The 125,641-nt window shown below is 40.6% G+C and overlaps 2 protein-coding genes across 7 annotated transcripts; both read left to right on the top strand.

Moving 5' to 3' along the window:
- The first annotated feature begins 15,526 nt into the window (after nt 1-15,526).
- Nucleotides 15,527-93,700, top strand: tead1b (TEA domain family member 1b). 6 transcript variants are annotated; one of them, XM_010881024.4, is made up of 15 exons: nt 15,527-15,711; nt 16,149-16,275; nt 47,339-47,591; nt 80,337-80,401; nt 81,989-82,051; nt 82,143-82,205; nt 84,778-84,789; nt 85,802-85,936; nt 86,226-86,272; nt 86,591-86,652; nt 86,822-86,946; nt 88,014-88,187; nt 90,017-90,157; nt 90,257-90,409; nt 90,999-91,112. In XM_010881024.4, exons 3-15 carry the CDS (start codon nt 47,390-47,392, stop codon nt 91,110-91,112), a joined length of 1,356 nt encoding a protein of 451 aa, XP_010879326.1. In that variant the 5' UTR covers nt 15,527-15,711; nt 16,149-16,275; nt 47,339-47,389. The 6 variants fall into 6 exon arrangements, with proteins under 6 accessions (XP_010879326.1, XP_010879335.1, XP_010879344.1 ...); XM_010881033.4 differs by lacking the exon at nt 81,989-82,051; XM_010881042.4 differs by lacking the exon at nt 82,143-82,205.
- A 2,138-nt stretch (nt 93,701-95,838) lies between these two features.
- On the top strand, nt 95,839-97,771 carry rassf10b (Ras association domain family member 10b). The gene has a single exon (XM_010881055.3). The coding sequence runs from the start codon at nt 96,158-96,160 to the stop codon at nt 97,535-97,537; it is 1,380 nt and encodes a 459-aa protein (XP_010879357.1). The 5' UTR covers nt 95,839-96,157; the 3' UTR covers nt 97,538-97,771.
- The last annotated feature ends 27,870 nt before the right edge of the window (nt 97,772-125,641 follow it).

Below are 125,641 nucleotides of genomic sequence, written 5' to 3'. Positions count from 1 at the left end.
ATTATAACTCGCTGTTTTTGATATTGTCAAACTTCATAAATACTGACCAGTTGTTCTCAAAAGCATTCAGTCCATTGGATTTTTCCACAATGTATTGTGTTACAATGTGAAATCAAAATGGACTTTTTTGTGTTGATCTTTGCCAGTGATAAACACAAAAAAGTCCATAATGTCCAAATGAAAAGAAATGAGGTCCTGCAGTACAATTCCTAACCAAATCTACATCGTGAAGACAAAGGAACTTTCAAAGCAAATCCTGAATAACGTTCTTCAAAAGCATCAGTCAGGGTTGGATCCAAGAACATTCTTAATTTCCCTATTGACATTTCAGTTGAAAATTGCAGTTAGCTTAAGGTCCCTATCCAACTCAACAGAGCTTGAGCAATATTGGAAAGAAGAATGGGCAAGATTTATTGTCTCAGATTTGGGTTATTTTATCTTTTGTTAAATGTTCTGAAGATGTCACTGACTGGATGATTAAAGCCCTTCAACCTCTGTGAATTTTCATCTACCACAGTGTCTATATAAATTGTGCATGCTGCCAACATGTGTGTAAAATGCATATTTTTCATCTTCTTTCGCTTATCTGGGGCCGGGTCGCGGGGGCAGCAGTCTAAGCAGAGCTGCCCAGACTTCCCTCTCCCTAGACACTTCCTCTAGCTCTTCCAGGGGGACACCGAGGCGTTCCCAGGCCAGCCAGGAGACAGTCCCTCCAACGTGTCCTAGGTCTTCCCCGGGGTTTCCTCCTGGTGGGACGGGCCCAGAACACCTTCCCGGGAAGGCGTTCAGGAGGCATCCGGAACAGATGCCCAAGCCACCTCAGCTGACCCCTCTCGATGTGGAGGAGCAGCGGCTTTACTCCGAGCTCCTCCCGGGTGACCGAGCTTCTCACCCTATCTCTAAGGGATCACCCAGCCACCCTGCGGAGAAAGCTCATTTCGACCGCCTGTATCCGGGATCTTGTCCTTTCGGTCATGACCCAAAGCTCATGACCATAGGTGAGAGTAGGAACGTAGATTGACCGATAAATCGAGAGCTTCGCCTTGCAGCTCAGCTCTTTCTTCACCACGACAGACCGATACATCGACCGCATTACTGCAGAAGCTGCACCGATCCGTTTGTCAATCTCCCGTTCTATCCTTCCCTCACTCGTGAACAAGACCCCTAGATACTTAAACTCCTCCACTTGAGGCAAGAACTCTCCACCAACCTGAAGTGGGCAAGCCACCCTTTTCCGACTGAGGACCATGGCCTCGGATTTGGAGGCACTGATTTTCATCCCAACCGCTTCACACTCGGCTGCAAACCGTCCCAGTGCATGCTGAAGGTCCTGGTTTGAAGGGGCCAACACGACAACATCATCCGCAAAGAGCAGAGACGAAATCGTGTGGTCCCCAAACCTGACACCCTTCCGGCCCCTGGCTGCACCTAGAAATTCTGTCCATAAAAATTACGAACAGAACCGGCAACAAAGGGCAGCCCTGCCGGTGTCCAACATGCACCGGGAACAAGTCTGACTTACTGCCGGCAATGCGAACCAAGCTCCTGCTTTGGTCGTACAGGGACCTGACAGCCCTTAGCAAAGGACCCAGGACCCCATACTCCCGAAGCACCCTCCACAGGATGCCGCGAGGGACACAGTCGAATGCCTTCTCCAAATCCACAAAACACATGTGGATTGGTTGGGCAAACTCCCATGAACCCTCCATCACCCTGTAGAGGGTATAGAGCTGGTCCAGTGTTCCACGGCCCGGACGAACACCACACTGTTCCTCCTGAATCCGAGGTTCTACTATCGGCTGTATTCTCCTCTCCAGTACCCTGGCATAGACTTTACTGGGAAGGCTGAGAAGTGTGATCCTCCTGTGGCTGGAACACACCCTCCGGTCCCCCTTCTTAAAAAGAGGGACCACCACCCCGGTCTGCCATCCCAGAGGCACTGTCTCCGACTGCCACGCGATGCTGCAGAGGCGTGTCAACCAAGACAGCCCCACAACATCCAGAGACTTGAGGTACTCAGGGCGGATCTCATCCACCCCCGGTGCCTTGCCACCGAGGAGTTTCTTGACTACCTCAGTGACTTCAGCCCGAGTGATGGACGAGTCCACCTCTGAGCCCTCAGCCTCTGCTTCCTCCATGGACGTGACGGCGGGATTGAGGAGATCCTTGAAGTTCTCCTTCCATCGCCCAACGACATCCCCAGTTGAGGTCAACAGCTGCCCACCTCCACTGTAAACAGTGTTGGTAGGGCACTGTTTCCCTCTCCTGAGGCGCCGGACGGTTTGCCAGAATCTCTTCGAGGCCAGCCGATAGTCCTTCTCCATGGCCTCACCGAACTCCTCCCAGGATGTCCCTGTCCTTTGCCTCCACAACCACTCGGGCTGCAGTCCGCTTGGCCTGCCGGTACCCGTCAGCTGCCTCAGGAGTCCCACAAGCCAACCAGGCCTGATAGGACTCCTTCTTCAGCTTGACGGCATCCCTTACTTCCGGTGTCCACCACCGGGTTCAGGGTTTGCCGCCTCGACAGGCACCGGAGAGCTTACGACCACAGCTCTGAGCGGCCGCTTCGACAATGGAGGTGGAGAACATGGTCCACTCGGACTCAATATCTCCAGCCTCCCTCGGGATCCAGTCGAAGCTCTGCCGGAGGTGGGAGTTAAAGATCTCTCTGACAGGAGACTCAGCCAGACGTTCCCAGCAGACCCTTACAGTACGCTTGGGTCTGCCGAGTCTGTCCAGCTTCCTCCCCCGCCATCGGATCCAACTCACAACCAGGTGGTGATCAGTTGACAGCTCCACCCCTCTCTTTACCCGAGTGTCCAAGACATACGGCAGCAGGACAGATGAAACGACAACAAAGTCGATCATTGACCTACGGCCTAGGGTGTCCTGGTGTCACGTGCACTGATGGACACCCTTATGCTTGAACATGGTGTTCGTTATGGACAAACTGTGACTAGCACAGAAGTCCAATAACTGAACACCACTCAGGTTCAGATCAGGGGGGCCGTTCCTCCCAATCACGGCCCTCCAGGTGTCACTGTCGTTGCCCACGTGGGCGTTGAAGTCCCCCAGCACCCCTCCCAGAGACTCCAAGAAGATTGGGTACTCTGCACTGCCGTTCGGCCCGTAGGCACAAACAACAGTGAGAGACCTATCCCCGACCCGTATGCGCAGGGAAACGACCCTCTCGTTCACCGGGGTAAACTCCAACACATGGCGGCAGAGCTGGGGGGCTATAAGCAAACCCACACCAACCCGCCGCCTCTCACCATGGGCAACTCCAGAGTGGTGAAGAGTCCATCCTCTCTCAAGGAGTGTGGTTCCAGAGCCCAAGCCGTACGTAGAGGTGATCCCGACTATCTCTAGTCGGAACCTCTCAACCTCATGCACAATCTCAGGCTCCTTCCCCGCCAGCGAGGTGACGTTCCACGTCCCTAGAACTAGTTTCCGTGTCCAGGGATCGTGTTGTCGAGGCCCCCGCCTGTGTGTAAAATATTTTTTATAAAAACTGACCACATAATCATTACAGAATTATTTTCCCCCCAAAACATGAAACAAATCCCTTGATCTCTATGTGAAGTTAAATTAGAAACCTGTAAAGTGTCTCAAACTGTGAACCCGTTCAGTGATGCTGCTATATTTGTTCTTTGCATTTTTCTTTTGTCCTGATTCTTTCTGTTTTCATGTGTAAATAAACAGTGCATTCCATTTGAGTATGAGAGTTCTCTGTTTGCTAATTAAAAAAACATGTAATGTAAATAATTAGCTGAACTATGGAAAGTGGTAAACCTAGCTTGTAGTATTGACAAGAAGCAGAGGTTCTCTACAAGCAATTCATGAAATAATTTACTAACCATGCACTGATGGAATTACTTTGCCAAGAACGTATATGTGAATATAATGGTTACAATAGAATAACAAAACTTCTGTACATTGAAGGGCAGTACAGCAGATCATGCATGACAAGTACAGAATTTAGGTTTTATTTTTTTCCTGCTTTACAACATATAATTTTTTATTTTTTTATGCGCAGCCACTTACATTTAGTTAAGAGGCTCTTAGTGTGTCATACCAACTGACTTATTTAAGCAAAGAAAGGAAAGTGAGTTCTCTAGCTTGAGTCTTCGAGTAAAGATGAAAAGGCTCGTTGTTCAGTTCTGTGCTTACGTAAAAAGGTAATGTTTTTCCTCATATTCTTGTGAAATCAGTTGTTGTCTTTCTAATTTCTATACATTAACCTGACTAACTTCTCACCCTCTGTTTTTCTCCATAATTATTTTTGTGATGTGTTTAACAAATACCACTGTTGCCAGGAATTGAAACCAAGAACTGAAGGCTTGGGCCTTCATGGAAGGACTGTAACAATGCACTTCAATGCTACATTGTTCTGACAGATTTCAGCCATGCTATTATCAGACAAGTCCAGAGACTGAGCTCTGCGTTTTCATCAGAACGCTAAAATGACCACCCATAATCAAGCATTGTGTGGAAAGGTGTCTTGAACAGAAGCGTTTGCTGCCATTAAACATAATTACCCATCCATTCCTTCTTCTACTTCCCTCTCTCCATTCATTATATCAAATAAGCCTCCCCAAAAGATTTATAGCCATGATCCTCTCTTGCCTCCATGAAGTGAGGGTTGTTACTGTATGCTGAGAAAAACACATATACAAAATACTAAATTATGAGGGAACAAGTGTGTGATACTGCTGATTTTCTACTACTTTTACTACTTTCCCATAGATAGTTTGTTACATTTCATGCTGAAGATGGTTTACGACATTTTCCCTCATTACGGTTTTTTTTTTCTGTTCATGATTCTTCAAACAGATTTCAACAATAGATAGAAAATATTGATTACTGTGTGGTAAGAGTTTTGGGATTTTCTATAATTAAAGCAGGTCAAAGGATGAGCAGAAAAGCAGCAATGCCACTTTTAGAGACGCATCATTCCCTTCTCTTGCTTTTCACTTTTTCCTAAAGGGTGAGATTCTTTCTTTGCTAAAGCCATGTGCTCCACTAAACAGATTTTTTGGTTGGCACGACATGAAACACTGCTCTAAAACATGCCTTTGTTCAATATGTTTAAAACCCCTCAACCTCAGATAAAATCTACACTTGCATCTGTTTTAATCTTAACATCCCTTCGGTCACAAACTGTAATGGCTGCGTTTTACTGGCAAGGAACGTCTGCTGAATAAACAGTGAAGTATGTAAAAGTCTTATTCAGTTAAGATTATTCTGTTTTACATACAATGTTGTAAAATAAGAATACACATTTTTTTATTACTAATGTATTTACTAGGACTAACGTGTCTTATTCAATTCATCAATCCATAATGGTTACCTCTTCCAGAACATATTATTTCTGTGGGGTAATCAAATTCAAAGACAAATCTGTTGTTAACTGTAGGGTATAATTGTTCTCTTTAAATCGCCACTTCCCCTACTAATCAGGAAAAGTATTAACTAATTCACTCTCTCCCCTGTTATATTCCTTAATTTTTATTGCTCTAGCAGAGGGTGATATATTATTTGAATAAAGAAATTGCCAGGTCTGTTATTTTTCTTACAGTACTGCAAGCTGTCCAAGGCAGATTTGGTTTGATACATGCTTACCGTATAACAGTATTCCAGTACACAAAGGTTCAATACGCTGTTGCACACTTATCATTCATGTGATGTCATTTATAAATAGCTCAAAGTTCTCTGTGATGAGACGACATTGAAAAGATCTGCATGTCCACATTGGAAGCATCATGTTATGAGGCCCTTTTTGTTCTCTGCAGTGCAGGATTGGTACAATTACATGCCTCTGAGTACCGGGGTGACCATCAAAGACAGCAGGCATTGATCCATATCTTCAAACACTGCATTATGGAATTGAATTAAAGAGACATTTAGTGCACAAACATTTAGACATCAAAACCTCAGCTGTTGCTTGGAGACTGGCATAACCAGCCAAGTGTCTGCACCCGCAGAGAGGGAGCGAGAGAGCAGTGAGAGAGAGAGAGAGAGAGAGAGAGAGTGAGCGAGAAAGCAATGAGAGAGAGAGAGAGAGAGAGAGGGAGGGAGCGAGAGAGCAGTGAGAGAGAGAGAGAAAACAAGACTGAACTAAAGTACTGTATATAAAAAGGCAGGATTTGTTTAAGCTGGCCTTGGTGGCCTGAAAGAATGCATTTTGGCGTCCCCACAATATGAGCTGGATGCCAGATTATGGCAGGTTATGGGCAAAGACAGCACAGATCAAAAGAGACACAATTAGCACATTAATTATTTGCACATAGATTAATGCCAAGGATACTTGTTATTGAACCAGAAGTTGAAAAATCCAAAGTTGAACACCAAGTTGAACACCAAGTAAATTATGAAGTAAATACAGTAAAAAAAAAACAACATAAATTCTAATTAAAAGTAACTTTTGGTTTTCTTTATTTTTACCCATATTCCACAAAATCTATCACTTCAGTGAGGGGGAAAAGCAGCTGTTGTCCCTGATAAAGGCAGTGTTGTTTAAAATAGGTTCCACCACACACTGGAGAAGTCATTAAATCAATGCGTTTGTGTATGTGTTGCTGATGCATTAAAAAATAAACAATGAACCAATGAAGTAATCATCAGAAGTCTATAGCAGAGAGCAACAGGGAGAGAGATCTTCAATAATTTTTTACATGCAACCGCTTAAACTGTTTTTGTTAGAAATTACAGTGCATTGCAAATTCTCCCTACAACCAATAGATAGATGCCCATCTTCCCTTGGAAAACCTAACTTGACGGCATGAATTATGAAAGCCTTTAAGTTTGAGTCAGGATTCTGAGAAGAATGAAGGTTCTAGACATTTGAGCTAATTCAGTCAACTACTCTGTTGTTCATCTGCATAAATCCTACACTTTTGCAAAAGCAGAAGTGAGGGACTAGCATATATTTTGCATGACCAATTATGAGTCCTGCATGAAACATGGGATTCCCAGGAAATAGTTTTGAGGATGTGGAGGAGTCAATGACTCATTCTGGCATTAGGTTGGCAGGGTGAAAGCAGGGATACAAGGGCAAATTGGGGCGGAAAAAAGAAATTACTCTTTGGAGGCACAAATGAATCTAGGTAGACCGAACGGGTGATCCTGGATTTCTCTGCTGTTTTAGATGCAATTACACATTTCTATTGAAACACGCTATCACCTATTTGACAGGTACAAATGAGGCTTACTTTCACCTCTTGGAACGCAAAGGGATTTAATCAGCCAAATAAAAGGAAAGGTTCTAGCACGTCTTTATTCTCTGATGATATATTTCTTAAAGAAACCAATTTAAAGAATGACTCCCATATTGGGTTTAGATGCAGCTAGATTGTCAGGTCCTGGCTGAGGGCCTCTAGGCATCTCTATGCGCCTGGGGGCCACAGTCAGGGCCTGACCACAAAGGTGTCTCTAGGCATCTCTGCGCTGCTGTTTTGGTTGGCCCCAATTAGAGCCAGCTGCTCCATGTTGCCTCTAATTGGGGACCCTATTTAAGTTGCCCTTTGAGTTCTTTAGTATGTGAATCATTGTTTGTGCCATTTGTGTGGTACCGCAGTTTGCGGGTTGCCGCACCTTTTGTTGTGACAATTAAAAGGATGTTTACTTGCTATGTGCCTCGTGTCCTGCCTTCCCTGAACTGTGACATACTGTAGATGGGTCAATTGTATATTCTCTGACAGAGGGGGAGGTGTGGCAAATCTGAGATGGAAAGGAATTCCCTTTTTATAAAATGTCTAATAACAGATATTGCTCAGTCTAATTTGGTAACTGGAGAAGTCCTGTTCTCCGCTGTGCTCCTAACTTCTGACTGTAGTGAATTAATAAATTCTGTCTTGAAAGTCTATTTGCATCCATTTGACTTTGTAACTCCACAGAATACTAATTTCATTCTCAAATCCATTTTAATTATACAACCCTGAATCCAGAAACAACCCTGTGAAATGTAAAGAAATACAGAATGCAATGATGTGCAAATCATTTAAACACTATATTCAATAGAAAATAGTACAAGGAAACATACGAACTGTTGACACTGAGAAATGTTATTGTTTCTTGAAAAAGATATGCCCACTTGGAATTTGATGCCAGCAACGTGTTAAAAAAAATCTGGGATAGAGGCAACAAAAGACTAGAAATGTTGTGTAATGCAACAAAAAAAAACCTGGTGGAACATCTCACAACTAATTATGTTAATTGGCTGCAGGTCAGTAACATGACTGGTTATAAAAGAACATCCCAGAGAGGGTAAGTTTTTCAGAAGTAAAGATGGGGAGGGGTTCATCCCTCTGAAAGAATGTGCAGGCAAATAGTGCAGGAATAATGTCAATCAATGTACAATTGCAAAGATTTTGGGTATCACATTATCTATAGTACATAATATAATTAAGAGATTCAGAGAATCCAGAGAAATCTTTGTACACAAGGGACAAGGCCGAAAAGCAATAGTGGATGGCTGTGATCTTCAGGCCCTCAGTCGGCACTGCATTGAAAACATACTTCACTGCATGGGCTCAGGAATACTTCCAAAAACCATTGTCTGCAAACACAGTACATCACTGCATCCACAAATGCAAGTGTAAACTACCATGCAAAGAAACCATATATAAACAAGCTCTTGGCCCGAGCTCATTTAAGATGGACTGAGGTAAGTGGAAAACTGTCCCATGGTCTGAGGAATCAAAATTTGACATTCATTTTGAGAATAATGTATGCCTCGTCCTCCGGGCTAAAGAGGAGAGAGACCATCCGGCTTCTTAACAGCGCACAGTTCAATAGCCAGCATCTGTGATGGTATGGAGGTGCATTAGTGCACATGGCATGGGTGATCTGTGAAGGCACAATTAATGTGGAACAATATATACAGGTTTTGGAGCAACATATGCTGCCATCCAGACAATGTATTTTTCAGGGAAGGCCTTGCTTATTTCAGCAAGACAATGAAAAACCACATTCTGCACATATTACAACAGCATGGCTCCATAGTAAAAGAGTCTGGGTGCTAAACTGGCCTGTCTGCAGATATTACAACAGCATGGCTCCATAGTAAAAGAGTCTGGGTGCTAAACTGGCCTGTCTGCAGTACATACTTGTTACCTATTGAAAACATTTGTAAAGAAAAATACGACAAAAGAGACCCTGAACTGTTGAGCAGCTGAAATCCTATATCAAGCAAGAATGGGAAACATTTAACTTTCAGAACTACAGCAACTGGTCTCCTCAGTTCACAAATACTTACTTACTTACAGAGTATTTATTAAAAGATATATGCCCCTATCCCAACTTTTCTGAACGTGTGACATGACATAGGGAGATACAGGCTGACGTTTCTCCTCAACACAGACCAATTGTGTCTCATGACTTGAGCTGTGCATACAGTAGCTAGCTAGCTAACGTGAGTTAACTTCAGTATGAAATACTGTTGAAACAATGTTAATGAAATGGGGAGATGGGAAACAAAATTCTGTTGAAGGAATTTCCTGGCGATTAGTCTGATTTGTGGAGGGTTATACTGGGATATATTTTTTAATCTAAATACATAAATACAACTGATAACATAAAGTCACCAACACTTAATAATATTTGGTTCATTTAAGCTAATTCAAAAATTCATCAACAACAACAAAAAATGAAAATCTCTATCATATAAAAATGTTTCTTAATCATTGACTTGAAGACTTGAAACCAAAAATTAGGAACTTGTGACTTGACTCCATCTGAGCTGTGGAACATGGGACTTGCCTAATATTGCTTCGGACTTTCAAAAATGTGACTTGATCATCAAGTGTCTTCAACATCATGTCCTTTCTAAGGTTACCTAATGTCCATTTACTGTATATCTCTTGATGTAAGAGATACAATGGTTTTTCTTAGAATGACCCAGTAGAATGAACCTATGGACATTTACCATGTACGGACATTTAACATTGGTGACAGGTTCCTGAAATGTATCCAACTTCTAAGAGTCCCCGCCGAACAATACTCACCAATACATCCCTATCACCGCAGCTCATTGCTCTTTGGTTTGGCCATAAAACATCTCAAACAAACAATTATTTCACATGCAGCAATACATGCGTATAACAGTACAGATACTCTGAATACACTTTCTTTATATATGGATAACCTTCTCCTCAGTCTAACTGAAACACAATCCAGTCTCCCAATCAGACTTGTATTGGTCAAATTATTAGGTACAGTTTCTAGATATAGACTAAATTGTTTGTTGGAAAAGCACTAGTTATGAAACGCACTCTTAGGACTGGATAGTCCTGGAAACACCACAGATTATTTAGAATAGGGTAAAACTGCTTTTTCCTACTATACTCCATATGCTTCACAAACATGGAATGTTTGACTTTAACATTAAGTGCATAGAAAACATGTATTGTAAAGCAAGCATTGTATTTTTAATTATTATTAGGTATTATTAAATGTATTTTATATTTCCATTTTGGATTTGATTGTGGTAATACAGGGCTCAGCTGCAAAATGAGACCTGGCCTCAGTTGAAGCTAAAAAATAAATAAAAAAATTAGCAAGCTGACACCTCTGGAATCACAAAATAACTTTACCTTTTCCATTATATCCTTGTTTTCATATCTAAATCATTTAATAAACAACTGGACTCAATCATAAATCCATTAATCTGGGATCCACACAGTCATCCGACTGGTCGAGAATGAACAGGGAAGATCGAAACCCCTTTTCTATTGTCACTGTGTTCATGTCTTTTGTCAGTATGATACATTTCTTTTGTTGTTCTGACAGGCCCTCTGTATCATAACCAGCTAGCATCCTGCATGCCCTGCTAGGTCAAAACTGTGTTTGGTTTTCAGTCTAACTCTTTGTCCTCAGCCTGCAGGAAAGGGAGATACTTTGTCACTTTGCAAAAGGTCCAAATGAAATTCGGCTTCAGCATTTAACCCACCCCCTCAAAATTGAAGTATTTTAATGTAGAATACTACATCATATCACCCCATCTTCATATACAGTGAATTCCAAAATTATTTGAACAGTGACACAGGCTTTTGATGGTATTTCTTTGGAATGAGGTATGCCTGAAATGCTTTTCCAACTCTCTTGAAGGAGTTCCCACATATGCCGAGCACATGTTGGCTGGTTTTCCTTCACTCTGCGGGCCAACTCATCCCAAATCATCTCAATTGGGTTGAAGTCTGGTAATTGTGGAGGTCAGGTCATCTGATGCTGCACCATCCCACTCCTTTTTGGTCAAATAGCCTTTACACAGGCTGAAGTTGAAGTTAGTTGAGAAAATGCAAAGAGTGTGCTAAGCTGTCATCAAGGCAAATTGTGTTTTTGAAGAATCTACAATATGAAACACCTTTTTGCTTGCTCCATGACTCCATATTTATTATTTCATAGTTTTGGTGTCTTCACTACTATTCTGCAATCTGACAAATATTAAAAATAAAGATTTTTTTTTAATTGTTTTTGATGTTCACGACATATGGATATTAATTTGAATTGTCACAGAAACATTTTGTTCCCAGCGTTGCAAAAATCAGAACATCACACTCAATGTATTATTGTTCAATACTTCACACTGGTCATGAAGTTAAACTCTAGCTCTACTCTGGCCTCATATCATAGTACCATACGTGGATTTCTAAATATTCCTTTAATTGTTGAGAAAGTACTTCTTCAAATTGACCACAAGATGGCATCTGCTAACATATTTGGTTGGTTTGCATGCTGGACCTGAATGTCTGTAGTTCAAATAAACGTATATGTATGGTCAATATACTGTTGAACCTTCTGGTGCTCAATAATTGCCATGGTATTTCATTTGTGGTAATTTTACTTAAAAAATGTGTTCTATAAGGCTGGATCTTAGATTTGATATGTTTCTTTCCAATGCTTTCTCAATTCAAATTCAGGTGACATGTCCCTAAGGAGGAAATGTCCATCCATTTTTTTGAGAGACACAGATCTTTGATTTGTTTGACTATTAATAGACATGTTAAGAAAATGTGCACACCCAAATCACCACAGACCAGCATTTCCCTTTTCAGTGGATTAATGTGACATCAGCCTGTCCTGACTGGGCAAACTGGCTCATTCATTTTATCTGTAGTCATGATTTCCAATGCTTTCTCACTGGGATCCTCACATTGAAGAACATTGGAGATGACTTGACCCCAATTTAGAACATGTTTATCCATTGTGATGGACACAGAGTCTACGCTGAACTTTTGATAGAGCAGTGGATATGTTAATATCCATTGTTCCAATGTCAATTGATAAAGAGCAGCCCTTGCACAGACCACAGAGATGAATTCATCCTGTTCTCATTTGTCCAATGTTCCCAACAGATCAGTGTGACCAAAGCTTTAGCCCAAAGTCACCTTAGGCACTTTACTACCAATTGCTTTATATAGTTTGATTGAAATCTGGTCGTTTACCATCTGAGAGAATGGTCCTCCGGTCCTTGCTGACCCCATTCTTTTCTTCTAATAAAGTCAATCAGTGTGCCTCCTTGCAGCGAGCCGTTGCTCTTGAGCCAGCAGAGCAGACAGCCTGTGATAGTCTGCACCTGGCCTCCCAGAGCTATCTGATTAGGAGAGGTCAAAGACCAGGGCAGTGCTGAAGTGAACTCACCAGGCCGGTTCACCTCACCCCCCACCATCTCCCTATCCTCCCAAACCAGCAGCCCCAAAGGCATCCCCTGGAGCAAAGGCTCCAGAAGGCTTCAGTTCAAAGACCTGCCACACCAGACCTGTGGGCCCTTATCTGCCCAGGGGTCAGGCAGCAGGGCAGCTCTCCCTGGATGCTTCTGGGATGAGCAAATGGGATTGTGGAGGAAATAAATCCATATCTGGAATAACAACCTATGTAATTAACAGAGAAATTCAATTTGAAAAATTGGCTATTTGAGTATACACACAATTTTGCCATTTTATGTCAGATATCAGTTTAAAAATTATTCATGACAAAACATGACAGTCCAAATTATTCATGACAAATTTAAGCTAATTGGAATATGACACAGTATTGATGTCAACTGCTCAAACATCAGTAGTTTTAAGTAAAATGATATCAGGCACATCTGTTTGATCCTATCTTCCTGAATTATGGATTGCCCTTTCCAACATCCCTCTAAAAATCCCGACCCCCCCCCCCCCCCACACACACACACACACACACACACACACACTCATATTGCTCTGTGGCCACACCCAGTCATAAAAGAGTTTAGAAAGCTCTGTGAATGGGGGGTGGGGATGTTTGTTTTGGGTAAAACAGTTCAGCAGTGATGAGCACTGTCTTCTCCCCTCACCACATGCAGCACTTCTTTGAGAAGATTTACTCAGATTAAATGATTAGCTGTTTGCCAGCGGAGAGGCACAGCAATTTCAGATGTAACTTTTTCCGCTGATAACTAATGGATTCAGGGCATATAGAAACGTTTTGTTTCATACAGTCAGATGCCTCATTTTCGTCTTATATTGTGACATGTAATATTAAAAGTGAACAACTTTTATCTCAGTGCTTAACTTTACCACCGATGCACAGGAAGAAGCTGCAGCACATTGCATGAATGTTAGCTCTATATTGTACTCTCCAAATGCATTCCCACCTAGGCACATGCGCACAAACACACACACACTCACACACAAACACATGCATTTTCATTTGGTCACATTTCCTGGACGCAATCTGCCAGGCAACTCGTGTCTGATAAGGCAATGGGAAAGAGCTCTGATGTAAGGCTATGAACCATTTTACAGTTTGCCATAACACTGGGATCCGTCAGTGGGCTTCCTGGATATGCAGGGCTAATGTTTAACAAGAAGCTTGTGAAACACTGTAGACAGATGACCCCGTCTGTGAATGAATCACTGCTGTGATTGTACTCAGGTGTTGAGGTGGTGTCACATGTCCTGCACTCAGCTCTGGAGAGAAGCAGGGGTTGGTCCTCCAGGGCTTGCTGCATTTGCATAGATAAGACTCCCTTTTGATGGTTAATAGTTTGGTATTGAGGGAACAGACACCACCCCGGAGAAGAGAGAAGCTGATAAGATAAGGGGCCCTTGGAAAGCAGACATTCAGCCGGAGGTTAATAATCACAGCTTGGGATGTACAATGTAGAGCTTCAACAAGAAGATGCAATTGAGACTGTCTGATATTGGATGTATGGAAGGGAACCACAATTCAATAAAATAAAACAGCAAATATAATACTGGCCTTTTTGCTCAATATTTCAAGAGACAAAACCCCACCTCTCTTTCTCACTCTCTCTCATTCCCTCTCTCTGCTAAACATGCACAGACAGGCGTTACAGATGTTGATGGATGTCTTCAAAAGACCAGCCGTTCATCTTCATAGATCCCTCTTTTTAAAAGAATTGGTGTCAAAACACAGCCTCCTAATAGATGGCTTGCACAGACACGATCAGACATGTAGCCCAAACAAGGTTTGCTGTATGCAACACCTACTGTATGGTCTTTGACAGGGCTGCTTCATGTCTCAGGATTGTTTGTTCTCACATTACCAGTTTGTACTTGATTGTGTGGTGGCACAGTTCTCCCACAAGAACAAGGAATACCCAAGCCAACAGTTACAACTTGGGTTTGTCACACATAAGACTGTGTTTTCGTCTAGTTCTGATGCTATAAGGCCTGTTAATGATGCCTTTCCTTTTATTGCAGCTACTGTACCTAAATATGATACCCCAATGGTTATGCCTTCAATTTATACTTACCTATGTGCTTAATGTCCTGTCCCAGCTGTGGAAGTGTAAATAAAAAACTGTGGAAGTGTAAAAAATGTTTTTAATTTATTTATTTTCATGTGTGACTGACAAAGAACAAAATTGAGTAAAAATGGTGATGCGGTTTGTTTCCAATATCTTCAGCTTCAATATGTTTTACAGATTGTATAACATTGTACAAAATCATTGACAGTAGAGTGTTTTAAAAAAATTTTTTGGAAGGGAACGGGTGAAACCCAACAAAATGGCAATGAGAAGTTCATGACAGCAGACAAGTAATAATCAAGTAATAACTGTTTCGAACATGGCAAGAGACGGATTTGTAAAATAAAAGTATTCTGTATGCCAAACCATAGAGGATATGGACTGGTAGGCGCACAGGTCCATGTACCTGGGTTAGCGAATGGCAGACAAAGGCAGATGACAGCCCACAAAAATAGGGACCCGTTTTGGCTCATGAGCACCATTTTTACAACTACTGGCTAAAATAATACAAAACTCCACAATACATCTTTAACTATATTTTCATTTCTACTTTCATGTTGTATGCTACTTTTATTTAGCTTTGTAGTGATAGGTGGTTCAGAAAGAACTAACTTCACAAAGAAAGAGCCTCTTTCTCCCTCCAATTTGTGTTCAACGTGTCCTGTGAGGTCATCCTTCCTATTTTTTTGTCCCTTGTCCCTCCTCTAGCCTGACTGTTCTGTTCGGGATGACGACACCTTTGCTCCGCCCTAATGCAAACTCGCTCTTCGCGTTCATTTCATTCCTGTTCTCATTCCGAGCATTCTTCGCATCTCTGTCGGTGCGCTGCAGATTCACGTACACATACCCGGCTGGCCCAGAAACACAAGAATAACTTTACACAGTTAACAAAAACTATAATATCCCACATAAGACAAACAAAGGGGGACGATCTTTTTTATTTTTTACAAATAACAATAACGGAGGTGTTTGAGGTAAGTTTCAATGTAGTTAATGATATGCAAAATGGTTGCAGACTAACACTGTTTAGATGAAGTTGCGCCTTTCATCACAAATAACAGGTTATGTATGATTTTAGTATGAGTGGACATATTTTAATCTCACACAAAATATATTTTAAAGTAATTGTGTCAGGGAGATTATAGCTTGCCGTTTCTTGTCGCTGTTGCAACAGGGTGCTTTCACTTTGTCCGCTCAGTGTTGTATTCGACTGACATGGCACGAAAATCTTTGACATTTTTTACATTTTTTAAAGCCCTACCATACGCCCTATTGTATTTCAGTAAGTTCTGTGCATGAAGCTCAGAAAGCTCTGAACAGGATTCGGGATACAATTGGACTTACATTATTGTATGAAAGACAATTTTGGACAAGATGACGGATCAATATGTTGCTGTTTTCTTCTCCATAGTTGGCTCAACCGGGAGTTGGATATTTCAGTGGAACATTTTCGGAGCTGTGCAAAAACATTCAGCACAAATACTTGTTGTACCAACAAATTTGATCGTGTGTTTTGTCTATCGTCCCTCGAAGTCGCTGTAAGTAAATGTCTTGTTCTTTTATCTGGTTTACTAAAATTCCATTAAATTCTTTGCATTCCATTTTCCACATGAGGAATAGATTCAGCTGATCAAAGGCAAGACGAATCCGTTTTGGAGAGTAGATAAGATATATATGCTATTTTCAGAAAATTACTTTGATTATCTCTGAGAGTTCAATATCAGCCTACACCCTACATTTTTAACACAGATTGCCCATGTGTCGGTACAATGTTTAACAGGGGGCCGGGCAAAATACTTTTAAGGAATAAAACTCAAAACTCAATCTGTTGTTTTAAGGATTAATATGAAATTATTGCTAAAATAATTTAAGAGTTAGAGAGCTGGTGGAGGAAAGCATCTCTTTGGTTTGAATGTTATGTTTTTCATGTTTTCTGACACTATTATAATTTAGCTTCATTTGCTACTGCCTCCCTTTGTCTTTCTGTTTTACTTGATGATTCTAAATATATTGAAGTTTCCTGCAGTGTGATCTAACATGTCTTATCTGCTTCATTGCGCTGTCTTGTTTTCTATGTCCAACTTTTTTAAGATAGCATTGTTGCCTGCTCAGCTGAAATTTGAATATTAATCACAGGGATTGGGGTAGCATTATGTAGCCTAGCCAAGGCCACTTTTAGTCTTTGTGTTCCAAAGTTTGTCTCACATCTGAAGAAACAAGTGTAACTATTACATTGGGCTATAATTAGTTATCTCAGGATAGTCTTATTTATCAAGTTTAAGGGTCTTATATTTGTGTGCTTTTCTTCTGTTAACATGTCATACTAAACATAACATAATCAATGTTTCACAGGCCTTCTGTTGGTATTTAAAATATGTATTTCTTTGGGGAAATTGTGCACTGACCTTTTATGGCTATGTCGTTGTTTCAAGTTGTCTTGCTTTAATGCAAATATAGAGTTTTGAAAAATAGAATAGGAATAGGTTCAGTGCCCTTATTGCCCTGGCTTATGTTTAACATCACCAAGGTCAAGCAAGCAGTATGCACACTTCAGTTTGATTATGCTGGCCTCTTTATTTACTATGTAATAAGATATCTGTGTATTGTTTTTTTACATTATCTCAAATATCTTGGTATGCTTGTTAGTGAAAATGAAAGGTATTGGTTATATGTAAGTGTGATGATAGACACTTCCTAACTAAATTAACCAAACTACATGAGGGTTTTCTGTGGCTGTGCAACAAGTCCATTGCTATGGAGTGGAATTGAGCGCTGAAAACAAGTTCCCCTATTGTGTGATTGGGGACACACAGCATCATTTTCAGTTAGTTATTGTCTTATGTGTCAGTGTGCCTTTCTAGAAACAAATAGACCAGTTGTATTATCTGTGGATTTCTCTAACTAGACTATTAGTTCATAACAATAAACAGATTGACTTCTATCAGGCTTAACCTCTGACATGTCCTTACATTGGGAAGTAAAGCTGCTTGCTGTAGGGGGAAATCAGTAGCAAAACATAGATGCTTTGTTTTCAGCTTATGCAACAAGTGGACCTGTTGGACACTAGCCTGAATGGCATTTTCAAGTGCAAAAATAGGACTTTGACTTTGCTTAAAACAATATTTTATATTTTTAAACTTTTTAATGTGGGATGATAAATGTCAGTTGTATTGTACATTTTCAACCCCAGTAATGTGTGAATAGAATAATTATTACAATTATCTAGATGTTATATTCCAACCACATAAAAATAGGATATTATTTAAAAATGTCAATGTATGTAATACTACAGAGGTGTTCGGTTGTGTATATCAGATGTACTACTGGTATCTTGATATAAAGGGATACAGCATCTAAAGATGTCAATGGTATGACGTTAAATGCATGAGCTTGGCATCTAATAAAAAATTGACTTAGCCTACTAACCCCTTTCCTTGCTTTTTTCTGAGCCTAAGCTTAGCATTATTTTTTTGGTATAAGATTTATTAAGTTTAATTGGAAGATTATTATTTACACAGACCGCTTGCTTAATATACATTATGAACTCTAAATGAGTTTTTAGAAATTCCATCGCTGTAATGTTTTTCTACAAGAATGTCGTCTTTCACTTGTGAAATGTGAAGAGAACGTGCATTGCTGGGGCAATGAGTGGATTGGGTTACTTATGGGAGCAGAGAGACCCATTGTCTTGCAGTTATCAGGACTTAAGTGTGCAAGGCGGATGAGCTTCTGTGCGCAAACAAGCCTGTACTCTTTGACATCTGCTTGGGTCATTTTCTGTACCTGCAAATATAACTGTTTGCTCTTGCTTTTACTGGTCTGAGATTTCATGCTAATGACCATTTGTCAAACTCTGGTTCTTGCTGTATGTCCTGGTCAAGCTATTGTTATACCAGCAACAAGCTACTTTTGATAATTCACCATATGGCATTTGTATGCTTTCGATAAGTTATCTGTTACCTTACCTCATCAATAGCATTTTTATATGCTTCATAGTTAAGTCAGCTACTGTTTTAGGAACGTGTGTGTGTGTTCATGTGAGAGCATGTTCTTGTGGGCAAGCGGACCGAATGTGTGCACTTAAGTGATTTCTTCTCATCATGGAATTTCTGGCTATAAGTTGCCCTTAAATGTTCACTGAGCATTGAGGATGGTCAAAGCTAACATCAACTTGTTATTAACATGTGACTAGTTCATGTTGAAGAACAACAATAAGTAGCCTATTGTTTTAGATAACATCAACTCAGACCTAGCTGATCTGTTATAATGGTTTTCCGTGAAATGCATAACATGGTTGGGCAGGTTTAAATGCCTTCCAATCAGAAATGAGAAGATTCATTTAAAATATCTTAAGCAGTGTCCTAAGGTTATCCAGGGGTCTTACCACTACCTCCGGGGCACCAATGCAGCATGGGTACAAATACATCTTTCTTCAAAATCTTCTACTCTTTCCACATTTTCTTTATCTGTCAATCTTATAAAGCAAACAAATCATTTTTTAAAATTGTTTTACTATTATAATTATTTCAAAACATACTTTTCAAAGCAATTTTATAGTTTATAGTTTTGTCCATCTGATAGGACAGTGTGGAAAGAAAGAAGACAGAGTTTTTGCTAAAAGAGCAGTAGGGTGGATTCTATCCAATGCTGCAGTCTGTATGTGCAGGAGGCTTAGGCCATTGGACCAACCAAGGCCACATCTGCCAGTGTCTCAATGGAATTGAAAATACACCTTTTTGGCAAAGATTTTGGGTAGGGAGAAATATAAGTTAATTTACATTTAGTGTTGTGTGGTGGTGCACATAGTGTGTGGTTGGCTATGTTTATTATAATTTGGGTGGAGCTCCTTTTGGAGCTTCACCCAAGAAAGGCATCTGATTGTGTTGATGTGTTGTGAGATTTCACTGATTTACACTGGTTTTCAACCACTTTTCAAATTGGTTTAACTTCGGTGCATAGGATGGCCTATTTAAGAAGCTGCTGCTCACATGACTACAACAGATATTGGGCAATTAACTCATGTGGAAAGTTTGCATGTTACCTTGGAAGGTAGAGTATGGCAATTGAGAATTAGGCAACCAATTAATAGTTATACAGGTTTTTTTTCTTGCGAAAACTTATGTTCATTTTAATGAAATACTCATAATGTAAATAGGCCCTTTGACATTAAGAGATTTAGTAGCTTTAGGTGCCAGTATTGTCTTTGTTGTTTTTTTAAAATGATTTGTTGAAGAAATTAGTTAACACTTATGTCATCTACAAAACCCACAATGCAACAGGATGTGGCTGGCTAGGTACTTCACACTCTTACCTTAGTTGCCAACTAATTAGAACACATATTTAAACAATAATATCAAAGTCAGCATGTTTATTAGGGATTTAAAAAATGAAAATTTGCCTAACATTTAAAATTGTTTTTTTCTTTAGATGTTTTTTTCTGTTAAAAAAAAAAAGGAATAAAAATCCAAATTCATGCCTCTGTTTTGAAAGGTATTAGGATATACGTTATGGCTAATCAATGGAAGATGGAATTAAAGTGACAGAACTAAATAATGGACTGTAGTCAACTGTTTTTATGTCAGATATTTTGAGTTACTGATCAAATGTTTGTTCTCCTGAGCAGAAACTTTAAAGGTGTGAGATTTATTTGTAACTTCTGGCTCGCAGTTTCAGTAAACACTGTATGTGAAAATCATTGTTTGCTGCCTCTAGCTATTAGGCATTACACACTGTAGCTGCTTAAATTGCTTAATCAGCTATCTTGAACATTTAATCACTATACCTTTCCTTTACTAGCTTGTTTATACACTATTAATGTCCACGGATGGCATATGTCAATCAAATTAATCAGTGAAATGGGTGCTGTCAGACAGGCAAGTTCCTATATTTCTATGCGCATTGCGAACAGATTTGTTGCTAGTAAAATTTGATGACTAGATGAAAAACTTGAGAAGGTTTATCTGCTTTTCCCATTCTTGCGAGTTGTTGTTCTTGAGTTGATACTAGATAGTATGATGCTCTACTGAGGGATAGAGCCTGTCTCCTCATAGTTGTTTGATCAGTATTGGTATGTTGCCAAATGTAGGACTAGCATGCCATTTGTGTATTTGCAGTAAATGTCTTTTGGATTTAACAATGCTTTTTTAGCTTATTATCTAGATTTGTGTTTTCACTTTAAACCCACAGTTAAGTGACTGAGATGGCTCTTTGTGGTGAATATATTTGCTATAAGTCCTACAGTTCAGATGGGCTATGGCAGACAGGTCTGTGGAGGGTTCAAGATTGACACATTTCTATTGATGCACACTTGCTCTGCCTATAACAAAATCACACCTATCTTTCAAAATAAAACATATTTTCTATGTTTTTTCACACTGAAAATGTATCTTATACTATGTTGGTTTAAACAATGTTCTGTCCTGTTCTGTAATGCAAACTATTAGATAATAACTTTTTTTTAACTAACAGTTAAATCTTGTTAATTCAAATGTTTTAACTTTTAAACATTCACACCGCTAATGTGAAGTTGTTATAGTTGAAAAATTCCATAAGCAAACTGCACTACCAATTTAAGAGTTTAACATTTATCATGTTCAAATTCGCAAAGTTGACATTTCTAGCTCAACTCTGTCTTTATCCATTAGCCATGGCAATGTGAATCTTAAGTCTGAAAGCATGGCAGTGTTGTAGCCCAGTCACCACTCAATACTCACCAAGAAAAGGCTTCAATTTGTCGGGCAATTCTTGGGAATATAGCAGATATATCAACACTATGGATTCTGGATCCCAGTGTGGTTGCCAATATGAACTCCAAATACTGAGCAGTGTTAGCTGTTTGGGCTGATAGAGTAACTACATTTTTCATTTGGAACTGTAAACATTAAGTAGAGTATAGTGATCGATGTCACTTACAAAGTCTCTTCAGTAGTTGAGGTTGGTAGGTGAGAAAACTGATATTTGTATTTGATCCATCCCTACATTTGTTATAAGATGGCTTAAGAAAGCTGTTAGAACTAAAGGCCTAAACACATCAAAAGCACAATTACAAATGTTATGTCTTGTGGGAACCTGAATGCCCTTGGTATTCCTTTATCTAATCAAAGGAAGAATTTATCAAATGAAAGGATGCTGCCATTCTTATAGATACACAAAGCAAGTCTTTGGACAAGTAAAATATGTGATCTGTTATTCCCTCTGTACATAGGGTCTTTAATTGTGTAATTATAACCAGATATTTAGCAGGGGAAGGACTCAATAGCACATCAGTGTGTCTAATAAGATAGCATGAGTTGATAAAATGCACTACTGTACTGTGGGGCTCAAGTCACTCTATGCCCCAAGGTTAAATCTCTTGTAGAAAGGGAATTTTGGAGAATGGTCTGCTGCACAGTAGTTTTAGTAAGGTCTCAGTGAGACGGATGTAGAGCTGGCTGAAAAGCCACCGACGTCATCTAAGTAAATCTGCTTCAGGACGGTGGCCATAAAATGCTGCCAGCTACCGAATGCACTTTGGCCTTGTCAACTGCCTTTGCAGGTGCAATTTTGCTTTTTCTCCATAGGTACAATTATACAAGACACATTTTGTGTTCATTTGTTAGTCACCTTTTTTACCTTTTGGTATATTGACCTTTACTTGTTAATTGTCCAAGACAATTAAATCAAAGGAGAGGAGACTAAAAGCCTGTTTTTGTCTCTTTCTTAGTTCGTATGTGTTCATAGGCAATATCTCAGACAGCAGTGGCCCAGTTTTAAACTATGGTGTATGGTACATCTTCCTGTATGTAGCAGGAATTTACAAAAGAACAATGATTGGTCAAAAGGGGTCACTCCATTATTTGTGGGGGAACCTATTAGGACAAGATGCTGTGCTATTAAAATAATATTTCTAGTTTTAAAAGGTGTTGAAACTATGTCTTTCAAATTATTTTACTCAGTGGGGATGATATGTTTTCTGTTATTTTCTTGCACTGCCTCCAAATGTAATTCAACATTTTGAGAATTATAATGCAATAGTGATGCAAGAGGTTTTTTTAAATAAGGAAAGAGAAACATAACATTTTAGAGAAGTTATGCCGTAAAGAAACAACTGTTTTAACACTTCACAATTATAGCGTCATAATTTATACCACATGTTAGCCTTAGTTTCTCAGGAAAGGAAATAATCTTCATACAAATGGTGTCTTAATCATGTCTTATTAAACTGTTATGATTCAACTTTACTGGGAAATTGTTGTTGGTACCTTCCTTACCTCCCACAACCTTTTTTAAATGGGAAAAGTCATTGAAATAAGCAACCCCATGAACAGACACACATGAAAGCAATATCTAATTCATGAATCATTAGATGAGTCAGTTGCTGTAACCACTATAAACTTTCAAGTTCTTGGCCACAGCCAAAAGCAGGAAATCCAGGATTCAATAACTTCCTTTTCACTGTGCTGGCTATGCTAGCAGTAGTAGTTTAGTGTGGGCTTCCTACCCACTAGCAAAAGGAAGACATACGCCCGTGGAACAAAGGCCCTCAGTCACTTCATTTACTGAAACTGTTTATAATTTGTGGTCTGTATTCAAATGTGGGCTGTCCAGGCTCTCTGGCACCGTATTCCCCAGTCCTCTCTTGTAGTAAATCCCCAAGGCCTTTCATTAATGGCTGCTGTATTGTTATCATGGCCGACAGAGATCAGGCAGGCTCACTCTGCCCTGAAGCTGGCCTGGTTTTAACCGAGGCAGAGCTAGACTTTGAGGGAGCTCCCAACATTAGTATGCACACTGTGCCCAGTGAATGAGTTTAAACTTAAGCAGTTTATTGGTTTCTTACATGCTTAGTTCTGTGTCTATGTACTGTAAATACAACTGTCAGTATGTCTGGCCGAGAAAGATGGGATGCATACACCCTTATGATTGTACAGCTCCATTTCCAAAAAAGTTGGGACGCTGTGTAAAATGCAAAAAAAACAGAATGCAATGATGAACAATTCATGTATCCCTATATTTCATTGAAAATAGTACAAAGACATTATATCAGATGTTGAAACTGAGAAATTGTATTGTTTTTGGAAAAATACTTGCATTTAATACCAGCAACATGTTTCCAAAAAGTTAGGACAGAGGCATGTTTACCAATGTGTTGCATCAACCTCGTCTATTAACAATACTCTGTAAGCATTTGGGAACTGAGGAGGCGAATTACTGTAGTTTTCAAAGTGTAATGTGTTCCCATTCTTCCTTGATATAGGACTGCTCAACAGTTCGGGGGCTCCTTTGTTGTATTTTTCATTTCATAATGCGCCAAAAATTGTTTTCAGTGGGTGACCGGTCTGGACTGCAGGCAAGCCAGTTCAGCACCCAGACCTTTTTACTTCAGAGCCATGCTGTTGTAATACGTGCTGAATGTGGTTTTGCATTGTATTGCAAGGCCTTCTCTGAAAACAAGCCATCTGGATGGCAGCATATGTTGCACCCAAAACCTGTATATATTGTTCAGCATTAATGGTGGCTTCACAGATGTGCAACCCACCCATGCTATGTGCACTAATGCACCCCCATACCATCACAGATGCTGGCTTTTGAACTCTGTTCTGAAAAGAAGCTGGATGGTCCCTCTCCTCTTTAGCCTGGAGGACGCGGCGCCCATGATTCCCAAAAATAATTTTAAATGTTGATTCGTCAGACCACAGGACAGTTTTGCCATTTCGCCTCAGTCCATCTTAAATGAGCTGCAAAAGGCGGCAGCAATTCTGGATCTTGTTTATTTATGGTTTCTTCTTTGCATGGTAGAGTTTACACTTGCATCTGTGGATGCAGTGATGTACTATGTTCACAGACAATGGTTTTCAGAAGTGTTCCTGAGCCCATGCAGCGATGTCCACTACAGCATTGTGTCTGTTTTTAATGCAGTGCCGTCTGTGGGCCCAAAGATCACTCCTGTCCAATGTTGGTTTTCGGCCTTGTCCCTTGCATACAGAGATTTCTCCGGATTCTCAGAATCTTTCATTGATATTATGTACCGTAGATGATGAGATCCCCAAAATCAATTTTATGTTGAGAAACCTTATTCATAAATTGTTGCTCTATTTGCCCACGTAATCTTTCACAGAGTAATGAAACCCTCCCCATCCTCACTTCTGACAGACCCATCTCTGGATTGATCTTTTTATACACAACCATGTTACTGACCTGTTGCCAATTGATCTAATTAGTTGTGTGATATTCCAGTTTTTTTAGCATTACAAAACATTTCCAGTCTTTTGTTGCCTCTGTCCCAACTTTTTTGAAACATGTTGCTGGCATCAAATTCCAAGTGGGCATACAGGTACATCTCAAAAAATTTGAATATCGTGGAAAATATTTTCTTTTGCCGTAATTCAAATAAAAAAGGGACACATTCATATATTTTAAATTCATTACACGTAAAGTGAAACATTTCAAGCCTTTTTTGTTTAACTCTTGATTATGGCTTACAGCTCATGGAAAGAAAAAAATCCAGTATCTCAAAATATTAGAATAATACATTTGTAATACAGAAATGTTGACCTGAGAAGAGCTCAAATCAGCTAATTAACTCAAAACACCTGCAAAGTTTTCCTGAGTATTTTAATTTATGCTCTTTATACTCCTTTTGCACAAATTACTGCATCAATGCGGCGTGGGAGGGAGGCAGTAAGCCTGTGGCACTGCTGAGGTGTTATGGAAGCCCAGGCTGCTTTGATTGCGGCCTTCAGCTCGTCTGGGTTGTTGGGTCTGGTGTGTCTCATTTTCCTCTTGACAATACCCCATAGATTCTCTGTGGGGTTCAGGTCAGGTGAGTTGGCTGGCCAATCAAGCACAGTAATACCACGGGCAGGAAACCAGTTACCAGTCGTTTTGGCACTGTGGGCAGGTGCCAAGTCCTGCTGGAAATGGAAATCAGAATCTCAATAAAGCTTGTCAGCAGACAGCATGAATTGTTCTAAAATCTCCTGATAGATGGCTGCATTGACTCTGGACTTGATAAAACACAGTGGACCAACACCAGCAGATGACATGGCACCCCAAATCATCACTGACTGTGGAAACTTCACACTGGACTTCAAGCAACTAGTGCCTCGTTTCCACTGGTGCCAAACACTGGTGTTTTACCCTAAAGTCCAGAAATTTTTCTCTTTCCAGAAAAGCCTGGCTCTGACTTGGTGCCAAGCCCTGGACTTTAAAAAACCCTGCAGAGTTTGCGGGTTAATGCGTTACATGCTGCGAATTCGAATGTTGTGCTATTCTAATAGTGATGTGTATCATTTGCTTAGTCTTTAGGCTTCTCGTAATGGTTTTCATCTGTTCTAACAAACAGATCCCTGATAAAATAAAGAAAATAAAGCAGCAGTACAGGGACGCAAAGGAAAGAGTTGGAACGACCGAAGGTAGTATGATGCCATTGACTCAGAAAAATGGAGCGCCAAGACCGCAGAACCTACAACAACACAAAATTACTTCAGAATTCTCCCAAATCCTTCTATTAATTTAAAGGTATACAGTTTTGACAAAATACTTATTAAACTAAATAATGAATACACTGGCTTACAGTTGCAGTGTCACGAGTGTAGGGGGAGGAGCCAGTCCCAGGAGATTTACATTTGTTTTTTTAATTAAGTTAATTAAGTTGTATTATAAACAAACTGAGCATGGCGTTATTGTTTATTTTATTTTTGTAACTGAAAAATATCATACATTTTTTCGTAACCATAAAACCAAATTGCGTTGATAGTTTACTCTTCCCTCCCCATCTGAGCCCCTCATTAAGTCTTTGGTACCAAATGTATAGTCAAAACAGGAAAGTTTAGAGCCAACATTAGCATAAATAACCGGTGTAGCCCTGGTACCAGGGAAAAGCACCATTGGAAATGTGGCATTGGTTTCTTTGCCTCTACACGCTTCTTTCAGACTCTTTACTTTCATCTAGAGTGGACTGAGCAATGGTTCAATCCATTTTCTCATTCACCTAGGTAAGATGCTTCTGACATTGGCTCTGGTTCAGGAGTGGCGTGACACTAGGAATGCAATACTTGTAGCACATTTCCACGACACTCTTGATGCACAGATTCCAGCCTCTTCTGCACTGAGTCCACTCCTTGCGAAGCTTCCCCAAGTTCTTGAATCGGCTTTACTTGTCATCCCTGTTGCACCTTTTCCTACCATACGTTTCCCTTCCAGTGAACTTTCCATGAATATGCTTTGATACAGCACTCTGTGAACAGCCAGCCCTTTCAGCAATGACCTTCTGTGGCTTACCCCTCCTCATGGAGGGTATCAATGAGTGTCTTCTGGACAACTGATAAGGTAGCAGTCTTCCCCATGATTGTGGTTGTGTGTACTGAAGGCTCAGGGAGTTAATTGGCTGATTAGAGCTCTTCTCAGATTGACATTACTGTATTGTGTATTTTTTATTCAAAAATTATGAGATACAGGATTTTTGATTTCCATGAGCTGTAAGCCATAGTCATCAAGATTGATGACAACCAAAAAAGACTTGAAATGTTTCACTTAATGTGTAATTAATCTAGAATATACTGTAGGAAGGTGTCACTTTTGATTTGAGTTATTTGAAAAATGAACTTTTCCACAATATTCAAATGTTTTGAGATGTTTTTTATGAAACAATAAAATGTCTAAATTTTAACATTTATTGACTTTGTACTGTTTTTCTATTGAACATAGAGTATAAACTATTAGCATTCAGTTTTTATGTACATTTTACGCCGTGTCCCTACTTTTTGGAAGCAGGGTTGTACCTTATGACCATTAATATTCTCCTTCAAACCATGTTCTGTTTAGATGCTCTATTTGGCTTTGGATGTTTTCTTGTTTAAACAGTCAATGCTTTTATTAAATAATAAAGAGTTCTGTATTTTTGATGTTGGTTTTCCCTGACAAAAACAGTATATTACAAAATATAGACAGTGATAGAGTCCCCCCTGTTAAGGGCAATTCATTCATAACAGAATTACCCCCATAATGAAACAGACTTTAAAATATTTTTGAAACAAAACCATCTATTTCTAATATAAGCATTTACTATTTTCCCAGAACATTTGACAAAAACACAGATTTTTTAAGAGTTTTGTAACAAATGGACAGTCAAATCTTTTCCAAAAGTTCAGTGAAGCATCAGAATTATTCAGATTAGAGGAAATGGGCAAGGACTCTGCTGTCCTTGCTAAAAGCAAACTGCTTCTACCATTGGGGTGTCAGAACAGAGACAGGCTGTGACTGAGCTGAGCGAGAACCCACCTGTAGGGGTGGGGCTGCCAGAAGACCAGAAGTGGCAGAACCTAGTGCTCGGTTATTGATCTAGGTTTGAGCCTAGCCTGAAGGTAGGGAGTGGTAGATATTTTTTTATGTATGCAAGCTTCAACAGGAAACCAGGGGTGTGTGGAGTAACAGTGATATAGGAGAATTTGGGAATTTGAACACCACGTGGGCATTCTGGCAGCATCATGCTTGGGGTATGCTTCTCAGTGGTGGGGAATGGTCAGGTTTGAAGGATGAACAGCACAAAATACAGAAGGATCCTATAGAAAAACCTGATGCACAGCACGCTGGAGTGAAGATTAATCTTTTAGCATGACATTCATCTTTTAGCATGACGCACCCAGCCAACACAAAGCAGAAATGGCTTCAGGACAAGTCTGTGAATGTCCTTGAGGGGCCCAGCCTAAGCCTGGACTTGTAATCCCATTGAATATCTGTGGGGAGACCCGAAGATCACAGATGCTCAGGTCACAGATGCTCCACATCCAATCTGACTAGGTTCTACAAGAAAGAAAGAAACTCATTTAATCCGGATGTACAAAGCTGGTAGAAGTGTAACCCAGACAATGCTCAGTTGTGATCGATGAATATTTATGCACATGAGATTTTAGTTTTTATTTAAAAAAAATGTTTTCAGTTTACCATGATGTGGTATTTTGTGTAGAACTTCTGTTTTAAATAAATTCGGACTTAATAGACTATAACACAACAAAATGTGGAGAAGGTGAAGCGTCTGAAGGCATTGTAGTAGTCTCGATGATATTATAATATTATTCTATGAAAGCAAATAAGTTAGGCCTATTTCAAACACTTTTTTTCTTAAGGAAATTATAATGGGTCACTCCAATTACTAATGATTCCAAATGTTTTATTTCATAGTTTCTACGATTATTTTACAATGTGTAAAATATTAAAACTAAAGGAACACTTGGAATGAGTAGGTATGTAAAAATGTTTGACTGGTGCTGTATATGTATTTCTTTTGCCTTCAAGCTTCACATTTGTCAAAGTGATGGGCATTGCTTATCACTGAAATGTATTGAAAAATGTGTTCAGCCTTCAATTCAGTTATTTTAAATGTTTCAGATCTTGTGATGGGTACAGTATTATTTACTGAACTAAGCTATTTACCTTTTCAAACACAGAACACAACACAAGCTGTTTTAATAAATGAATCAATCAATTCCAAACATGCGTAACTAATTCAACCAAATTATTTACCTAGAGTGCTCAATCACTGGCTGCAAGTTTCATTGTAATATAAGTTAAAATGATATGACCCAATGGTTTAAAGTGAATGTAATGTTGCTTTTAAAATGTAATTTGAACTGTTGGTGGCAAAACGATTCTCTTCTAGAATATGATAATGCAATGGTACAAAAAACTTCAAGTTTACTAGTTATAAACACGCCTTTCATTTCACAAGTTTGGACATTGTGGTAGAGCACTGTACAGATCAGCCGTGCATTGACACAGGAAAATAACTCCTGCAGGCCTTGCCGGATCTGAAGGATCTGAAGGATCGGAAGTGAAATTCTACTGTTAAATTTGTGAGTCATCAACAGTCCTGAGTACACTGCTCCATGGTGAGAAAGCTGGTTGCATTAAACACAAAGAAAGTGATTGTAACACACTAGAATTGTGTGATTGTTTTAGATTTGGACTGATCCAATCTCAACTATATTTCAACATTTTGGGCATTAGTCTGTAAAGACCCAGTAAATCTAAAGTTTTTGAAGGCTCCGGCAAGACTGGGTACTCGTGGATTGTTGTCATTGACAGTGAGAGCTGGGTGAGGGGGATCACAGTAATGAGCTGAATTCACAGTATTTCAATGGAAGGGAGTAGAAACTGGTAACCAACTACCGATTTCTCCCATTTTTACTAGATCAATTGGAGTAATTGTTTTTACAGATGTTTTCAGTTACATATTTTATAACAAAATGTTTTACTCACTTAGTAAATAATTAAATAGTTTTCAGATATCATTCATTATCTTCCCTTTTCATGAGTGAATAAAGATGTAGGTTTTTTGTAACAGAATATCAAGACTCTAGGGCAATATTTCTTAAACATACAGTAGGAATGATTCTTGCAAAATAAGAAATATGGTACATGTTGATATTAGTTGGTGTGGGGTCTTAACTTGAACATGGTTGGTTTAATCTATTTCTATCTTTGTTTCTGTAAATAGTTGTTTTCATGTGGTTTTCACGTATGTGCTCACTGCCTTCTAAACTAAAAAAGCTGATGAAATGAATTGAACTATTGTGCTGAAATTCTATGTAATATAAAGTTGAGTAAATCCAACAACTGTTTCTGGCAGATTTACAATACATGGCATTGGTTTTAAGCAGTGACTCAAAATGTACTTAAAACCGGTCAGATCAACAAGGAATTTTCTCCATCAAATTATCATGGAGCTTCACAGGGACTATGTGTCACATCTGCCCGAGCTTTTCGGTAAGTGCCAATAAACTAGACAGCATCCGCCACACAATGAACTGCAAACAAAATAGTTTCTAAAAAAAGAATCCATTTGACCTTTTTGCCAGTGGTACCTTGGTTAAGGCGTCTGGTTTTATTGCAGACGGAGGCCAAAACAGATGTTGAGGTTAACATGGATGGATCTGAGGGTGTATGTGGATCAGTAAAATTGGATTCAGATAGTGGAAACATGTTCATCTATGATTCGTTTTTTTTATTCCCCTCCACACGTGTCCTGGCTGAGACCACACCCAACCTGCAGCCTCTAAACGGCTATGCTCTCATAACTGTCAGGGGATCCTTTATCTGCCGAACGTTTATTTACAGCTTTAATTTCCTGTGCTTTATGCGCTCCCCTTTCTCTCCTTTCTAGTGTGATGCGACCATGAGCCGACATTGGAATGCCCTGCATATTTTTGAATGCATTGATTTCCAACATCGTTGTTCTAGTTGAATTACATGTTTTTATGTCATGGAGTTGTAGGTCATGTCTCACAAAATCTTTCAGTAGCTAATTTGCTAATCTTCTGAATAGACATCTACAGAAAGAGACTGGTAGAAATGGGTCCCCTGCACTCCTACTACATTTGATGCTCATGTCTTGAAGGTTCTACCTGTTTCTGATACGTCTTGAGGCAGGTGGGGACTGAGAGAGCTTCTTTGACAGCGCCTGTAAATCAATCCCATTCTCTAGCGAGCAGAGATTGATCACAGAGTAGGCGGCCTGTTGATCGGGCGCTAGGCGTAGTGCTACAGGCCTCACATTTGAGTGGGATATTATCAGACAGATTCACTGCACCCAATCCTGCTGGTTTAAAGAGGCATGAAATAAACGCTTGGATGTTGCCAATAACAGAGGGGGCATTAGTGAGCTACACCAGTGGACGTTTTGCTCTCTGCATTGGAAGATTGGTATTGAAAAGCTTGTTCATTCATTCATCAACACTCTGTACCCAGCAGATTTATTCATGAAACCTGGAGGAATATCGTATTGCTATTTAAATAATTTGGTTTCTCACCGTGTACACTTGTACCTTCTTGTTGTATCGACACAGGCTGTTTTAAAATGCTTTGTTAGTGACTTTGATAATTAGTTTGAATTTGTTTGCATACGTCCAGACTACAGCAAAACACAAATGTGGCCATTTTGGATGTTTTAGCAAAAATGTGGCGCATTGTCTGCAGAATTGGAAATCTTTATACCATTCATAAGCCTGTTCCATTAGGAAAAGTGGTCTAAGAGAATGTGCCTATTATTTATATATGTTGCAGATGTTAAGAAATGTAAAGAAACGCTTTCTGAATTTTTCAACGTGTATCATTTCATTAATATTCTAGAACTTCATGTCAAGGTCCATGTAGTACACAACGGTTTTTTGCTTATCATCCTAGATAAATGCCATTCCAGTTATAATTAACATGTTTTGATGAAGCAAACTGTAAATGGAATCTCAGTAATGTCCCATCATGGTAAATATGCATGATTGGAGACTTTTTGTTCCAAACATGAGAGCTTTGGCATACTTTCAGCATTACTGAAATAATTAGCCAAAGGCCATGGTACGCCTTTAAAACATACGGCGAGCGCTGAGTTTTGTAATCACATGGTAATTATAGTTCTCCACAGTGTGGCCTTAACTACTATGGGTCATTATGGGGTGCACAAAAGCCATTCACAAAATCATTATTGCACCCTCTGAGATAACAACACAAAAGGACTCCACATGGAAAATTACATTTGAGACCTCTCATCTGCTATTTCATTACCTAGGTCTGTATGATGGGTGAAATGGGTTCTCTTAATTTAAGGAGCTGGATTCCAGCTTAGCGTGAATGAGAGTGGTTTATGCAATCTGCTGATAAGTATCCCATACTGCCATGTCACAGCTATGGCCCAACCCTTGCCAATGCGTTTACTTGTTGCCTGCTTTCCCCCTTTTGTCTCACTAATAAGACCATTTCCATGGTGCGGACCTTGGTGTGATAGGAGTATGCAATTATCTGGTAAGGCCCCTAGTGTTTCCACAGGTGACATTCCTGCCCCTCCCTTGTTGTGATAATTATTGTTCGGATTCTCAGACACTTGGAGATGTGCTCAATAGGAAACAATACCGTACCCATCTTCCTCAAACAGCGATGTGCAGGACTGAACAGCTAACACAGACTTAACAGCTGATGCAGACTTAACAGTCAACACATTAGTGACAATGTAATGCTGTTGTATACAGTAGACAAATGAGAAAACTACTGTGTTGAGAAGGTAGGGATCACACCAGAGGTCCAAAGGGGAAGTGGGAAAAGGCAATTTCATCTAAAGCTCTTTATTTGATAGGTACTATTTGCTCTTAGCTGAAGTTGTCTAGGCGATGCAAAGGTTCTGTGCATGCATATTCCCTAAAAATTCTTTAGTTTGAAGAACAAAATAGGAGGAGATACCAGAGGACGATAAGCTGGTGAAAGCCAGTTTTTCCATATCTACATTATTGTATAAATGAGTTTCAGCTTCGCATGACATCAATCTTTTTATTCTTTTAGTTAACAGCCAAATGCAAATTTTCCATTTCTCCAGTTGACTTTTGAAACACCAAACCCTGGTCTGTTGTTGCGTCTCTGTGCTTGAAACAATGACCCAGAGACAGTTGACTGATTTGAAGTCAGACACAAAGTTGTCTGGGATCTGTCTGCTGACCATGCAGATAACGCTGTGGTGGGCTATTCAAAAAGTTTCTTAGGGTCCAGACTGCTACAGACAACACTCAATTTACCACTTCCTGCTGTTTTTTCTAGTATTGTACCATTACGGAAAGTCATGTTTTTCTTTTCCTGAGAAGTGCAAATGTGATGGTAGTTTAAACAATGGAATTAACTGTTTTGTTTCTGATTCAGATGTCATCTTTGAGAAAAGTGAAATAAATAAAGTGTTGCAACTTGAGTTAAATAGCCGATTTATTTGACACACTTTACTATCCAAAGTGAAAGTACAAATACATTCAAAATTCCTTATGTTACAGATACATTTTATGATGCATATCAAGAGATTACAGAGATCATACGTTTCCTGTAGTTCTGGACCAGGTTTGCACACACTGCAGCAGGGATTTTGGCCCACTCCTCCAAACAGACCTTCTCCGGATCCTTCATGTTTCGGGGCTGTCGCAGGGCAATACGGACTTTCAGCTCCCTCCAAAGATTTTCTATTGGGTTCATGTCTGGAGACTGGCTAGGCCACTCCAGGACCTTGAGATGCTTCTTACGGAGCCACTCCTTAGTTGCCCTGGCTGTGTGTTTCGTGTCGTTGTCAAGCTGGAAGACCCAGCCACGACCCATCTTCAATGCTCTTACTGAGGGAAGGAGGTTGTTGGCCAAGATCTCGCGATACATGGCCCCATCCATCCTCCCCTCAATATGGTGCAATCGTTCTGTCCCCTTTGCAGAAAAGCGTCCCCAAAGAATGATGTTTCCACCTCCATGCTTCATGGTTGGGATGGTGTTCTTGGGGTTGTACTAATCCTTCTTCTTCCTCCAAACACGGCGAGTGGAGTTTAGACCAAAAAGCTGGTCTAAACTCCACTCTCATCAGACCACATGACCTTCTCCCACAATTTTATCCCTGATGTCCTTACACAGCTCTCTGGTCTTGGCCATTGTGGAGAGGTTGGAGTCTGTTTGATTGAGTGTGTGGACAGGTGTCTTTTATACAGGCAACGAGTTCAAATAGGTGCAGTTAATACAGGTAATGAGTGGAGAACAGGAGGGCTTCTTAAAGAAAAACAAACAGGTCTGTGAGAGCCGGAATTCTTACTGGTTGGTAGGTGATCAAATACTTATGTCATGCAATAAGATGCATATTAATTATTTAAAAATCATACAATGGGGTTTTCTGGATTTTTGTTTTAGATTCCGTCTCTCATAGTTGAAGTGTACCTATGATAAAAAATTACATACCTCTACATGCTTTGTAAGTATGTAGAGGTATGTACCTGCAAAATTGGCAGTGTATCAAATACTTGTTCTTCCCACTGTACGTAATTTACAAGGAAGCATTTATGTTTAGTGATACTGCCAAATCAAAGGCTGTGTGAATGATGTTCCTTCTGAAGTGCTTGAATTAGACAGGGTTGAGTTAAATTCCCATTTAATATGCAGTTAACACAGGAAGTACACTTTAATTCCAGTAGTCTTCTAAGCTTTTCAGCTGTGGAAGTTTCAGAATTAGACTTTGGTTTACATTCATTGACCTAAACTGAATTGGTGTTGACCCAAAAACCTGGAATTACATTCTTTATACAGCCCTATTAAGCATTTGAAGTGTATGTTATTAGAACTTTGGTTTTGAGGGTAAATGCGTGAATGTCTTTTTCCTCTCAGAATAGGCTTTGTTTTATGTCTGAATTTGTTTTCAATTTAGGGTCTACAACTACTGCCACTGTTTTGGTTGGAGAGTGTGTTTTGCATCATGAATGCAAGGATGAGCATGTGTCTTTTTGTTTGTGGAATATGAACTAATTTGGTCTCAGTAATAATAGGTAATACAAAAACTATTCTGCTAAAACAGACATATAAAGTGCACTCAAGTGTCCAGAAAATACAATAACTGTTACTTTGGCTACACAAATATTTACAAATTAGTATAAGCACTTTTGTGTTAAGCGTTTTTCCGAAAGTTATGTACCTAGGTTTTGTCTATTAGATAGAATATAATGCATATAATTATTAGTATGAGTGTAGAAAAATAAATAAATAAATATATATATATATATATATATATATATATTTTATTACCTTTCACCCACATTGGTCATGGCTGTTTTTCCATGTGAACCTGGTGGCTTTTGGAGGCAATGTGATAAACAAGATGTAACATGGTGTCCTGGGGATGTGTGGATTCTATGAAGACCAGTAACATGAATTAGCCTGTTCCATGGCCGCCTGTGTGATGGGGTGATAATGACTCCGACTGCCACAGAGTCCTCTACAGTAATTATCATGTCTTCCTAGCATTGAATTGAAATTGTGCAACCTACTTTTATGTCGGTTCTAGATGATGTGCCTATAAGTCTGTTTGAATGTATTATAAATGGTATGTTTGTTTGGTAAATGTTTATTTTGTAAATATCATGGCTGAGCTGTAAAAGAGAAATTTCTCAGTAAAATTTCCCTGTATAAAAAAAGGTAAATAAAATAAAAAAATAATTAAAAAATAATTTCATATAGCAGAGTGTGAGCAAACACCACAAAATATTCACACTCTAACAAAGATGCGTGCCAAAGAAATGCAAAAGTTTATGTTAGCAGGGGTAGGCAACTCATTTCAGCCAAGGACAGATTTCTGTTAGTGTGGATGTTTGGAGGTGGGGTGAACATAATTATCATAATCCTAAAAAAATATTTGTACTTCGACCAATGGAAAGAAAATAGACCCTGCACACTCATATTCACCTCCACATTCCTTCATTGAAAACCAACAGATAACATTTCCATCCTTTGTCTTTTTCCCGGAAGTGTACCACATCCATATTCATAAACATAGTCATAGGACATCTGCCAATTTAGACTCCCTTATGCTCAGTAACTGGTTGTGTGTGATGACTGCACCCAAAGGCTTCCTGTAGTTGTGTATCAGTCTCTCACATTGCTGTGGAACTATTCTGACCTAGTGTTCAATGCCGAACTGTTTTCAATTAGTAACTTTTGTTGGTTTTTGAGCCTGAACTGCTCATTTCAGATCCTGACACATCTTGGTTTTTGAGCCTGAACTGCTCATTTCAGATCCTGACACATCTCAATTTGCATTTGGTCTATCTATTGCCATTTGAAAACTTTTTATTCATTAGTTTTCAAACATTTAGATCTAGACTTTCTTGTGTGTTTTGGATTATTGCTTCATCACCCATGAGATCTCAGTTTTAGCTTACGGGCAAATTCTGACATTCTTTTAGTTCTCAGATTCTCAGTCAAAATGCAGTGTTTGGTTTTTCCTAGACATTACACAATCCATGTTGTTGGAAAGGTAAACAGAAGTTTGCCAAAAATCACCCGGACGTACCTGTCAATACTCCAGGAAGAATGTTTGTATGAACAGACAGTATCAAAAGTGGAGGTTTTGGATGACCCAGGTCCTGTTTTGTCTGGCAAATACCAAATTCTGCATCACAGTATTGATTTAAAAGGTTGGGGGTGAGTGATTTCTTTCTTGTTAATACTAATATCAAACTATGTGAGTTAACTACGGTTACAAAGGGATTGGAAACAGGATGTATATGTCTGTTCCAATCTGTCAAGAAGCAATTGTGTTGTATTTGGATTTTCGGTTGAAAGTTAGACGTTTGATTTCATAGGGAAAGTGTATGGGAAGAATGTTATTATGTGTTTGGCAGATTAAAACATATGTCGTATCTTCCGAATGTTGTACATTTGAATATATTAATCATTATTTCTTAGTAGTCTTATCAGTAGTCTTTGTATACTACCATGTTTTTATCCATACCCCTTTCTTATAGTATAAATCTGGTAAAGCTGATAAAAGTCTGTCTGTACTGTATGTGAAATGTTTTTTGTATGTAATGTTTATCACAAAACTCTGAGCCATAGGTTGTAATTTTTCTTGTTTATGCATATTGATAAATGTATATTTTCATCTCTTGATTTCTTACTTTCCATTGTTTGTCTCTCTATCTCTCCCTCTTACTCTTTCTCACTCTTTTTCTCCCTGTCATCTAATGGATGGGACACATCAGTACCTTATCATTCAACCAGAACAGATAGTAGAAATCCTGCCATCAAACAACAGCCCCGTGGTGTATCCTGTTAAGCCTCCAGAGTTTTTTTTTTACAGATCCAAATACCCAATCCTGGAACTATGCCTGTGTGTGTGCATGCATATGTGTGTATGTGTGTGCGTAAGGTAAAGCCAGTAGCGAGGTACTGCTCTGTGTGAGTGTTCATGGGCAGCCAGGCCATATATGGAGAAGGAGGGGCTTCTTCTACCCCAGGGGGTAACCCTCAGTTTGAAGACAAGCTACTGGTATCTCACATCCCAATTATGAATACCTCTTGAAACAGTTCTGTATGTATGTATAGTCTTTACGTGTTCCACTGCAAATCTCATAAAGGATCGTCAGGTTCCCAGCCACTATCTAGTCAACACAACATTGACAACACCCCACCTTTGTTTAGCCATTTTTGGTTTGAAAAGCCAAACCGAATAGAATATTTGGCAATCAATCTCCAGCATATTGCCACAGTATGTGTGTTGCAGGGGTTGGTTAAAAATAATAACCAGTTCTTGTAGGTTCTTGTGGGTTGACAGAAATACTTTTAAAAACTAGAAAGTAGGCTTACCTGGCAGAAATATTTCATAAGTACATTTGTATTCTTTTTTTTATATGAAATAGCAGCAGCAATGGGCTGCAGATTCACCCAAACAGCACATTCCTCTTTTGCTAGATGAGTAGGGCATCAATAATGAGTGGGGCTATTAAAAGTGAATTCCATACACACAAAAAAGGGTTTTGAAGTTCTTCCAGAGCAGAATAAGTGTCTGTGTCTGTAATAATAATGTGCCTAGAGTAGTCTGCAACATGTTTAATTTTTTTGCTCTTATCAAAAAGATTTGACATCTCTGCTCTACCCATGGGTGTCTAGATGTCCATGACCTTAAAATTGTTGGAATCCTATCCACTGTAGTGTGCTTTGTGGATTCACATAAAGTATTTAAAGTGTGTGTGTGTGTGTCTGTATATGTGTGTGTATGCATGTGTGCGTGTGTGTGGTTTTCTAGACTTGGCACCCAGTTATCCAAGTAAGAGCCAGTCTGAGTACAGCTTTGGCACCTTTGGTTAATGAAAAGTTTATTTTGCCCATGTTGGCCAAGAATATGGGTAATACGCAGCCAAATCAGGCATCTCCATAGTAGTACAGTTTTGCTATTTAATTATGGGTCTGCTTGTTGCATTTTAAGTGCATTCAAATTGCCACAGGGAGAAAAACATACTGCACAGTCACTGCAAACGTCTTAGGGCTGTCATGGGAAAGTACACCTCTAAAAGTGGTTAGCCACTGTAGCAAGAAGAGAGTCATAGGATTCTTGTGATGCAAATTTGATTTTTGTCAATCCTAATCATCCCAAAAACTGTTGTAGGAAGACATTGTATGCATTTTACAAAGGATAAGCTAGATATATTTGTATAATATATAATAAAAAATATGTATAATATTGTGCTTATTCTTTACGTAATATGGGCACATATTATGGATTAACCACACAGTTTACTTTTTTATTCACTGATTGTGGAGGGTGAAATTCGTTAGCCAAAGGGGACAAAACCAGCTATTGAAACTAGGAGTGTGCTTATTTTTTCTGCTATGTCCAAATATGTAAAATAAAAACATGCAACTTTCAAAGGTGTGCTTACTTTTTCACTGTAAGTGCTACTGTAGTTACATTAATTTGTAGTGTTGTCAGACATGGGCACTGCAGAATCTTGAATGAGTATAACAGCCTTAGTGTCAGATCTAATATAAACACTGCAGTTTCACTATTGATTTAATTGGTTATCATCAAAGTAATAACATATTCAAAGTGGTCGCATTGTAGTCATCACACACTTTTCATATGTTTTTATTACGTTTGTTTTTGTCCCATAGTATAGACATTATGACTGGAACATTTGGGTTTACTTGAGTTGGGAATTTGATTGGAGTTGTCCGTAAATATTTTCAGGCGTATAATTAACTGTAATGACTCACAAAAGCCACAATGTTCTTTCCCTACTGAAGATTGCAGGTGTTCATTAAATCTTGTTCTATTACGCTGAAAGGTTTTAATGGAGCCAGATTAAGCTTCCATCTACCACAATGTTACATTATTCCATAAAAGTGCATTTCATTAAGCCTCTTTCTACTTTGTAGGCATGCTCTATACCAGCCTACCTCCATAATATGAAAACCTACACAACAAACACTACTTGTAGTTCAACCTTTGGCACAAGAATATAAAATGATTCAAGCTTTGACAATTCCGCTAGCTCACTAGATTCTGGGAAGTTCCATGGGCATTTCAAAATTGGCTAACATCTCCAATGCAGAGGGGAAGCATTGTCCCCAGGAGTAACGCAGGTTAACAGAAAGCATCTTTCCCTGGGTGGAAATCGGATTGGTGTTTAGCCAATTCTACAAAATGCAATCCTGTATAGAACTATTTTGTAAAACGTGCATTCAATATGAACATATCACCAGTGCTATATAATCCCCAGTGTTATTGCTCAATGAAGACTCACTATTTCATTGCTCCTTAACGATTTGCTATTATGTTGGTCCTCAAAATAAGTGATTTAAAATGTTACCTTACGTTTTTCACTTTAATCTGAGTGAAAGTCGATTGTGGAAACACCCATCCACCATCCTTGACCACAACGTCCTAGTTAATTGCCACTCTAACTACAAACCCAATTCCAAAAAATTTGGGACACTATTGTGAGTAGAAAAGGAATGGAATAATTTACAAATCTCATACTTATATTTAATTCACAATAGAATATAGATAACATATAGAATGTTGAAAGTGAGACATTTTGTAATGCCATGCCAAATATTGGCTCATTTTGGATTTCATGAGAGCTACACATTCCAAAAAAGTTGGGACAGGTAGCAATAAGAGGCTGGAAAAGTTAAATGTACATATAAGGGACAGCTGGAGGACCAATTTGCAACTTATTATGTCAATTGGCAACATGATTGGGTATAAAAAGAGCCTCTCAGAGTGGCAGTGTCTCTCAGAAGTCAAGATGGGCAGAGGATCACCAATTCCCCCAATGCTGCGGCAAAAAATAGTGGAGCAATATCATAAAGGAGTTTCTCAGAGAAAAATTGCAAAGAGTTTGAAGTTATCATCTACAGTGCATAATATCATCCAAAGATTCAGAGAATCTGGAACAATCTCTGTGCGTAAGGGTCAAGGCCGGAAAACCATACTGGATGCCCATGATCTTCGGGCCCTCAGACGGCACTGCATCACATACAGGAATGATACTGTAATGGAAATCACAACATGGGCTCAGGAATACTTCCAGAAAACATTGTCGGTGAACACAATCCACCATGCCATTCGCCGTTGCCGGCTAAATCTCTGTAGGTCAAAAAAGAAGCAGTATCTAAACAGGATCCAGAAGCGCAGGCATTTTCTCTGGGCCAAGGATCATTTAAAATGGACTGTGGCAAAGTGGAAAAGTGTTCCTTGGTCAGACGAATCAAAATTTTAAGTTCATTTTGGAAAACTGGGACGCCGTGTCATCCGGACTAAAGAGGACAAGGACAACCCAAGTTGTAATCAGCGCTGAATTCAGAAGCCTGCATCTCTGATGGTATGGGGTTGTATGAGTGCGTGTGGCATGGGTAGCCTACACATCTGGAAAGGCAGCATCAATGCTGACAGTTATATCCAAGTTCTAGAACAACATATGCTCCCATCCAGACTTCGTCTCTTTCAGGGAAGACCTTGCATTTTCCAACATGACAATGCCAGACCACATACTGCATCAATTACAATGTCATGGCTGCATAGAAGAAGGATCCGGGTACTGAAATGGCCAGCCTGCAGTCCAGATCTTTCACCCATAGATAACATTTGGCGCATCATAAAGAGGAAGGTGCGACAAAGAAGACCTAAGACAGTTGAGCAACTAGAAGCCTGTATTAGACAAGAATGGGACAACATTCCTATTCACAAACTTGAGCAACTTGTCTCCTCAGTCCCCAGACGTTTGCAGTCTGTTATAAAAAGAAGAAGGGATGACACACAGTGGTAAACACGGCCTTGTCCCAACTTTTTTGAGATGTGTTGATGCCATAAAATTTAAAATCAACTTATTTTTCCCTTAAAGTGATATTTTTTCTCAGTTTAAACATTTGATATGTCATCCATGTTGTATTCTGAATAAAATATTGAAATTTGAAACTTCCACATCATTGCATTCTGTTTTTTTTTCACAATTGTACAGTGTCCCAACTTTTTTGGAATCGGGTTTGTATGAATCTGCTCATAACTTCCAATACCCTCTGGTATGTAACAGCCCTTTCCCTATGTTGACACTGAAATTTGCATTTTAGCATTTTATAAAATAGTTACATGCAAAACTAATTCCTGTGATGCAGGATAAAAATGGTGCACCTGTTCTAAGTTTGTTTGAATTGCTTTCCTTGTATTTCGAATGAGGTGTGTAGTAGAAATAGCCCAGCCATATGCCCAGCATTTTGTTTTATGACTAATATCTTTCTCCCATCTGCTACTGGGGCCTGGACAAACATCAACAGCTCAGGATCATCTGGAGAAATATTTGCACTAATCACAACACTCTCTTGCCGTCCAAATGCGCAGCCATCTCAGCATAGCATACCTGTTATGGCTAAAGCTCTCAGGCACATTCTCCTCTAGATGTTTATACGTAAGGCTGTGTGACACAGACTAAATATTACAGACACACTTGTTTGATTGCTCTAAATAGTTCTTAACAACACAGTATCCACTTGGCCTGGTTCGCATTTGGATTTAGTTCAGTTCAACTACACCATGTGCCATTGGTGATTTTCTTTCATTTCCCTTGCCTTAAATTACTCAAGTCTGTTGGTGACCGCTGTTATTTCTAGATGTTGTTTGTGTAGAAATTGTGCGTTACATGAAGTGTCCATTAATAAACATTTATATTTTTATTTATGAATATAGGTTTGGAAAAGTGCCAAACAAAACAGCATTTTGCCTTTTTTCTCCATCAACCTGGTTTCAACATTTATCCAAGTATTAGTATCACTATAAATCCCAGTTTTTTTTTATCATATTAATCATGACACTTTGGCCTTGAACACTAGCATTGAAATTGATGTTAAAACAAATATGTGTATCTAGAAAATAATCTAATATATATTGTAAATGGTGGTGATGGTTTTGATGTTATCTGTGTTCTACTGATCATGGGGCTCCTGTTAAGGTCACCAGCATCATCAACTCTACCAAGTACCAGGACATTGAATCCCAAAATCGGGTTGTCTCTGCCAGGAGGCTGAAACTTGTCCACAGGTTTTCAGAGGAACACAAAGCACCCATTGAAATTCACAAAAAATTGTTACCTGATGACACAAGGTACATTTTGCAACATCCATGTCAGTTCATGTACTTGAATCACTTGATACAACTTGTGTTTTGAAATAAAGAGTGTTGTCCATAAGCACAGACCAAAGGATTTCTAGGACCTGGACAGATTATAAAGTGGTATTAATGTGGGGGAGGATAATGGCAAGTAGGCCATTTGTTTCTTTGTTTGTATGTTTATTATTTTACTTTGTATAGCTAAATATATGTTATAGGCTTCCCCATCTTATGTGGCTCGTGAAAAGATATCTGGACAACGTACACTGATTAGGGACTGGTCAAGTTGCTCTATGCCCATATCACTCAATTTAAGCCCTCTCTCTCTCGATTTATCTGGAAGTACACGCCAATTAGAATTAGACATCATGGAAACTATTATGTAGAAATATGCACTGTTTGCCTTTCATTTACTCTGTAAGTTATAGTGTAAAAAGGCCCTGTTGTATCCAAGATAATGGATACATTTATACAACCTGCTGAGAACCTCAGTGTAAAGACCGTACAAGCGCTGTGTCACTTGGGAGGCCAGTGCTTTTATATTTCTTTTTTATTACAAACATGTCCCGAATGGTTGTTTCTCTATATAAACAGATGTGAGAAATCATAGCAGTGTCTAAATAATTTAGAGGGTGTTCACTTAAAGAATAAGCCTTGGTAGGTCCTAGAACAGAACGTGTTCAAAATTTCCATAGCTCAGTCATGATGTTTTTCGATAATTATAATATGTTTTAATGCCTTGTAAAACAATATGGAGAACATTTTCAACCTCTGTGCAATATCTGCTAACCTCATAATTACCAGGCTCATTTTATGGTTGCATTGAAACAAAACGTAATAATGTTTAAAACGTGAGACAAGCTGCTGGTTTGCTTCAAAGATAATCCCATTCAAAAGGGCAAGAACAATTTACTTACATGTCAAGTGAAGAATGAAGCAAAAGGTAATGAGTAATTGTAAGGTAAATATCTAGACATCTTACTCTGGGTAAATCAGATGACCTGATGTCATATTCCCTCTCAATTCTCAAGGAGGAGATTATCAGCTTGGAGGCAGAGTTGATCTGGTTGTATAGAGCGTCTCATTTAAAAGACCTTATAAAGTAGTGGCAAAGGTAAACTGTTTAGGGTGATTTATCACAGAGCCAAATGAATGGACAGTGACTTCAGCCATGCCTAGTGGTTGGTGTGTTTTAACTCTATGGATTTTATGGATGCTCTTTAACACATATTAAGGTTAATGGACTACATTGTACTACTGCCTATGTTAGGTTAAAGTCATTAAAGTAGTCTGAAGAAAGCAGGGTCTGGTGTGGCGTGTAGTTATCACCACATGAATAGCACAGTATATCTATCCAGGCTTCTAAATAGGGCGTAATGAACTTCCACCAAATAAATTCATTTGGGAAATGCATTAACCTACTGTAGATCTTCCAGTTGCTTCCAGGATGCTTCTACTGGCCAAGAGGAGGAAAGTAGCACTTGACCCCCTATGCTGCCTTAGTCTTTTGAATTGGACATAATTACATGGTATGGAGTGTGCAATGCTCAGAGTTATCCTACAGCTCACACTTCTGTACAACATCTTCAGCAGGGGATGGAGGAGAGAGGAAGGCTTATAAGGGTTCTATTAACAAAATAATGTGGAGTACCGCCTAGTTATTATACAATATGCTTGATTGATTTGCCTAGCAGGTTCTACAACCTCGTTGCCAAAAAAGTTGGAACGTTGCATGAAATGCAAATAAAAACAGAATGCAAATGTAAATAATTTATCCCAAAATGTAATTGAAAATAGTACAAAGACAACTGTTGAAATGTTAAAACTGAGAAATCTGTTTTTGGAAAATATATGCCCATTTTGAATTTGATATCAGAAACCCATTTCAAAAAAGTTGGGACAGGGGTATGTTTACTGCTGTGTTGCGTCACCTTTCCTTTTAACAATACTCTGTAAGAGTTTGGGAACAGAGGAGAGCAAATGCTGTAGTTTTTGAAGTGAAATATTTCCCCATTCTTAGCTGCTCAAAGGTGCGGGGTCTCCTTTATCGTATTTTTGGTTTCATAATGCGCCAAATGTTTTCAATGGGTGACAGGTCTGGACTAAAGGCAGGCAGGCCAGTTTGGAACCCAGACTCTTTTACTATGGAGCCATGCTGTTGTAATACATGCAGAATGTGTTTTGGCTTTGTCATGCTGAAATAAGTGTTAGAAATCAGCTGTTCGTATAGTGGTTAAAATAATGATTGTGTACTCGTCGTCAAGGGAGAAAGTAATCAATTATTCATTACAGCATATGATAGTCTATTGTTCATGATGTTACAGACTCGATACTCAGGCTTACATACTCAAGCTCATCTCACTCAATCTCAAAGAACTTCCGGTCAGCTTTATAGACATCCCAAAAAGAATACACATCCCAGTACTGTAAGCCCATTGACTAATTACTGTCGCGCTTTGAATGAACATGACTTCCTGTGTACGGATATTCTTTTGTTATCTAAACATTACAAGCATAAATTCATACACTTCAACATGAGCAAGGCCTTCCCTGTTAAAGACATCTTCTGGATGGCAGAATATGTTGCTGTATACATTGTTCAGCATTAATTGTGCCTTCACAGATGTACAAGTCACCCATGCCATGTACACTAATGCGCGCCCATTCCATCACAGATGCTGGCTTTTGAACTGTGCACTTGTAATAAGCCAAACTTTTTTGTCGCCATAGTTTATTTTCATGTAGCAATGATTTCAGCTCTCCTTCCATAGAAATGCTAGTTGTGTTTTTTGGGCTCAGTTTGTTTTTTGTTGTTTGACTTGGGGTGGTGGGTTCAACGCTGAATTGAACGCTTCAGCAAGACTGTATTAATTTCCTGATGTGGTACGTCAGGATAAAACACCTGTACAAAATCGGGGAACATCAGCCTAGTGTGACCCACTTGCAGGGTGTGAACATGGCCATGAGCTCACTATCCACCCTTTGGTATGTCAGTGTTGCCTTTTGGAGGGATGTCATGAGCTAGCAGGAATAACACAGTTCCACACAAGCCATCTCTTTTCTCTCACTCTCTGAAGTAGTGAACATATGGAAAGGACACCTCACAGCTATTTAAGAATGATGAGAACTTTACATCACAGGGAAGACTCCCTTTGCAGTCCCTTACAGCAATCACATTGGCAAATGCTTGTTTCTGGAAAGTGCTTTTAAAAATTACAGTTTGACTGGATTTGACTAAAGAAAAAACAGTTCCTCCATCAAGTAGAGATCGAGTATTAAAATCCCATCATGTCCATGCTGGATTACCGGTGATGACCAGTGTAGTTCATTATTCGCTCTGGGTGGGGGAGTTGGGCGGGAGAAGAATCCCGAGCCATTTAGTGGTCGAAATGGGAGTTTTCCCCCTCCCTCATCAGTCTGTGAGTTAGTTGTGCTGTGTCAGCAGTCAGCGCACAAAAACGGAATTCAGTAAAAGCTCCCTCCACTCTCTGTGAGTTATTTTCCCCATCCCCCTCTCCTCTCTCACAAACCGACATTCTAGAAGAAACATATGCTGCTCGTCTCACGTCACAAAAGCTTGGGCTGCTTGAATAGGATGCCTTGCCTAGAGAGGAAGCAGTCGTCTGGAGGGAGAGGGTAGAGAGCAAGTGGGGAGGGAGACTGGGAAGTGGGCTTTAAGGACATCTATCAAATGTCCCCCAGTTGTTGTGAATTTCACTGTTAACATTCAAGTCAGCTTGCCTACGGGAATACATTTATACCCGCATTGCTCTTATGAGTAACTTCATGGGCCATGGGTTTGAATGAGGAGGTGGCCACATTTTCAGTTTAGGTGCTATTCTGGGCCTTATTTCAATATGAACTCATCACAATCTAACAGATATGATCTTAGCTCACATTCTAACAGTTTGGATGAGTTTCTGTTGTGGTTATTATTCAGCGTAAGTTGTTTACACAATGTAAATGCAAAGAAAAGTTTAGAATCTCACAATGGGCTTTTGTATGTCAGGGGGAATTCAAAATGGGGGGGGGGGTAGTATTTCCTTTAATAGAGAGGTATTTGGAGTCTAAAACGGTACATATATTGTTGTGCCCTGTCGGGAGTGGGCTTCTTTATTTATTTTTGACTCATAGATGTTCTGCTGTTCTCCTACATGAATTTCAGCCACATGTAATAGTCTATTTGACAGTCCAGGCAGCTGGTTATAAACGCTTTAACTGCTCCTGTACAGAAGATACCAGGTGCAGTGGATGTGTTTAAGTGTTATTCCCTTATTATATTTTTCATCTGCAGTCTATGTTTTATTAGCCTGCTTATTCATTTAACCTCTACGTTCAGCTGTAACCGCGTTGAGAGGAAATGAGGGGAAGCTACAACTACAGGAATAAAAGGGATCCTCTGATGAAGTAGTTGCACTTGACCTCTATCACATCCTCTGTGTCCTAAATGGCAGTAAAATCACAGAATATTATAATAGTACTGTGCGTGGCAAAAAGTAGGATGAAGCAATGTTTCAGGGCTTCATTGACCCTCATTGACTAACACCATAGCTAGACAGGTAGGCCGAGAATCCTTTCTTTTTTTGGCCCCCCAACTTACTGTCCACTGGGCATGGGCAGTGTGTTGACATTTTAGAGGCAGATGTCTGTCCTGCAGAGAGTGACGGATGGCTTGTGTTTTTTGGCAATTCTAGGTCTCTCGTTAGTTTGCTCCAGGCTTCGGCTTGGGGAGCCCAAGCACCGACATGGACCCCAGCAGCTGGAGTGGCAGCGAGAGTCCTGCCGAGGACATGGAAAGACTGAGTGACTCGGCCGACAAGCCTATGGACAACGATGCAGAGGGGGTGTGGAGCCCCGACATTGAGCAGAGCTTCCAGGAGGCCCTGGCCATTTATCCCCCCTGTGGGCGCAGGAAGATCATCCTTTCAGACGAGGGAAAGATGTATGGTGAGTACCTGGAGTCTGGGATGTGGGTGGGTAGGTGAGGGATGGGCTGGAAACTCTTCACTTTTCTAATAATGTTGTGATTAGCTCCAAGTCCAACTCCCGTCATAATTTTGCCTTACCTGTGTTCCATATAATATTGTGCAACAGCTTATAAAACAAACACTGCTAATATGTGACAACAATTGGTAAGTGTTATTTCCTGATTGTTGCTGAATTGAAGTTACAATCTACATAGGACCTTGTTAATCAGCAGGTTTGCAGCAAGCAGTAAATTGACCTATAAGTCATTCTAAACCTGTCAATAGTAGCTAGTTTGGGATTTTACCATTCCCCACTTGAAGACAGTATTTGCCAAAGCATTGTTTAAGAATTTGTTTTAGTAAAAAATCGATTTTTGACACTTTTAATGGAACACTGACAGTACATACTACATATTTTTTGATAATTATATTTTGATATTGATCTATAAACAGCGGCATTGAGCCTCAAATCTAAAATATTTTTCAGGTGGTAGTGACATCATTTAACTTTTAAAACCGCTTCCTGGTGGCCATACATTTATTTCCTTGCTCTGCCGAAGTAGGAGTCCATAAGTAAAGCAGCATGAACTGTTATTCAGGAGCAGATGGTAATGCGGCTGCCACCAGCTGTGCCTCCCCCCCCCCCATCCCCCATTCCTGGCTGGGTGATGTCATGGAAAGAGGGAATATTTTCTTTCTGTGGTGTTGGACTCTCACAGCCTGTCAGTGTCAAGTGAAAGCAGAAAGCCCCTCGGGGCGTTCATTTGCAGCTGTCATGTGACCCCTCCGGCCTAACGAACTGTAAAGTCTAGGAGTCGCAGCGAACCACTCTCAGCTGCCGGTACAAAGGGGACCACATGACCAACCATCTCTCTACCCCCCCCCCCCCCCCCCTTTTCCTCTACAAGTAGACTGGGAGTGCCAAGGAAACTCACTTCCACCCTCCCTGCTCTAGATTAGAGCACAACAAACAGGACTGCGTAGCAAGTTTTAAATGATTAACACACAAGGGCAAGATTCTCTAGTGCAAACTGGACACCCTCGAATAAAAACGCCAGCTTCGTTTTGGTTGGGATCGTTCTCTGTTTAGAGATACAATTTAGTGAAGTGAAAGTAAACTTCCAGTTTGTTTAATGGTCTAATTATTTTAGCTGAGGCACGTCGTCCTTCAGAAATACTACAAAATGTAATTTACCATAACACACTGTGTTTTCTGTCATATTCAAACCTTGGGAGAATTGATAGGCCTGTACTGGCTCAGCTGATGCATAAAGCATATGATCATTTTCGATTCAAGGTTATACACTTTCAGGAAAATACATTGTCTTCTGCTCTGTTTGTGTTTGGTCCTCTCTAAGGGAAGTGTCATAGAGAGTTGTGTTTACAGCTATTCTGTCAGTGGTTGTGTTGTTGGGGGTATTGAATGTACACTGGCCTGCCTACGATCAGGGGGATTGAGTGGAGGTCAACTATGCCAGATGTGCTGGGTATCCGGTTGCACCCACCCAGCACAATCCTGGGAGTGGCCTTCTGCTTCTGGGCCTGAGCTGTCAGCCCGTCACACTGAAATATAGACTGGGATGTACTGTATGTGACTACAGGCTCCGTCAGCAGTACATTAGGGATATGCATCTCTCCTTTCAAGTACAATTCTATACACATGTCGATACATAGCCTACAAATACAAGATACTTTTAATGTGAAAATACATCAGTTTGTTTGGTGGAACAAGTGAATGAGATTCGGTTCAACGCAGTCCGATGCGTTAACATTTGTTGCACGAACACATTTAGTTTCCATTCCATTTTGAAATCTGTTACTGATTGAGTGGGCATCCCTGAAATGGATCTGTGAGCTGACCCTGTCTGTGTGTGAATAGGCATAGGGGTTTTAATAATTTATAATACTTGTTTGTCCTATTGTGGAAGAGTTTTGAAATCTGCCACACACCCAGTTTTGTTTAATTGAAAAAGAAAATCAAACAGGTGTTTGAAATTAATGCGTGTGCTGCTTATTGTTTTGTGGATAGTTAGGAGACCATAGCAATTTTCTGACAAAACTAACTTTTGTATGAGACTGACTTCATGACCCAATTATCCTATTCACGCTTTGTTGTCACTATAATTTATGTTTTTAATACTGGTTTCATTAAGAGATATTGTAGCAAAACAACCAAAACTATTTCTTAACCAGACAATCGAAAGTCAGTAAGTTGTGAAATCTTTCTAACCTCCTGTCTGCAGACAAGGACAGATACTTTTTGTTGTTCAGTACTGTACCGTGCAGTAGGCAGTCAGAGATGCCTTTGGCTGTCTTAGGCCTGGCAGTACCAAGTTCATTCATTACCCATCCTTCTCGCTAAGGAAACATTCATATTTCAAGGAATGGTGGCCCTGTAGCAAACTTTGAAGCCCAGTACACGATTGAGGCCTGGTGATAGTGAAAACCATGCCTACACATCTCTGCCAAGAGAACAACATGATCTGCAAGGCTTTTGTAACACTGAACCATCCAATTACATTGGTTGTCATCCAGCTACTAATGTAATGCCTCTGATTTGACTTTGAGAAAGCCATTTTACTTATAAGTTAAATACTGAAGGTAGCACACAGATTGATGAAATCCACAGATCCAAAAGTTGTGTGGACAGCAAACTTACATGCAGAGGAAAGCTCTATACAAGGTTGTTTATTGTACCTTGAAGACTGACTGGGTTGAGTGCCAGTATTCACTATGTGAAAGAGCTTTTGAAAGAGAGTGTGTGGGGGAAGATTTGTGTTGGTTCTTTTGGGACTGGGGAGGCTGGTTGGCGTGCTCTTCTTTCAGTGCCGAACTAAGTTTGGCGGGACTGTGAGGCGGACGGGCTGGCTGGAAGGGGAGCAGATTGGAGCGAGTCTCAGTGTGTTAGTGGGCTCTTTCTGCATGGGGGCAGGGCTAGCTCTTCTGTTCAACCCTGCAGCTGTTGCTGGGTCCTAGTGCCAAATTCATCATAGCGTGAACTGTGACTCTACTCATTGCCACTGAGCCATTAAAAGTACTGTAGCACTACCCGGTTGAGAAAATATGCTGCCTTTTCATTGGGAATGTTTTGCTTAAAATGGGTTTGGTATAACTTAGGAAATAATAAGAAGCAGACTACAAGCGAATCAACCATTAGTGTCCGATTTTTATTTACTGTTTGCCCAGATGGATCAGGCATTGTCATTTCATTTTCTGAAAAATGCCAATGTAGACTGCTGGAGGCAGTCATTGGTGTTGTACCCTGTGAAGAGATGTGTCTATCAATGAGGCAATGTTGTCTCGCAGGAGACACTGTGTCTGGCTGGAGAGCTGAGAGGAATCTCACAACCAAGCCTCTTCATCTCCCTCAGGAATTTCGCACCTCTCTCCCTCCTCACAAATCATTAATTGTTGGGACATATGATTCCAGTGTTGTTTTGAAAAATGGAGAACAAAGGGTTTATCTCCAGCAGTAGCCATCAGTGAAAGCAGATCTACCAGAAAGAAACTCATGCTTAGATATCCTCATATCACATTCAGACCTGTTGCATTTCCCTTTGAAACACTGAAGCGTTTTGTTTACGACGTTAGATATGTGTCTGTTTTTCCCTGAATGCTACAGATTTCCATTAGTGAGCTGCTCGTGCTTGCAGGGCATCACTTCAGGATGCCACCAGAGATGATGAGAAAGCCATGAAGTGGTCCTCAGCGCTGATGGAGGGCATTGATTGGTCTGAAACGCCACAATGATTTGTTTTTTAAGAGGGCGAGCTGGGCCCTGCCAACCATCAGCGTCTCCCCTCACACAGCCCTGTATTGCTGGTCCTTGCCGTTGTCCTGATGGGCTGACAGACAGGCCATCAGAGCCCCTCTCATGGCATCTGTGACAGGCAGGAGGTTGGGGGTGGAGCCACAGGTATTTAGGCATCTGGGATAAGCAAGGGGTGGAGCCACAGTTATTAAGGCATCTGTGATAAGTAGGAGGTAGTGGGGTGGAGCCACGGGTATTAAAGTATCTGTGACTGGCGAGGGGTGGAGCCACAGGTATTTAGGTGACAAGAGACCCTGGGAATAGCAATGGGTACCACGCCTGAAACTCATCACAAGAGGAACCGCCTTGAGTGCCCTTAAGCCCTTTGTTACCCCTGGGCCAAGTACAGTTAATTAGCAACAGTCTCTATAGCAACTGGCTCTCCATTCAAAACAATGCCTAATTTCTACTTCTTAGCCTATCGTGGCGGTGTTTACCTGAAGGGCTTTCTGAGTCTCATCAGGGCTGGCGCTGTGCCCAGTCTCAGAGGTTGATTGTGACTGGAGTGAACAACAGCACAGCTGCATGGTAAGCAGAGCCTGGCCCTGGGCTGGCTGATGAGAGGATCATGAAAAGCACAGTGAGAAAGGGGCTGTGGCCCCTGTCAAAGAGCCCCCAGACTGCTGCTTACTTACATAATTAATCCGCTGTTCAAGCCTCTTTTTTACCTCAACCCAGAAATAAAGGTTGATACACGAAATGCCCTACACTATGTATTTAATGTATTTAGATTTTAATGTTGGTTTGGAAATTCTGAATATATTGCATTTTCCCAGGTGTTTAACCTCTGGTGGATGTGTTGCATAAGCACAGCAAAATGACACGTTTCTAGACAATGCAATTAACTGTCACAGATATGAAAAAATTGTCTAAATATAATATTTTTGGGATAGAGCAGTGATGTCGTGACTGAAAAAATTGATATGATGTGTGAAACAACCATCTGTCTGAGGAGATGCACTGATCCTAGAGGCTGTTTGATTGGGCCCTCTCTGGGCTCTGCCCAATCTACACTGCATCTGTTTAGATTGCACGTGGGAAAAGTTTACTGCTTTCTGTCATTTCAAGTAGATGTCTGATGTGCAGATAAGAAAAGGCTGTAGTTAATGATCTGTTCATCTGGTTGGCCAAACAGGACCTACCTGAAGTCGTGCTACATTGCTGATTGTTGGGAGGCGGTGCGCCAGAGTGCAGTCGTATTGTGGTTTTCGGGTGGCCGTTTGGTTTCAGTAAAGAAGGAAAATGAAATGCCTTCTTGCTCTGGTTCATTGTTGTTTACTTGGCCAATTATGCAAAATGAACCCAGGAATAGATCATGAACCATATAGTGCCTAATGAGGACACAATTAGGAATACAGACACTTGGAGTCAAAGAAATAAAATAGTTACTCTTCATAAACAATAGAGTACAATATGTAAATGACATGAATATGGAAACATGTCTCAGACATTGTAGAGGCCTCTGGGTTAGGGTTATAAAAGTGGCGTGCCTTCAACACAGTGCTTCACATCTCCCTCTCCGTGGTAATGAACTGGGTTGGTTAAGAAAATGCATAGAAATGTTATGAATAGAACAGGTGTCACCTTTCATCTGTTCCATCCATTCTGTTTCTCCATATTTTTTATCATATACGTATTAGCTAACCAACCTATCTAGCCCTCTTGTGCAGTAATATCTTTGGAAGATGTGTTTGGCTTTGTGAATTCAAAGTAGAGACAAAGTTTCAGTTTCTTTGTATTTCTGTCTTGTTCCGGTGGTAGAAAACTGGGCTTATGTCAGTGTTAGTGTGTCAACATATTTGAGGTGTTGGCAGCTGCATACATAAGCTGTTCTGTTTGAGTAGTGTTGACTTAGTGTTAATGCATTATGCTTAACGCATCAGATAGTGTCAACGTTACAGTGAAGCTAACATTTCCTCAAACTGGAAATTTTTATGATGACGTAGTCCCCCAATTCTCTAATATCAATCAGACCATTGTTTGAATTAACACTGCAACTACTAGCGAAGACGTCTGCTTCAAGTTAGCGAGAGGCACCAAGATGTTTTATCCCACATACACAACAGCATGGTTATTCAAAGTTTTGGCTACATTGTCCGTGCCCACAAACAAACTTAATAAATGGAGAAAATAGGGGTGCAGGATATATTGACTCAATACCTTTATCGCAATATCCTGTTGCAAAAGTTTCACGGAAAGTATGTGATATTCTGTTTATTTTCTGGAGAGATGCATCCATTGGCTGTGTTGCTTAGTTGTGTTCGATTTAGAGCCCGCTTGAAACCACTATATAATGATCAGGTTTCATTGGCCAGTTGCCCTGTAACATGCAAGTGTGAACGCACGGTTCCACTACACGAACGTACATTATGAAGCATACGACGTGACGTGTGTGTGTACTTCGACAACATGTGAGTGAAGGGAGAGATCATGCATAGTGTATGTTATAGGTCCTGTTATAGGTCCTGTCACAGTATCTTCATAATGTATGTCATGCATAGTGCACGTTATAGGTCCTGTTATAGGTCCTGTCACAGTATCTGCGTAACGTACGTCATGCATAGTGTATGTTATAGGTCCTGTTATAGGTCCTGTCACAGTATCTGCGTAACGTACGTCATGCATAGTGTACGTTATAGGTCCTGTTATAGGTCCTGTCACAGTATCTGCGTAACGTACGTCATGCATAGTGTATGTTATAGGTCCTGTTATAGGTCCTGTCACAGTATCTGCGTAACGTACGTCATGCATAGTGTACGTTATAGGTCCTGTTATAGGTCCTGTCACAGTATCTGCGTAACGTACGTCATGCATAGTGTATGTTATAGGTCCTGTTATAGGTCCTGTCACAGTATCTGCGTAACGTACGTCATGCATAGTGTACGTTATAGGTCCTGTTATAGGTCCTGTCACAGTATCTGCGTAACGTACGTCATGCATAGTGTACGTTATAGGTCCTGTTATAGGTCCTGTCACAGTATCGGTGGTCCGGGAAGAGTTGTGACCGTGGCGACGAGGAATGGAGAAGACATTTCTTTTTAAGTGTAATTGAAAATTCTTCTAGTGATATACTGGTGGTGAGTTCTGAGCAGGAGTACTGCTAACACTGCGACTGGAGCCATGTTTTGGTCTCCTGGGCCCAACGGAAGTGACATGGCCAGAACTGTCCCAATTCTGCTCTTCGGGCCCTTGCGCACTTACGCCGCTAAGTGCACTTCCAACAAGTGTGCACTTCGCGGAAGACCTTAGGACGTAGTGCGGATATTGGGACAGGACCATAGAGACAGTGAAACAATAGAAAGGACAGAAAGAGAGAGAAAGAGAGAGAGAGCGAAGCGAGTCAGAGGAGCGAGAGAAAAGGAAGGACTGAGAAGCAGATGAGTGTGGCTCAGGGAGACAAGAAACCACTGAGTTCAAAGAGGAAAAGTTAGTGGCCAAAATGTTACGTGATAGACTGTAACTGTCATTTTTATCCACGTCACAAGAAAAATTACAAAAGTATAATCCAAAATAAATATAAACATCTTGGCATTAAATGGAGTCGGGAGTTTAGAAGACTGCGATAAAGCATGAATGAGTGTCCAGTATTAGCTATAGAGACAATGCTTCTAAAATGCCTTTGCACTAGATTTGAGAGTTAATCAATTTAAAATCTTAAATTTTGTAGGCGCTGCCAAGAAATACAATAGGCACTTTACATAGGCTGAAACACCAGACTCTTATAGCGAACAGCGTTCAAAGATTTTTGTTTGCAAACTGTGTCCATGCAATCATTTGTTTTTGTGTTTTCAAAAGGATTTTGCCTTTAGTGTTGATTAAGCACCAATGTCTCAAAAGCCAATACCTGTTATTGTCCCTGTTTGAGAGTTTTGAGAGACAAGCGTACCTCTAATGTAGAGATTAAACTTGGGGGCATACCCTAAGAAAAACTTTAGATTAGATTCAACTTTATTGTCATTGAACAGTACAAGTACAGTACAATGAAATGCTGTTAGCATTTAACCAGAAGTGCAACTAGAAGTGGGCAGAAAATGTACAGGTATTAAGTATAATGAATGTACAAATGGGATGTATAGATGTGCAATGAAGGCAAATGCACGTGCAAATGGCATTTCTGAACCTCAATTTGCCGCATCTGTATGGTACTCTGAAAAGTTGGACAGGGTTGTCAGGTCTGCTGTACCACCAGTACAACATGTCCTGTTCTGTAGACATGGTCTTTATTTATTTATTCATGTTGTACCAGACCAATAGTTGAAATAAACCCTTGTGTTGTAAGAAAACTTGTTGTTTTCATATGTTATGAATCTATTTTGATGGGTTTTCCCATAACTTCTGTGTTTTTACATATGTTTAAGAATATCGAAATGAATATCGATTCGCAATATCATATTTTGTCAATATTGTGCAACCCTAGGAAAAAACACTGAACTTTAACTCAATTTTTATTCTATTTACTAGCACATTATGTAGGCTAGGATCTCTATTTTTAAGTGTGATTATCTACACTGTTTACACCCACGTTTCTAACCCTAAATCATAACCGGTAATTGCAATATTTGTCCAAAAAACTGCGATTCAATATTTTATCCAAAGCGTGCAGCCCCAAGTTCACCGGGTGGACCTAGCCAGGATCCTGTATAGAACAATTTGTTATTTGTGTACTTAGAACGCTCCTACTGAAGACATTATCAGTCAGCGTAGAGTGAGCCTGGGTTCTTCTTGTGTCTTTTTGAAACAAAGCTGTCCTATTATGCTGTGTTCTTTGTCATCTCATCAGTGGGCCAACCCATGCCCCTCCTCTGGGCACTAAGTGGCACTTGGTTTGCAGGGATGCCAAGGATGAATTAGGCATAATGAGCAGACCTGGCTCGCCCCCGATGGCCCAGCGCTGTGCTCCTCCGGGGCCCACCTCGCTGGCCCTGCAGCACTCTCAGAGACAGCGAGCAGATCTGAGGTCCCCTGTTGTGCAGGTAATGAGGAATTCTGGGATCAGCTCAGGCTCCCTGAGTCACCTGCATTCACACAGAATGGAGTGTGCGGAACTTCAGGCCGGAGAGGCATCACACACCTCCACAATAATCCCCTCATTGTTCCTGAGCCATTGTGGCAATGGAACACTGCCGTGTTTTCACACACGAAGGAAGAATTACAATTACATGATGTGTTTTTCTCCTGATAAGATGACCCCTTGAAGTGTAATCTGAGTTCAGTCAGAACGGGCTGGATGTTGGTGTTGTGAGAATAGCAGGGGGTGGTGTTGAATAATGTAAAGGATTTAAAGGTCATGAGTTCAGAGGTTGACACACACCAAAATGATGCAGTCATCCTGGGTCAGTCAGTAAATACTTTTCTGTGTTGAACTGTCCGTCTCCATGTTTACTCCTAGTCCCGCTACATATTTCATTTACTTTCAGGGACAATGCTTCTAATTGCCTGCTCGTTATTTTTTTTTCTGGTTTTCAAAAGGAGATTGTTTCAGTTACAAGGCTCAAAGGCACATGGCATATTCTTAAAAATTCATGGAGGGTACCATTTATATGTGCTCTTTGTGCTGTCACTTTAAATCAGCCTCAGTGCTGACAATTCTGGTGCTGCTTGTCTGCACCTGTTGTTGTTTGGTGCCTGTGGCATATAGAAAGAAGTGTTGGTGTGTGTGCGTGTGTGTGTGTTCAAAAGGCCTTGCTCTAAGAGTAGAAGGACAGGTGGAAGGAAACAGGTCTGATTGTCATATCACTTTAAATAGCACCCTTAAAGAGTGGATTTCCATTTAGATTCACTGCTTTATGTAATGATCAGTGCTGTTATCCTTAATGGGAGTGTCATTAGAGTGCAGACCTTAGAGTTGACCTACGGTGATGACTATGAGACCCTATGTGTGAGGTGTGACCAGACATGGCATGTTGGCACTTGTCTTAGATTCCTGCCTGCCTGCCGTATTATCCGGGGCCTCAGGTTGTCAGGTTGGGGGGTGGGTCGGCACGCTTGGCTGCTCAGCCAGAACAATGGGCCGTGGGCACATGTTGTTGTTATTTGTCGACCAGTGGGTGACGTGATGCTATTGGCAGTTGCTTAAATAGTGCTAAAGAGACGGCTTACTTGCAGTGCAACGATAGCGGCAGAGATAGTGTGGTATGTTCTTGAATCATGAAAATACTTTTGGTATCTTCCTATTATCATTTTGCATTTAACAGTAATTTATGAGTTGACTGACAATCAATTTTCATTTTCAATAACGAACAGGCAAAATGCATTGAGTTTAAAGACGAGACACCAAACAGTATTAAAATACGTTGAACGTTCAACAGCACACTGGGTGAGGGAGTTACTGACAGCGAGTGCAACGACAATTAAATACAAAAAGAGTAAAAATGGAACCTTGAGGAACACCCATAGATACCGCAAGAGGCGTGGGCAGCAGGCCCTAAGCTTTTACAGAGAGGAATAACATTCATCCTCATTGTTAAATTAAGGAACATTCTTGAAAAAGTCGTATGTTATTGATTTGTTTTTTGACATTTAGGAAATTGTCCGTAAGTTTTGTAAATCCATCAGCCTCAGTGATATGTCCGTTGTGATTCTCATCTGCCTCTGATGCAGCCTGGTTTCTCTTTTGGATGTGAGGAGCTCAGTTGGTATGTTAAGGCACATCTGACGTTGGGTCCTCATCAGCATGGAATGCACCACGGAATCTCAGCTTTTTTAGGAAACTGAGAATCCAGGCGAATGTATACAGACACACATACGCACAAGCACGCTCATAGCAAGCCAGGAAGAGCGCACACACACAAACACACGCAAACGAACGCGCACAAACACAGACCTCAGTGTCCCGAGCAGCAGATACTGTAGCCTAATGCAGGGCTATTCAATTCGGGTCTTGGAGGGTTTTCATCCTCCAAATCAGGGTTTGATTTAAATCTGGGGACATCAGACGAGTTGGCTAAACCACCTGCTAGAAGACAAAAACAGAGCTGGCCTAGTGGTCAGTGTTGGGTCAGTAACTGAAAGGTGGCTGATTTGACAAGGTAAAAATCTGTGCACATTTGAGCAAGGCATTTAACAATAATTGCTCATGTAAATCTCTCTGGAAAAGACTTGTCTGCTTAAAGACTAAAATGTCATTGTAAAATGTCAAAGAGTATGAACGGTAATTCACTGTACAGAAGATTCAATCATACAGTGTTTGTTTTTTGCTCATGTAAAGGACACAGTATAGATTTTTTGTGTGTAACCCTCAGGCTTTCGATTCCCATCCGGTTCTTAAAAGAAAAGAGAATGTGCTTTTTAATGGTACTATGTTTGTACTGACTTGAAGAGAGACTACATTGAGTTAGTGTCCTCAGTTGTGATTTCCGCATGGAGAGATTTACTCTATGTTTTATCAAGAGATATTTGCATGTAAGAGCAGGGTTTGGTTAGTAGGGAATATTCTGTAGCCTGTGTGTTTCAGGGACTTTTCAGGGGTGTGTCCCAGTAGTGAAGCCTGTGGGAGACATAAGAACTGGGCTGGTTTCAGGTTGCATGCTCCCAATCGTCTGCTTTTGTTTGAATAAAACACAGGAACTACGGGCTTCTTAAAGTGACAGTGTCTCTCATTCTATCAGTCCTGAGGATAAAACTATTTTACATTCATGAAATTTATAAAGGAATTTAATTTCCTTTATAATGATCAGACCAACCATTCTTCACTGATTAAATCATGCTGTTTTTGCAATGTAAGACTTGTTTTTTTAAGCATTGCTACCTTTAATATTGGCAGCAGCTGTTGGGAGACTGCAGCTGCCTTTTCATCAGTTGGTGACAGATGCTAATATTAAAAAAAAACAAACAACATTTTTCACCATAATTGTTTTGTTCAATTTATTTCTATGACATTTTTTCCCCACTAAATGGCCTCCCCTCCAATTATGTGATGTCCAGTTTATGCTTGTGACATTCCACAGGAGGTGTGGTATAGATGTTTTTGTTTCTTAACACATCGGTCTCTTAACCACGAAGTATTCGCCTGCACTCTGGGCTGCGCTGAGACAATTGGCACCACCCTCCACTGGAGACCAGGCCACTACCCTGCAAAGTCCATCACTCGTTACTCCATCTGGGGTCTAAAATCGGCGTTGTTTCCTGTGTAGTGTAAGGACCACAACATTATGACACTGATGTGGATCATGCAAGAAATGTCGACATGAATGTGTTCATGCACACACATTATGATGCGATAACCGTAATGTTTTAGTAAACTTGGAGTCAATCTTATGTTCTGTGGTACTCCCACTGTAACCTGTGAAGCATACAGTCTATAGGCTACATATGAAATAAGTTAAGAGGGTGGTGACATGTACTTCAATATCTTACTCTGGTGCAATGATGATTGATGTGTGGCTGCTGACAAATGAAAACAGTATTGCTTTTATTCATAATAATGTCATCCTGTAAGGAGCCTAGCATCACTATATTTGCAAGCATTTGGATAGAGTGGACAGAGTGGGCACATTTTCAGGTGGAAATAGTTGCATATTTTCTTCATGCAGAATTTAGAACCCTAACAATTTGGATAAAAATCTATCTTGGGAAGAGGGATCTTGATAACCAGGTTGGAGATGTACTAACCGTGCCAACACAGTGTTTATTTTAAAGAAGCAAACAAGAGAGCTAGTCTTTGCAGACTTGTATACTTACAGGTTTATGATGGTGTTTGGTCTGTATTCGCAGGCAGCTATCTCGTCCAGACTGATTGGAGCTGTCAGACCGTTACAGCCTTGACAGTAAAGATTGTGTGGAATTTATTTGTTGGAAAAGGATAGAATTTTCTTACAACTTTCCCAGACAAGGTTTGTACTTTGAGCCTACGTGAGTTAAAGAGGCGTACGCAGAGAGAAGTAGAAGCCAATCACATCAGGCCCACAGAGTTTGGCTTGTCATTTACAGATATTGGTCACCGCTAACAGGTTTCTCTTTGTGTTCAGATGCCGGATTGATCCTGAGAGATTGAAAATATTGATTCCACCCTGTGTCTGACTGTGTTTTGGTACGGAGGGGGTGGAGGTGCCTGGCTGCCAGCGTCATGTTCACACATTGGCCGCGCACCGCCATGAGTTCCTCAGGGGACTCCTAATTACCGCCGTCCTCACAGATTAGTCCAGCAGCCAGTCCGACTGTTGCACGCATCCCTGGTTGTTTAGTCCGTCCCTCCCTTCCCCTCGCTCTTCCTCCCCCACTCCTACCCCCGACCCAACGGCCAGGCCTGCCTATGCAGTAATGTATGTGATGATATACTCAGTGGCTCCTAATTGATAGTGATTCAGACAAGAGCTGGCTGTAATATTGGTCCCCTGTGAGAGCATACCACACTCTAAGAGGGGGAGGAGGGCTCAGCTGCTGGCTCGCCTAAGCAGGACCGGCCAGGGAAAGAGGAAGTAGAGCCGGCTAGGGCCAGTGAGTGATCTGTGGTGCCTCAAGCTCTTCGCCCCTGTCCCGAAACGGTCACCATTAAGCAGAGGTTGGCTGGTGTAATCCTCTCTGTGTCTCCACAAAGCCCTGGTACGTGATCTGTTGCTTTCTGATGGCCTGTTAGCTTGAGAAGAAATACCCCACCTTTTAATCTTTCATGGTTCACCTGACACATTACCTCAGCCACTCCCTAAATACTGGTGTTTTTAGCCCATTTTAAGGTCAATTAAAGTTAAGTATTGATTTCTTTTTGGTGTTGGCAGAAATAAATTGACTTTTAAAGAGGTATTCATTACGTACAAAGGCGTTGTACGGAGAAATTAATTGATCAGCGGTCAGATTTCGCGCCACCTAATGAGACTTGTGTTCCATTAATCAGGCTTAAAGACTAAACACAGTGCTTTTGAGTGTCTGTGAGGGTCGACCTCTACTGGGTTGAATTATAAATTTATATATCAGGAGTCACGAGAATTTGGCAAAGCCTATTCAGTTGGCCACTTTCTAAAAGTGAAAGTAAGGATCTATTACCACTGAATAATTCTTGGCCATGGTTGCTTGCCATGTTTTTACTCACTCTGGTGCCGTGGCTAGGAAAACCATAACCCTAACCATCAGAAGAACTACCTCTATTTATTTATCAACTTGAAAAAACTAAATTAGCAAACTGGAAATAAATCACTTGAGAGAAAATTTGATTATATAGTATTTCAGCAATTTGTTTCATAGATTAATATATTTCAGACAATTATAAGTTCATAAAACTAGTTATGCAATGCATTCATTTGCAACAGATTATAAGCACACTGTCTTTGGATATATACTTCAAATTTAGTTTTTATTAATTTGCATATTACTTCCCAGAAATTCATTTGTATATGGAAAATATTATGTTTAATGTCTTTTTTTTTTACAAGAAATTTAACAGAGTTCAATTTTTGATGTATTTTTTGGATATTCAGTGTCTTTGGAAAGACATGCTGTCTGAAGAACTCTGAGAGCTTGAGGAAAAAGATTCTCTGGCCAAAATTGAACTATTAGGCCTCACATTACTAATGCCATCCCTATGGTGGCAGCATCATGCTGTGGGGATGTTTCTAAGTGCCATGCACTGGGAGGCTGGTCAGGATTGTGGGAAGGATGAACGGAGCAAAATATAGTGAAGTGCTTGAAGAAAACCTGCTCCAGAGCCCACAGAAAATCTATCTTTTAGCATGAAAACAACTCAAAGATCGTAGTTCAACAAAGCTCCACATTCAATTTGACATACATTGAGAGGATCGACAAGGAAGAATAGGAGAAGCTGCCCAAATCTAGGTGGTAGAGGCATACCCTAGATTTGGGCAGCAAAGCTGGTACAGGCATACCCAAGAAGACTTGAAGCTGCCAAAGGCACTTCTACAACACACTGGGATTAGTAATAATAGAATTGCAGCATTGGTTTAGCTCACATAACTACATAGACAATTCCTCAGCCCATTAAACAACATCAAATAGATAAAGAAACCATATTATGTGGAAGCAAGATATAGCTGACCTTACAGATTATTTGATCATGTTTGGACTGGAGAGAAATTCTTACCCTTAGATTTGTGAAGAATTAGGAGCTGCCCACATGTGTGCTTGTCTTGGGAGTTGAGGGGAGGAGAGAGCATCTTCAATCCCATGTTCACTAGTGAGAAAATAATGTCAATCTTTGTAAATCAGAAATATTTATTATTACTAATATAACAAGCTTAATGGCCAATAATAACTATTTTAATTGCTGGCTATGAAAGGATTCTGATTAATACATTTTGTGTTTGGAGAAAGGTATGGAGCTTAGCACGGAGATGATTTAGGAAAAGGGTATGCAGGAGCCGTTACGTGCGTGTGAGTAGGGATGTCAAGAGAACTTATTCTTCAGTACCACGTCGATGCCAAAATTCTGAAAACATGACATGATCCAACACGTGAAAGAGGGAGGCAGGTGCAGCTGCAGCTCCGCCTCGACTCGTCGAAACAAAAAACTGTAAGATTTCTGTATGTTAATACTTTGCGTTCAAAGCGGATGAATAGGGGGTAATACATTTGCAAAAATCTGAATGCAAACAGTGCCTTCGAACTTGAGACAAAATAAGGAAACACATGCAACTTAGCGAAACACCTCAAAGACGGACATCCAGATCTACTGTTGCTATTTGTATGTACAGCAATATAGTTTGAGCTGGACTTTTCATACAGTTCCTCTACTTGTGTCAGGTGCTTTTCTTATTTTAAGGCTATATGCCAGTGCTGGACTTGATCATTTAGGGCCTGATCAGTGTTCTATTTATTCTAATTTATAGCCTGTTGACCTTTTTTATTTCATGTCTCGGCTGGGTACTACAATTGAAATGCTGTGCCATAAAAAGATGATTGATTGTATTTCAAGCATAGTGCTGTTTGTTTCAAATACTTGAAGGCTACATGCCACTGTTCTTTTTTGTAATGTTAATAGTTGTTTCTTTTTATTTATTACTTGAAGGTTACATGCCACTGTTGTTTTTTGTAATGTTCCATTGTTTTTATTAAAAGAAGTGTATGTTGAAGTACATGGGATTTATTTGTTTGTTTTTGTGGTATCGAATTGGATATCGAGAATCATGGAATTTCACTGGTATTGGTGTTGATTACAACATTTCTGGTATTGTGACATCCCTACATGTATGCATTTCTCAAACTTTTTTCAATCACAGATAATGACATTAAATCATAGTATATTAATTTCCAACAAATTCCTTATATCTGCAAAGATACTTTTTGCCCAAATAATTGGCAAACCCCTAATTCTGTTTATCCAGACCTGTATTCCGAATTACAGGTTATCTGTATACAAAATGACAAATGTTAAAGTAAATGCTTGTTGTACAAATGTTTTGTCTAGGTGTTAAATATGAGATACGTTTTTATCACCTCGCAAAAGTTAAAAAGCAGAAGGTGAGACAAGCCAAATAAAAGCAGCTGGCAGAATTGTATTACTTATTTTCATGTTTTGTTTTTGAAGTCAAAAAAATAAGTGAATTTGCCAGTTGAGTTTTCAAGATCATTTTTCAAATGATAAACAATGTGTGAGTTAAGGAACATCAGAATCGCACTGAAAAGCGAGTGATGGTGTTATAACATGGAGATGACGTATAGGCTTTTCCATAATTTAAAATGCACTTCTGAGTTTCAGGTAAAAGGTAAAATTCTGTGTATCAACTGTGACAAACAGAATGTCACAAGTATGACAAGATCAGCACACAAGTTTGAATCCTTATTCACATGAGAGATTTACATTTTTGTTTCTCAATAAAAAAAAATGTGCTTTGTCATTGTGGAGTATTGTGGGTCGATATATTTTTTTTTTTTTTAAATCAGTTACAAATCAAGTCTATAACACAGCAGAATGTTGAGTAAGGGAAAGGTTCTGAATACTTTCCATATGCACTGTAAGTACTCCCACAAAAAAAAAAGACAAAAAAAAGAGACTTTGTGATCATCTTTCATTTTAATCAAGGCATGATACAATAGGCTCTCTTTTTCTGATTAGTTGTGGTCCATTTGCTGTGTACGAATTCATTTTTATAATTATGTTCTGGCCCCACAACCATCTCCTCTGCCAAAAATTGGCCTATGGCTGAAAATAGTTGCCAACCCCTGCTGTAATATATCAAAATACCCATGGTGGGTTTTTGGGGCCAAGGTTAGAGCAAGAAGCAGAGCCATCAGCAGAGTGTTAGAATCCCTATATTTAATTTCACTTGTCTTTAGTAACACTCTTAAAGAAATTGAACAAAGAACAGCTTTTTCAGCATCAACATGCCACATCATGGGATATAACAGCAAGCAGAATATGATGACATATATAAAGGTTTGGGCACATATAGGCGCTTTGTTTGTGCTCAGACATGAGAGCAATTAGCACCTTGCCCTGATTAGCAATTGTCATGTTCACAGTGACTTCTTCTCAGCATGGATGCCATTTAGGTGATCTGTTTTGTGCACACTCACGAAATACACTCTCTCTTGTCTCTCTCTTGTTGAATTTTACCAGTGTTTTTTTCTACCATTTTCTGATTGGCTCATAGCCGGCGTTTAGAGTCGCTAAATGCTAGCTAGCGGTGGGTGGTCAACAAAACACAGGTGAGTAAGCGATCAGAGGTAGAATGAATGCCAAATAATCGCAAGATATTCAACCCCTGCAGTGTTCCACGGTGTTAAGTGTGTTTGCATGTGTGACCTTGGGACCTTGCGTGTGTTCTTCTCAGCTGGAGGCAGATGGACGCACTCACAGACAGCCTCTCTGGTACAGGCTTTAACTTTCAGTTCGTAAAAACTGAAGGGATGGGTGGGAAATGTGCTTGTGTGTTGGGGGGGGGGGTGTAACTATTGTGACCCTAAGAAGGGTTAGAGTGTGTGTGCTGCGGGCATGCTGACATTGGCCTTGAAGTCTTTCTTAGGGCCCCACGCTTCATCTGGGCAGAGGTTGTTCACAATGCATCAAGTTAAGCCACCCATAATAGGCAGCTGGTTGGCTGGAGTCAGATGTTGGGATCAGCAGACGTTATCCTCTGTCTTTCTAAATGGATTTCACTGGCATAAGAGGCTGAGCCCCCTCTCCTTCTGACCCTGATTGTTACTGAGGGGAGAGCAGGGATTTGATGAAAGGGGAAGGAGGCAGAGGGGAGGGAGATTCTTTGAGCCACACCTTCATGTGGAAAGGCCTGCAGGATCTCACCAATTTCAAACTTATTTTTTGTGTCACTGCAATTGTTTCATTTGACATCTGACTCAGGTCAGCAAGAGTATTTTTTTCTTCAAATTAGACTTAATATAGGCAATGTACTTTTGCGGTGTGGTTATATTTAATGGTTTAAAATTATTTTATTATGGTGTATGCATTAAAATAGGTTAGGTTATTTGAAACTGCTTCCTGCACATAAGATAACGTTGTCTGTCAACTGTTTAACTTCCAAACCTGAAGTCTACTTTATTGTTAGTGATAGGTAGTCCTCTTGATAAGCACTGTTTCCAGTGTGCCATTGTTTTTGTTAAGTAAAAAGCTTCCTGCCCTCTTTACCAACCCCCAGACCCGGCCAGGGACTCTCCTGCTGAATGCCTCCATATTGTTGGTTTAGTCTATTGTGATGCTAATGTCACCCTGAGACCCTTGAGTCATCTATCAGGGATGACAGGAAAGCCAGGCCTATTGTCTGGACCTGCTACTCCGTCCGCATGGACAGAGAAAGGGAGGGGGGAGGAAGAGCGAGAGGGAGAAATTTGACTCCAATAATTACGAGGGATTCTGCTTGAACAGCAAACTCTGGAAAATCCTTTGCAGTACCATCAACAGCAGGCTCCAACATTTCCTCATTGAAAACAATATCCTGAGCAAATGTCAAACTGGCTTCCTACCAAAACACTGTACAACGTGTATACACCCTGCACGCCCTAACTGACAAAGTACAAACCAGAACAAATACAGTCTTCTCATGCTTTGTCAATTTCTAATAAGCTTTTGACATTAACAAATGAATGGAGAGTGTGTGTCAGATGGAAAAACGACCATAGTGGAACGTCAATGGGATCCAGCCTGGTCCCCACTCTTTCAACATTTATATCAGTAAATTGGCAAGGACAGTAGAAAAGCCTCCAAGCCCGTGGAACCCCTTCAGATGCCTACAGTTTGTGGAAGATTTGATTCTTCTGTCCCCAGTCAGCAGCACCTAGATTTTCCACACTACTTATCTCAGATTTGGACCCTGACAGTGATTCACAATAAGACCCACATTTTATACTTTTTTTGTGTTTGGTGGCTTCATTTGTTTGCATACAAAAGCTCATTGTCAAATTTAGAATTTCTATAGGTCTAAATGGAAAAGTTGCAACTTCCCTCTGTTTCTTCCCTAAGATACGATCATCTCTCCTCAAATGGACAATTGTAGACATAGGCAAGCGAAATCTCTTGGTCTTTTCCTGGTTGCTAAAATTCTGTTAACTTACTGTTCAAGTGAGAAAATAAGTTTTGAATAGTGTAATAGTGGAAGCATTGTGCAATCTACCTCTAAATTACTCTTGATAATGTGGCTTAAAATACTACTGTTGGCAAGCTAAGTTGATGTTTGGAGGCCATCGTTTGAATGCAAGGTACTGTGTGTGAATGTTAAAAGAAAGTTTTGTCTATATACTCAAGTTATTGCAATACATGAGAAACAGGTTTGTAGCATCACGTAGAAAAAGAACGTTTTGTGAGAATTGGAGGTTTGGAGATAAACAAGTTTTAAGAGGCTGCCTACAGTATGGTGCTGAGGCTGTGGTGACAAGTTGTTCTGTGTGTGACTAGTATGTTAAAGATAAAAGCAGAAACAACTAATTTGTCATCGGAAATAAAAAGTTTGTATTCAACACAATACCTTATTATTGCAATGAAATGTACTGAAATGAATCTATACATGATACGAAAAGGATTTTGGCCGGTAAAAAAGTATGCTTGGCTGGTGGATTTTTTCCTCTACCAGTCCCCTTGGCAGGTGAGCCCAAAAGTTCATTTTGGACAGTGTATGCCAGTATTGGGACCGATTGGGACACACTAACTTGTCATAAAATTCTGTCTCAACATTAGATCATTTTGTCACACATTAACATCACGCCACGTTTGAATATTAAACTAGACACCACTAAGCATTGTGTTAAACTGACTAACATTTCTTATGAAGTTTAATTCCACCACAAATAGCATCTATGAACTGTATGGCTTTTGCCACTGGCTGTTTTAACAGCTCATTAGCCTGAAATAGGCCTACTTGTAGTGGGATGGTGTAGCAAAGGATCAAGTAGCAGGATTTGAAAGCAATGGTTTTTTATTTGTAGACCGCAGGTGCACAAAGCACGGAGTATAACAGAAGACTGACTTCAGCCTCTGAAAAATAATAAAGCGGCACGTAGCCGATAATGTAGGAGCAGCAGCTCTAGACACAGCATACACAGAATAACGCACAAAGACTGGGGAGTTTGAGAAACACTTATACACATGATGATTGGTAATGGATGATCTGCTGTCGGTGATAATGATGAGCCTGTCCAGGGTGTGTACGTGTCCAAAAGGAAAACAATGAATGGGGGTTAGGGGAACAGCGTTGGCTAGAAGGCCGGTGATGTCGAACGCCAGAGCCCTCCCGGACCAGGAGAGGGAGCAGCTCCAAGGGGAATCGTTACACTACTAGTATCTTACTACATGGAAAACTCATAAGAATTGAGCAATTGCTAGCATGACTGAAGACGAACATTATACTACCAAAGCAATTTCATTTCATTGCTCAACAATGTTTGTTTTTCTTTAATTTGTGAATGATATTGATACAATAACTGTCAATATAGGTGATGATACCTAAACTTTTCATCATGTGAAAATACGAGAGAATCTTGGAAACATCAGAATGCGGTCCACAACATGTTTGTATGGGACAGCTTTGAGTACTTGGTATCGGTACTCGGCATCGGCAAGTACCCAAATACAGTACTCCCCCAGCTATCCGCGGTTCCACATTCGCGAACTTAAGTATCCACAGACATTTTTCAAGAAGTCAGAAATTCTAAAAACGCGCTAATTTCAGCCATCCAAGCATTAAACATTTTTATTTTTCTAAACTACATATTATATTTTATTTACATTATTCACAATATATTTACAGTATTATGGTGCAATAAGACCATGGAAATTGTAATGGGGCATTTTGTGTAGGGTAACTGGGATAATGGGGCATGTTGTGTAGGGTAACTGGGATAATGGGGCATGTTGTGTAGGGTAACTGGGGTAATGGGGCATGTTGTGTAGGGTAACTGGGGTAATGGGGCATGTTGTGTAGGGTAACTGGGGTAATGGGGCATGTTGTGTTGGGTACTAACTGGGGTAATGGGGAATGTTGTGTAGGGTAACTGGGGTAATGGGGCATGTTGTGTAGGGTAACTGGGGTAATGGGGCATGTTGTGTAGGGTAACTGGGGTAATGGGGAATGTTGTGTAGGGTAACTGGGGTAATGGGGCATAACTAAAGCGTGTGTGCAACTTAGTAAAGCGTGCGTGCAAGTTATAAAACGCACGCATGCTTTACCATTTTTCCCCTTCCATGTCACCTCTTGGACTCCATTTAAATGTTATTTCAATTGATCGTTGTTAATATTATTGGGCCCCCTGGTCAGCAACACAGACCCAAGTTGTTATGTTATGACAAAACAAAATAATAACTTATTAAATACAATGGATAGAATCATCCAAAAACAGGGAACATTAGGATGGTGATACACAAATACTTTGAAGACAAATCAAACATTGACAAAACCCACAAATTTGTTGGACAAAATAACATGATGTGCAACCACAGCAGCAAGATTTGTCACCGGTTACAATGAGAAAAGATCAACGGGTAGAGGAGATCAACAGTGGAAACTTAACCAATCTATTTATGCATACCATACCAATGCATACCATATGTATTTATATTTTAGGAAATACTCTCAAAAGGATATTTTGGAGGGAGGTACAACTGCCGACTTTGGAGGGAGGTACAACTGGAGAACATGAAGCACTTTCTCTTGTTTTGAAAGTCCCTTCTAGTGTTCCTCTACTAGAAAATTAATGTTTTGAGACAGGACAGTGTGTAATAGGTACTTTACCCAGTAGTTACTCCAGCACATGTTCTAAATATTGTGTTGAGGTAATGAGTGAGTATTGCCTGAACATCTTACAGCATGTCAAGCTTTCTGAGGTCTAATTTATGGGCGAAATCGCAAAGGTGGTTTCTGTTGGACTTTGAAAATTGATACTTGAAAAAATGATAATGTAATGAGGATTAATTATAGATGTGTTTGGTAGGCAGGGAGTGCAGACGAGAGACGGTGCCACTTTTACCCAGAGAGAGCAGAGCAGGGTTAAGGCCTGTTCTGTGTGAGAGAGTGATCCGCTGGCTGTCACTGGGCCAGTCCTAGCACAGTCTCCACATCCATTGACATCATTGCCCGCCGCCAGATGGGACTGTGGTTGTGCCTGCGTTAAACAAAAGTGCTGCTACAGGAAATGAGTTCCTTTAAAAAGGAGGAGGAAGCAAACCTTCAGCAAAGCGGTGTTATTACCACTCAAAGTACTTAGGCCGTTAAACCGTTTAATACGCCATAACCTAAATTAGTCCAATGTTTGTCGTATAGATTCAGTAATTTTTTCATTCACATGACAGAGAAGATGGTAGTTTGGGATGGTGAATGTATGCACATTAAGCTTACTCGCTTACATGTATCAATGACCATTTTACTGTCTCAGAAATTACCTTCTTTGCCATAGTTGAGAATGTGTGTCTATGCTCACTTCAAGGTTCTGTAAGGTTTGCTCCTGTCTAGAAATTATTCAGTGGCCTTTTGATAGTATGAGTACATGAACCAGGCTGTCGGTCTATCTCATTTTCTTGTAATGTGGCCGTAGCACTTTTCCTCTGGCAAATGATAATGGTCAGGGCCACAGCACCACCTGTCTTCTTCCGGTGTCAGTCACCACTGAAACTTAGCAGGATACTCAGTAATACATGCCGAATGGACAACACATGTAGTATTAACTAGTATATCGACTACACCTGTAGTATTACCTAGTATATGGACTACACCTGTAGTATTACCTAGTATATCAACTACACGTGTAGTATTACATAGTATATCAACTACACCTGTAGTATTACCTAGTATATGGACTACACGTGTAGTATTACCTAGTATATGGACTACACCTGTAGTATTACCTAGTATATCAACTACACGTGTAGTATTACATAGTATATCAACTACACCTGTAGTATTACCTAGTATATGGACTACACGTGTAGTATTACCTAGTATATGGACTACATATGTAGTATGACCTAGTATATTGACTACACCTGTTGTATTAACTAGTATATCGACTACACGTGTAGTATTACCTTGTATATCGACTACACCTGTAGTACTACCTAGTATATGGACTACACATGTGTATTTCAGAATTACAGTAAAATTCTGTTTTAAATTACACATTCAAACCTTCATTTAACATTTGTCCTGTAAAATAACTGGAAGTATGTTATCAGGAAACATAAGAATTATCATTTTTTCCACAGACTTTGATTCGCAGTATAAATGTATAAATACGGAGTATTTCTGTTTTATTATTGATATCCCAGCATGCTTTGCGGCAGTTCATTTTGTTAATGTTTATGTTTGTTGTAATTGATATGAAGTTGAAAGAGCTTTGGTTTTTTTTGCCATCTTGTTCTTTATGTACATGTTACCCTTTGGAATGTTTTTTGGGGCTTATGGTTGTGTTTTTGTGTCAACCATAGAAAAGAAGACAATTCTATTTTGTGTGATTTGCTGCTTTGTCTGAAATTCTTAAGGAGCTCAGACTCTTTCATATTTCTGCCAACAGTATATGGGCTACACCTTTAGTAATACCTAGTATATGCCCTGTAAAAAATCTCTGTATAATTCTCTGTATTTCAGAATTACAGTAAAATTCTGTTTTAAATTACACATTCAAACCTTCATTTAACATTTGTCTACACGTAAAATAACATGGACTACACGTGTAGTATTACATAATATATGGAATACACGTGTAGCATTACCTAGTATATGGATTACACGTGTAGTATTACCTAGTATATGGACTACACATGTAGTATTACATAATATATGGACTACAAGTGTAGTATTACCTAGTATATGGACTACACGTGTAGTACTACCTAGTATATGGACTACACATGTAGTATTACCTTATATATGGACTACACGTGTAGTATTTCCTAGTATATGGATTACACATTTAGGATTAGCTTTCTTTAATTCAAAAATCTTTCCTTTCTCAGATTGTTTACGATGGTTGTTTTCTTTGTGGTCAGTTTAGGGAAACTAATGTGATGATAACTTTTGGGATTTTTGAGTAAAACTAATCTAAAAACAATACCTAACAATTAGAAAAATGCTCATTAAAACCATAGTTCATTGGAGATGATTGCTAAAGTGGCAGTAAAACCCCAAGTAATGGTTCTGGTACTCAAAGTAGTGGGATGGAACATTGTCAGAAAATGCTAGGTGAAAGCAGAAGAGTAAATAAGCTGTGAGTCTGTTTTTTAGTTTTTTTATTGCAGCATGCTCCAGCAAAACCAGTGGGTTGGAGTTGGGAGGGGCTAGAGGGTGTTTGATGGGGGCTAGGAGCAGGCTGACACGGCAGCTGTGTAAACCCCTACGGTCCAGGGAGGGAGTGAGCAGGGGGGACTTTCCAGCCAGGCCAGATACCAGCGCTTTCTCTGCTCTCCCAAGCTGAGAGTGGACACACCTCAGACTGATGCAGTCTCCATATAAAACACGCTTCTTCTTTTTACAGTTTGACGAATGGTGGAATATGTGTCATGTGCTACAATAACTACAAAACCTAAGCTATCTAAAACCACAAGTAGCGATGCCGTACTGTATCAACCATGGCTGAAACATCTTAACTTTAAATATTATGCTAATAACCCTTTACTGCAGTCGTGAATCAATCACAGTGTTCTTCATTAGTCTTAAGCAAATCTAGTTTGAAGTAAAAGTATATCATATCCAAGACTGTGCGCTGATAAGAAGTCAGATGGACCATCTCCTCTTTAGCCCAGAGGATGCAGTGTCCATGATTCCCAAAAATAATTTAACATTTTGATTTGTCAGACTAATGGACAGTTTTCCACCTACCTCAGTCCATCTTAAATGAGCTCTGGCCCAGAGAAGGTGACGGCGTTTCTGGATCTTGTTTATATATGGTTTCTTCTTTGCATGGTAGTTTACACTTGCATTTGTGGATGCAGCGACATACGCTGTTCACAGACAATAGTTTTGGAAGTGTTTTTGGGCCCATGCAGTGATTTCCACAAAATAATTGTGTCTGTTTTTATTGCAGTGCTGCCTGAGGGCCAAAAGATCACAGCCATGGGCCATCCAATATTGGTTTTAATGATATTATGTACAAACAATATTCTTCAATGGTTGCACTATTTGAGCTGTGGTTAAAAAAAAAATATTCGAAATCACATAATTAGTTGAATTGAGTTCTCCTTAATTAATGTATTTCAGGTTAAATTCACCTTTCTCCGGGAGAACCCACAGTACAATACTTAACTAAAACTACCTCATGAAGACGAAGGAACATTCAAAGCAACTCCGGAAAATAAAACAAAAGCACCAATCAGGGGTAGGATATAATAACATTTCAAATCCCCCGGACCACAGTAGTCCATTATTAAGTATGACAATGACCCAAAAAACACAACCAAGGAACTCCAGGAGTCGCTTCAGGACTGGACTATGAATGTCATTGGGTGGCCCAGTCCATGCCCGGACCTGAATCCAATTGACAATATGTAGAAAGTGTTGAAAATTGCTGTTCAACAAAGGTCTTGATTCAACTTTATGGAGCTTGAGTAATTTTGAATAGAAGAATGGGCATCTAGGCTAATCTAAATAGACTTACACCAAATATTGATATTAAAGTGGGTGAATACTTATGCAATCAGTTATTTTTCTGTTTTGTATTTTTTATTAATTTAGAATCAAGGCAGGATAAGAACCAAAGTGTCCATTAGCTTTTCCTAATGTATGTATTTAACTTTATTTTACCAGGCAAGTCACTTAAAAATAAAATTCTTATTGATGGACATTGAGTCATTTTGGTGAGTCTTTTTGATCGTTCATTATTGATCTTCCTTTATGTAATATGGGCTAGCTGCCATGATGTGGCTCCCAAATATTTTTTTAAACGTTTCAAAATTGCTTAATAACAGAGAAAACATTTTGCATCTGTAATGTAGATCCCAAAAAGTCATGGGTCAGATTGTGATATGCAAATTACAATGTCTTTTTTACTGGCCAAATGATAGTTCGCCTGCAAAAAAGAACTGTGCTCTACCCGTAATTAATCTTATTTCTCCGTAATGATTCACCTCTTGTAGAGAATGATTTTTAAGCATTTTTGCTGATAGCCTTGTTTGAAAGCTCACTAACACAAGTAGAAGCAGTACGCATTTTGGGAAGCCAAAAAGGGTGTCTTTGACCAATCCGATTAGATTCCCAGCCTTTACCACAGAGACGTTCAAAAAGAACTGTTTGTTCACAAATGACATATCATTTGTGGTTCTCCAGGGACACTAATCACATTTGAATAGATGTTAGTAGTTCCGATAGTATTCTGTGTTGGCAGCAGGGACTTTGATTGGCCTAGAAGGGGCCTGGGGGCAATACATTTTTTTTGGAGAACAATTGTCCAATGTTTGCTTCTGGTAACTTTTTTGCCACAGACATGACAGACAAAACAAATTATGAATTTTTAGGGTTTTTGTGTGATGATGAATGTGTTTTCTAGTCTATCCACTTGGTCTAAATGTTGATATTATAATAAGGGGAATAGAAATCACCAAAACATGAGCTACTTTTTGGTTCACCAGTCACAATTGCCTCATTTTCACTGGTGCCAAACACTGGTGTTTTTCCCCTAAAGTCTAGAAATGTTTCAGTTTCCATTGACACGAACTAGCGCTAGTCGGCCAGTAGGCCCAGACATTAGGAATTTGCAGGTTGATGCGTTACGTGCTATGAAAACACTGCATGTTTTGGTATTCGTATAGAGATGTGTATAATTTGCTTAGTCTTAGGCTTCTCGTAATGGTTTTCATCGATCTAACAAACAGATCCCTGATAAATGAAAGAAAATATAGCCCCAGTACAGGGAAGCAACTCAACGGAAAGAATTGGAACGACCGAAGGTGGTACGATGCGATTGACTCAATAGAAAAACTCAGCGCTGAGACCGAGACGTTGCCTGTAGAACCTATAACAACACAAAATTACCTCAGAATTCTCCCAAATCCTTCTATTAAAGGTAGATAGTTTTGACAAAATACTTATTAAACTAATTAATGAATACACTGGCTTACAGTTGCATGAGTCATGAGTGTAGTTGGAGAAGGAGCTGGTCGCAGGGAAATTTGCTTTATTACTCAAGGTGAAACGCTGTATTATGAACAAACAGAGCATGGCGTTATTGGTTATTTTATTTTACTTCCAGAAAAAGATTGCCCTTTAATTTTCGTAACCATAAAACCAAATTGCCTTGATAGTTTACTCTTCCCTCCCCATCTGAGCCCCTCCTTTGTACCAAACGTAGTCAAAAAAAGGAGCGTTTAGAGCCAACATAAATCACCGGTGTAGCCCTGGTACTGGGGAAAGCACCACTGGGCATATGTCTGTTATATAAAAAAATCAGCCACAAAACATTGTTTTAACCAGTAAATTGTAAAACCCAAATAATGAATAACCCAAGTGTCCCTAACTCTTTTCCCCTAAAATCAAAGCCAAAATATCACAGATTAGACAAACATTTTCAGTTGTACCTTGAAGGGCAGGAGGTTACCAGGGTAAGGGAGCCAAAAGCCCTTGTGGAGCATTTCTTCTGCTGCTGCTTGCTAGCTTGAATCTCACTATGTTTTAGTAATCTGATTGATTTGCAAGCCGATGCAGTATAAATAAAAAGTTTCTGTGAATGAATTAGAAGATGATTCGTAGTCATTATTCTATTGAGGGCCAGCTAACTAGTTAGACATTATTGTTGGCGGTGTTACCTAGCATAAAGGAACATTCTGTTAAGTGCATGAATTGACAGGAGAGCGTGAACACTGTGCATGAAATTGGTGAGTGTGTAAACAATGTGAGGGTGGAGATCGACTTGAGGAACTGTGCGCTGCTTGATTGAGGGATAGACAGGGGGCATGGAATGCAAGCAGTCGGGAAGTAGAACAAGAGCCTTGGAGAGGCCTAACAACTTTTGTTACTCCAATTTTTACTAATTGAATTGTTATTTTCAGTCTGGTCACTGGTTGTACCAAAATAAAAGTCACGTTTGCACAGAAAGATATATGGTTGTAAACATAACCAAATTTGTAATACTTTAGAGCCCTTACAATGGCTATAGTCTATGGCTTTGCCAAAGAGTAGGGATAGGAATCAGGGTGAGCCTGTCCCAGGTCCTTCCAAAAAGAAAGGATGCGAAGGGCCAAATTAGATTTCTGACTGAATGAAGAATCAGCTGCTGGGGGACAATCCCAGGAAGAGTGGAGCCACTGTCTCTTTGTGTGGCTGTGGTTTGAGTGCCATTGATATGGCACAGGACCTCCAGAGTCATTGAGATTCAGAGGAGGCCATTCTAACCGGGGGGAAGGAATACACACTCTCCTGGCTGCCTAGCAGCATGACTGTACTCCGGGGGTCACACCATATATATCTAATCCTTTTCCTGCTGCTTTGAGTGACAGAAAGAACAGTCTTTAAAGAGTTTTAAGTCCTCCGATCAACCCCCACCCCCTCGCCCAGACTTTCTCTCTCTTACTCCAGTGGGGCACAACCATTCATTTGTCAAACTGAGGGAAAATGAAATGAAATTGTTTTCCCTATGATTGTCAAATGCCCCAAAAATGTCCGATTCCAGAAGCATTCCCAATTCGCCATTCCATTCCAGCACTCTGTAACATAGGCTGATGCCTAGAGCATCATCTGTCATAATACAGGGACTCTTTTCCCTTGCAGCAACCTCACAGGAGGGGGTGGTGAGGAGATGTAGAGAGGCCAGGCCAGTGTATCCGTCCTGTGTTGCCTGGGGAGAAGGTGTTAGCTAACGTGTTGATAGACAGTGGAGGAAAACAGGGGCTATGTCGGAATGAGAGGTCCCAGGCTGCTGCTTCAGCGTCTTTTAGAGGCAATAATTCATCCAAATCGCACATGGCAGCTCTTACCACCCACCTAGTTGAAATGTGCATTAGTTACAATGCAGAGCTGGAAATCTGGTGTGCATATTGTGAAAACGTTCACTTTCCCAGTGCTACTGGCTCTCACTGGTCCAGGTGTGTGAGTGCTTGGGCAAAAACAAAAATGTGCTCCCTTTAGGATCCCGAGGACCAGGATTGGGAAAAACTGGTTTAGAGCATAGCAATCTGTTTACTGATATTTCCTTTTAACATATGTTAACACATGTCAATTTGAGACACACGTGTCAATCTGTTTATCTGTATAAAATAAATTGTTGAATTTTAGTCAGGTGAAAAGGCTTGAAGAGCACATAGTAAGGAGCCAGGCCAGCCAATTTTGTTTCCTGTATTGTCCTGGGAAAAATACTATAAGGATAGTTCAAAGTGATGACACTAAATCATGCACTAAATTCACTGAGCTCTATTATGGTAGGTTGTGCCTTTCCTGAAGTTGCTTAAATGGATGCGACAAATGTCAGTGACATCACACCAATGATTGCAATAATAATATTAAATAATAAAAAAAAAATAGTTTTGTAGTGTGAAGATACACAAAACTCCTTCTTCAAAATAAATCCTGAATCATATTTTTTGCCATTGTTATGTGTTACCTAGCACACATCTTTCACAGAAACACCTAATCTGGCGTAAATGCTGTGTCATGTCAAATTGTACAAATCTTTTTTGCGAAAATCACTCTACCACTTGTGTGGTACCACTTGTCTTAGGCTTGAAACCAGGCTTTGCCTTTTTTGTTGATGTAAATAAGAATTTGTTCTCATTAAACTTACCTTGTGAAAATAATTTGAAGCTTTCGAGAACATTTTAGTTTATTGGACAATTTCACTTTCCCAAAGTTATACTTGAAACCCCAAACCCCAGTCCATCCTGTTAAGTCTGCTTTGCATCGGTCCCCAGAAGTATTGTGATATTGTGCCTTTGGGTTTGACATTTCTGTGGTCACACTCTCACTTTGGCCTCTATCTAGCTAATTAGCTAAACGCTGTTTAGCTCAGTAGCTAGCATTGCTAGGAAGGTGCTAATTAAAGCATGTAAAGGGAAGTTTTGTTTGTGAAATCACTTGGAATATTCACCATCCGGATGCCATAGTTTCATAGTGACGTGTCAATAAGCTAACGTTAATGCCATTGGGGTTGGTGTGAACAGGAGCAAGACAAGCCCCTGGGCACTCAGGGCCGTATCTCCTGTTTGTCGGTCCCTTCTGTCTTTGGTACCTCCAGGTTGGTAGTGTAGTTAATATTACGGTGACAGGTGAAGCAGTATCCAAGACTAATGATTTTCAGCAACAATTTACAGTTATGGCTCAGTCTTCTTCCTAGTGCTCCTTCGTGGGATCAGCATGACACCTTAAAAGAAGTAGCTAGCTGTTTTGGGTCTTATATTTTTGTTTTCCAACATATGAAGCCATGTTGTAAATATGTTATAATCCAGAAGCAACTGTTTAAAATATTACAAGACAACGAACATTTGACATCATTGCATGCATGATAGTACAACAGAGAATGTTTAGAATTTATAAAATAAAATATATTTAATAAATTATTCAAAAACAGTTACAAATGCACCTGGACGGACATTGCCGTCGATTCCCCTAATGTGTATCTAGTCATCAAAAGAGTAAATGTTATTATTTTCTATACTATAGAGGAGCACTTTTAGGCTGAGGCATTCGTGGTTAGGTTTACACGCATACAAATGCATACAAATGCATACAAATAAATATTGTTTAGGTTAAAGTTTGATTTTGGACTTGGGTTAGTGGAGAGGGAATATTTGGAATCGTTGTTGTCATTCCCGCAAGGATAGATATACAAATGTTGGTGTGTGTGTATGTGTGTATGCTCTCGCACACAGCTGCCTGTTTCTGAGCTTTGATCTGGGAGTCAGGCATCTGCATGAATGCCCTTATTGTCATGTTATGTGCACACATTGTGTGAATGATTGAAAATAGCACAACCCACAACTTCATCTGGGGGAGATTACAATGGATGCACGCTGGCAGATGGAATTACACCCCGAAAATGTTGTTCTTGTGACCTGGTTCAGTAACCTTGGCTTCACCTTAACCACAGAAAGTTGTTAGTGGGAAACAATGTTGAGCACACAAGGTGAAATAAAAATCCAGACCTTAAGCAAGGCCTTTAACACTAACTGATCCAGGATCAGTTCTGGCTGATTATTATTATACTCTAATGTCTTTATGAGGATGGGAGATTTGGGGTCCTGGTGCCTCGTTTAGGGCTTAACACCCTTGTCACAGAGCAGAGCAATGGCCGTGCAGAGACATGAAACAAGGTGGTCCATTACACAAACCGTGTGTCTGGGTTTGATTTAATATTTTTTGTTTGTTGACTTAAATTTGCCATTTTGGAGAACAAAAAGGCGCACCTCAATCTGCTATGTCATATATATTCTTTTGAAATTAACTGAAAACCTTTGATAGATAGAGCCAGCTGTGAAACTAGGGGCTAATACGTTTAATAAAATAGTGGAAGCAAACATTTTGGCATCCAGACAGCCTGGCTTCAAAGACTAAGACTGAAGGAGACAGCCAGAGAGAGGAAGAGATGGAAGGCTAGTATGTGAGAGACTCCCTTTCCCTTGACAGTTGTTGTTAATGGCAATAACTCAAGAGGCAATACCCAGACTGGCCCTCCTTTCATCTGGCACACCTGAACAGAGCTCGCTCCCTGGGTGCACAGCAGGTGGAGTTTTCAGCCTGGCTGGCTCAGTGTGTCCATTACTCCGACAACAGGCAGCCCAGACGTGCAACCCACAATAACCACCACGACCAGGCTAATTTTATACCTCACGGTATTCACCATCCAGCGTTTGTACATTATGTTGTCCGTGCATTGCTTTTTGCAGGAAATCCTGTAGCTTTTCCCTTCTGAGGACACAATTGCTGCTCTGTGGCAAATTTACCATTGTAACTGTATGCTGATATTGCCAAGTGAAATGTCAAAGACTAGTCCTTTAATTGAGCTGGGCCAGATTGGTTGTTTAAAGAACTTGTTGCATTAAATGGGAGGGAGAAGCAAGACCATGGCATTGGTTGCCTGCAGCTGGACACATAATTAGAGCAGCTCCTTACCTATAATATCTGTAATAGTTTTGGGATGGCGGTATGTTATTACCATATGAAAAGGCTAAGCAGAGGTCATTGTGCATCGCTGCAGCAATTAGAGGCGAGCTGAAGGCAGAAGAATGTTTGGAGCTGCCATTAATTGGAAATCACTTCTAAGCCCATGCTTTAATTATAATTTAGTGAGAACCGTACTGATTTAAATGAATATATTTCCGTTGCCATTATTTGCTGTAACAGTATGAATGTCTGGATGTGTTTCCTTTCATAGTGTGAGGCTTTGAAGAGAATGGAATTAAATTAGATTAATTTGAAAGGCTGTATGCTTGTTGTTAGGCTTTCTCATGGTAATGTAACATGCAGCGTTTCCATTTAAATGGGTTTTCTGTTTGTATATTTGTTGACGGGTATGGTTGTAGACTAATTGAATGGAACACACTGAAGTCCAGGATCTCCATGATGACTTATTTAGTGCTAATCTCTCGTTCTCCATTCTGCATACCTTTCGCAGGTCGTAATGAGCTGATAGCCAGATACATCAAACTTCGGACTGGGAAGACGAGGACGAGGAAGCAGGTAAGGATGAGGAATGTTTGCATGGCCCACTGAAATTAAGTCATACCTGAATGTGCCTGCTGCCTGTGCTTTTGCAGGAAAGAACACAGGGTGCCACCCGAAACACACGCATACACAAACACACACAGTTGCATGGGGCTTTGCTGCATGCTTGGACTGGTGGTAGGCTGTCTTACCAGACCCTGGGAGAGTTCAATCTTCTTACCATTGCGTGAGTGCATCTCTCATTTGGCCAAGCACACACCCAAAACCCCCCAGACACTTAATTGGACATCGTCGCATTACATTAACACAAATAGGACCCTTTTTCCGTTAAGTCCATGGACTGCTCAGTTTATATTCTATATAAAATAAAATCCTTCTAGAAACTGGATTAGGATGAGTGGGATAGAAATAAACATACATGTCAACATTTTATTGATAGGTCATGATGCAATACATACACATAAAATGGTAATAGACTGTAGTTTAAAATACTTGTTGCACGTAAGCGCCTGCAATGTCAGTGAGCGGAAAGCTGTCTGGCCATGAGGTCCATCAGTCTGGTTGAGCAGGAAGTCATGCTCATGACCGCTGGCTCGTATTTTCATGATAAACACCCCTGTGTCCAGACTGATACACTATAGCTGGATGTGAATTGATCAGTCAGCTAGAGAAACGCAGTTCACTGTCAGAGGAGTCCCACAAGGTAGTGGGTTGTTTTCCTGCTAATAATTTATTATACAATCAAAACACTGAAATGTGTTATATTTGATTATTGACGTGATGACTTTACAGTGATGAGAATTCATGATGAGAAATCAGTCTCAATCAGAATTCCTAGTATTTTATTTGCGCTAATTATCAGGATTTTAAGTATTACGATTACCTCCACGTTCCGTCTTCTAACAATCCTTGTTTTGTACGGGAGACAACAGCAAAAAACGATATTAGGACATTGTTTGATTATTTTTAATAAAACTAGGAATGCTGTAATTGATTTTAGGAGCTGGACCAGAGACATTCTGAAGTGACTATTGCACAGCTTTTAGCCGTTGATCCTTCCCCAGTGAGCTGCCTCAGCAGCCATTTGTGTGTGTTTGGCCTGATGAGGACCGAGTACTGTAAATCCCCCTCAGACCAACCATTGCCCTCTCACCTGTTCAGAAATACAGTCTGATTGCACTATATCTTACTACAACCCACAATTGACAACACTGAATATTTTATACAAGAGCATGACATATTTCCAAGTCTGTGTGAATGTTGAAAGCAGCATGGGCCTCTGAAACGCCTCATCAGGCTCCCTTAAGAATACTAGACTGGCCGATATTCATTCAGTACACACCAGATAACATCTGCGCCCTGTTAATGTGTGCTAAAGGGGCCTGCGTCCTCCTTAATCAGCTCACTTAAGTGACAACAACAGGCAACACAATGCTTTGGTGGCTGTGAGCTTGGTGTGTGGCTTGGAGATGCTTCTATTATGCTATCGGGCAGCTCAGTTCCCCCCGAAGTGTTCTCAACAAAGAGATGTGTAATCCTTTTTGTATTTTTGGTTTTCTTGTTTTTTTCCCCCCTTCTTCTTTTGTTTTAAAAAAAATGGAGGTGTCTAGTCACATACAGGTTTTAGCAAGAAAGAAAGTTCGAGAAATCTCAGCTGCCATCAAGGTACGTCTGGCTTTGCCCAGTTGCAGGGGGGCTTTTCATCGCCATGGTTACAGGCTGTTCCTTTGTTTTCCTCCCCTCCCCTACCCCGCAGGTGTCTAGTCACATTCAGGTTCTTGCCAGAAGGAAATCTCGTGAGTTTCATTCCAAGCTAAAGGTATGCGCTTCTCTGCTTTTGGGCTTGTGGTTGCTGTGCGTTGTCTTACTTCCTGTTTCCCGTGGTGACGGAGTGAATGCCTGATGCTCTGATTAATGTAACCTAGATCCCTTTCTCATGATTAGAATTTATAATAGGACCCTCACTAACTCACACTCACTAACACACACTAACACATACACACACACACACACACATACACACACACTCTCTCTCCATTTGTTTTATTTACTATTTATTTGACTTTGTTTGAACAAAAAGTGCATTTGTTTTGAGAACATCTGTAAGGATTTCTTTATATTTTGTTACTTTGTACATACAAAATATATTTTGTACTGTGAAATATAAAAACACTTTGGATTCTTATAAAACCCTCAAAACAAAAGGCACATGTAGTTTGTAGTTTTTCTGCTCCTATCTTTCTCTTTAACATGACAGTGTAAACCCAGAACCAGGAGTTGGCAGTGTTACTGGTATCTGTACTTTATGTGGGAAAGCATGCTGGCAAGATGCTTTGGCTGTTGGTGAGTGGCTGAGTGCTGGAGTTCAGAGGTCATCAATCAAAGTCTGTCATGTCATTGGTAGACACAGTATCAGCCACTGAAGTGAGCATTTTAAAAGGGTTTAGGTTACAGGACTAAGGGTGGTCCATCAAAAAACGTTCCCCTCTTCTTCTGCTTTTTTAACCCAGCCATATTCTGTCAGTGCTGAGTGAAGACAAGATGTAGACCATGAGGCCGCCGCATCTTGTCCACCTCCTTTGCTGTTCCCTACTGCTTATTGATATCTCCAGGCTCTTACACTGACATGGCTATCAGTGGCCTCCCTTTCTTTGCATACGTGTACTGTAGCCATCCTATTAAATTCTGTGTGACTCATTTAACCATTAGTAATGTGTTGGAAACCCTGGGCTAACACCACGTGCCCTTCTGAAAAGGTCTTATAAAAATATATATTGTGAAAGGTGTAATTTTGTAATACATTTACCTGTAATTCAAGGCATTTTTTCAAGGGTCGTTTGGCAATGTATGTGGCTTTAAGGACCTTAAAGTTGTCGTTTTTTCCCCTTCTTTAGTCTTTATAAGGGGATGACTACATCTTTTGACTTTCACACTTTTCCCCTGTTCCCAGTGTTCAGAAGGATTAATGACCCCTCATTAGTGTGTGTGTGTCTGTGTGTGTCTGTGTGTGTCTGTGTGTGTGTGTGTGTGTGTGTGTGTGTGTCGTCAGCCAGCAGTGAATGCCTGGTCTTTCAGGGACAGGATGGCTGTCTGAGTAAAAACAGCCAGCTTTTGTATGGGTCTCTGTCTACTCTCATCTAAAGCAAATTAGAGATCAGCAGCAAAGAGAAATGCACGCGCCCCCCTCCATTTGCAGGGAACATCGCTGTCTCTTTTCTTATCTGAGACATGTTGAGTGAAATGACAGTTATTATGGTGCCATTCTCTGTGCTACTACTCTCAAACCATATCTGACCATGGTGATCAAATCCTCAGATATGACAAAGTCCACGACATTCTCTGAAATGTCCCGCACAACATTATAATTAATTTGCATATCCAACTTTTAGTGTAACTGCGATGCTAGTTGATTAATGACTCTGAGGTTTCTGTACCAACCCTTGATTTCAGGACATGACACAAATACTTTTAACTCCAGAATGATTATCAATGGTGTATGCTAGCCATAGATGACAGATAGGGGGCACTGTATTGAGGCACTCTTTGAACAAAGGTTTTGGATCTTATAGAATTGCATTTATTAATGTCTATATTTATTTTTTCCACAAATATTTTATTACCCACAATTTTATACATACTTTTTAATCTTATTATACTTACAAATAACATACAAATAAAAATGCATTAAAAATTTTACTTATTTTCGTTAGAGTATAATGTCTAGAGATAAATATAGTTACTTTTTGCAATACAACAACAGAAATGCTTGAATGCTTGTAATGTTGTCCTTGAAACATTTCATTAAAATTCCAGTCATTCCTATTGAGGACTGCTCCCACTCGGAGTGCACACGATGGCCAATACATTGATTTTAAGACACGTCAAGACTTTTTATATCATTGTTAAATGTGATTTGTCATTCAGGGTATTCTTACATTTTTGTTACGACCTAATTATTTAATATCTGAATGCCATTCAATAAATATATATTATTAAACCAGGCCGGTTGATTAAGAACCAATTCTTATTTAGAGCAATGACCTGGGGGACATGATACGGGGGAAGAGGAACAATTAGGCTTAACTTTCTTCCTCAAGTACAGAATAAATAGCTTTCACTTTGGTGGTCGAGGGATTAGAACCTTGGACCTTTCTGACACTCATTTTTTTGGATTAATCAAATCTGATTCATTGAATTGAAATGTAATACTTTTACCTTAAGTGAATTTGAGTGATTTATATAAATGCTCTGTTACCTAAATACTATGTAATGTGTCTTTAAATATAATGCTGTTTGATATAATATTCATTTTTACACTGTTACATCTAACTCAGAATTGCTGTCCTGAGGTATTTGGAAATTACAATAAAACCTTGTTTGTTTGCATTCAGGTTACAAGCATGGTAAGTATCAATTTCCCGCCCCAGATCCAGGCTCTGTGCTTGCCAGACCTGTCAGCTGGTTGATTATCTTTGCTTTTACCATAGCTGCTGCCCAGTGTCTGTCTGGTCTGTTGGCCTCTGTCATAGCTTAACGCCGCTCCACTTACAGATGTTCTCAGCTCTTGCCAGCATGCTCACCTTCAGCTTTTGCATGTTTGCTGGTAGGGTTCGTAATGCTGTAGCAATGGTTCAAAAGGAATAGTATACCGCTAAGTCCTCAATTTATGTTGGGATACTAAACTCTGTGAAAAAAGAAACTTCAGTCTGTCAACAGAAATGAAATGGCATAGTTTAACTGATATTTGATATATGGTAGACTACTGAGTGGAACTGATGCAAACCAATTTCTCTGCTGTTTCCTCAGACAAAGGTTAACTACTCCTGCCATAGATTAATAAACCTTTCTTGATATCAACATTACATTTAAGATGATTAAATTGTTAGTTTGATTATACACAAAGCATCCACTCTATTGAGCTAAAGCATTCCTTCCCAGTAGAAGAGTGAGGGTACTGACTGAAAAGAGCCATGAAAGGAACTCTTAACCAAAGCTTTCGTCCTTCTGACTTAGTTTAGTAATTCCTTTTGTATGGTATTCTGCCAGAAAGGCAAATCCAGCCTTGACAAAAAGAAAATAAATTGAATGATGTTATATCGACAGTATTACATTATTATTACAAAAGTAGTACTGCTATAGTCTAGTGTGTTAGTGAAAGATTAGTCAATGAGGAAACTTGCTTTTAAGTGCATAGTTGCACTTACCACAATACTAGAATTAAATTATCTCTTTACTGTGTGGCTCTTCCCTTTGAGAAAATCCACTTCTTTAATGGCTGCTTTTAACATGCTTGCTGTTGGTCATTGTGGGAGGTGTGTGTGTCTATGTGTTTAGATGTGTGGCTGTTTGTTATCACTGTTCTGTCCCCCATCTTGCCCTCTGTATGTGCTAAGCCATTTGTGACTGCTGTTGAAGGATCAGACCGTGAAGGACAAAGCCCTCCAGAGCATGGCCTCCATGTCCTCAGCTCAGATCGTCTCTGCCACCGCCATCCACAACAAGCTGGGCCTGCCAGGCATCCCACGCCCATCCTTCCCAGGAGCGGCTGGGGTAAGAGGACTGCCGGCAACTCGCTATCAGTCCACTCAGACTAGCACACCACAGGGGGAAGCCACCAGACCCCCCTGCTCCCTAGCCAACACCGCTAACACCCCGTCCAAATCTCATTACACACACCAGGGCTTTATGGACCAGCCACATCTGATAAGCATACAATCAAAACGACTGTTGGTCGAGATAACTAAATATATTAATTGTGCTGCTTCAAAGTTGTTTTTACAAGAAAAGCTGTATGTGTGTTTGGATGTTTTGTTGTGCATTGATTCATCTAATTCTCCAGTTTTGGCAGGGCATGATATCCACGGGACAACCTGGGTCATCGCAAGAGTGAGTATATTCTTCTATTCTCTTGAAAACAATCGGTGTGACTGTTTTCTATTTCTTTCTCCCTCCCTGTCTCCCTGTCAGCCTCTTGCTGTTTCTCTCCCTCTCACTCTCTTTGTCACTTTCTCGACAGTATTTTCTTTGTGGATGCAGTGGTTTAAGGGTATATACGTTCCAGAGATAGGAATTGATGGGCTCTGTACAAATTCTTCAATCATTCTTTCTTCCTCTCTGAATGACATTAGTAATATGTTCAATATGTTGCTTTGTAGAAGTTCCAGACCATAATCTTTTTCTTACGGTCTCATCCTTTTGTTTTAGCATCAAGCCATTCGCCCAGCAAGCATATCCCATTCAGCCGGCAGTAACAACAACTATTTCCAGTAAGGCTCACACTGTTGCTCAGAACCAGTTCCAAAATGTCCCAGTTTGTTGACCTATAACTCTGTTAAATCGGACGACATGCCAAGTTACGTAGATTAAATGTTGCTTTATGATATCTCAGGAAGAGAGAAAAGGGTGTTGTTTGACGGTTGTGTTGCTGTGTTCTAGGTTATGAGCCCACGTCGGACCCCGCCCCTACAGTCCCGGCGTGGCAGGGCCGTTCCATTGGCACATCCAAACTCCGGCTGGTCGAGTTCTCTGCCTTCCTGGAGCAGCAGAGAGACCCAGACTCAGTCAGTATCTGAGCCGTGTGCTTATCACCACACTACACACTGCACCGCTACGAACTGTTGCTGACCTGTATTCTCTATTCCAACCTCAAGGGTTTAAGGGTTTTAATGTCGAGGGTGAAAAGCACCGCCACACTCTCATAGCTCTTCTATTTCATGGAAGCATGTAAAAGCATGACAAGATAGAGACTGTGTAGTCTGTATTCACTGACACCCTCACGAGACATGGCTGTCAGTCATTCACAGCTCTTATCACCCAGTACCGCGCCACCCCCCCCCAACCCACCCCCCCCACCCCCACCCGCCCAATACAAAGAGGTCTAGCCGCACACTGCCGAGAATCAAAGAGAAGAGGGTCTACTTCCAATGATTTCACATTCTAGATTGAATTCCCTTTACTTACTGTGAGCTACAATACTTACACACGCATAGACTGGGATAGCGGAAAGGAAGAGGGCCCACGTCATATCAAAAGGCACACAAACCAGATACCCTCAGCTCATGCCTCACATTTTTTATTGTTTGCTTTAGACGTGAGCGATCTGTCATAGTTTGTCTGCATTCCCCTAAGAGTTTTATTTTCCTATTGATATCGCATGACAACAGCCATTAATCTTTCATTTAACTGAATATTTGGGATGGTTACATTGCCTGAAGGCTAGGCAACAGAGGCCATGCAGCACTCTGGTCCTGAAGTAAAGGGCAACAGTGACTTTGAAATAAACCTCATGATAAGATTTGATACTCTGACAACCAGGGAATTATCATAATAGTCCAGATTTAATTGCCAAGATATTCCCGGATTTGCTGGCATTTCTCCTTTTTCTTTAGACAATAATATCTTGTTTTTTTCTGTCTCGTAAGCCATCCAAGAGAATAGACAGCTATTGTAAATGATGATGTTAGAAAATTAGAACAGTATGAAAGATGAATATTCAAAAGCTCTTTGTTTGGGTTTATTCACAAACATGACTGTAAATATTTATAATGAATTGTCATTAAGTTTTTTTTGCTTATGATTTACAAATATGTATTTCTTAAATTAGCTACCGCTGTTTACTCTCTTTCAGTACAACAAGCACCTCTTTGTGCACATTGGACAGACAAACCACTCTTACAGCGATGCGTTGCTTGAGTCCGTGGATATTCGTCAGATCTATGACAAATTTCCTGAAAAGAAAGGAGGACTGAAGGAGCTCTTTGGCAAGGGTCCCCAGAATTCTTTCTTCCTCATAAAGTTTTGGGTGAGTGTCATTTGTCTGCATTGGTCTGGTGGCTGAATAGCACTTTAGTATGTCTAGTAGGCCTTGTGTAGAAAGATAAGAATTGTGGAAAGAAAAGGTATCTTTAAACATATTTAAACAAGTCACAGAAAACAAACTGTTAAAAGGCACGTCAAATGAAACTGATTAGATTGGATGCTTCTTAATGTCTTTATCTCTATATATATATTTATTATTTATTTATTGTTGTTTCTGTGGTACAGCCACATTTCCTATCGTACAACTCATAACAAACAGCATTTGTTTACGTTATTCTAAAGGCAAAGGGTTTAATCAGAGGCTAAACAGTGAAGATGGCTCTCTCTTGTCTGCAGAATGCATGTTGTGTTGCTATATTTGGCCTTGCATAGCACGAGAGCTTGTGATCAAAGCGCTCACTAATTCAGTGTAATATCTCAAAACAATGGAGTGACCTGGTTGCACTCTTGATGGCTGTTCAAACATTGTGTGTATTTTACCCCAATGGAAAATGCTAACTAGCGGCAGCCAACAAAGTGGGCCTCGCCGCCACAGCCAAACCATGCTGGCTAAAATTCCTTTTGAAGTGATCGGCCAATCTGATTTTCAAATGAAAAGCACAATCTGCACAATAATGAAAGTATAACTGCTTTGCCTAATGAAGAAGGGGGATGCCGTTGAAGTACTGCTTTTTTTGTCCCCTTAATGAACATGATGTCCTGGGCCTGGAGAGCTGTCCCCTGAGCGCTGCTCCTTTTCAATAGCATGAATCAGCCTCTTAACATAACTTCATTTATTCCCCTTTATAATCGAGTTCCAAATGTGATTACATTTACATAGTCATTCAGAGGTGGCTAAGAAGTGAGTTATTTAAGACTATCCATTCATTCACTTCAGCACTGATGCCCAGTTAGATGGTAATACATTTTCAGGTGTAGGTTATCATTTACAACATTTACAGTATTGCAGTTATTTTCTGCGTAAAGCCTTCATCTGATTGTCGTCTCACTAGAGGGCAGTGTTTACCTGATGGTCTTTCTACAGGACATGGCCATTTCCTCATATGCAGTGGCAATTTAAGCACGTAAATCTTGAAAGAGCAAACTCACCAGTTTTTATGCAACCAGTGAAGCCAATACAAACATGATTTAAATGCACTATAAAAGGGACAAATGCTGCCTTTTCTAAAAGCACCATTCATTCAGCTTAATCTTCTAGATTTTTTAAACCATTGCTTACGCATGGGAAGAGATTGTGTGGATCATCAATATTTTTATTCTGTATTCCCTTACAGAGGAAAGCACATGGCCTGCAATTATATATCATACTAGCCAGATAACCAACATAATACTGGAACTCTCTCCTTGCACCCCATTGGTTGCAATAGTGATGTAGTTTCCCCATGAGTGACAGCCCCCTGAACCAACCACATCTAGTGAGGGAAGTGTAAAAATGCCTACGCTGGTCATTTTCTCTAATAGCTCCTCAGAAATCATCTAGCCAGGGTGAAACAGCATACCTGTTTATTTACAAAAACAAAAAGTACTAAAACTATAATTTTACAGCAAATATAGCAAGAATGTGACTTTATTAATAGAAATATACAAAAAGGATATAATATACCTATTATATATATATATGTATATTGTATCATTTTATATTATATCATGTATATGTGTATTACTAGCTGGTAATATGTGCAAATGTCATACCAATGAATGCTGGAAAAACTGGTGGGGCTCTGCCTAATTTGCCCTAAATGACATCAACACTGGTCATATGGATTAACAAATGTGACAAAATAATAATACCGTGTTGTTATTGGTTCTTAGGCTGACTTGAACTGCAGCATTCAGGATGATGTGGGGTCTTTCTATGGAGTAACCAGTCAGTACGAGAGCTCAGAGAACATGACAATAACCTGCTCCACCAAGGTGTGCTCTTTTGGCAAGCAGGTGGTCGAGAAGGTGGAGGTGGGTATTCAGTGAGTCTAAATGAATTGCATGCTGTAATTTACACATTGCTAGTACGTTGCTATCTATTTTTCCTGGATGTTGCCTCTTCTTCCCCAGACGGAGTATGCCCGGTTTGAAAACGGACGCTTCGTGTACAGAATAAGCCGGTCTCCCATGTGTGAATACATGATCAACTTCATCCACAAGCTCAAACACCTGCCTGAGAAGTACATGATGAACAGTGTACTGGAGAACTTCACCATCCTATTGGTAAACATGACTTCCTGCCCTGTCCTAAAACAACTGGGTCTTTTACTACACTAACTTGTGGCTAGGACCCTACCTCTCCTTTATTCGGCCTCATGGTCTCCAGCGAGCCTTAAACAAGGAGCTCTGCCTGGGGCCTGACATGAGCCCCGTCCCCTGCATTCCTTACATTCCACCGGGTATGGATCACAGTGTGAGGAGCCTCATTATCTGCAGGGATGAGGAAGAGAGGAGGGGAAGGGAGGGGGGACAGATCGGAGGGGGTGGGGACGTTCCCCTGTTATTTCCCATCACATGGGGGCTTAATGTCCCATTCTCCACCGCAGAGAGAGCTCTTTTTAATGCATGTGTGGGCGTGTGTGTACTCTCAACATCGCCATTTTTTCTTTATTCCTTTAAATTCTTTAGATTTTCCAAATGGACAGGTTTTTGTCACACTGCTCACTGACTGACATCTGTCGGAGGGCCTTTTTACATCTGAAAGCCCTTCTCCCAAGACTCCCAGATTCCTCTCCTGAGATGCACATTGCGTTACGTGGACTGGGGTTGCGTCGGGTCTGACTGACTAACGTGATGCTTCCTTCACTTCCAGGTGGTGACGAACAGGGACACCCAGGAGACCCTGCTGTGTATGGCATGTGTGTTTGAGGTGTCGAACAGCGAGCACGGCGCACAGCATCATATCTACCGACTGGTGAAAGAATGAGACACCTGAAGCCCCGGAATAACCCATTTACATAGACTGAAGAACCTCAAAACGAAGTGGCAGTGCCTCTAGCTGAAAATCACACCTACAATGCTTTTTGGTCACATTTTGGGTGAAGCATATTGTCATTATTTTCTGTGTATATTAACGTATGTGTTTGATGTTTGACTGCAGCTGTGAATTACGGTACAGTTGTTCTGTGTTTCGATGAAGGAGAAATTCTTCATTTTACGGATGTTGAGTCAATCTTTGTTTGGTTGGATGTCAATGTTTTGTTTTGTAGGATGTACATATAAAAGTGGCAGTATCTAAAGAAACTGTTGGTTGGGTTTAATTTGCTCAATAGACGTGTAAGTTGACTTTTTCCCGCTTTGATCTTTTAATGTGGTCTATAAAAAAATGACAAAGATGTTAGCCCTTTTCACATGAGTTCTGTAACTACGTATGTCGGTCTGTATGTCTGTAATTGATCATTCGTGAGCATATAGATACACACACATGGCCAATAGGTTTTCCAAAGAAAAATGTTTTTAGAAAACATTTTGGACAATATAATTGGTAGACAGAAGTCAGTTAAAGGCAAGTGATTGTGGACATCATCGTTCTATTTATTACATGATCATCAGTTGCTTTCAGGGAAATTTCATACAGATCCCTGTCGAAGCACTTCATGTCTTAGACGCTAACAGCAGTATGAATGCATTGTAATTACACTACAGGCACCAAGTTCAACCTGTATCTTTGCCTCAGTCCGGGCAAGTCTTACATTGCAATAGAAAAACATGGATTTCTCTCGTTACACGTTCCTACAATACAAACGAGTCCCTCTCATGTTAGACGAAAGTCATTGAAAATAGTTTTGATTCTAAAAACGTGAAAGCACTACATTTACGTCTCTGAGTGGAATGTCACCTTGTCCTAAGCACTTGGTTCCCCTTGTAGAATATGCCTTTGCAATTTCACCTTTTATGTTTTCTTTTTAGATATGTTGTTTTAGGATCTGTTTAACTCATTACGAGACAATGGTTAACTTGTTATTAGACAGCGGGCTGTGCTCAGTATGCAGTTGAATTGCCTCTGAGTTGACTTCTTATTTTTCAATGTCATACCTTTTCTTTCAGTCATTGCAATGTAATTTCACACCAGCCCATGATTCCGTGGCCTAAACCAATTCCGAGCCTTAAATATGTCATGGTTGTGTGAATTCCAAAAGATGCCACTAAAGCTGTGATCTCTTTCCTAAGCTGGAAGACAGATTTTCACATTTTGTAGGAATTCTACTAGTACAATCTGCCAAAGTTGAACAGTGTACAGTGCCTTAGTGTGTGTTGTAATACTGGCCTTGGTTCACTTTTAAGATTGTCTTATGTTTTATTTTATCAGTCACCAATATATGTCATTGGTACAAAATCTTACCACACATAAGTCAAAATGTTACAACTTTTTAAAATAAGAACAGACTTTGCCTTTCCTATTCTGAAAGACCAAAAATATACAGAGATACCGTGGATCTGTAGTCATGTCCTGCACTGTAGCATGGAAGTGCCTTGGTTTAGAATCTCTAGCTTCGATAATACAAAATAATTATGAATTAAACATTGCTTAACCAAAAAAAGATAAAAGGAATCCAATCACCACATTGCCTTGCTGAAGGTTTGTACTAGATGACAAGGGACAGTGAGTTGATCCATGGTGAAATACATAATATAGTAATTCTTATTACAGTAGGTTTTAAGAAGGTGTCAGATAAGATGAGTATGTGTAGTGTTCATGTGAGTACAGTTATAGTAAATAAAAGGCCTGTTTGACCAGACAGTAACTTATAGAAATGGAGATGTTGACTCATCCCAGCAGCTGTGAAAAGTCACAGTCTTACAACTTCAGTGTATGTAGAGATACTTGCATGATTCCTGATTCATACTAAGTTATTGATGGGAACATATTCTGAATCATTGCAGAACGTTTATCTGGTAGATACAAAGTTGATACAATGATTTTGTTTTTTAATACAGCCCTATGGAGACTGAAGTTCAGTAGGCATATTTGAGTTTCCCTTTGTTTACGTTTTTTTCTTTTCTTCCTACCTTTCTGCCCTGTGTACTAGTTCACCTTCATGAATTACTTACTGAGGTGTTTTGTTTTACTGTTAAACATGTATACAATGGTTTTGTGATGACCTTTGGGGTATATTCCAAGCCCCAAGAAGGTGGTGGTGATGCTGTTACTGCTGCACTGCTGATACATTTGACAGGTCAGTTTCAGGCCGTAACAGACAACTTCACCTCCCACCTCTCTGGGGATCGGAATAAAGTTGATCAGAGGAATGTCTTTTGGACACTCTGAATAAAATGGACGTATATCATGACTGTGTAAAGGAATCTTGACACAAACATATCAGCAGTTTAGCTTGTTGTTATTTGTTTGTAATTCTGTCTTAATGTAGGTACTGGTACCTTTTTTTGTTCATTATTACCATTTTAAGATGTCGGCTTTAAAGTGAACTTTTCTACAGTTCAGATCATCATAAAAATGTGGGTTTGTGTGCGCATATATATATACGCATATGTATATATATATATATATATATGTATATATATATATGTGTGTATATATATATATATATATATATATATATTTTGTTGTAAAACGGTGCTTTGTATAAAAGTATATATCCTTGCTTTTCTTGGTACAGAAGTGTGATATCTTTTCATATCAATGGCAGTAAATCATTGGAGCGAAGGAGAGAAAAGAAAACCTGCTGTGTGTATGTGTTCTCTACTGCATAGGGTCTTGTCTTTGCTCCGTAACATTTGGATGCCTTCTTCATAAAGTGGTAGATATTTTGTAGCTTTCTAGATACTTTGTATGTATACAATATTGAAGTTAAATAAATCAGGAAAGAAAATGATGTCCGATTTTGCTCTTTGAACCACAGACAGTAAGAAAACTAAAATGTCATGCGTCTCCACATGAATACATCCATTATGATTAATTCAACAGGAAAGCGGGGAATGATAAGAGATTATTTTTTCGGAGAAAACAGTGGCCCAGATTCAAACTCGCTCCGTCAGATATGTACCAGAGGCAGCGGCTAATGCCACTGGACCTCTGTAGGACACATTTACTTGACTTCTAACTAAAACATGTTTACCTACGTCAGGATAAACCACCTGCAGTAACCTCCAGCATTCAAGAGAGGGCGCCATTCACTGGCTATTTACCTACGTCAGGATAAACCTGCAGTAACCTCCAGCATTCAAGAGAGGGCGCCATTCACTGGCTATTTGGTGGAGATTATTGTCCCACACAGCCCTTAGCCAGCAAAGATTGTATGGTTCATTTTGACTGTTGGAACTCCATTTTGTCTGTGTTGAAAGCTAACACCAGATGGAGCCATTTTCAAATGGAGGGACTTTTCAAATCTGAAAAGACTGAAAGCCACTACTAATATTTAGCTGTTCCACATACTTCCACATTCGGTACCACTGTTATAAAAAATGCTAGCATATCTAAAGATGGCTTTTGTTTTGTAATTTATTTTAGAGGGTTTATGTTTTAGGAATTGTAACATTAGTTTAGTGTGCTTTGCTACAGAAATGTCAAGAGACCAAATAAATTGTCTTTCTACAGCTGGGGTCCTGAAACCTCTCCAGGTTTGAGAACCACAGTCGTTCTAAGATATGGAACGACTGGGGATCGTCCCATATCTTAGATGTATCCAAGAGCCAGCAAGCCTGAATTAAATTGTCTACTATTTCAAGCCCTTGGATGCTTGATTCAGCAAAATTATGAGGCAGCTGGGGGTACCCAGAAGAGGTTGGAGAACCACTGTTTTACAGACTGCTGTTTTCTCTCTCCACTGACAATGTCCACATAATATCTAACAGATGTGTGTCTGCTGTCTGGCTGGCTGGCTCATGTGAGAGTGGATCTGGAGTCATTTTTAAATCCATGCCGGTGCACCATTGTAATCTTCCCAGGGGTCAAAGCCCTGCCAGATTTGGACTACAGTACTATGCTTCCTGTGTTTCTCCTGAGGCCTGTACACAGCTGCATCTGAGCACCAGAGGAAGAAGAGTGAAGGGCATAGTGGGTGGGTAATGTTCCCACTCTGGTCTGGATTCAGGGTATCTTGTCCTCACATAACAGGTGCCAGCAGGGTGTCTCTCTTGCTTTATAATTACAGATGAAACCTCTAAATCAGGCATCTTCTGAATGGACATGAAGGTAATTTAAACATATGCATCTACAAATACAGTCGTATGAAGTCAGATGAGGAATGAACTACTGCCTTTCTTTTAACACCCCACCCCCCACCCCGGTCTGTTTTTGTTGGCATCTAGTGCCACTGCAATTAATATTGACACATCTCATGCTTGACTGACGCTATATGTTGTTGCTTAATTCCCTTGTATAGTAGTAGGATGTTAAAATGACACTGGTAATAAAAATAATAATAGCCGTGCATGTATAGGCTACAATTATATTCTCCATATGTTCCGTTTACAACGTCTGTGATTCATGTGCTATTTTATCACTATTTAAATAGTTGGTATTTTTGTTATTTATTAATGGCTAATGGTGTTTTGGTTATAATTTTGTTATAACTCATACATTAAAGATGCGCAATCAGGTTCACTGGGAGATTAAAAACTTAATGGGCGGTGTTACTTGTCGAATTTAAAAACTCTGAAGTTGTCATGTGATCAAAGCAGAGTAGGTCTTGTGGCAGTATTGTACGCACAGCATGAAAAGCCCGCACCTGAGTGTTGACTTGAAAAGAGGTAACAGCATCTGAGGACACATGGACCTTACTACCGCTAGGAATTACTTGATTTCTGTGGGGCAGAATAGCTACACTTTCAAGGAACTCGTAATATGAAAAAGTCTATGAATGGTGGGTCTTGCTTTTTCTCTGCATGTAGCTTTATGCATGTGGATTAACATTGAGTTTAGCAATTAATGATACGACTGATCTGATTAGTTTTCTTCTTCAAAACGAATTCCGAATGGTATTCTGAGCGAATAACGTTTCGTTTTAGTTTATGATGGAGTCCGAGGAAAGTAAGATATCCGTGTGGGTTTGCCGAGAGGAGAAACTTGTCTCTGGACTGTCAAAGCGCACCACCTGTGCTGATGTGATCAAAGTGCTCCTCGAGGACCAAAACCTGAAACAATGTGTCACTGCGGCCATGCTCTCGGCATCACCTCAGTCTTATTGCATCGTAGAGAAATGGAGAGGATTTGAGAGAATTTTGCCGAATAAAACAAAAATTCTTCGACTTTGGGGCGCTTGGGGAGAGGAGCAAGAGAACGTACGGTTTGTGTTGATTAAAAACGAGGCTTCTTTGGCTAACCACCGACCCCGTAGCGCGGAGGCGCGTGTGGTGCTTAGCAAGGAGAGCCCGTGCGTTTACAAGGGGACAGTAAGAGCCACCATGGGCTTCTCACCTGAGAAACAACGTCGGATTGTAAGGAAAGCCTTCAGAAAGTTGGATAAAATAAATAAAAAGAGGGCGCAAACGGTTTCCAATGATACATCCTGTGGGGAGAAAATGGAAACGTTGGTTCACCTGGTCATATCTCAGGACCACACAATCCGCCAACAGGTCCAGAGAATTAAAGAACTGGACAGAGAGATCGAAAGGTATGAAGCTAAAGTTCACTTTGACAGAATGAAAATGCATGGGATCAATTATGTGCAAGACACATACCTAGTGGATGCACATCCAGACACACTCTGCAACCCAGAGGGTGAGAAGACGTCTTCTGCTGAGTCTGTAGCTCAGTTTGAGGAGTACACCCAAAGGTGTGAGGAGGTGATCAGGCTACAGGATGAATTGGCAGAGCACGAAGCGCTCATGGAGAGCATTACTGTGGAAATCCAAGAGGAACTGAACCAGCGGTGGATGAATCGAAGGCAGGAGGAACTGACAGGTAACGAAGTGGAACCCAGCTCAGAAGAGTCCACTATGAGGGTATCAACAACCCATGAAACATACACTTTAGAACTAGAGGCTGATACTTCATCAGAGAGTCATTTACATCTGGAGGAGGAGAGGATTAAAACGCAGCTGGATACCAGTTTATACATTGGGCTGTGCTTGAACACGGATTTAGAGGCTACTCGAAATCACTTGAACCTAACCCAGGATATTTTGGGGGCAAAAGAAAAGGAGATAAGGGATTTGCTGGAGAAAGTGAACTCACTGGACATAGAGGAAGACGGTACACCAAGCGAGGGCAATGTCTGCAACTCCGTGGTTGGCGAGGCCACAATGATGGAGAAGAGAAGTGAGTGGGTGGAGCAAGCTAGGGGGCTTTCAAAGACATGCAATGGCAATGATGATGACTCAGACACTGGCCTGAGTTCCATGCATAGTCAAGACTCAGATAACCCTCCTGTGAGTGAATCATTGGTATAAGTTGTGAAGATGCTTCCAGCTCCACTGGAAAATATAGGACATTATTCCAGTAGACTATGTCTAAAAAACTCAGGGTTCTGACACAGAGTATACCAACATGTTTTTACTTCTTAAAAAAATAACCCAAAACACATTGATTATTAGCTATTATGCACTTGCCAGATGTGATTTTGTGGACACATGGTTACGTGTTATATGAAGGGTGTATGTAAAATAAACATTATTTACAAGTTATTTTAAGTGTATGTGCTATTATTATTTTAAGGAAATATTCAGAAATATACATAGCCTTCATGTCTGCTAAATCTATGCAACAGGACGGAGTTTGGGAAAACTGAAATGTATGAATGACTTAAAACAGTGTGTGCATAAATGTTTGTGTGTTCATTTTTACATTTTCATTGTCAAAATATAGCAGACATTGTTATTCAGAGCAACCTATAGTTAGTGCATTCATTTATTTGGGCACTTCGGTCACATGATCACCCCCTGCTAAGGCTCCTCTGTTTTGTGGCGAATAATGATGTACAAAGAGCCCACAATCAATAATTAAAGTTAAATGAAACATAAGTCAATATAAGAATAATCCCACCGGTCACAACCATGATGGCACCGAGTTCACAAGAATCATATCACTTAAGTCACACATACATTGATACAGTCCTATCTAATCCTTAGTACAGTAAGGGTAAAAAATGTAGAAGGAATGCATGCTGCTTCTTCTTGCCGCTTGACACCATAAAACCTTGTGAAGGCCTTAAGATTACGACTTCCTTTCCCCTATGACATTGTGTGCTTGTTGACTGGTCAGGCAGTGCATGACTTGAATAGCTTTTATTATACATTCAAGATCATACCTCCTACAATACATGATAACATTAGTCTTTTATTACCTTCAGGACAGCTATGTGATCATGCTAATATATTAATGAATAATTAAGTCCATTCTTGGCAATGTGTCCGTGGATCATACCGAAAAACCCACGTTTTCAACTAAAACCGACATCCTGTTGAAACTGTCAAGTTCCCCCAAAAACATTCTGTCTGAAAAGTGACCTCACCCCGTCTCAGCAATATCGCTACCAATCACAATCATAATGAGATACAGGTGTTAAGCAGTTCGTTGGAGTTTGGGGATGCACCTGTCTGTTTTAACGGTCAAGAATCCGATGCCCCTTTCATTTTGTACAGCTGACTCAGTGTAGTAGCTATCAGCAAGGTCAGTGCTAGAAGGGAGAGAAAATGAGCTTGTAGCCATGTGTGTTTGAGAGAGACAGTACCGAGGGTACGAGGAGGCACATGGCATTATACAATGTAGCAATCATAGTGCTTTGCGGGGGGGGGGGTTAAGGTTCAGAGATGCAGTGAGATAACTCCAAGCAGATGTTGCGATTACACTGCGTAACAAACAGCATTTCATTTACATAACTGCCTTCACATGCCAGAATCAGGGATACGTTTGGGGGGTTGTGCCACGGAATGAGTGAGACCTGCCAGGGAGGGCATTAAGCATTCAGGCTCATATCCATGGTCATCAGGGGATTCCCTATCAGAGGGCCTGAGGCCAGGAGTTAAGCTTCCTCTGACATAAGCCACACAGGGAGAAGCAGCAGAGATGCCTTTGACAGAGACAAGCTGTACTTGTCTCATGGCGTTAAGTTACTGTTCTCCACAGAATAGCCAGTGTGAGGCTTTCTGCCTGATTCGGGCGGTGTAATCACGTGACAGGGCCAGATGGTGTACTGTAATTCACTACTGACTGGCCTGCAGTCAGGCTTCGGGTAAACTAGCTGTCCTGCTTAGTCAGGGTCTCATAAGAGGAAGACCCCCCTCTCACCACTAAGGTGCTGTATTAGACTCTTAACACATCCCTGAACACTAGATCAAACCAGCGTCAGTGCTGTTCTGAGGCCTGTTGGCGTGAATCTTTGCGACGCCTATTGGCCGGTGTGAAGATTGTAGCTCTAAAAGCAGAGCCGCAGATGCATTCAGGCCGTCCCAAATACTACCGACGATACTCAGGCTTATTGGCAGAGTCAATGTTAGTGTGTTTCCCCTGACTCTCTCAGACAACCCGGTAGCAGCACAATCACATTCCACAACACTGAACTGATATTAAGTACATTAGGCGCTGAGATGTATTGTCATGAGGTATCACGATAATGAGATCGAACGTGAGAGAGGGCACAATATATGACACTGGCCAAATAGCTTTTCTCTCTGTTGATCATGCCCGCTGAACATCTGGTCTAAAGTATTATAACACCTTGGGTTAGACAGGGCAACCACGGATTAAAGGAATAGCCTTTCCAGACTGAAAAGTTATGAAACCATTATAATCGGCTCATAATGAAAACCCTTTCAGTCCCAGTGGCAGGGTCGCTTTACATAACCATAGTTATTTCAGATATGACTATAGATTTTTATCATTTGAATCACTTTGAATGAAGTCTATTTCCAAATTGACGTTAGAATGCCAGCAGCACACCAGTGAATGTGATTGGATGCATTAGCGGATGCACTGGGACGTCACAACAGGATGAAAAGGCTAATCCTTTTTTAATGTCTGACCAAAAACACTGGCTATAGTTTATGGGAACCTCTTGTACCCTACCCGGTAATAAAGTCAAAAGGCCGTGAAGCACTAGCGAAGAGGAATGTTGTAAAACTCCCTTCTTGGCAGTGGAGCCTTATGAACACATTGTGAGATAACCGTTGAGATGCACAAGTGTGAGAATTCTGTCACTCAGGCAGATAGGAATGGCCACCCAAAAAGTGTGACATTTAACTAACACCACGCTGTAGCTTAAAATGTTGCTTCAAATAAGTGTTTTAATGCTTCAGAAATGTGTTTTAAAGAGGCTGTTGACACACACGGACGCAGGTAGGCATGTACCCAGGCGCAGGCACGGACAGACACACCTGAAGTATACATTATAACTAATAGAAATTACACAGGCCCCTCAAACACTGTACAGCAAATTGCCTTCAACTGTAACTGTATTCAGTAAATAATACATGCTATTTCCTAACCTGGAAGAGGAGTGTGGGAAAGTGAGCAACCTTGTGCTGACTGAGCAGTAGCTTTTGGGAGGAGGTATGTCTCGAGGATCTTCAGGGGCTCCTCTCAAACATCAAACAGGACATAATTACTGCCGTCTTCGACCAACAAATCTCTTCCACTCCCCTGCACTGAGCACTCCTTGCTCCACTGATTCCCTTTAACACATTTCCTCTACCTACCCCCATCCAGAACCAGGCAGGTATCCATCACTGTGTGGTTACGACAGGTACCTTAACTCCACCCTGCTCCCATCAATACTTAATTACTGCGTTGAAGTGAGCAAAAGGTTTACATTGTTGACCCAAGTGGTTCAGCCCCCCACCAAAGCAGAAAATCTGATCCAAAACCCACTGAAGGCTTGGCTTGACTCAAAGGCACACAGCATTATGAGTAAATGAGACTACAGAGTGCTATAAATCGTCCTGAGTCTCTCACTGTCCTTCTAAGTCTCTACTTCTCTCTCACTCAGGGAAACATAGAAACGCACACACACACAGTTCACTGGGAAGAAAACACACCTTTAACCTACTGTATGTTCATTTAAGGAAATAATACAAGGTGTAAATGCAGAATGCCATTAGCCGAGTGAGCTTGAGCTTGGACAATGGCTTGTTGTGAAAGGAAGCATTGTGGTAGAAGCTGTCAGTGCTTTTGACACAAGATTGAGAGGAAGACTTGATGTTTGGAGTAGGGTTGCAGCTTGGGGGAGGGGCAAAAGAGCTTAAGTTGGGATGATTAGCTGGCTAGTTTTTATATGTGTGGTTTAACATGCCCGGATTAGCCTTGAATAAGTGTAGGTTAGAGGAGAGAAAACATCAAATATGTAGTTGGGGGACCCTATGCCTGAGAAAAAGGCAGCCATTTCATTGACCTTAAAGCAGGATGGATCATAGCATGAGACTCAAATATATGACTAAAAGTATATCTTGAGTGTTTTCCAACCACAAGGCGATTTATAATGAATTCAATGTGACTAACACTGAAATGCATTTTCGTAAATGAGTACGACTATGACTTTAACCAAAATGGTTAAAGGATGGTGAAAGGATCTTAATTTTTCCAGACAATAGAAGGATCTTTATGAAACTTTCTATATAATTCTTGCCTCCAAATTGTGGGGTATAACATTCAGATAATTGCCTTGCCTCATCACAACAACATGTCACTGATTCACTTCTCGACAAGTCTTTCTGCTTCTTATCACACAATAATCACATTCCCAAGCCAACAACAATGATCAAGCATGCAGGTGCTGTTCTACAAGGTATCTCCATTGCGCAACAAGACAAGCAAGCTTAACTGTCCACTGGCATTTAGCCAATCTTGGCTTCAAATAAGGTTAAGGCCAGAAAGAGCATCCATCCCTGAGAAGGTTGAGGCCGGGATAGATTTGTTAACAGTAGACATGTCCCAGAGAGGGAAGAGAGGTAGATGGGATCAAGGGTTGTTGCTCATTAAGCTGTGGATGGCCAGAGATAAGATTGTGGCCTGTCGGCTTGACAGTGAGATAACTGTGACCTCTGGCCAGCGGAGAAAGCAGCACTAGGAGGGGATCCAGTAAAGGCATTGCTGGGCCTGGCTGGGACCTAAGGTGGAGCCAAGGAGGATGTGTACTATGCTGGGTTTATACCCAGCAAGAAACTACCATACTGGTAGAACCAGGGCTGTTGCTGTTGAGAAATGATGGAGTAGTCAAATCCAGTGATGTTGTCTGAGGAATCTGAGTGAGAATCTAGGTCTGGAGCTGGTTTGAGCCGAGTTAATGGTGGTGGAATCTATATACAGCCGTTGGGGCAGCAGGAGTGTATACGCAGCCATTGATTGGCGATGGGAGGAGTATTACATTTGTTTATTTGCAAAAGGGGAGTAGTTGTAGACAGTTTGTTGAGGAAGGAAAAGGTAATTTTTTTATATAGTACACCATTTTACACACACTTTTAATATTTGAAAGTTTAGTAAGTACAGAGCTGTTTTGGCTCAAGCACCAGTTTTAAAAAACAGTGGCCAAAAATGAGAGAAAGATATTTTCTTTAGAGCTTCGAAGAAATCTGAAGAAAGAAGATAATGTAATCACTTTACATTATCTGATTGACTGGAAGAAACCCCATCCCATCAAACAAAACAAATGTATGTAAAAGGTTGTATATGGTGGAATTGTTCATATTTACATTTGTCTGGAGTGCCAAAGGGCTACACTCCATTTCTGAGGGTCAAATCAGACAGTAAACGGGGATTATGTGCGACTTGCCCCGTGCAAAAGGACAATTAAACATTGTTTTCACAATTTGTTGATTATATACTGCTAAACATAACCACTTGCCAGACCTCTTCGGAGCCCTTTATTTAAGGCTTCCCTTATGAATGTTTGCTTCCATGTTTGTGTGTGGTGGTCATGTCCAGGCTACTGCTATATGTGCATCCATCACTGCACCTTTCCCCACGGTAACAGAGTGAGCAGAACGTCATAATAGGATTGTTTAGAGGAAAGAATGCTTCCTACTCTTAGAAAGGTGCACTCTAGCAGTTGAAATCAGCAAGTAATTTTCCAGTGAAAGATCAAAGAAATGCGGCAACTGAACAGTTCTACTCATTGTGTCATTATACCTGCAGTTCCTCCACACCATATTTCATGACCCTAAATTTTGGGGGAAATGTGCAGTCCACACAAACCTGTAAAAGCACTGCCACTGTCTATATTAGGTTATAATCCTGTTTTCCTGAAGGAGGAAATGAGGTATGACATATACAGGGAACTCACATCCACACCTGGAAACAATACAATCATGCCTTTCAAAGCCATTGCGGGCTCCAGCTGGACAGACCTAAGGAATTAAAAGAATCTCAGGAACACTTATGAAGTATGCATCCCTCGGATTGTTGGATCTGGGAATCATTGACAGTAATAGCTATTAGACTGTTAATTTGCTGAATTAGTAGATTGCAGACATATCCACTGAGGGCCCATAAGTACATAAAATGGGATGCAGCATCTCCCAACTTTGGGGGGCTGGATATAGTGACTGTACCATCTGGGCATGTGATATGGGAATAACTTCAACTAACTATTTCTGAGGCCATCATTCTCTTCAGGATGGGTGCGATGGATACAATTATGCCCCAGAAAAATGGTCAGGGAGCTCACGACTAACTTGTCACTGTCCTCTATTTCCAGTGTGACAATGCATAGTTAAAGCCATTGCAGAAGACGTGGTACGCGAGACACTGACTAGAACTAGTAAGCACTCGTAAGCACTCAGTTTTTATTAGGCTTCTCACTCTTAAACCAGCTACAGAAACTGAGCTATACAGGCAAACGACAGGACGCCAGTGTTAGGAAACAAGACATGCCACACACTTTAGAACTGGACCCTATCATTAAAAACATTGTCAACTTAGTCTTGCTGGCCAGCTAAAGGACAAAAAAGCACCAGTAGTATTTGGCAGAAATCACTTCAGTGGGAACACCTAGAAGGATATGTACACTTTCCCTAGAGTGTGCACTTAAGAAAAACAAAAATCCATTAAGCTTGAGTCATCACTGGCCTTCAAAGGTGTGGTTGTAGTGGGTTGGTGTGGGCCCGATAAGAGTGTGTCAAACCAAATGACCGACTGATAGGGAACATCTGGTTTTCCCTGGAAAAAGTCATTTGTTAACGCTTTGGCAAAATAGATTGTAAAGAGCCCCAACAATAAACAGGAATTTCACTCCAGATACTGCCTAGGGGGTTACAAGGTCATGGTTAGACATCCATTCTATATGGTTCCCATGTTAATGACATGGCAACACTGGGTGTCTGTACAACATCATACCCCCAGAAACAAAAGCCAGAGACCTCATGGACCTGTACAACATTATACCCTCAGAAACAACGCCCAGAGAGGATGAGTCTTTCAGAAGTAAAGATGGGGAAGGGTTCACCACTTTGTGAATGGCTATGCAGGAATATAGTGCAATAATTTAAGTATAACATGTCTCAATGTAAAAGTTCAAAGAGTTTGAGGATCTCATCATCTACGCTACATAATATCACTAAAAAATTCTGAAAATCCAGAGAAATCTCTGTATGCATAGGGACGAGGCCGAAAACTAATATTGGATGGCCATGATCTTTGGGCCCTCAGGTGGCACTGCATTAAAAATTTACCCAATTTTGTAGTGTACTTCACTGCATGGGCTCAGGACAACTTCCAAAAACCATTGTTTGTGAACACAGTACATCACTGCATCCACAAATGCAAGTGTAAACTACCATGCAAAGAAGAAACCATAAATAAACAAGATCCAGAAACGCAGCCACCTTCTCTGGGCCAGAGCTCATTTAAGATGGACTGAGGTAGGTGGAAAACTGACCTGTGGTCTGACAAATCAAAATGATGCATTATGCCATTAGTGGCATGGGTGACGTGAACATCTGTGAAGGCACCATTAACGCTGAACAATATGTATTTACAATACGTATTTACATGCTGCCATCCAGATGACATCTTTTTCAGGGAAGGCCAAACTATGTTCTGCACGTATTACTGCCTGCAGTTCAGACCTGTTACCAGTGGAAACATTTGGTGCATTATGAAACAAAAAATACAACAAAGGAGACCCCGAAACATTGAGCAGCTGAAATCTTACAGTTTAACAAGCAAGAATGGAATACATTTCATTTTCAAAACTACAGCAATTGGTCACCTCAGTCCGCAAACACAGAGTATTGTTAAAAGAAGAGATGATGCAACACAGAGGTACATCTCACAACTAGACCCTAGCATTGTGCCTCTGTCCCAACTTTTTTGGAATGTGTTGCTGGCATCAAATTCAAAATGGGTATGTATTCTCAGTTTTGACATTTGATATGTTGTCTCTGTACAAATTGTAATTAAATATAGGGATAATGATTTGCACATCACTGCATCCTTTTTTTATTTTATGCAGCGTCCCAACTTTTTTGGAAATGGGGTTGTAGTTAAGAAATTAGTGTGAGGATCTGCCAGTGTGGCCATACATCATCAGGTCCAGGAGTCAGTACAGGTTTCATTTCCAGTCCCTTCCTGTCTCGTCTCTGCCCCATTTATCACTGTATGAAAACACCCTGACCTGGCCCCTCAGTCAGTTGTGTAAACAATGGGCTGCCTGGGTGGGACATTTACAGTGTTCACATTTGGGGGCCTCTCACTCGCATGAACTTTGGAGCAGGTGGAGAAAAACATCTCCGGTTTATTCTGGCACTGGAGTGTTAAAGGGACAAAAATTGAGATTGCAGCATAACGTGATATTATTTCCTAAATACAGTATATTGGCAGTGTTCAGTACATATGGCATCCCATATACATAATGTCATATGACACATGTTCCAATGTAATGTGTATATATAGTATTATATACATTCTGCATTTTGTGTTGTGCAGCTTTTTTTGCAATATAATGTCCATATTATACCTGCGAAAATAGTAAAATAATTGTTTTTCACAATATTTATGCACTATCAATTATTTTGGATTAATACAAATGTGGATCCAGATTGTATAGATCAATGTCAAATGAACAATAGAAGATGGGGGCAAGCAAAATACCTGTTTCATTTCCTGTTGTCTAAAAGTGAAAGTGAATATAACAAGTGAGCTAATGTTTAAGGGGTGAAATGGTGTGAACGACTGTTTCTGTTATTCAGCTTGCACAACGCTGGCGCAAATTTGTCTCATTATTATTAACATTAAAAACAATGCACAACAACAATGGTTGTTTTTTTGTACAGACAATAATTTGCCATGAGAAGTGAAAGAGAAGTGTTTCAAAGTTTTGAGTTAAGCAATAAAAGTAAGGTTTCTTTTAGGATTAAGCAAAAAAGCAATATCACAATGTTTGCCAGCTGGACATCTTCAAAATCAAAGAAAATGCAGGCTTGAGAATGGCCCTGTTTAGCATTTTGATTTAAGGGGATTATGGGCTTCAGTATGTGGTAAATTGAAGAGTTTTTGGGGAGGGTGCAATGGCCAGCTCATTCTAAAGAATGTGTCTTGAACCTCCTCACTTCTCAAAGGCTAGAGATTCTAGGACGTGTTGTTTGTCTCGTTTAGTGGGTGACGTCTTGTTACAGCTCCCTATAAAACAGACAAAAAAGGAAGTGATTGGAGTGTGAACAGGCTCTTTGTAAATATGCTAAAGGCAGAGCAAGTAGGAGGAGCAGAAAGGTAGCAGGCAAACATATGAAACAATGAGGCTTTGAGTGGCGCCAGCAAGGTGCTGTGTACCTCCCACTGAATGCACATGAGACAGGACCATGATCTAGGCCAGTGCAAATAGCAGAGCAGAAGATGAAAATCACATTGAAAGGTAACAGGTACAGTGAATCTCAAATGTACTCACCCCCCTTGGACATTTTCTTGTGTAACAATATGAAATCAACATTGATTTAATTAGGAGTATTTGCCACTGACCAACCCAAAAAAGTCTATGACAAAACAAAGTGAGAAAATCTACTAATTATTCTAAATGAAATACAAACTTAAAACAGATTTCTTTTCTTGCATGAGAACTCACACCCTTTGCCTCAACACACCTGAATGAGCTAAATGTGTTGCAACCAATGTAGTTGAACGAAGTCCACCTCTGTGCAATTAAGTCTCAAATGAATTCAGCTGAAATACACCTGCCTCTGGGGATCCCACAGTTGTGCATACAACTCCAACAATAGCCTGAGTGGCATTTATGAGATAGTGGCAAAACCCACATTCAATCTTAGCTAGAGTTTGCCAGAAGGCATGTGGGCAAGTGGAAGATGACGTAATGGTTTGATGAGACCAAAATAGAGCAGATTGCCCTCAATGCTAAACGCTTTGGTGACTTTGAAAGAAACCTGGGTTATTTTAGCAGAATAAAGTGTTTCTGAGGATGGACGGCCTGTTCTAGACAGATTCACAGTTGTTATGTTTCTGAGGATGGACGGCCTGTTCTAGACAGATTCACAGTTGTTATGTTTCTGAGGATGGACGGCCTGTTCTAGACAGATTCACAGTTGTTATGTTTCTGAGGATGGACGGCCTGTTCTAGACAGATTCACAGTTGTCATGTTTCTGAGGATGGATGGCCTGTTCTAGACAGATTCACAGTTGTTATGTTTCTGAGGATGGATGGCCTGTTCTAGACAGATTCACAGTTGTTATGTTTCTGAGGATGGACGGCCTGTTCTAGACAGATTCACAGTTGTTCCATATTCTCTCCTTTTCTTAATAAATGCACATAAAATTACTGTGCTATGGTGTTGATCAGAGGCAACAATCAATTTAGATTTCATACTGTAACACAATAAAATCTGGAAATTTCAAAGGGGCCGAATAATTTTGAGAGCCACTGTCCATCCACCCTATGTTAGGAATTGCATGACCTTTTCTATTTTTATGTTGTTTTCAGATAATAACAACAAGGCAAACCGTTAACTTGACTAAAATTATGGAACATCATGGATCTTTTGGCCAGTATTTTTTATTTCTTGTAAATGCATCTAGCATATTAAATAAAAGTTATTTCAGTTCAGAAATAATGACTATATTCTTACTTCTGTGGTTGCTTTCCCATCTCTGAATAATAGCAGACACATTTCACATAGAGCAGAGACCCTGAAGTGTCCTTATGAAACTGCTATCACTTCATGAACTAACACCACTAGCACAACATAATGCACAGCATAATGCACAACATAATGCATGACATAATGCACAACATAATGCATGACATAATGCACAACATAATGCACAGCATAATGCACAACATAATGCACAGCATAATACACAACATAATGCACAGCATAATGCACAACATAATGCACAGCATAATGCATAACATAATGCACAGCATAATGCACAGCATAATGCACAGCATAATGCACAGCATAATGCACAGCATAATGCACAGCATAATGCACAGCTCAGGAAAACAGAAAAGAACGTGGCAGCAGATAAGGACAAAAGTAGGTCTATAAAAAAAGTTTGACAGTCAAATGGGAGTTTTTTGCCAAATTTCTGCTCCTGTGATAATAATAAATATATCTTTCCTGCAATGTGAGAGTGTTTCGATAATAATGTGGTCACTTGGCATTTATAGACATCTTAACTAAACTTTCCTGTTCAGCACAACAAGTTCCAACAGTTACAGATTGTGTGTGTACAGGATGTTCCCTCTCATTCAAGGCCAGCCCACCACATTATGCTGAATGGGGCGACTGGCAAGTAACAATTTTAAGGAAAGTTGGCTCTAAAAAATTAGCTGTCATGGATTTTCAACGAATAGTAAAATGTACATCCAAGACTCTAACCAGCAAGCTGGAGAAAGGATTACAAATACATGCTTTGTCAAACATTGTAAACCATGAAGTTGAAATGTTGGCCACTACCACCGATGTAGTGTGTTGACGCCGGGCCGTGCAAGTGTCCTTACAGCCCCCTCCCCCCCCCCCCCGACGTTTTGTAATGTTGTTTTTATAACATATTCACTTTTGGTATCTGTTTAGATTGTGCTTCAGGCAGATGCAGAAAAACTGTTCACCAGTTTTGGGAAGTTCCTAAGTTAGAACAAAATGACAAGAGTTCATAACTAACCAGTGACATTAATTGGACATTTACACTCTTCCTTGTTATTTAATTGATCCCTGGTAAGTTATGAACTCCCATTACTTGGTTACTTAGATTGTAATTAGATAATTAATAATTAGATTTCCCTAAAATGGTGAACACAGCCAAACCCAGTTGAGTACTTTGTAAATCTTCACCTCTGGCCTCAGGATTCTGACCCTTTTGTCCTCATCTATGACCACTACACATGCAAAGCAGTAGTTGCTTCTTGCTATCATGCTGGTGCTCTTCCAAATAGCAACACTTTTCCCAGCTCAGTGGGGCAGTTGTGTAACAAAGGCTGAATAGTGATGTGACAAAACTAGAACGACTGTATGTTCTATCAGTTTGAATTATCGTAAGTACATTTATATAAGTGCATTCACACACAGTAGCAAAAAATCACATTCCCAAAGAGAATATTATAAATCCATGATTATTATTTACTGTTGGTGGTTCACAACACATTCAGTGTTTTAGGAAAACAGTATTTTCCTAATCTATGGGTCTAGTAGCTCCCTTTCTCAGAGGTAGCAAACAAAGCTCTTCATTTGTCTCGCATGGTGTGAAACCGGGGCTAATAGAGAACGTGGTTACATCCAAGTCTACACCAAACCGTGTTGCTGACGGTTACTGTTTTTCAGAATCGCTAACACACTAAAATGGGTACTATGAACAATATACACAAAACCATTCTGCTAAATCCCAGAACCATTTATACCAACTCATAAGGGCTAGTCATCTGTTTTCACACAAATGTCTGTTCCATTCATAATTGTTTGGAATAACTCTCTTTGTAAAACCCACCATGTTGTCATGCAGAAAACACAGTCATTCAATAACAAAGAAAATGTAATTGCAATTTTAACATGCTCAATAAACAGTTGTTGATGTGAGAAATACTAACAACCATAATAAGGCAACAAGCAACCAGGGTGCTGTCATTAATAAAAAGTAACGCAGGTAAGTTCACATGTGTTTTAGAACCATCAATGACAACATCAGACAGACAGAATAAGCTGAAGATGACGAAGAGAAACAATCATTTTTTGAGACTTTAATGAGGCACTGTTTACCATGTTCCTGTACATGGTATGATAAGGAGGGAAGCTGTTTGATCAATGGTCCATACTTTCAGAAATGAAAATAGGGTACTTACTATGGGTAACTTATGACTACTATTCTGACCAACCTGTTTTCTGTACTCTCAATCTGTGTGCATTAGGGCATGCAGGGCTGTACATTTAAATTACATGATCTAGAAACTTGTATTCACATCCTTTTTAAACAGTTTTTCTTCTTTGTTTAGTTTTAAGAGACACCAGTTGAAAGTAACAGACCATCCATGGTTTTTGTGGCCCAATAACTACCCATTCGAAAACAACCATATACATTTATATACAACCTTATACATTTAGAGAAAACTAGTGAAGAAGAATTATTCAATACAATGTCATTTTTCAATGTGTTGCCACACAGACAGTCAGACCAACTATAGTTTGGAAAGTAGTTGATAATCTTTGGACCAGGTCAAATAGAGCATGCTGAGGCAGATTAAATACATATTTTCATGCCACAAAACTATATACCTGTCTCAAACCAGTTACTTCTTCTTTTGCTAATTTTTTATTGTTGGTGAATTACAATGCAAAAACTCTCAGAAATGAACAATTATGGTTGTTTAGTAATTCCTTTATACTCAAGCATTTACTCTAGACATAATTTACATAATTTATTAACTAATGCGAAGTTCATGGGGGAGTTCTGGAACACAGTGGTTATTGATTCATTTACCATTTTATAATAGGTTTCAATTCCTCACCACTGTGCAGTGGGGACTCAGTAGTTGTATTTGATGTATTTTCATTGCATTTTGTGTGACATTAAGGGGAACGTTTCACTGATATGCCATATAATATGCTTTTGAGGATAGTGTTTTGATTTATTTGAGTCTGGGGTTTCATCACTAGATTCAAGACGTGTTTATAGTTTTGAGAAAATGCAGTACATATTAAGGAAATGTGTTTGTATTTGTGAAAAACCAATACAAATTGACTGATTCTGTGGTGTACACTATGTAATCACACCACAACACTGTGCTGAATGTGGAAAACAACTTCAGGGAGATTCACAGACTGGACAAGCCAACCGTGCACACTATGGCACTATGACTGTCAGTAGCTCACTGGTTGGCCATATGGACTGCTAGCTACAGTGGGGAGAACAAGTATTTGATACACTGCCGATTTTGCAGGTTTTCCCACTTAAAAAGCATGTAGAAGTCATTTTTTATCATTGGTTCTCTTCAATTGTGAGTGATGGAATCTAAAACAAAAATTCAGAAAATCACATTGTATGATTTTTAAGTAATTATTTAGCATTTTATTGCATGACATAAGTATTTGATGCATCAGAAAAGCAGAACTTAATATTTGGTACAGAAACGTTTGTTTGTAATTACAGAGATCATACGTTTCCTGTAGTTCTTGACCAGGTTTGCACACACTGAAGCAGAGATTTTGGCCCACTACACTTCTCCAGATCCTTCAGGTTTCGGGGCTGTCACTGGGCACTACAGACTTTCAGCTCCCTCCAAAGATTTTCTATTGGGTTCAGGTCTGGAGACTGACCAGGCCACTCCAGGACCTTGAGATGCTTCTTACGGAGCCACAACTTAGTTGCCCTGGCTGTGTGTTTAGGGTCGTTGTCAGGCTGGAAGACCCAGCCACAACCCATATTCAATGCTCTTACTGAGGGAAGGAGGTTGTTGGCCAAGATCTCGCGATACATGGCCCCATCCATCCTTCCCTCAATACGGTGCAGTCGTCCTGTCCCCTTTGCAGAAAAGCATCCCCAAATAATGATGTTTCAACCACCATGCTTCACGGTTGGGATGGTGTTCTTGGGTTGTACTCATCCTTCTTCTTCCTCCAAACACAGCGAGTGGAGTTTAGACCAAAAAGCTCTATTTTTGTCTCATCAGACCACATGACCTTCTCCCATTTCTCCTCTGAATCATCCAGATGGTCATTGGCAAACTTCAGACGGACCTGGACATGCGCTGGCTTGAGCAGGGGGACCTTGTGTGCGCTGCAGGATTTTAATACATGACGGCGTAGTGTGTTACTAATGGTCCCAGCTCTCTTCAGGTCATTGACCAGGTCCTGCCGTGTAGTTCTGGGCTGATCCCTCACCTTCCTCATGATCATTCATGCCCCACGAGGTGAGATCTTGCATGGAGCCCCAGACCGAGGGAGATTGACCGTCATCTTGAACTTCTTCCATTTTATAATAATTGCGCCAACAGTTGTTGCCTTCTCACCATACTGCTTGCCTATTGTCCTGTAGCCCATCCCAGCCTTGTGCAGGTCTACAATTTTATCCCTGATGTCCTTACACAGCTCTCTGGTCTTGGCCATTGTGGAGAGGTTGGAGTCTGTTTGATTTAGTGTGTGGACAGCTGTATTTTTAACAGGTCTGTGAGAGCTGGAATTCTTACTGGTTGGTAGGTGATCAAATACTTATGTCATGCAATAAAATGCAAACTAATTATTTAAAAATCATACAATGTGATTTTCTGGATTATTTTTTCTTAATTCTGTCTCTCACAGTTGAACTGTACCTATTACATGACCTCTACATGCTTTGTAAGTGGGAAAACCTGCAAAATCAGCAGTGTATCAAATACTGTCTCCCCACTGTATGCCCAATGTGTTTGTTTGTGTGCACAGAAAAGGACAAATATTGCCCAAACATCCTGTAAGTGAACATGGTTATGGCCAACACAATTTTAGAATCTCAAGGGACTGGAGCACAATGGTTCTAGTAAATAATTTTGCATAAACTTTTATCCAGAGTCAAACTATACGGGACAATGTCACAATAAATATCATATAGGTTCTTCAGCGTCATGCATGTGTAGTCACTGTGGGAAGGTCAGCTGACATCCCTACAATGACCACACATACATACCTGAACCAAAGGTCTCAATTTAAAGGCATCATTGGCACTGGGCTGGAATCCGCCCATCGGCTTGTCTTGTCGATGATCTGTCGCGGGCAAAAGCTAAAACAGAATTTGGGGATCTGGTCAGATGAGATTGCAACAGAGAGGGCTGCAGACCCTCAGCACACTGCTTCACACAGCTACTGATACAAGAAGCACAAAGACATCTGGAAAATAATGGGAGAAAAAATAGATACATATCTACAAAAGACACACTATTATATATTTTGTGTATAAACAGCATAGGATACTTCTCTCCTTGGCTTGGGTCCTTAATTATTCTGCAAAAAGAGCCAGAATCTGACACCTTACATAAATCATTGCAAAACGTTTACACTTGCAGAAAACTTGATTTAAAGCTGCAATATTTTCTCTATGCTCCACAGAATTTTTTTTTTCTCTCAACTGTCAAGAGAGGGCCACTAAAATTTTTTGCCAATTTTCCAGAAAAGGCCCTGCCCTACTCTAAGACCCAAAGTGATGAACCGATTAAGTGACATACTTTCTTTATATGCACAAGAAGCTGTACTGGAAACTATACACGTGCAATTTAATCTTTGAATAGTTATCCAACATCCCCAGTCAGGTCAATCCAGACTGCTTCCTCTGCTGAATACTTGTGAAAAAACACCTTTCAGTTCACAATGTGTTGAGTTAGGCAGCTGCTGCAGCATCTCTGCCCTTTGTCTTGCAGTCATACCGTGTCTGGAAATAAATCACCATGGTGATCTAAGCCGTTCTTCAGCTGCGCTGGCTGTGCAGGCCCACTGATTTGAGATAAGGATGACAAAGCACTGACCAAGCATATGGACCATAAAAACATTTAATCCTACTACAGCCTTTAACACATCTCCATCTTTAGCTGAAGGACAGACTACACAGATCAACATATGCTTAGACTGAATGGACAATGGACCACAGGAAAGGAAATATAAGGTGGAGGAAAAATATAAAAGATGGAACATAACATTAATTACATTAAATGCCAAAATCCACTCGTCCTTGGGAACCTTTTATTATGTTTGTGTTTTATTTTGTGAACAGGACAACATACACTTAAGAAAAAGCCACCAGTATTTTGTTAAGTGAAGGTCACATTCTATGGAAAGGAACACTTCATCATAAAACATTAAACATTAAACATGTTCCATCCAAGTAAACTAAACCTATAGGACAAGCATTACAACCTTTTGTTTAAAACAAACATCTTGGGTTGGAAGTAATAGGGAAGCCTTTGTAAAATTCTGGGTAAAGTGGCCTGAACAGTGAATGTGGGGAAACAACACCGTCTTTGAAGTGTCACACAGGCTTGTTGTCCCCCTCCAAGAACTGCCACCTTAACGTGGTGGAGGGGTTTGAGTACCCGAGTGACCCTAGGAGCTATGTTGTCTGGGGCTATATGCCCCTGGTAGGGTCTCCCAAGGCAAACAGGTCTTAGGCGACGGGTCAGACTAAGAGCGGTTCAAAACCCCTTAATGAAGAATAAAATTTTGAGTACCGTGACGTCGCCCGGTATGGCGCAGCCGGGGCCCCACCCCGGAGCCAGGCCCGGGGTTGGGGCTCGAATGCGAGCGCCTGGTGGCCGGGCCTTCCCCCATGGGGCCCGGCCGGGCTCAGCCCGAACGGGTGACGTGGGGCCGCCCTCCCGTGGGCTCACCACCCACAGGAGGGACCATAAGGGGCCGGTGCAAAGAGGATCGGGCGGCAGTCGAAGGCAGGGGCCTAGACAACCCGATCTCTGGACACGGAAACTGGCTCTAGGGACGTGGAATGTCACCTCGCTGGCGGGGAAGGAGCCTGAGTTAGTGCGTGAGGTTGAGAGGTTCCGATTAGAGGTAGTCGGGATCACCTCTACGCACGGCTTGGGCTCTGGAACCACACTCCTTGAGAGAGGATGGACTCTTCACCACTCTGGAGTTGCCCATGGTGAGAGGCGGCGGGCTGGTGTGGGTTTGCTCATAGCTCCCCAGCTCTGCCGCCATGTGTTGGAGTTTACCCCGGTGAACGAGAGGGTCGTTTCCCTGCGCCTACGGGTCGGGGATAGGTCTCTCACTGTTGTTTGTGCCTACGGGCCGAACGGCAGTGCAGAGTACCCGACCTTCTTGGAGTCTCTGGGAGGGGTGCTGGAAAGTGCTCCGACTGGGGACTCTATTGTTCTACTGGGGGACTTCAACGCCCACGTGGGCAACGACAGTGACACCTGGAGGGGCGTGATTGGGAGGAACGGCCCCCCTGATCTGAACCCGAGTGGTGTTCAGTTATTGGACTTCTGTGCTAGTCACAGTTTGTCCATAACGAACACCATGTTCAAGCATAAGGGTGTCCATCAGTGCACGTGGCACCAGGACACCCTAGGCCGCAGGTCGATGATTGACTTTGTTGTCGTCTCATCTGACCTGCGGCCGTATGTCTTGGACACTCGGGTGAAGAGAGGGGCGGAGCTGTCAACTGATCACCACCTGGTGGTGAGTTGGATCCGATGGCGGGGGAGGAAGCTGGACAGACTCGGCAGGCCCAAGCGTACTGTAAGGGTCTGCTGGGAACGTCTGGCCGAGTCTCCTGTCAGAGAGATCTTTAACTCCCACCTCCGGCAGAGCTTCGACTGGATCCCGAGGGAGGTTGGAGATATTGAGTCCGAGTGGACCATGTTCTCCACCGCCATTGTCGAAGCGGCCGCTCGGAGCTGTGGCCGTAAGGTCTCCGGTGCCTGTCGAGGCGGCAATCCCCGAACCCGGTGGTGGACACCGGAAGTAAGGGATGCCGTCAAGCTGAAGAAGGAGTCCTATCAGGCCTGGTTGGCTTGTGGGACTCCTGAGGCAGCTGACGGGTACCGACAGGCCAAGCGGGCTGCAGCCCGGGTGGTTGTGGAGGCAAAAACTCGGGCCTGGGAGGAGTTCGGTGAGGCCATGGAGAAGGACTATCGGCTGGCCTCGAAGAGATTCTGGCAAACCATCCGGCGCCTCAGGAGAGGGAAACAGTGCCCTACCAACGCTGTTTACAGTAGAGGTGGGCAGCTGTTGACCTCAACTGAGGATGTCGTTGGGCGGTGGAAGGAGTACTTCGAGGATCTCCTCAATCCCGCTGTCACTTCTTCCATTGAGGAAGCAGAGGATGAGGGCTCAGAGGTGGACTCGTCCATCACCCGGGCTGAAGTCACTGAGGTGGTCAAGAAACTCCTCGGTGGCAAGGCACCGGGGGTGGATGAGATCCGCCCTGAGTACCTCAAGTCTCTGGATGTTGTGGGGCTGTCTTGGTTGACACGCCTGTGCAACATCGCGTGGCGGTCGGGGACAGTGCCTCTGGGATGGCAGACCGGGGTGGTGGTCCCTCTTTTTAAGAAGGGGGACCGGAGGGTGTGTTCCAACTATAGGGGGATCACACTTCTCAGCCTGCCCGGGAAAGTCTATGCCAGGGTTCTGGAGAGGAGAATACGGCCGATAGTAGAACCTCAGATTCAGGAGGAACAGTGTGGTTTTCGTCCGGGCCGTGGAACACTGGACCAGCTCTATACCCTCTACGGGGTGTTGGAGGGTTCATGGGAGTTTGCCCAACCAATCCACATGTGTTTTGTGGATTTGGAGAAGGCATTCGACTGTGTACCTCGCGGCATCTTGTGGAGGGTGCTTGGGGAATATGGGGTCCTGGGTCCTTTGCTAAGGGCTGTCAGGTCCCTATACAACCGAAGCAGGAGCTTGGTCCGCATTGCCGGCAGTAAGTCAGACTTGTTCCCAGTGCATGTTGGACTCCGGCAGGGCTGCCCTTTGTCACCGGTTCTGTTTGTAATTTTTATGGACAGAATTTCTAGGCGCAGCCAGGGGCCGGAGGGTGTCAGGTTTGGGGACCACACGATTTCGTCTCTGCTCTTTGCAGATGATGTTGTCGTGTTGGCCCCTTCTAACCAGGACCTTCAGCATGCACTGGGACGGTTTGCAGCCGAGTGTGAAGCGGTGGGGATGAAAATCAGTACCTCCAAATCCGAGGCCATGGTCCTCAGTCGGAAAAGGGTGTCTTGCCCACTTCAGGTTGGTGGAGAGTGCCTGCCTCAAGTGGAGGAGTTTAAGTATCTAGGGGTCTTGTTCACGAGTGAGGGAAGGATGGAACGGGAGATTGACAGACGGATCGGTGCAGCTTCTGCAGTAATGCAGTCGATGTATCGGTCTGTCGTGGTGAAGAAAGAGCTGAGCCGCAAGGCGAAGCTCTCGATTTACCAGTCAATCTACGTTCCTACTCTCACCTATGGTCATGAGCTTTGGGTCATGACCGAAAGGACAAGATCCCGGATACAGGCGGCCGAAATGAGTTTTCTCCGCAGGGTGGCTGGGCGATCCCTTAGAGATAGGGTGAGAAGCTCGGTCACCCGGGAGGAGCTCAGAGTAGAGCCACTGCTCCTCCACATCGAGAGGGGTCAGCTGAGGTGGCTTGGGCATCTTTTTCGGATGCCTCCGGAACGCCTTCCTGGGAAGGTGTTCCGGTCCCGTCCCACCGGGAGGAGACCCCGGGGAAGACCTAGGACACGCTGGAGGGACTATGTCTCCCGGCTGGCCTGGGAACGCCTCGGTGTCCCCCCGGAAGAGCTAGAGGAAGTGTCTGGGGAGAGGGAAGTCTGGGCATCCCTGCTTAGACTGCTGCCCCCGCGACCCGGCCCCGGATAAGCGGAAGAAGATGGATGGATGGATGGACAGGCTTGTTAAATCCTCTCATTTTTTTTTTGTCACTGGGGTATAACAAAGAGAACTACAAAATAAAAGCTACTTTTCTTGTCCCAGTCAAAATAAAAGGTGTGTTTCTTGTCACTGCTTACATAAGACAAGAAATTAAATTTCAGCTCAATGTATTATCATGTGACCCTGTTTAAAGATTTGTTTTGTGCATTATTCTCATCATGCAGTGAATTCAAATATCAATGTAACATGTAAATTGTTGGCCCCATGCTTAATGACCTCATTTAAAAGATCCTTGAAATTGTTCATACACACATATTTGTATTCCCAGTGATAAGAAATCCATAGATTACAACCTACTGATCTTATTTCAATTTCCTTACATGAACTGTTATTCCATAACATCTTTTTACAATGTTGCATGCATATTTTTGATCTGTGAGCATGAACATGTGAGCATGGGCATCTCGCTCTTATCACATGTCAATGGACACACTTTGGTTACAACTCTACAATTTTTTGTAAATCCTAACCCCTGGCCCACCCAACCTGAACAGCCTATCCTGGCAAACCGGGGATGATGGGCAAGATTGGGCAAAAATCAAGATATATTAAGAAAATAATAAAAAACAGAAATTTGGGAAAAACTAACAGCTACAAATGACATGAATCTCCCGTTGACTAAATGTTAAATTCGAAACCCTGTCCCTGATGGAAATGAAAAAAGCCTGACCATACCCCATTTCTCTATAGGTACCATTAATATACATTTCGGGCACTCCCTTATTACCTTTCATAACTAAGGCTTCTAATTTCCTTGCTTAGCCTCCTAAGAGAAACCTGAGCCATCTAAACAGCATTTTAATAGTGGAAAATCTGGAACAGCATCATTATCAGACAAGGGGTCCTGTATCACATGACATGTGAATGGAAGTCTTCAAGCTTCCTAAAAACATGTCTCAATGCTTTTCTGATTGAAACTGTCTCACTTGGCTCTGTTTCCATTGTGAGCTTTGTTAGAGTACACATACCATGAAAAAAAAAAAATGATGCATTATTTATTCCCATGTGAACAATTTGCACATTATGTTCCTTTAGTTTGAATGTTGGGAATGTTCTGGTTTGTGTTTCCCAAACTACTGCAGAGGGTGATCCAATATGGCAGGTGCTGCAGACCACTAGAGCCACCTTAGAGGAGTGGAAGAATCTGAAGGGTCCTTGTCTCCGACATTTCCCTGCGCTAGGCATCTTGTTCCCAGCAGCCCCCAACCAAAACATACTCAGAAGTCTTTCCCCCAAAGGACTCTGCTAACCCTCTCCACCTTCATTCCTGCCAGCATACACTAACTCTACCCACACACACAATACTCTAAATCCACCCACACACAGAATCTCAGACATTTTTAATTGCGTGCAAACACACATGGGAGACACACACAATAGCAGGGGCCAGGGCTTTGTTCTAGGTCCTGGGTCTGAGAGGTCAGTCCTGTTGCAAAGCCTTGTGCCTCAAACTGCTCCAGGGTCATTAGAGGTAACAGTTGGGAAAAGGCTACATTAGCAACACAGTCTAAAGGCCAGGAGCTCCTGTGCTAGCAGGGGGGAGTGACATGACAAAGTGACATGCAACTCTCCACACTCCCTGGGCAGGCCCGGCATCATGGCGTGCCTTAGGGGGTCCTTGTTCGCTCTACTGTACCTCCTCAGATATCCAAATGAAATATTTAAATAATGTTCTCTTTGTGTATAGCCCATGTATCTGAGGCAGCCTGGCTAAAAGGAGCATGTCATATTATCTTTGTCCACAAACCGTGAGACACAGCATGTACCGCATGTAGTTGGTTGGGGGAGATTAAAGCAGTCTATAATGTTTTTACAAGTACATGCTAGATTTGGCAGTCCATTATTTATCCCCTTACGGAAATGAAATGCCTGTCAACTGATTCATTTTACTCAGCATCACAGTAAGTGATATTTAACTTAGGAATATAAAGAGACTGTAACTACACCTGCTCTCCTCAAAAATAAAATCCAGTGTCTTTTCTTCCGGTATTTATAGTTCTATTTGTGTTATTGCTGAAGTGAGTATTCCATTTAGTGAAAACCTCTCACGGTGTTATGTCAGTGGTATATTGCCAGAACATTCCTCCATGTGCTAGCTCTATGCTAACATACAGGACAGTATTAGCTTATGCCAGTTCACTAATAGTTATCGTCCGGGGTGAAAGTAGATTCAATGTTTGGACCTACTATGGGGGTGCACATTTTCATTTAGTAGGCAGTTATCAAGAAATTAGGTAGATTACATATGTATAGTATAATCCTTATTTTTGGATCGTGCTATGGTCTCCGTGGATCTAGGCTAATTCATAAAATCACTTTTACCATCTCTTGTGGCATAAACCCAACCAGTCATGAGATATTTTCATCCGAGAGTCAATCAGTTCATAAGGTGTTCCAGCATTAACGCGTTATTCCAGCATCCAAACAGTTCGTATATCAGGAATTTATGTAGGCTTCCTTCAAAGTTCCTATGACAGGTCAAACTGTTGTTGCTTAGCCAAGTCTCATAGAATATCAATTCCATCCTATCGTTATGATGTATGGTTATGACTGGTGTATTATCAGACCCTGTTCATTTGTAACCATCTTGTTTTAATAACTGTCAGCCAGTTACACTGTACACCATTTCTCAGGTGATCATTGCATTCTGTTCTCCAGCATTAGTTGACAAATTCAGCAAAACCAAAAAGGCATCAATCTGTTATTACAATCTGTTATATTACATGATGTGAATATATGATTCTTTAAAGTATTTCAAAACTCTGTTGAATTTCTTATTTTTTGTGCTGAATTACTTTGGTTTGGGGTTTCCTTAGCTTATAAAATGTGACATCTGCTTGTTGTTTCCTCAGTCTATATTCTAACAATCCTAATCTCTTTCATCAACATATGAATTTTGTTCTTATAATACTTTTCAGCTGTTTTGAAGACACTCCTGAAGAATGGCTCAAATGTACATTAATTTGCTATTCATATTATATTTGTCTATTCATATTATATTCACTTATCCAGCATATCCATTAAATAGTCTCACAAAAAGGTCCTACATTTTCCCTCTCATCGTAATAAATCTTCCTTCTTTATCTATGGTTTGGACAGATGTTCATAATGAACGTGGCCTGTTATTTGTTTAGCAACTCCTCTACTATGCCCTGATTTGTAGGATGACGACAAGCACTAAATTGACCTTGTTTTTATTTCAGCATGTTCAGCTGATGTGAGGTGAATTTCTTAAAGAAAGCAATATGTGCATTATTCCACATTGCATCTCGGATGAGGTGGTATTTGGTAATATAGAATTCTGATCTATTTACTATCTTATGGAGGCGTAGCATCAAAGTAAATGAGTGCATGGGAAGAGGAATTGATGTAATTTCCCAGGGTTGGTCCCATCACACCACACTCCCACAGTTTCCTGTCTCAGCCAGAGGTCAGCTATGCAGATACAGGCATACAGAGGCCCAGGTCCCATACACATTTCCATCCTTGCTGAGTTGGCTGATCCATGTTGAGGTCAATCCGGAGTCCTTTCTTTACTACATTGATGATGGCCTGATTGTGGGCGAAATGTTTGCACTGTAAGTTTTCAGCTTGTTTTTCAGCTCAGGATTTGTTTTGGGCATTATTCTTTAAAATACATATATTTAGCATCTGAAACTCTATTAAAAACTATTTCGTTTTTGACCAAAATTCGAAAGTGTGAAGATCACTATTCGTTTTAATATTATTGTTTAAAAACCTATGCACATGGAACTGTCACTCTTTGTAAAAAAGAGAGCATACAGGCTTTCTTTATTTGCATCCAGAGCCAGAAAATAAACCTTAAGGTTATAACCAGTTGTAATGCATATCTTGAAATTACGGATCTGAGAAATGAAATGTGGTACATTAAACTTAATTAAATTTAACCTTCTGTGAAATGCAAGTCTCTCACCTGTCACCAAATATCGGATTTATTTTAACAGCACACTCTTTCAACGCTTCTTAATCCCTGGAATGTATCATTTTGTGGTGCTGTGTCCCTTTGTTCGCCTGCAGAAAGAGTCCCGCGGTGGAGTCACTAATGAAGGCAGGAACTTGAGTGCCAAGCCTTCCATTAAGGTTCCACCAATTGCCAATCAGCCACAGCACTCTGAGCCAAAACACTCCGGAGCACTTGGCCCACCCGTTTCAGATGTGGACAAGCTGTACTACGCTCATTAATACTTGTTATTCCAGAGACAGGTGTGTTAGTTCAACAGGGCTGGGAGGTGACCTCTGACCTCTAGCACAGTGTGGTGCTATATGGCCCCTCGCTGTCACACTATAGGCTGTCACATCCGTTAGGACCGGCCATGTCCCAGGAATGCTGCCACCATTGCCGTGACCACTGGTTCCTTGCCTCACTAGGCTTTGTAAATACCAAGTGTATGGCAGGGCAAGTTTGACCTCACACTGTGAAACTGCTCTGTACAGTAACTTGATAGAACATAACACCTAGTCTATTTCTGTTATCCTAGAGGGAGAGAGGTTGTGAAACGTTGTTGAGGTTACTGACTTGAGAGAATAGAGATAAAAAGCCCCATGTTAGGATTACTTTTACTTCTCTAATGTGCTATTACATATTAAAGAGCTTGACACTCTTGAGCTGTCTGTTAAAGGGTAAATGCCATTAGCCAGGAGAGTAGTTAAATCTTTGTTTTACCCAATCAGAATAATCCTACACATGACCCTGAGTGACCCACTCCTCATTTAGGAAACTTCCAGCACTCACAGACTCTGGTAAGGGAACAAGCAAGGTATTTGCTCTGTTTCGAAACTTGTCTATCCTGGATTTTTTTGTCTGTGCTCACAGATGTGGGTCCGCTATGGTGATAGAGTGTTACTGCCAAAAAGCAAAATACACCTGTGTGAATAAGTTGTGCAATCATACAGAAGCAATGGGAAGTGCAGATCTAAGTTGAGAACTACTTACATGGTCCCTTTTCATGTTTGATAAATATTGTTTCCTTGTTTACTGGGGTTATCAGACTTTCCAAGCTTTGAATGTGAATGTGGATTAGTTACAAATCAGACCAAAAACCAAAACCTGTGTCAGTATGTTTTAGATGCCCACTAGAGACAGCTTTAAGAATTTGCTCAAACACACAGAGTGACCCTAGCTTCTTTAAACATGTAATAAGGCTAAAGGTCTATCCTTTTCAACCTTTTTGGAAAGGAAAGAAAAAGGTGCAGTGGTCTCTTTTTTGTCTGGAGCTGTATATGCCTACTTTGAATTTGATGATAGCAACACATTTCAAATAAGTTGTGACAGAGGCAAAAAAAGACTTGAAAAGTTGTGTAATGCTAAAAAACGAAACCTGGTGGAATATCACAAATTTAACTAATTAGGTCAATTGGCAAAAGGTGTGTAACTTCATTGGGTTTTAAAATATATTTCCAGAGAAAATCTGTCAGAAGTGAGGATGGGTTCACCACTCTATATAAAGACTGCGCAGGCAAATAGTTCAGCATTTAAAAATAAAATACAAATTCTCAACGTACAATTGCAAGGTGTACAGCATGCAGTCTTTGTAATAGTTGTCTATGAGGCCCCAAACTCTTGCAGGTGGTATAGCTGCCCATTCATCTTGGCAAAATGCCTCCTGGTCGGGCTAAGTCTTTGGTCATCTTGAGTTCTCCCCAGAGAAGCTGGATGATATTAAGGTCAGGAGACTGTGATGGCCACTCCAGAACCGTCACCTTTTTCTGCTGCAATCACTGGAGGGTCAGTGTGTGCTTAAGTTCATTGTCATGCTGGAAAGTCAAGAGTGTGCAAAATGCTAATTGTCTGCCAGTATTTTCTGATAACATGCTGCATTCATTTGCCATCAATTTTCATAAGATTCCCCATGCCTTTAGAGCTCACACACCCCCAAAACATCAGTGAGCCACCACCATGCTTCACAGTGGACATGGTATTATTTTCACTATAGGCCTTGTTGAGCCCCCTCGAAACATAGGGCTTATGGTAGTGACCATAAAGCTACATTTTGGACTCGTCACTCCAAATTAGTGTGCCAGAAGCTATGAGGCGTGTCAAGGTGTTGTCAGGCATATTGTAACCAGGCTTCTTTGTGGCATTGACACCAATGCAGCTCATTTTTGTTCAAGTATCGTCATATTGTGCTCCTTGAAACACCCAGACCATCTTTTTCCAGAGCAGCATGTATTTCTCCTGAGGTTACCTGTGGGTTTTTCTTTGAATCCCAAACAATTCTTCTGGCAGTTTTGGCTGAAATCTTTCTTAGTCTACCTGCCCTTGGCTTGGTATCAAGAGATCCCTGAATTTTCCACTTTTTAATTGAACAGTACTGAGTGACATTTGCAAGGCTTTGGATATCTTTTTATATCCTTTTCCATCTTTATAAAGTTCTGTTACCTTGTTAGGCAGACCTTTTGACTGTTCTTTTCATGGCACAGAGAGGACAGTACCTGACTGTGGAAGTTGGTGTGGATCCCCAGGGAGCTGCAGCACCTGCAAATATGTGGTGCACAGAGCCCGTAGCAGGATTTCATTATATATCATACAGCTCCGGAAAAAATTACAAGACCATTGCACCCTTTACTTTCCTTTCCAAAAAAGTTGAACGTTTCTCAACTATCACTGTCGCTGGGTGATTTTGTTTTCCAGAGTAACTCCGCCCGCTGGGAGCTAAACTGGCCTGCCTGCAGTCCAGACCTGTCACCCATTGAAAACATTTAGCGCATTATGAAACAATAAATACATTAAAGGAGACCCTGATATGCTGAGCAGCTGGAATCCTACATCAAGCAAGAATGGGAATACATTTCACATTCAAAAGTACAGCAATTGGTCTCTTCAGTTCACAAATGCTTACTGAGTATTGTTGAAAGAAAAGGTTATGTAACACAGTGGTAAACATGCCCCCTGTCCCAATATTTTTTAAATGTGTTGCTGGCATCAAATTCAAAATGGACATGCATTTTTCAAGGACCAATACAAATTAATCAGTTTCAACATTTGATATTTTGTCTTTGTACTATTTTCAATTAAATAATAGGATAAATGATTTGCACAGCGTGTGGGACCAAAGGGTCTTTGATAATGAATTGAGTCCTGGATGAGAGGGAGCAAAGTCCCAGTGATGCTCTGGGCTGTCTTCTGCTGGAACGCTGTGTGGTTGTCTGTGAAGCAGTTTCCATTGAAGGCTGTGTTGCAGCTAGTTGGGATGCTCTCAATGGTCCCTTGACGAGGATTGGGAGAGCCCAGATCAAATCTATACTCATGAACAAATGTATTTTATTTATCAAAGTGGAGCTCAGCATATGATTCCATTTACATCAAATAATGTACCACATGTTGTAGCCAAACTTCCTTCGAGTTATCATATTACCATTAGCAAAATATGGAAAAGATTATTGTAGGTGGGATGTTTACTATCTGATATGAGACAATTCTGAAATGGGTAGAACTGTTAATGTGCAAAAGATCTAAATGTATTCCTGTAATATCAGTCTATTTGTGTGGGGTGGTACTTTTGGCCGGGTGTACAGTGTCACAAGGCAAAGTGGATTTAAATAAATAAATAATGTTCTGTAAGGCAAGAAGGTGGGCTCTCAGACATTCTGTCAACCAATCAGCTATGGGTGCTGAAAAACTTTCATGGACATTTATAATAAAATATATTTTTGAGTTAGAATAAAATAAACAGTGATTGATGTGGAATTAAA

This window comes from Esox lucius, chromosome 2 (assembly GCF_011004845.1).
Source record: "Esox lucius isolate fEsoLuc1 chromosome 2, fEsoLuc1.pri, whole genome shotgun sequence".
Classification (NCBI taxonomy): Eukaryota; Metazoa; Chordata; class Actinopteri; order Esociformes; family Esocidae; genus Esox; species Esox lucius.
The sequence above is the reverse complement of the archived record's forward strand: the minus strand, read 5'-3'. Positions and strand labels throughout refer to the sequence as shown.

Coding starts and splice junctions, on each gene's coding strand:
- tead1b (XM_034297576.1), top strand. CDS start 47,390: ATGGACCCCAGCAGCTGGAGTGGCAGCGAGAGTCCTGCCGAGGACATG. Junction 88,188..90,016: donor TCTTCCTCATAAAGTTTTGG/GTGAGTGTCATT, acceptor ATTGGTTCTTAG/GCTGACTTGAACTGCAGCAT. Junction 90,158..90,256: donor AGGTGGTCGAGAAGGTGGAG/GTGGGTATTCAG, acceptor CTTCTTCCCCAG/ACGGAGTATGCCCGGTTTGA.
- rassf10b (XM_010881055.3), top strand. CDS start 96,158: ATGATGGAGTCCGAGGAAAGTAAGATATCCGTGTGGGTTTGCCGAGAG.